Source organism: Oncorhynchus nerka, linkage group LG23 (genome assembly GCF_034236695.1).
Source record: "Oncorhynchus nerka isolate Pitt River linkage group LG23, Oner_Uvic_2.0, whole genome shotgun sequence".
NCBI lineage: Eukaryota > Metazoa > Chordata > Actinopteri > Salmoniformes > Salmonidae > Oncorhynchus > Oncorhynchus nerka.
In genome coordinates, this window is record NC_088418.1 from 57,299,657 (window position 1) to 57,443,835 (window position 144,179).

Genomic DNA, 144,179 nt, shown 5'->3' on the forward strand with positions numbered 1-144,179 from the left:
TTTGACCAGAAAAGCGGGGAGTGTGAAGGAAATAAACTCGCCTCCCAGACTAGAACATCATCGGGCTGCAGCTACAGGTGTAAAGTGGTGCAAACACTATCAACATGAGGTGGAGAGAGGAGAAAACTCCCCGTTCGGACAATCACTGGTACGGCTGATTAGCTGTCATGAGTCACATATCTAGAAAAGAGAATCTAAGTGGGACCATCCCACTACTCTTCAAATCATCCTTCTTTACTACTCTTCTCAAATCACCTTAGTACACTACTCTCATCACCCTGAGGGAACCATCGACACGGCTAGCTAGCTTTCTTCCCAGGAGCATCTTCCAGAGTGAACAGTAGAAGAGACGGGTCCGGACCCTTTCGGACAATCCGAGCCTTACAAGTGTGACGCTGAAAGGCCAACCCACCCCCCTTCCTAAGGAGGGCTAGTTCCGACAGAAATAAGGCAGTCACACGTAAATACATTCATGATTTTTTTTACTCCAAACAGGTGGCGTATCACGTGCAAAGTATATGATTACTGTGAGAATAGTTCTAAAATGAACCAATGATAAGTGGTTTTCTCCCTTTTCCCACCTCTTCATTCTCTGTAACAAGCCACCATATGTTGTCAGTCAGTTAAGTTAGTAAATAAATAATTAAACCAATTTGTGTAGTACTGAATCATGAGTGAGGATGGAGTTTTTGCAGATGCATGAGGTTACGACTGTTCAGAATGATATGATAAGAGGTAATGATTTTAATACATTGACTGTTTTATGGATGTGATAGGAAAATACCTTTAGTTTTTAATTTGGGAGATGGTAACGCTTTAAACAAACGCTTTCGTGGTCCCACAAATCCTAATAAGTTCATTGTTACATGATTCATTTATATCGGGTAACAATTAAACATAGTTGATGAAATAAATAACAGTCATCAGATGAATGAAAGTAAAGTCACAACACTATTGCTGGTTACACATTCTAAAAATGACTGTAGCTCTATGTTAAAGGTGTAGGTAATTTATTTTACTGTTGTAGCTGACGTGTATACTGTTGAGTGTCAGCGTACATAGACAAGGTCAGTGGAAGGTTATTAGTAAAAACAGAAAACAATGCACCCCGCCCCCCCACCCCTTTGTTTTTACACTGCTGCTACTCGCTGTTTATTATCTATGCATATTCTTTTTACAAATGACCTCAACTAACCGGTACCCCCGCACATCGACTCGGTACCGGTACCCCCTGTATATAGCCTTGTTATTGTTATGTACATTTATTGTGTTACTTTTTGATTGATTTGATTTCCTTTGTTTATTTAGTAAATATTTGACTAACTATTTCTTGAACTGCATTGTTGATTAAGTGCTTGTAAGTAAGCATTTCACTATAAGTTCTACACCTGTTGTATTCGGTGAATGTGACAAATACAATTTGATTTTTCTGGCTTCCATAAAACACTGTTCTATTAGATCGGCAACTCATCCATGATGAGACAGAGGATGGAAATCCATAACACCTATGTTTTTTCCAGCAGTAGGTTATGATCAATGATATCAAAAGCAGCACCGAAGTCCAACAAAACAGCTCCCACAATCTTATACATTTCTTTCAGCCAATCATCAGTCATTTGTTTCAGTGCCAAGCATGTTGATTGCCCTTCCCTATAAGCATGCTGAAAGTCTTACGTTTTTTTTCTGTACAATATCATTGTATTTGGTCAAACATGATTTTTTCAAAAGCTTGCTAAGCACCGGTAACAGGCTGATTGGTCAAATGTTTGAACCATTTGTTTGAACCAGGACAAACCACCTATTGCCTACAACCTGGTGAATTACTGAGATTGGTAGTGGAATACATGAATATGAAGGCTCAGCATTTGTTTGCTCGTCAACAAGAAAATAAAAGTGGTTGCAATATCAAAGGGTTTTGTTATGAACAAGCCATCTGCTCAATGAAGGATGAGGCTTTTTTGCCTAGAGTTTTATTTAAGGTACTCTAGAGCTTTTTACTATCATTCACCTTTGTTCCATAGTATAGTCTCTTCTTATTTTTGTATAGTTACATGATTTCTCAATTTATAGTATGTTTGCCAATCTTGCTGTGTTGCCAAACTTCTTTGCTATTCCCTTTGCCTCATCCCTCGCAGCCATGGAGTTTTTCAATTCATCATCTATTCATTGGGATTTGGCAGTTCTAACAGTGCGTTTCTTGATGGGTGCATGACTATTGTCATGACGTGTCCCTTTCTAGGTGTAGATCGTGGCTTCCCCCTCTCTCTCTCTCACTCTCTCCTACACCCAGGTTCTGTTATCTCAGGCCATAAATTCCTGGTGGAGACTCTCTCCCCCTTGTCATGCAGAGAGAGAGACCACAGAGTGAACAAAGGTTGACCTCATGGAGGGCAGGAAACGCACAACTCAAATCAAATTTATATGTCACATGCACATGGTTAGCAGATGTAAATGTTAGATGCTAGTTCCGACAATGCAGTAGTAACCAACGAGTAATCTAACCTAACAATTCCAAAACTACTACCTTATACACACAAGTGTAAAGGGATAAAGAATATGTACATAAAGATATGAATGAGTGATGGTACAGAACGGCATAGGCAAGATGCAGTAGATGGTATCGAGTACAGTATATACATAGACATATGAGATGAGTAATGTACGGTATGTAAACATATATATTAAGTAGCATTGTTTAAAGTGGCTAGTGATATATTTTACATCAATTTCCATCGATTCCCATTATTAAAGTGGCTGGAGTTGAGTCAGTGTGTTGGCAGCAGCCACTCAATGTTAGTGGTGGCTGTTTAACAGTCTGATGGCCTTGAGATAGAAGCTGTTTTTCAGTCTCTCGGTCCCTGCTTTGATGCACCTGTACTGACCTCGCCTTCTGGATGATAGCGGGGTGAACGGGCAGTGGCTCGGGTGGTTGTTGTCCTTGATGATCTTTATGGCCTTCCTGTGACGGCCATAAATGCCCCCGGTGATGCGTTGTGCAGACCTCACTACCCTCTGGAAAGCCTTACGGTTGTGGGCGGAGCAGTTGCCGTACCAGGCGGTGATACAGCCCGACAGGATTCCCTCGATTGTGCATCTGTAGAAGTTTGTGAGAGCTTTTGGTGACAATCCAAATTTCTTCAGCCTCCTGAGGTTGAAGAGGCACTGCTGCGCCTTCTTCACGACACTGTCTGTGTGGGTGGACCAATTCAGTTTGTCCGTGATGTGTACACAGAGGAACTTAAAACTTCCCACCTTCTCCACTACTGTCCCATCGATGTGGAATAGGGGGTGCTCCCTCTGCTGTTTCCTGAAGTCCACGAACATCTCCTTTGTTTTGTTCAAGTGGAGTGTGAGGTTATTTTCCTGACATCACACTGAGGGCCCTCACCTCCTCCCTGTAGGCCGTCTCGTCGTTGTTGGTAATCAAGCCTACCACTGTAGTGTCGTCCTCAAACTTGATGATTGAGTTGGAGGCGTGCATGATCACGCAGTCGTGAGGTGAACAGGGAGTACAGGAGAGGGCTCAGAACGCACCCTTGAGGGGCCCTAGTGTTGAGGATCAGCGGGGTGGAGATGTTGTTACCTACCCTCACCACCTGGGGGCGGCCCGTCAGGAAGTCCAGTACTCAGTTGCACAGGGCGGGGTCGAGACCCAGGGTCTCGAGCTTGATGACAAGTTTGGAGGGTACTATGGTGTTAAATGCTGAGCTGTAGTTGATGAACAACATTCTCACATAGGTATTCCTCTTGTCCAGATGGGTTAGGGCAGTGTGCAGTGTGGTTGCGATTGCGTCGTCTGTGGACCTATTTGGGCGGTAAGCAAATTGGAGTGGGTCTAGGGTGTCAGGTAGAGTGGAGGTGATATGGTCCTTGACTAGTCTCTCAAAGCACTTCATGATGACGGAAGTGAGTGCTACGGGGCGGTAGTCGTTTAGCTCAGTTACCTTAGCTTTCTTGGGAACAGGAACAATGGTGGCCCTCTTGAAGCATGTGGGAACAGCAGACTGGGATAAGGATTGATTGAATATGTCCGTAAACACATCAGCCAGCTGGTCTGCGCATGCTCTGAGGATGCGGCTGGGGTTGCAGTCTGGGCCTGCTGCCTTGCGATGGTTAACACGTTTAAATGTTTTACTCGCGTCGGCTGCAGTGAAGGAGAGTCCTCAGGTTTTGGTTGCGGGCCGTGTCAGTGGCACTGTATTGTCCTCAAAGCGGGCAAAAAAGTTATTTAGTCTGTCTGGGATCAAGACATCCTGGTCCGCGACGGGGATGGTTTTCTTTTTGTAATCCGTGATTGACTGTAGACCCTGCCACATACCTCTTGTGTCTGAGCCATTGAATTGCGACTCTACTTTGTCTCTATAGTGATGCTTAGCTTGTTTGATTGCCTTGCGGAGGGAATAGCTAAAATGTTTGTATTCGGTCATGTTTCCGGTCACCTTGCCCTGGTTAAAAGCAGTGGTTCGCGCTTTCAGTTTCACGGGAATGCTGCCTTCAATCCACAGTTTCTGGTTTGGGAATGTTTTAATCGTTGCTATGGGTACGCCATCGTCAATGCACTTTCTAATGAACTCACTCACCGAATCAGCGTATTCGTCAATGTTGTTGTGGGTTTTACCAGCTCTGGTTGCGCAATCGATATGCTGATACAATTTAGGGAGTCTTGTTTTCAGATTAGCCTTGTTAAAATCCCCAGCTACAATGAATGCAGCCTCAGGATATGTGGTTTCCAGTTTGCATAGAGTCAAATAAAGTTTGTTCAGGGCCATCGATGTGTCTGTTTGGGTGGGAATATATATGGCTGTGATTATAATCGAAGAGAATTCCCTTGGTAGATAATGCGGTCGACATTTGATTGTGAGGAATTCTAAGTCAGGTGAACAGAAGAACTTGAGTTCCTGTATGTTGTTATGATCACACCATATCTCGTGAATCACAAGGCATACCCCCCCCGCCCCTCTTCTTACCAGAAAGATGCTTGTTTCTGTCGGCGCGATGCGTGAAGAAACCAGCTGGCTGCACAGACTCCGTTAGCGTCTCTCGAGTGAGCCATGTTTCTATGAAGCAAAGAACGTTACAGTCTCTGATGTCTCTCTGGAATGCTACCCTTGCTCGGAATTCATCAACCTTGTTGTCAAGAGAGAGACTGGACATTGGCGAGTAGTATGCTAGGGAGTGATGCGTGATGTGCCCGCCTCCGGAGCCTGACCAGAAGACCGCTTCTTTTGCCTCTTTTACGACGTCGTTGTTTTGGGTCGACGGCGGGGATCCGATCCGTTGTCCTGGGTGGAAGGCAGAACACAGGATCCGCTTCGCGAAAGTCATATTCCTGGTCGTAATGATGGTGAGTTGACTTTGCTCTTATATTCAGTAGTTCCTACCGACTGTATGTAATGAAACCTAAGATTACCTGGGGTACCAATGTAAGAAATAACACGTAACAAAAAAAAATACTGCATAGTTTCCTAGGAACGCGAAGCGAGGCGGCCATCTCTGTTGGCGCCGGAAGTTCGAAGTTCGCTGTGATACACTGAAACTTACAGAACTCTGGTTACTATATCTCTGAATGTATACATTTCTCAACTATGGGGGTTGCATCTAAGTCTTGTATAAAATGAATGAGTAAAGATGAAACTACTTTAATTTGAGATAATTGTATTCCCGGTAAAGCTTACCTACTCAGCGGCCACACCCCGTGAGCACAGACATGATCTGCCGTCATGGAACCGCCCTTTTCTATTGTTACGAATAAAACCCACTCCTGAGGAAATTCACATCAGACCACGCAAACTCCGGTGTAAGCTAAGGTTGCAATGGTTCTTGAATACCTAACCATAGGCAATAGCTACACGGCTGGAAATGGTTAGACTCAGACTATCGATCCCTACAGAATATGAGCAAATCTTAGATACTAATTACTAGACTGCAGCTAGAAATTATGTAAACCTAGGATGGAATACCAACAACAGCTGAAACCTCTATTCTAAGAACAACGCCTGACGTATCCATTACAACAGACACTATCAGGAGCCGCCAATAGATCTACAACCATGAAAGACATTGACTTCTGGGGAAGTATCCATAGACTCTCTGATGAACTGACTCTACAGTAGACGGACCGACGATTCCAACAGAGAAGACAACATCATATGGGCGTAAATATATTGATTGCAGTTATTCCCGAATGAGCGAGCGTTCATGTGCAAAGGATTAGCATTTCAATTAATATAATTATCTACCGTGTGTAGTGATCCATTTTGTCTTTCCCACTATCGGTCCACACCCCCTTTTCTTTGTATACCAAGCAGTCATATCTGTTTAGCCCACTAGGGGATCTTCCCTATCTTCCCAATATCCACTGTCTGTTTGTTATGCATTTCTGTGATTATTTAGTTAATTAGTAAATAAATGACTGAGACAATTGGTGTATGGATGATTCATAGTTTAGGCTGGGTTTGGTCAGATAACCAACAATTTATGACAAATAATTTATTAATAGAAGACTAATTGATCAGATATTAAAATATCTGAAGAGTTCAATTCTGAAAATTATAACTTCGTAATCTGAAGATTTTCCATGGTGCCCCGACTTCCTAGTTAATTAAATTTACACGATTAGTTTAATCACGTAATAATAATTACAGAGAATTGATTTGATAAAATAGCAGTCTTCACCTTTAATGATATGAAAGACATGACATTATCAGTAACTGGAAGAAGCAATTTCATAAGCAATGTTCCGAGAAAGAATTCCATATATACAGTAGGCTATTAGGCTACTTAGCTTGGCTGAAGTAGGTGCTCTGGTCTGAGTACAACCCATCCCTCTGTCTGGAAGGAGAAACCTGAGTCCAAAGGGCTTTCAGTAGCCTACAGCCTGAGAGTTATGGTTACACCAGCCAGGACCCAAGCCTCCTTACAAAGCAGACAGTTTCTATGAGGATAGTACACAAACAAATACATGACATCACCATTGCCCCCATTTTCCTAAAGTAGGACATAACAAGTACATGAGCCATAATCTTTTGCATAATGAATGATTCATTCACAGGAAATCAGCAGAGGCCCGCCCACAGACAGACAGACAGACAGCGGGAGCTTGAGAGATCCTCAGCAGTGGCCCAGTGAGCAGCCATAGTGGTAGGCCTATCTACACCGCCTGGCTCCGGACCTCCTCTCCCATAAGCCTTTGCGTCAGCCTCATGAGCACAAACTCCTGTCTGGAAGTGGGTAACCATTCAACCCTCCATGACCACCACCCTACCCCAGCCAGCTCATGTGACTGGACCCAGGCAGTGGGCACACAGGAATGTTAAGAGTCTACAAAGGCTGTTTAATCCCAGGCATTTCACATCAAGGCACAGAGAGAGCTAACTCTCCCTGCACTATTGTTCAGGCTGCAGAAAGGAGTGGATGGGGTGTTAGAGCTGTAAGAGCTGTAACTGTTCCTAACACATCTGGATCCCTGGGCTCTCCCTGCACCGAGTGGAGAAGATGGGTTCTTCACCCTACCCCCCACACACGTTGTGCTATGGATTTGATGTGGTGGTGGTGGCGGCATAGTGTAGTACACACGTGTTACTAGATTTAGGCACACTGCAGCGGAGAAGTGATCAGTGAATCTGTTGGTGTGTCTGTGTCAAACTAAATGAAGCATTATCACAGAGCAGTCAAGGACAGGAAAGAATGAATGAATGAGAGAACTATAAAACAAACTATAAAAAGAACTGGAAAAGAAAAGCAGAATTAAAAAGCTGGAAATGATAGCATTGCTCAATGCAGACGATTACCTGAAGCGCTTTTCTTGGCTCAATGCATGCACTCTACTTGAGGAGACGTGTTGTCATTGATAATAAAAATATCTATTTTTACTAAATCTTGGGTTGGCGTCATTCTTCAATTGGCCCCGTAGAGTCACATGACCGCCTCGTCACAAAGACCCAATGTCCCATAGGCAGAAAACAGCTTGGTGATGAAAGATGGCGTTTTACGTCCCATCATTGTCTAACACATAGAAACATCAGGAGCTATATATAACGCATCTCTTCTCCACTGAGCTGAAGGTAATGCCTGTCTAAAGGAATATCTCTGCCTGTTGCCATGGAGCCCAGCGCCGATGACATCACGGGGAGAGGAAGAAGATGAAAGCGAGTCACGGCGACTGAACAAGAGCAACAAAGATCAGGTGACGTGTTGTGGGGTTGAGGGGGAGAGAGAGAAAAAGATAGAAGCAAGGAGCATAAGCACAGGCTGTATAGTTACACACAACTACAGTAGTAGATTGATATGTACACACACGTTTGTTTAACAATCCTTGTGGGGACCAAACAATTGATTCCCATTCCCATGATATCCGAATGAGAGTGACTAACAAAATCTGGAGGTCAGGGCCCCTGGGCACGTGCAGGGCGTGCCTGGACGGAATTCGGCCATGATTACTACAAAAATAGATAGCTGGCTAGGCTAACTTCCCAATCAACATTTATTTTGCTGACATGCCTAATTTATTGACTTTCACGCTAACTATGCCACATCTGTTGAAAAACAAAAATCCGCCAGGGAAACATTGTCACACACACACACACGTCAGAGAAAGAGAACATCCATACACAATATCAACAGGTCCTCTGATTGGTAATAACAGGAGAACTGGTAAGACCAGGGTTGGTCAGCTGTGGACCGTTTCAAGGCTTTGGAAAGTGACATTGATCAATCTCTCCTCCTCATGTCACAGCTTCAGTGGTGTATCATATAGAATTGCTAATACCGACACTGATGCTGTGCACTGACTATAGTTTCCAATCAGCTGTGTCCCTTATTGCATGCAGAAGTTTGTGTTGGTGCTCCCTGGGGTTGTAATATAAACAATGTGTGTGTGTGTGTGTGTGTGTGTGTGTGTGTGTGTGTGTGTGTGTGTGTGTGTGTGTGTGTGTGCGGGGGGAATAGTCCTTCCATGAAGGTGAAGGAGTCTACACCAGCAGACTGAAAGCAAACATTGCAGATTGTTTGTGTGTGTGTGTGTGTGTGTGTGTACGTGCGAGTGAATACAGCACCCCATGATGACTTGGAGGTGGCAGCCAGACAGACTAAGTGTGGCTGGTTTAACTATGTGGCCGGTTCAACACAACCACCACCAGGCCCAGATCCCACCGATAAGCCTGTCTTCTCCCTCCAACGGCCAGCTGCTTCATACAGAGATACCAGACACAGTAAACAAAGAGTAAACGCTGTACAGTTCCAGGCAGAACATGAACAACATGTCCATTGTTCTCCATCACACACACACCACAACCTCCCTCTGTTCTTCAGTGTTAACCATTCATTAACAGTGTCACTATTGTTTTTCAGTATTTCACACTGCCGCAGCCGAAGCCCGCCACCCCTGCTCTCCAAGTTTTTTTTTGTTCTCATATTTTCGGGGTGCTAAAAACATACCTCCCCCAACCGTGGTGCCCATGGGAGCCAAATCCCCGAGCCCCGCTTCACATAAATACATCTTCCTCCCTCCGTCCGTCCGTCACACGTCTGTCTCTCCCTCCTTCTCTGTCATATTGTAATGACAGCTAAACTATGCAAATGTAGCCTTCCTGCACAGACACGCTGCCACAGGGATGTGCACGCATCTATAGATGCAAATCAGCGTGTCTTATCATGTGCCCACGTTACGCAAAATATGGTGCCCAACCCAGTCCTTAGAAAGTCCTTAGAGAATACAGATCACCGGGTGGAAGACAATCTGGCCAGGGATGGAAGGACGGAGGAAGTAGTGAACGCTCCACAGTGTTGAAGGGTTGTGTGGCTGCTAAGGGGCATCTGTGCCAGTTCAATGCCTCCTCCGCTCCCCTGAGGTGGCCCAGATCTGACTTGGGATATGGGAACTTACAAGAGTGTGTCATAGAAGTGGACAGTAGTGGTCTATGCCTATGGAAAGTGCCAACTCATTTACATTGCAAACAGTGTATCTGGGATAACATCTATGACCAATACAAATATGTATCAGATAATCTGAACAAGTTCACACGATATGGGAACTGAATAGGTGTCTCTCACACACGTCAATTCAATGTCTATTCCATGTTGGTTCAACGTAATTTCATTGAAATGATGTTGGAAACATTGATTCCACCAGTGATCCCCCAGTGGGAGGTTACTGAGGAGATTCACCAGAGAACCTTGTCTCTCATGACAGGCTGTTCTGAGTTGTAAGGTTGTAAAGAACCTGTAAACTCCCTGAAAGGTTGTAAAGAACCTGTAAACTCCCTGAAAGGTTGTAAAGAACCTGTAAACTCCCTGAAAGGTTGTAAAGAACCTGTAAACTCCCTGAAAGGTTGTAAAGAACCTGTAAACTCCCTGAAAGGTTGTAAAGAACCTGTAAACTCCCTGAAAGGTTGTAAAGAACCTGTAAACTCCCTGAAAGGTTGTAAAGAACCTGTAAACTCCCTGGAAGGTTGTAAAGAACCTGTAAACTCCCTGAAAGGTTGTAAAGAACCTGTAAACTCCCTGAAAGGTTGTAAAGAACCTGTAAACTACATGAAAGCGTTTCATTTCCCCCGAAAACCTAAACCAACAATAGCTCTGCAAGATAATCTGGCTAATGAGATAAGAGAAACAAGATAATGGAATAGTGATTTTTGTTGTGTCATTATGACCAAACATGTCACCATGGCCACTGACCAGACTCTGCCTCTCCTCAAGTCACCCACAACCCAATGACAACAGGCTGTCAATCATTCAACACCCAACAAACAGCAGTGCCACACTCCATACAGCTGTATATTCAAACAGACAGGGAAATGCCACCAGAATTTCTAGAGACTAGGAGAATTGTCTCCAGTTTGCCAGTTTCCTTGATCACACACACTATGATGTGATGTGTTTTGTATGCGTTTGTGCCAAACACTCAAGAAACATTTGAAATTCAAATATTTAACGCTACGTTAAAGTAACAAAAGTTAAGGAACAAAGACACTGGGAATTAGCATGGTGGGAAAATCACTCCCGTTATACCACTGTTTCACAGTGAAGTGTGTCACACCTTGTGAAGTAAAACTAAAGTTAAACAGAAGGATACATTGGGGTTTTCCCCAGCAAGCTGGGCATGGCAGCCAGTCAGCATGTGACATCAGTGTGACATCAACATGGCATAAAGAAACAGGATGGTAAAACAGAAAAATGATGACTACACAAGGATGAATAGATGAGGGTGACTACATGACACAGGGATGAATAGATGAGGGTGACTACATGACACAAGGATGAATAGATGAGGGTGACTACATGACACAGGGATGAATAGATGAGGGTGACTACATGACACAGGGATGAATAGATGAGGGTGACTACATGACACAGGGATGAATAGATGAGGGTGACTACATGACACAGGGATGAATAGATGAGGGTGACTACATGACACAGGGATGAATAGATGAGGGTGACTACATGACACAGGGATGAATAGATGAGGGTGACTACATGACACAGGGATGAATAGATGAGGGTGACTACATGACACAAGGATGAATAGATGAGGATGTGACTACATGACACAAGGATGAATAGATGAGGGTGACTACATGACACAAGGATGAATAGATGAGGGTGACTACATGACACAGGGATGAATAGATGAGGGTGACTACATGACACAGGGATGAATAGATGAGGGTGACTACATGACACAGGGATGAATAGATGAGGGTGACTACATGACACAGGGATGAATAGATGAGGGTGACTACATGACACAAGGATGAATAGATGAGGGTGACTACATGACACAGGGATGAATAGATGAGGGTGACTACATGACACAAGGATGAATAGATGAGGGTGACTACATGACACAAGGATGAATAGATGAGGGTGACTACATGACACAAGGATGAATAGATGAGGGTGACTACATGCCACAAGGATGAATAGATGAGGGTGACTACATGGGATGAATAGATGAGGGTGACTACATGACACAAGGATGAATAGATGAGGGTGACTACATGACACAAGGATGAATAGATGAGGGTGACTACATGACACAAGGATGAATAGATGAGGGTGACTGCATGACACAAGGATGAATAGATGAGGGTGACTACATGACACAAGGATGAATAGATGAGGGTGACTACATGACACAAGGATGAATAGATGAGGGTGACTACATGACACAAGGATGAATAGATGAGGGTGACTACATGACACAAGGATGAATAGATGAGGGTGACTACATGACACAAGGATGAATAGATGAGGGTGACTACATGCCACAAGGATGAATAGATGAGGGTGACTACATGACACAAGGATGAATAGATGAGGGTGACTACATGACACAAGGATGAATAGATGAGGGTGACTACATGACACAAGGATGAATAGATGAGGGTGACTACATGACACAGGGATGAATAGATGAGGGTGACTACATGACACAAGGATGAATAGATGAGGGTGACTACATGACACAAGGATGAATAGATGAGGGTGACTATGACACAAGGATGAATAGATGAGGGTGACTACATGACACAAGGATGAATAGATGAGGGTGACTACATGACACAAGGATGAATAGATGAGGGTGACTACATGACACAAGGATGAATAGATGAGGGTGACTGACATGACACAAGGATGAATAGATGAGGGTGACTACATGACACAAGGATGAATAGATGAGGGTGACTACATGACACAAGGATGAATAGATGAGGGTGACTACATGACACAAGGATGAATAGATGAGGGTGACTACATGACACAAGGATGAATAGATGAGGGTGACTACATGACACAAGGATGAATAGATGAGGGTGACTGCATGACACAAGGATGAATAGATGAGGGTGACTACATGACACAAGGATGAATAGATGAGGGTGACTACATGACACAGGGATGAATAGATGAGGGGTGACTGCATGACACAAGGATGAATAGATGAGGGTGACTACATGACACAAGGATGAATAGATGAGGGTGACTACATGACACAAGGATGAATAGATGAGGGACTGACTACATGATACAGGGATGAATAGATGAGGGTGACTACATGACACAAGGATGAATAGATGAGGGTGACTACATGACACAAGGATGAATAGATGAGGGTGACTACATGACACAAGGATGAATAGATGAGGGTGACTACATGACAAGGATGAATAGATGAGGGTGACTACATGACACAGGGATGAATAGATGAGGGTGACTACATGACACAAGGATGAATAGATGAGGGTGACTACATGACACAAGGATGAATAGATGAGGGTGACTACATGACACAAGGATGAATAGATGAGGGTGACTACATGACACAAGGATGAATAGATGAGGGTGACTACATGACAAGGATGAATAGATGAGGGTGACTACATGACACAGGGATGAATAGATGAGGGTGACTACATGACACAGGGATGAATAGATGAGGGTGACTACATGACACAAGGATGAATAGATGAGGGTGACTACATGACACAAGGATGAATAGATGAGGGTGACTACATGACACAGGGATGAATAGATGAGGGTGACTACATGACACAAGGATGAATAGATGAGGGTGACTACATGACACAAGGATGAATAGATGAGGGTGACTACATGACACAAGGATGAATAGATGAGGGTGACTGCATGACACAAGGATGAATAGATGAGGGTGACTACATGACACAAGGATGAATAGATGAGGGTGACTACATGACACAGGGATGAATAGATGAGGGTGACTGCATGACACAAGGATGAATAGATGAGGGTGACTACATGACACAAGGATGAATAGATGAGGGTGACTACATGACACAAGGATGAATAGATGAGGGTGACTACATGACACAAGGATGAATAGATGAGGGTGACTACATGACACAAGGATGAATAGATGAGGGTGACTACATGACACAAGGATGAATAGATGAGGGTGACTACATGATACAGGGATGAATAGATGAGGGTAACTACATGACACAAGGATGAATAGATGAGGGTGACTACATGACACAGGGATGAATAGATGAGGGTGACTACATGACACAAGGATGAATATATGAGGGTGACTACATGACAAGGATGAATAGATGAGGGTGACTACATGACACAGGGATGAATAGATGAGGGTGACTACATGACACAAGGATGAATAGATGAGGGTGACTACATGACACAAGGATGAATAGATGAGGGTGACTACATGACACAAGGATGAATAGATGAGGGTGACTACATGACACAAGGATGAATAGATGAGGGTGACTACATGACAAGGATGAATAGATGAGGGTGACTACATGACACAGGGATGAATAGATGAGGGTGACTACATGACACAGGGATGAATAGATGAGGGTGACTACATGACACAAGGATGAATAGATGAGGGTGACTACATGACACAAGGATGAATAGATGAGGGTGACTACATGACACAGGGATGAATAGATGAGGGTGACTACATGACACAAGGATGAATAGATGAGGGTGACTACATGACACAGGGATGAATAGATGAGGGTGACTACATGACACAAGGATGAATATATGAGGGTGACTACATGACAAGGATGAATAGATGAGGGTGACTACATGACACAGGGATGAATAGATGAGGGTGACTACATGACACAAGGATGAATAGATGAGGGTGACTACATGACACAAGGATGAATAGATGAGGGTGACTACATGACACAGGGATGAATAGATGAGGGTAACTACATGACACAGGGATGAATAGATGAGGGTGACTACATGACATAAGGATGAATAGATGAGGGTGACTACATGACATACGGATGAATAGATGAGGGTGACTACATGACATACGGATTAATAGACTCGGGAGAGCACTGAAGACGCCAGGTTCACTGAATGGTTTGTAAAGGGTTTTATTAGCAAAATAAGGGAATAAGTGTACAAAGGCTCCCCGTCTGTTGGAGAACACACAGACAGCTGTGGCTGGTTACAGACCATAACCATGTGTTTGTTCCCCATCCATTTTTACTTTGCTTTACAATTGTGATTCTGCAGTGATCGTAGAGACCAAGTCCCCGAAATCTCCTTAAATAAATCTTAAAATATACAGTAAAATATTACTCCGGTTTAGCTGTTCTTTAATTCCACAGCATAACGTAAGCTCCTTGACCTAGCTAGGGTTCATATTGGATACACATTTGATATGGTGTACTGTTAAAAACCACATCCCTTTGTCAGTATGGGACAGCCTGGGGGCGGGGCTGCGTTGGTCACCATCGAGACACACACAAACACACCTTTGGACCACGGGGAATTCCGCCACTAAATTGGTTGGGAATGTGCACAAAAGATTGTTAATATCCCTAAGGAAACGTTTCACGTTTTATGTTGGAACAATTTTAGCAGGCAAAAAAATAGCAATTTGGTCAGTGACCACAGAGAAAAGAACATGCAAAGGCACAGTACCAAACTGAGCTCAAATCAAATCCCTTTCCCCTAACAATTGGGGAGGGAGAAAAGGAATATTTCCACCAAAAGGCAAGCTTCCTTTTCCAGAGGGCATAAAAAAGGAACAAACTAAATAAAACAAGCTTCCTTTTCCAGAGGGCATAAAAAAGGAACAAACTAAATAAAACAAGCTTCCTTTTCCAGAGGGCATAAAAAGGAACAAACTAAATAAAACAAGCTTCCTTTTCCAGAGGGCATAAAAAAGGAACAAACTAAATAAAACAAGCTTCCTTTTCCAGAGGGCATAAAAAAGGAACAAACTAAATAAAACAAGCTTCCTTTTCCAGAGGGCATAAAAAAGGAACAAACTAAATAAAACAAGCTTCCTTTTCCAGAGGGTATAAAAAAGGAACAAACTAAATAAAACAAGCTTCCTTTTCCAGAGGGCATAAAAAAGGAACAAACTAAATAAAACAAGCTTCTTCCAAAAAAGAAAAGTGTGAAAATGATTTTACAATGACAAACATCAAACACAAATGTTTAAACACAAATTCAAAATGTTCCAAGATAAAAACATAAATAAATCCATTAAAAGTGGAATACAGTACAGCAAATGGTCCATAATTGATTCTCCCCACTCAGATTCTCCTGATCTTCTCCCCGAAAATGCACATTATGCTGGCTTTTCACCACCTAGAGAGAGAAATAGAGGAAGACACACCATTAGATCTTATTGTCTGCCTGGCAGTACAAAAGGCCGTTCCATTCAAATATCCTGAAAATATTGTTTGACCATGCCATGATCATCCCCCAAACATATTATTGAAGCAGAGCATTTAACTAGACTCCCGAATAGACTCCAGAGGGCCTTGATTTCAGATGATTAGATTTAACAAGTAGTTGATAATGAAAGGGTTAAACTGCATCTCAAATGCAGCCTGGAAGCAGCGCAATTCAAACACGTCAATTGATTATAAAACGTTTGAAGTTGGATGCCAGTCTTCCGAAGGTAGAGATACACACGACAACAAGAGCTCCTGAGGATAACTCTCACCCTCTGGGAAAGCTGGCATACTAGTTTAGCACAATGTGGGCAACACGATGCAGCCTGCCTGAAACCGCCCCTGGCTATGACTGCAGCATGCTAATGTAACGGATCTCAGTGTGCTGCTAACAGTTTGGTTTCCTCCACTCTCCCTGTCCCCATACTGGGCTTGAACCAGCGATCCTCTGCTTCGCAACACACGTGACCTCCCACATTGACAACGTACCAACCGTTTGAGCAATCGAACTGGTGGTTGCGACATTTGAAGCTCGCTGTGGGGTGAGCTTACGGTATGTTTGTAAGTCTTCAACACTGGCACTGTGAGCACTCATGGCAGCCACCAGTCAGACATGTGGCCTCAACCATGTAGCGCAAACATCGATCCCCGAACACTCTACACATACGGACACAGGTTCACAAGTTCGCAGGCAGGGCTATGTTGCACAAGGAGAAGCGATGAGAAGGGAGAGACAGAGGGAAAGACTGATGGAGAAAGGGAACGAAAAAAGGTGGGCTCACCAGAAAACTTCCATCGATCAAATCCAGGATTTAGAAGAGTCCACAGTCCTTCAGGTTGTTCTTGATGATGACGTCAGTGACGGCGTCGAAGACAAACTGCACGTTCTTGGTGTCGGTGGCGCAGGTGAAGTGGGTGTAGATCTCCTTGGTGTCCTTCCTCTTGTTCAGGTCCTCAAACTGACACTGGATGTAGGCCGCAGCTTCCTCGTAAGTGTTGGAGCCTGGTCGCAAGACAAGAAAACCCCCACATTTGTAATGGTGTTCCTCATAAGGGATGAATCCCAACCTCTGCTTCAGTCATTCTCACTATGTCATGAATTGATGTTAATAGGAGACTAAGTGAGAATTGAAGAGCAAGTTAGAATTCATCCCATAGTTAAGACAGTACATACAGTTGAAGTCGGAAGTTTACATACACATAGGTTGGAGTCATTAAAACTCCATTTTCAACCACTCCACAAATTTCTTGTTAACAAACTATAGTTTTGGAAAGTCGGTTAGGACATCTACTTTGTGCATGACACAAGTCATTTTTCTAACAATTGCTTACAGACAGATTATTTCACTGTATGAGAATTCCAGTGGGTCAGACGTTTACATACTGTGCCTTTACACAGCTTGGAAAATTTCAGAAAATTATGTCATGGCTTTAGAAGCTTCTGATAGCTTAATTGACACCATTTGAGTCAATTGGAGATGTACCTGTGGATATATTTCAAGGCCTACCTTCAAACTCAGTGCCTCTTTGCTTGACATCATGGGAAAATCAAAAGAAATCAGCCAAGACCTCAGAAAGAAATTGTAGACCTCCACAAGTCTGGTTCATCCTTGGGAGCAATTTCCAAACTCTTGAAGGTACCACGTTCATCTGTACAAACAATAGTATGCAAGTAGAAACACCATGGGACCACGCAGCCATCATACCGCTCAGGAAGGAGTTCTGTCTCCTAGAGATGAACGTACTTTGGTGCGAAAAGTACAAATCAATCCCCAGAACAACAGCAAAGGACCTTGTGAAGATGCTGGAGGAAACAGGTACAAAAATATCTACATCCACAGTAAAACGAGTCCTATATCGACATAACCTGAAAGGCCGCTCAGCAAGGATGAAGCCACTGCTCCAAAACCGCCATAAAAAAGCCAGACTACGGTTTGCAACTGCACATGGGGACAAAGATCAAACTTTTTGGAGAAATGTCCTCTGGTCTGATTAAACAAAAATATAACTTTTTGGCCATAAGGACCATTGTTATGTTGGAGGAAAACGGGGATGCTTGCAAGCTGAAGAACATCATCCCAACCGTGAAGCATGGCTGTGGTAGCATCATGTTGTGGGGGTGCTTTGCTGCAGGAGGGACTGGTGCAATTCACAAAATAGATGGCATCATGAGGGAGGAAAATTATGTGGATATATTGAAGCAACATCTCAAGACATCAGTCAGGAAGTTGGAGCTTGGTCACAAATGGGTCTTCCAAATGGACAATGACCCCAAGCATACTTCCAAAGTTGTGGTGAAATGCCTTAAGGACAAAAGTCAAGGTATTGGAGTGGCCATCACAAAGCCCTGTCCTCAAGCCTATAGAAAATTTGTGGGCAGAACTGAAAAAGCATGTGAGCAAGGAGGCCTGCAAACCTGACTCAGTTGCACCAGCTCTGTCAGGAGGAATGGGCCAAAATTCACCCAATTTATTGTGGGAAGCTTATTGAAGGCTACCGAAATGTTTGACCCAAGTTAAACAATTTAAAGGCAATGCTACAAAATACTAATTGAGTGTATATAAACTTCTGACCCACTGGGAATGTGATGAAAGAAATAAAAGCTAAAATAAAATCACTCTACACTATTATTCTGACATTTCACATTCTTAAAATAAAGTGGTTATCCTAACTGACCTAAGACAGGTATTTTTTTTACGAGGATTAAATGTCAGGAATTTGGCTAAGGTGTATGTAAACTTCCGACTTCAACTGTTCACAACAAGCATATGTCATCCATACAAAATAAAATAAGAAACCAACCAAGAAACAAAAGATCAACATTTCTTATACTCCCCAGTATAGACAACACAATTACACAGGAAGTGACCACATGGGAACTGTGTTGAAATGGGATATCCTCCCTGTGGTGTTATGGAGGAACAGGTGATAGAGAAACACTATGTCCTACCTCCTGGCTTTCCGCTATTTGTGTTGTTCTCGTTGGTCTCTTTAAAAAGGTAGAAGTGACTAATGTCTGTTGAACGTCTCTGGTCACAACACTGATGCGGTGGAACATACCATCTGCATATGTTCAGTAACTACACTATATTACCGGCGCTATATGTTTATATGAGATCCTCTTTCCACTCATGGACATTCAGTTCTATTTGTTCAGTTGTGCAAATGACAAAGAAATCATAGAAAATGTACAGACAACTCCAGTGATAAGTCACACACTCATCACCAATCATTCAATAGACAGTCTACCATGGCTGGTTGGCTGTGTTACTGTACCTGCGTATTCTGGGTAACAGATAGTTAGAGGACTCTTCTTGATCTTCTCCTCAAACAGGTCTTTCTTGTTGAGGAAGAGGATGATGGAGGTGTCTGTGAACCACTTGTTGTTGCAGATGGAGTCAAACAGCTTCATGCTCTCATGCATCCGGTTCTGGGGAGAGAAAACGGCAACATTGGACAATGGTTTTTGTGGGGCTTCGAACTACAGGCCTTCATTTTTTTTTTTTACCTTCGACGGCCTAGGAACAGTGGGTTAACTGCCTGTTCAGGGGCAGAACGACAGATTTGTACCTTGTCAGCTCAGGGTTTGAACTTGCAACATTCCGGTTACTAGTCCAACACTCTAACCACTAGCTACCCTGCACTGATGTGGAAAAACGGGACAGGTGAAAGCAAACACCTGCTAGGACGTCCACCATATTGCTTTATCCTATGTTTTCAGATCAGTGCAGATGAAGGAAAGGAGTTGAGGAGAGAAAGCCTATTTAGACTATCGAGATATACTCAGAAACATGTTTGGACTCGTAGAGACAGTTTCACAGACCCAGAATGAAGCTTAGTCCAGCACTAAAATGCACGTTCAAAGTAAATATTATATTGAGAACAATTTTTTGTTCAGGACTTGGCTGGTTTCATACAGATACACAATACCAGTCAAACGTTTGGACACACCTACTCATTCCAGAGTTTTCCTTACAAAATAATAGTGAAGACATCAAAACTATGAAATAACACATGGAATCACGTAGTAAACAAAACAGTGTTAAACAAATCAAAACATATTTTATATTTGAGATTCTTCAAAGTAGGGACTCTTTGCTTTGATAGCTTTGCACATTCTTGGCATTCTCTCAACCAACTTCATGAGGTGTTCACCTGGAATGCATTTCAATTAACAGGTGTGGCTTGTGAAAAGTTAATTTGTGGATTTTCTTTCCTTCTTAATGTGTTTGAACCAATCAGTTGTGTTGTGACAAGGTGGGGTGGTATACAGAAGATAGCCCTATTTGGTAAAAGACCAAATCCATTATATGGCAAGAACAGCTCAAATAAGCAAAGAGAAACGATAGACCATCATTACTTTAAGAAATGGAGGTCAGTCAATCCATAAAAGTTCAAGAAATTCGAAAGTTTCTTCAAGTGCAGTTGCAAAAACCATCAAACATTATGATGAAACTGCCACAGGAAAGGAAGGCCCAGAGTTACCTCTGCTGCAGAGGATAAGTTTATTAGAGTTACTAGCCTCAGAAATTGCAGTCCAAATAAATGCTTCACAGAGTTCAAGTAACAGACATCAACATCAACTGTTCAGAGGAGACTGTGAAATCAGGCCTTCATGGTCAAATTGCTGCAAAGAAACCACTACTAAAGGACACCAATAAGAAGAGACTTGCTTGGGCCAAGAAACACGAGCAATGGACATTAGACCGGTAGAAATCTGTCCTTTGAGCCAACAAGTGCTCAGCATATGTGGGAACTCCTTAAAGACTGTTGGAAAAGCATTCCAAGTGAAGCTGGTTAATAGAATGCCAAGAGTGTACAAAGCTGTCATCAAGGCAAAGGGTGGCTACATTGAAGTATCTAAAATATATTTAGATTTGTTTAACTCTTCTTCTTTGGTTACTACATGATTCCATAGTTTTGATGTCTTCACTGGTATTCTACAGTGTAGAAAATAGTAAAAATAAAGAAACCCTTGAATGAGTAGGCATTTCCAAACTTTTGACTGGTACTGTACATGTACACTTATTTCATGTCCATCGTTGGACAGGAACTCACCATCTCCTCATCTTCAGCCAGCACCAGATCATAGTCGCTGAGCGCCACACAGAAGATGATGGCAGTGACACCCTCGAAGCAGTGGATCCACTTCTTCCTCTCGGACCTCTGACCTCCAACATCAAACATCCTGAGGAGGAAGTGGAGGATAATGCACCAGACAATGTAAACGGAGCATGTTTCCATGCACGTCTCACACAAGACAAACAACTTTATTGGCTATTGGCCACTAGGGAAAACATGGGTTTAAGTGTTAGATGGTTAAACGGGCCACCAGGTGGAAATGACAGAGAATACGTGCATTTGTATTTTTTTAGGCTTTTCTGTGTTGTGGAGAGATGGTACACAGTAGAAATGCTCAACACAGAATAAAATATTTAGAAGGGAGGGTATAATTGTTTAATATTTTTTTGTGGGGTATAAATGTATAAACTTCGTTAAATGTAATGTTTTTGTATTTTAAATAACATTCTTGTTTATACCTTTAACAATTTGCACTTTGAGCTGTATAACCCATTAACGTAACCCAAGGGAACAAGCCCTAACAATGTCACCCGCTTTGTGAGCCAGTTTCCACCCATTGGCACACAGACGGCTGTGGGGCTCTAATGTACTTAGATATGGTTTGCATTGGATTGGCTCCACATAGTTTTCTCTGCTGAGTTGCACTGAGTGGCTTGGCTGAACAAACTGTTGAGGAAGAGCATTTTTAAAGGGCTTGATATCCGATTGGACATGGAGTGGGGGACAGATGTGATAAAACAACTAAATATGCGGTGTTGGGGAAGCTACTCTGAAAATATAGTTTACCAAGCTACCAATTACTTCACACTGAAAGAAGTAAAGCTACACTAATGCTTCCATTAAGGAAAATATAATTTTCTTAACTAAAGTTACTTTTAATATGTAATTTTGTTTCAAGTGACAATTAGGCAGGTATTATTTTTTCTTTTTGCAAAAGAAGTAGTGTGTAGTTCCAGTAGTTAGCTACACCGCTACATGGTAAAGAAGTAGTGTGTAGTTCCAGTAGTTAGCTACACCGCTACATGATAAAGAAGTAGTGTGTAGTTCCAGTAATTAGCTACACCTGTACATGGTAAAGAAGTAGTGTGTAGTTCCAGTAATTAGCTACACCGCTACATGGTAAAGAAGTAGTGTGTAGTTCCAGTAGTTAGCTACACCGCTACATGATAAAGAAGTAGTGTGTAGTTCCAGTAATTAGCTACACCGGTACATGGTAAAGAAGTAGTGTGTAGTTCCAGTAATTAGCTACACCGCTACATGGTAAAGAAGTAGTGTGTAGTTCCAGTAGTTAGCTACACCGCTACATGATAAAGAAGTAGAGTGTAGTTCCAGTAGTTAGCTACACCGCTACATGGTAAAGAAGTAGTGTGTAGTTCCAGTAGTTAGCTACACCGCTACATGGTAAAGAAGTAGTGTATAGTTCCAGTAGTTAGCTACACCGGTACATGGTAAAGAAGTAGTGTGTAGTTCCAGTAATTAGCTTCACCACTACATGGTAAAAAAGTAGTGTGTAGTTAACTGTCTTACTATGTAGTGGTGTAGCCAACTACAGAAAACACAACCTAGATTTGGATTTAGTAGAACAACCACCAAGCTACTGTAAAATGCAGTTCAATTACTAGTTGAACTACATGTAGTTCACTAATCCCCAACACTGGAAATATGGGTATTGACCAGTGAGCCAACCGTTCCCCTTTCCTCTCTGGCATCAGCCAATGGAATTCTAGAACAGATATGATTCACTGCTGATGCCGTATGGTCAGCTGTCATCCAGGCACAATGAAACCACTGGACTAAGGACATTTCTATGGGTTTGAGAGATTCAATAGGCACAGTAGGGAGGTAGATTGAGTTATCCTGTTTAAAGTAGGGAATATGACTACACTTAAAAAGGGATTTGGAGGAAGTGCTCACTTAAAGTGGAGGTCCTTGAAGGTGAAATGTGTCTCCACAATGCCTGTGGTTTTGACTCTGGTCCTCAGGACATCCTGCTGGGTCGGGATATAGGTGGTTTGGGATATCCTGTCCAAATCGTTTAAGTAACTGGAGAATGGGGGGAGGGGGAGAGAGATTTTTTTTAGATGGGAGTCAATGCATCCAATTCACATACATCAATGGAACAATAGGACAATAACCTATTGAAATCTTGTTTGGCCATGAACCATGTCTGCTTCTATATCTTGAACTGGTTAAAACAAGTTACATTTTTCCAACTCTCTTCCACACTATCAGTGCCCCCCAGAATGGTCCCTATAAGCCAATCTTTCCAAAAATAGTCCACATAGGGCTCAGTTCTGGACTTGTCGCACACACCTGCCCCCTCAACAGTAAATCTACAGTAGAACCCCCCCCACACATCAAACACTCTACCCTGTATTACTCTTCCAAAAGATTACGGCAGCAGTAATTACACACTACTCAGCACAGGTGTTTTAACCCAAACAAACAGAAGAGATCGGGGTCAGCAGCCTCGCTGTGGAGGCCGGTCGGCAGGCTACGTGACGCTGGTCTGTGGGTGTGGGTGTGTGTGTGTGTGTGTGTGTGTGTGGTCCTGGCCAAAAGGATTCTGGGTATTGATTTGGAAATAGCCAGCAGCTACGGCACTTGAGGCCAGAGAGCCAATCGATGACGTCTGTTCCGTTTCTCATGACACACCGCAGGGGCCGCCCCTCTGGTGACTTCATTGGCTAATGGAAAGGCTGTGGCACAATGCGGACGAAAAAAGAACAACCACTTCAGAAAAAAAACAACTGAACCGAGGGAGTCGAGCTCAAATGCTGCCCACTGACAAAGGGATTTGGACATGTTTTCTAGCTCTTCTGTCTGTGGTGTTTTGCTACCAGGGTTTGGTAAACACAACAGCCCTGGCCAATCTGCTGTTAGACAGCTACATGAGATAAATGCTACAGTTAAGGAATCAGCAGACATGCTGCAACCTGTGTGTTACAGTCCTACTACAGGGGTGACACCCCCACACAAAACAAATATTGACAGTCTCACTCAAGATTGAAACACCAAGCAGACTGGACTGTAGGCAGTAGAGATATACATGTCTGCCAGAGAGTGGGCGGGCATCTGTAATAAATGGACTGCTCAAGGCCTTTGGTTATTGCAGAGGAATGAGAATTAGGGAGGAAGAGGAACTGTGTGTGTGTGTGTGTGTGTGTGTGTGTCAGACCAAGCTGAGCAGACTGTGTGAGCAGGACAAGGTGGTGTGTGTGTGTGTGACCCACTATGCTGCAGAGTCGTTGAGCTGGTACTCTCGTGATCGGCTGAAGCAGGCCTGTACCCCTCCGTCCTTCCACAGGCGTTTGATGACCCCGGCCAGCTCCGCCGTCATGAAGCCTTCCTCTGCCGACCCCGCCAGCACAAACAGCTGTCTCGCATCATCCTGGGAGAGAGCAGTCCGTCAGCACAACCATCACTATTACCATCAAATCGTCACCATCGGTTCCACTGTGAAAATCATCCCTACCATCATCACCATCAATAGCATTAATAATACTGCCATGGCATCATCAGCGTTGGGCCTGTGATTGGGTGTGTTTATAGTTTTAGTCAGAAGGCTTTGATAAATGCAATCCATCATCATCATGTCTAGCCCACTCACGGCTCTGGCGGCGTCTCCAAAGTCGATCTTGAGTCGTCCCATGGCTCTGATGACAGCGATGATGGACTGGATGGTGTTGCTGTAGACCACAGCCCTGTACTGTTTACACTCCTCCTCCGAGTAACCTGCCTCGTGGATGATCCTGACACACGGGACAGAGGACACAACTACAGTCAACCACCATTAAGAACACAACTACAGTCAACCACCATGAGGAGCAACACAACTACAGTCAGTGAGTCACCACGAGGAACCCGGAGCAACACAACTACAGTCAGTGAGTCACCACGAGGAACACGGAGCAACACAACTACAGTCAACCACCACGAGGAACACGGAGCAACACAACTACAGTCAGTGAGTCACCACGAGGAACCCGGAGCAACACAACTACAGTCAACCACCACGAGGAACCCGGAGCAACACAACTACAGTCAACCACCACGAGGAACCCGGAGCAACACAACTACAGTCAGTGAGTCACCACGAGGAACCCGGAGCAACACAACTACAGTCAGTGAGTCACCACGAGGAACCCGGAGCAACACAACTACAGTCAGTGAGTCACCACGAGGAACCCGGAGCAACACAACTACAGTCAGTGAGTCACCACGAGGAACCCGGAGCAACACAACTACAGTCAGTGAGTCACCACGAGGAACACGGAGCAACACAACTACAGTCAGTGAGTCACCACGAGGAACACGGAGCAACACAACTACAGTCAGTGAGTCACCACGAGGAACACGGAGCAACACAACTACAGTCAGTGAGTCACCACGAGGAACACGGAGCAACACAACTACAGTCAGTGAGTCACCACGAGGAACACGGAGCAACACAACTACAGTCAGTGAGTCACCACGAGGAACACGGAGCAACACAACTACAGTCAGTGAGTCACCACGAACCCGGAACACAACTACAGTCAGAGCAACACAGCAACACACAGTCAGTGAGTCACCACGAGGAACACGGAGCAACACAACTACAGTCAGTGAGTCACCACGAGGAACACGGAGCAACACAACTACAGTCAGTGAGTCACCACGAGGAACCCGGAGCAACACAACTACAGTCAGTGAGTCACCACGAGGAACACGGAGCAACACAACTACAGTCAGTGAGTCACCACGAGGAACCCGGAGCAACACAACTACAGTCAGTGAGTCACCACGAGGAACCCGGAGCAACACAACTACAGTCAGTGAGTCACCACGAGGAACCCGGAGCAACACAACTACAGTCAGTGAGTCACCACGAGGAACACGGAGCAACACAACTACAGTCAGTGAGTCACCACGAGGAACCCGGAGCAACACAACTACAGTCAGTGAGTCACCACGAGGAACACGGAGCAACACAACTACAGTCAACCACCACGAGGAACACGGAGCAACACAACTACAGTCAGTGAGTCACCACGAGGAACACGGAGCAACACAACTACAGTCAACCACCACGAGGAACACGGAGCAACACAACTACAGTCAGTGAGTCACCACGAGGAACACGGAGCAACACAACTACAGTCAGTGAGTCACCACGAGGAACACGGAGCAACACAACTACAGTCAACCACCACGAGGAACACAACTACAGTCAGTGAGTCACCACGAGGAACCCGGAGCAACACAACTACAGTCAGTGAGTCACCACGAGGAACACGGAGCAACACAACTACAGTCAGTGAGTCACCACGAGGAACCCGGAGCAACACAACTACAGTCAGTGAGTCACCACGAGGAACACGGAGCAACACAACTACAGTCAACCACCACGAGGAACACGGAGCAACACAACTACAGTCAGTGAGTCACCACGAGGAACACGGAGCAACACAACTACAGTCAACCACCACGAGGAACACGGAGCAACACAACTACAGTCAGTGAGTCACCACGAGGAACCCGGAGCAACACAACTACAGTCAGTGAGTCACCACGAGGAACACGGAGCAACACAACTACAGTCAGTGAGTCACCACGAGGAACACGGAGCAACACAACTACAGTCAACCACCACGAGAACCCGGAGCAACACAACTACAGTCAACGAGGAACACGGAGCAACACAACTACAGTCAAGTCCACCAGGGAACACGGAGCAACACAACTACAGTCAGTGAGTCACCACGAGGAACCGGAGCAACACAACTACAGTCAGTGAGTCACCACGAGGAACACGGAGCAACACAACTACAGTCAGTGAGTCACCACGAGGAACACGGAGCAACACAACTACAGTCAGTGAGTCACCACGAGGAACCCGGAGCAACACAACTACAGTCAGTGAGTCACCACGAGGAACACGGAGCAACACAACTACAGTCAACCACCACGAGGAACACGGAGCAACACAACTACAGTCAACCACCACGAGGAACACGGAGCAACACAACTACAGTCAGTGAGTCACCACGAGGAACACGGAGCAACACAACTACAGTCAGTGAGTCACCACGAGGAACACGGAGCAACACAACTACAGTCAGTGAGTCACCACGAGGAACACGGAGCAACACAACTACAGTCAGTGAGTCACCACGAGGAACACGGAGCAACACAACTACAGTCAGTGAGTCACCACGAGGAACACGGAGCAACACAACTACAGTCAGTGAGTCACCACGAGGAACACGGAGCAACACAACTACAGTCAGTGAGTCACCACGAGGAACCCGGAGCAACACAACTACAGTCAGTGAGTCACCACGAGGAACACGGAGCAACACAACTACAGTCAGTGAGTCACCACGAGGAACACCGGAGCAACACAACTACAGTCAGTGAGTCCACCACGAGGAACACGGAGCAACACAACTACAGTCAGTGAGTCACCACGAGGAACACGGAGCAACACAACTACAGTCAGTGAGTCACCACGAGGAACACGGAGCAACACAACTACAGTCAACCACCACGAGGAACACGGAGCAACACAACTACAGTCAGTGAGTCACCACGAGGAACACGGAGCAACACAACTACAGTCAACCACCACTACGAGGAACACGGAGCAACACAACTACAGTCAGTGAGTCACCACGACGAGGAACACGGAGCAACACAACTACAGTCAGTGAGTCACCACGAGGAACCCGGAGCAACACAACTACAGTCAGTGAGTCACCACGAGGAACCCGGAGCAACACAACTACAGTCAGTGAGTCACCACGAGGAACACGGAGCAACACAACTACAGTCAACCACCACGAGGAACCCGGAGCAACACAACTACAGTCAGTGAGTCACCACGAGGAACACGGAGCAACACAACTACAGTCAGTGAGTCACCACGAGGAACACGGAGCAACACAACTACAGTCAAGTCACCACGAGGAACACGGAGCAACACAACTACAGTCAGTGAGTCACCACGAGGAACACGGAGCAACAACTACAGTCAAGTCTACAGTCAGTCAGTGAGTCACCACGAGGAACACGGAGCAACACAACTACAGTCAACCACCACGAGGAACACGGAGCAACACAACTACAGTCAGTGAGTCACCACGAGGAACAAGGAGCAACACAACTACAGTCAACCACCACGAGGAACACGGAGCAACACAACTACAGTCAGTGAGTCACCACGAGGAACACGGAGCAACACAACTACAGTCAGTGAGTCACCACGAGGAACCCGGAGCAACACAACTACAGTCAGTGAGTCACCACGAGGAACACGGAGCAACACAACTACAGTCAGTGAGTCACCACGAGGAACCGGAGCAACACAACTACAGTCAGTGAGTCACCACGAGGAACACGGAGCAACACAACTACAGTCAGTGAGTCACCACGAGGAACCCGGAGCAACACAACTACAGTCAGTGAGTCACCACGAGGAACACGGAGCAACACAACTACAGTCAGTGAGTCACCACGAGGAACCCGGAGCAACACAACTACAGTCAGTGAGTCACCACGAGGAACACGGAGCAACACAACTACAGTCAACCACCACGAGGAACACGGAGCAACACAACTACAGTCAGTGAGTCACCACGAGGAACACGGAGCAACACAACTACAGTCAACCACCACGAGGAACACGGAGCAACACAACTACAGTCAGTGAGTCACCACGAGGAACACGGAGCAACACAACTACAGTCAGTGAGTCACCACGAGGAACCCGGAGCAACACAACTACAGTCAACCACCACGAGGAACACGGAGCAACACAACTACAGTCAGTGAGTCACCACGAGGAACCCGGAGCAACACAACTACAGTCAGTGAGTCACCACGAGGAACACGGAGCAACACAACTACAGTCAGTGAGTCACCACGAGGAACACGGAGCAACACAACTACAGTCAGTGAGTCACCACGAGGAACACGGAGCAACACAACTACAGTCAACCACCACGAGGAACACGGAGCAACACAACTACAGTCAGTGAGTCACCACGAGGAACACGGAGCAACACAACTACAGTCAGTGAGTCACCACGAGGAACACGGAGCAACACAACTACAGTCAGTGAGTCACCACGAGGAACACGGAGCAACACAACTACAGTCAGTGAGTCACCACGAGGAACCGGAGCAACACAACTACAGTCAGTGAGTCACCACGAGGAACACGGAGCAACACAACTACCAGTCAACCACCACGTCAACCACCACGGAACACGGAGCAACACAACTACAGTCAACCACCACGAGGAACACGGAGCAACACAACTACAGTCAGTGAGTCACCACGAGGAACACGGAGCAACACAACTACAGTCAGTGAGTCACCACGAGGAACACGGAGCAACACAACTACAGTCAGTGAGTCACCACGAGGAACACGGAGCAACACAACAACAGTCAGTGAGTCACCACGAGGAACACGGAGCAACACAACTACAGTCAGTGAGTCACCACGAGGAACACGGAGCAACACAACTACAGTCAGTGAGTCACCACGAGGAACACGGAGCAACACAACTACAGTCAGTGAGTCACCACGAGGAACACGGAGCAACACAACTACAGTCAGTGAGTCACCACGAGGAACACGGAGCAACACAACTACAGTCAGTGAGTCACCACGAGGAACCCGGAGCAACACAACTACAGTCAGTGAGTCACCACGAGGAACCCGGAGCAACACAACTACAGTCAGTGAGTCACCACGAGGAACCCGGAGCAACACAACTACAGTCAGTGAGTCACCACGAGGAACACGGAGCAACACAACTACAGTCAGTGAGTCACCACGAGGAACACGGAGCAACACAACTACAGTCAACCACCACGAGGAACCCGGAGCAACACAACTACAGTCAACCACCACGAGGAACACGGAGCAACACAACTACAGTCAGTGAGTCACCACGAGGAACACGGAGCAACACAACTACAGTCAACCACCACTAGGAACACGGAGCAACACAACTACAGTCAGTGAGTCACCACGAGGAACCCGGAGCAACACAACTACAGTCAGTGAGTCACCACGAGGAACCCGGAGCAACACAACTACAGTCAGTGAGTCACCACGAGGAACACGGAGCAACACAACTACAGTCAACCACCACGAGGAACCCGGAGCAACACAACTACAGTCAACCACCACGAGGAACCCGGAGCAACACAACTACAGTCAGTGAGTCACCACGAGGAACACGGAGCAACACAACTACAGTCAACCACCACGAGGAACACGGAGCAACACAACTACAGTCAGTGAGTCACCACGAGGAACACGGAGCAACACAACTACAGTCAGTGAGTCACCACGAGGAACACGGAGCAACACAACTACAGTCAACCACCACGAGGAACACGGAGCAACACAACTACAGTCAGTGAGTCACCACGAGGAACAAGGAGCAACACAACTACAGTCAACCACCACGAGGAACACGGAGCAACACAACTACAGTCAGTGAGTCACCACGAGGAACACGGAGCAACACAACTACAGTCAGTGAGTCACCACGAGGAACACGGAGCAACACAACTACAGTCAGTGAGTCACCACGAGGAACACGGAGCAACACAACTACAGTCAACCACCACGAGGAACACGGAGCAACACAACTACAGTCAGTGAGTCACCACGAGGAACACGGAGCAACACAACTACAGTCAGTGAGTCACCACGAGGAACACGGAGCAACACAACTACAGTCAACCACCACGAGGAACACGGAGCAACACAACTACAGTCAGTGAGTCACCACGAGGAACCCGGAGCAACACAACTACAGTCAGTGAGTCACCACGAGGAACACGGAGCAACACAACTACAGTCAGTGAGTCACCACGAGGAACCCGGAGCAACACAACTACAGTCAGTGAGTCACCACGAGGAACACGGAGCAACACAACTACAGTCAGTGAGTCACCACGAGGAACACGGAGCAACACAACTACAGTCAGTGAGTCACCACGAGGAACACGGAGCAACACAACTACAGTCAACCACCACGAGGAACACGGAGCAACACAACTACAGTCAGTGAGTCACCACGAGGAACCCGGAGCAACACAACTACAGTCAGTGAGTCACCACGAGGAACACAACACAACTACAGTCAGTGAGTCACCACGAGCAACACAACTACAGTCAGTGAGTCACCACGAGGAACACGGAGCAACACAACTACAGTCAGTGAGTCACCACGAGGAACACGGAGCAACACAACTACAGTCAGTGAGTCACCACGAGGAACACGGAGCAACACAACTACAGTCAGTGAGTCACCACGAGGAACACGGAGCAACACAACTACAGTCAGTGAGTCACCACGAGGAACACGGAGCAACACAACTACAGTCAGTGAGTCACCACGAGGAACACGGAGCAACACAACTACAGTCAGTGAGTCACCACGAGGAACACGGAGCAACACAACTACAGTCAGTGAGTCACCACGAGGAACACGGAGCAACACAACTACAGTCAGTGAGTCACCACGAGGAACACGGAGCAACACAACTACAGTCAGTGAGTCACCACGAGGAACCCGGAGCAACACAACTACAGTCAGTGAGTCACCACGAGGAACACGGAGCAACACAACTACAGTCAGTGAGTCACCACGAGGAACACGGAGCAACACAACTACAGTCAGTGAGTCACCACGAGGAACACGGAGCAACACAACTACAGTCAGTGAGTCACCACGAGGAACACGGAGCAACACAACTACAGTCAGTGAGTCACCACGAGGAACACGGAGCAACACAACTACAGTCAGTGAGTCACCACGAGGAACACGGAGCAACACAACTACAGTCAGTGAGTCACCACGAGGAACACGGAGCAACACAACTACAGTCAGTGAGTCACCACGAGGAACACGGAGCAACACAACTACAGTCAGTGAGTCACCACGAGGAACACGGAGCAACACAACTACAGTCAGTGAGTCACCACGAGGAACACGGAGCAACACAACTACAGTCAGTGAGTCACCACGAGGAACACGAACACGGAGCAACACAACTACAGTCAGTGAGTCACCACGAGGAACACGGAGCAACACAACTACAGTCAGTGAGTCACCACGAGGAACACGGAGCAACACAACTACAGTCAGTGAGTCACCACGAGGAACACGGAGCAACACAACTACAGTCAGTGAGTCACCACGAGGAACACGGAGCAACACAACTACAGTCAGTGAGTCACCACGAGGAACACGGAGCAACACAACTACAGTCAGTGAGTCACCACGAGGAACACGGAGCAACACAACTACAGTCAGTGAGTCACCACGAGGAACACGGAGCAACACAACTACAGTCAACCACCACGAGGAACACGGAGCAACACAACTACAGTCAGTGAGTCACCACGAGGAACACGGAGCAACACAACTACAGTCAGTGAGTCACCACGAGGAACACGGAGCAACACAACTACAGTCAGTGAGTCACCACGAGGAACACGGAGCAACACAACTACAGTCAGTGAGTCACCACGAGGAACACGGAGCAACACAACTACAGTCAGTGAGTCACCACGAGGAACACGGAGCAACACAACTACAGTCAGTGAGTCACCACGAGGAACACGGAGCAACACAACTACAGTCAGTGAGTCACCACGAGGAACACGGAGCAACACAACTACAGTCAACCACCACGAGGAACACGGAGCAACACAACTACAGTCAACCACCACGAGGAACACGGAGCAACACAACTACAGTCAGTGAGTCACCACGAGGAACACGGAGCAACACAACTACAGTCAACCACCACGAGGAACACGGAGCAACACAACTACAGTCAGTGAGTCACCACGAGGAACACGGAGCAACACAACTACAACCAGTCAGTGAGTCACCACGAGGAACACGGAGCAACACAACTACAGTCAGTGAGTCACCACGAGGAACACGGAGCAACACAACTACAGTCAGTGAGTCACCACGAGGAACACGGAGCAACACAACTACAGTCAGTGAGTCACCACGAGGAACACGGAGCAACACAACTAGTCAACCAGTCACCACGAGGAACACGGAGCAACCACCACGAGGAACACGGAGCAACACAACTACAGTCAACCACCACGAGGAACACAACTACAGTCAACCACCACGAGGAACACGGAGGAACACAACTACAGTCAACCACCACGAGGAACACGGAGCAACACAATTACAGTCAACCACCACGAGGAACACTGAGTAACACAACTACAGTCAACCACCACGAGGAACACGGAGCAACACAACTAGTCAACCAGTCACCACGAGGAACACGGAGCAACACAACTACAGTCAGTCAGTCACCACGAGGAACACGGAGCAACACAACTACAGTCAGTCAGTCACCACGAGGAACACGGAGCAACACAACTACAGTCAGTCAGTCACCACGAGGAACACGGAGCAACACAACTACAGTCAGTCACCACGAGGAACATGGAGCAACACAACTACAGTCAACCACCACGAGGAACATGGAGCAACACAACTACAGTCAACCACCACGAGGAACATGGAGCAACACAACTACAGTCAACCACCACGAGGAACATGGAGTAACAACTACAGTCAACCACCATAAGGAACACAACTACAGTCAGCAACACAACTACAGTCAGCCAATCACCATGAGCAACACAACTACAGTCAGTCAGTCACCATGAGCAACACAACTACAGTCAGCCAGCCACCATGAGCAACACAACTACAGTCAGCCAGCCACCATGAGGAACAACACAGTCAGCCAGCCACCATGAGGAACAACACAGTCAGCCAGCCACCATGAGGAACAACACAGTCAGCCAGCCACCATGAGGAACAACACAGTCAGCCAGCCACCATGAGGAACAACACAGTCAGCCAGCCACCATGAGGAACAACACAGTCAGCCAGCCACCATGAGGAACAACACAGTCAGCCAGCCACCATGAGGAACAACACAGTCAGCCAGCCACCATGAGGAACAACACAGTCAGCCAGCCACCATGAGGAACAACACAGTCAGCCAGCCACCATGAGGAACAACACAGTCAGCCAGCCACCATGAGGAACAACACAGTCAGCCAGCCACCATGAGGAACAACACAGTCAGCCAGCCACCATGAGGAACAACACAGTCAGCCAGCCACCATGAGGAACAACACAGTCAGCCAGCCACCATGAGGAACAACACAGTCAGCCAGCCACCATGAGGAACAACACAGTCAGCCAGCCACCATGAGGAACAACACAGTCAGCCAGCCACCATGAGGAACAACACAGTCAGCCAGCCACCATGAGGAACAACACAGTCAGCCAGCCACCATGAGGAACAACAGTCAGCCAGCCACCATGAGGAACAACACAGTCAGTCACCATGAGGAACATGGAGAAACACGACAGTCAGCCAGCCACCATGAGGAACAACACAGTCAGCCAGCCACCATGAGGAACAACAGTCAGTCAGTCACCATAAGGAACATTGAGAAACACGACAGTCAGCCAGTCACCATGAGGAACATGGAGAAACACGACACAGTCAGCCAGTCACCATAAGGAACATGGAGAAACACGACAGTCAGTCAGTCACCACGAGGAACATGGAGCAACACAACTACAGTCAACCACCACGAGGAACATGGAGCAACACAACTACAGTCAACCACCACGAGGAACATGGAGCAACACAACTACAGTCAACCACCACGAGGAACATGGAGCAACACAACTACAGTCAACCACCACGAGGAACATGGAGCAACACAACTACAGTCAGCCACCACGAGGAACATGGAGAAACACGACAGTCAGTCAGTCACCATGAGGAACATGGAGAAACACGACACAGTCAGCCAGTCACCATGAGGAACATGGAGAAACACGACACAGTCAGTCAGTCACCATGAGGAACATGGAGAAACACGACACAGTCAGTCAGTCAGTCACCATAAGGAACATGGAGAAACACGACAGTCAGTCAGTCACCATAAGGAACATGGAGAAACACGACACAGTCAGTCAGTCACCATGAGGAACATGGAGAAACACGACACAGTCAGTCACCATAAGGAACATGGAAAAACACGACACAGTCAGCCAGTCACCATGAGGAACATGGAGAAACACGACAGTCAGCCAGTCACCATGAGGAACATGGAGAACCACGACACAGTCAGTCAGTCACCATAAGGAACATGGAGAAACACGACACAGTCAGTCAGTCACCATGAGGAACATGGAGAAACACGACACAGTCAGTCAGTCACCATGAGGAACATGGAGAAACACAACCACCACGACAGGAGCAACACAACACAGTCAGTCAGTCACCATGAGGAACATGGAGAAACACGACACAGTCAGTCAGTCACCATGAGGAACATGGAGAAACACGACAGTCAGTCAGTCACCACGAGGAACATGGAGCAACACAACTACAGTCAACCACCACGAGGAACATGGAGCAACACAACTACAGTCAACCACCACGAGGAACATGGAGAAACACACACAGTCAGTCAGTCACCACATGGAGAAACACCACAGAGGAACATGGAGCAACACAACTACAGTCAACCACCATGAGGAACATGGAGAAACACGACACAGTCAGTCACAGTCAGCCAGTCACCATAAGGAACATGGAGAAACACGACACAGTCAGCCAGTCACCATAAGGAACATGGAGAAACACGACACAGTCAGTCAGTCACCATTAGGAACATGGAGAAACACGACACAGTCAGTCAGTCACCATGAGGAACATGGAGAAACACGACACAGTCAGCCAGTCACCATGAGGAACAACACAGTCAGTCAGTCACCATGAGGAACATTGAGCAACATGAGTCAGTCACAAGGAGAAACATGGAGCAACACTTTCTGTTTGTGAGAACATGTTCATTTTTATTAACAGCAAAAAAATAACACAGAAAAATAGCAGACCAATAACCCCAAAGCCCATGGCAACCTTTCCATCATAAAATGACAGGAGAAAAAACCCAAACATTGATAACAACACTATCCAGGTAACAATGTTTACAGCATCTGAATTGAATGGGGCACTAGGACAATAACAATGACTAATTTCTGAGAACTGTCCACACAGAAGGGCAAAAACAATGCTTTGTTTTGATGGTGTGGCAGATATGGCATCTGGAAGAATGGAAGGAACATACTCACTTCATCTGCTTGACTATTGTGCTCTTCCCCGACTCACCAGCACCTGAGAGAGAGAACACATTTACCAAACCAGTCAAAGCCTATAATGGAACTAATTGCAATTATGCGATAAGAGCGGTGTTCTGAATCTGCAGTGGAATTTCAAGCCAACACTGATCATAATGTTGATTGCCTGGTATTTTTTTAATATATTTTTTTTATGGGATTATGGGATTACATGGGATTACACTGACGAACATACTGAGAAAGAAACGTCAAATTGTAAAGAGCTACTCATTACAGGCCCTTATCCAACCCCATTTTAATTGGAGCGTAGTGGAGAACCCCGAGGTGGTCAAACACACTGATCATTTCCCTTCCTGTGTTTCTGTATTGACATCTCTGACCCACAGCGTTGCTCTGCAGCCATCCGGTTGATACAGACTAGAGGTCGACCAATTATGATTTTTTTCAACGCCGATTCCGATAATTAGAGGACCAAAAAAAGCCGATACCGATTAAAATCGGCCAATTTTTAAAAATGTATTTGTAATAATGAAAATTACAACAATACTGAATTAACTTATTTTAACTTAATATAATACATCAAAATCAATTTAGCCTCAAATAAATAATGACACATGTTAAATTTGGTTTAAATAACGCAAAAACAAAGTGTTGGATAAGAAAGTAAAAGTGCAATATGTGCCATGTAAAAAAGCTAACGTTTAAGTTCCTTGCTCAGAACATGAGAACATATGAAAGCTGGTGGTTCCTTTTAACATGAGACTTCAATATTCCAAGGTAAGAGGTTTTTAGGTTGTAGTTCATATAGTATTTATAGGACTATTTATCTCTATACCATTTGTATTTAATTTACCTGTGACTATTGGATGTTCTTATAGGCACTATAGTATTGCCAGTGTAACAGTATAGCTTCCGTCCCTCTCCGCGCCCCTACCTGGGCTCGAACCAGGAACACATCGACAACAGCCACACTCGAAGCAGCGTTACCCATCGCTCCACAAAAGCTGTGGCCCTTGCAGAGCAAGGGGAATAACTACTCCAAGTCTCAGAGCGAGTGACGATTGAAATACTATGAGCGCACCCTGCTAACTAGCTAGCCATTTCACATTGGTTACACCAGCCATTAGGCTTGAAGTCATAAACAGCACTGTGCTTGCGAAGAGCTGCTGGCAAAACGCACTAAAGTGCTGTTTGAATGAATGCTTACGAGCCTGCTGCTGTCTGCCATCGCTCAGTCAGACTGCTCTGTCAAATCATAGACTTAATTATAACATAACACACAGAAATACGAGCCTTTGGTCATTAATATGGTCGAATCCGTAAACTATAATTTTGAAAACAAACGTTTATTATTTCAGTGAAATACGGAACCGTTCTGTATTTTAATCTAACGGGTGGCATCCCTAAGTCTAAATATTCCTGTTACATTGCACAACCTTCAATGTTATGTCATAATTACGTAAAATTCTGGCAAATTAGTTCGCAATGAGCCAGGCAGCCCAAACCGTTGCATATACCCTGACTCTGCGTGCAATGAACGCAAGAGAAGTGACACAATTTCACCTGGTTAATATTGCCTGCTAACCTGGATTTCTTTTAGCTAAATATGCAGGTTTAAAAATATATACTTCTGTGCATTCATTTTAAGAAAGGCATTGGTGTTTATGGTTAGGTACAGTCGTCCAACGATTGTGCCTTTTTTGCAAATGCTCTTTTGTTAAATCATCCCCCAGAGTTCGATTATATGCAACGCAGGACACGCTAGATAAACTAGTAATATCATCAACCATGTGTAGCTTTAACTAGTAATTATGATTGATGGATTTGTTTTTTATAAGATAAGTTTATTGCTAGCTAGCAACTTACCTTGGCTTCTACTGCATTCGCGTAACAGGCAGTCTCCTTGTGGAGTGCAACGAGAGGCAGGTGGTTATAGCGTTGGACTAGTTAACTGTAAAGTTGCAAGATTGGTTCCCCCGAGCTGACAAGGTAAAAATCTGTAGTTCTGCCCCTGAACGAGGCAGTTAACCCAGTTAGCCGTCATTGAAAATAAGAATGTGTTCTTAACCGACTTGCCTAGTTAAATAAAGGTATACATAAAAAAAATAGGCACAATCGGCGCCCAAAAATACAGATTTTCGATTGTTTTGAAAACTTGAAATTGGCCCTAATTAAATCGGCCATTACGATTAATCAGTCGACCTCTAATACAGACCCTCCCCACTGCTCCCTTTATGAGCACATTTCGACAGCGGCGCTAACTACCTACTGCAGCAGGAACCAACGACACATCCCAGGCAGCATCGCAAGAAACACTGAATGAACAGCACCATAGCAAAACTCCGTAACATTCAGAGAGTGCAGAGTGATGAGTGAGAGTGTGTGTGTGAGTGAGTGCGGTGGGAGTACAGTGAAGGGACAGAGGTGAATACGGTATCCTCAGTATTATTGCAAAGGCCAAATCACAGGCAGTACAGTCCTCAGCATCTACATTAACAGCAGTGAAGCATGCAGCCTGCAGAAGTTCCCAGCAACCACTAACACACTATCAACACAACGCTGCTGTCAACCAGTTAATATTCGGGTCATTGGGTCTTTGTACATTAAATTAGTTAGTTGTCAGCTCTGCTATACCACCAGAACGACAACGATCCCTAGATGTAACCAGGGTTTGCCTTAAAGGGCCTATGAGCACATATTGTGTTACTTCAAGATGGTACAAGCCTTCTATATTGAAATTACACATTACTGACTGATAGGCTGTGTAAACCACTCGCACGGGGACAAGAGCCAGGAGGGTGGAAACTGAGCTAGCAGCCAATGAGTGAGAGGTGGAGAGGTGATTGGCAATACTCCTATGAGAAAGGCAGGGAACACAGAACAAGCGTTGCTTGGACCTGGCTGCTGCTAGGGGCTCCGTGCCTCCGTCACACTGCCATGGCAACCGGGTCCGGTACCAAAGCGCTCGCCACACGGTCACCTGAGGAGGGTTGGTGGCAGTTGTGTAGCGATGGCTCATCTCTATAGCCAGGGCATGTATTATTGATAGGAAAATGTCCCCAAAATGTACGTAATGTCCCCATAACGCATAAGTAGAGGATGTGTCATGGAGATTGACTAAGGCAGGCCCCTCCTCCTTGACATAAACCCCCCCGGTGGACGTTTCCACTCAGAGAGAGTCAGACCACTGGGAAATATGGGTTGACCCTGTAAACAAACTCATGACGTTTTCACTTGTTTCGTGGGCTTGCTAAGTCCCTTCCCATAGGGGTTGCTCAGCACGGACACAAACACAGTCAGAAAAAAGGGGAACTGTAGCCATGTCAGTCTAAACTTTACTCATTAGTATTACTTTTTAATTATATAGAAGTTCAGTAGTGGAATAAGAAAGTCCCAACTCATGTTGTGTAATTACAAATTGTTGTGTTGCCACCCCTATTACTAGCCTGTTCAACCTCTCTTTCGTGTCATCTGAGATTCCCAAAGATTGGAAAGCAGCTGCGGTCATCCCCCTCTTCAAAGGGGGGGACACTCTTGACCCAAACTGCTACAGACCTATATCTATCCTACCATGCCTTTCTAAGGTCTTCGAAAGCCAAGTCAACAAACAGATTACCGACCATTAATCTCACCATACCTTCTCTGCTATGCAATCTGGTTTCAGAGCTGGTCATGGGTGCACCTCAGCCACGCTCAAGGTCCTAAACGATATCTTAACCGCCATCGATAAGAAACATTACTGTGCAGCCGTATTCATTGATCTGGCCAAGGCTTTCGACTCTGTCAACCACCACATCCTCATTGGCAGACTCGACAGCCTTGGTTTCTCAAATGATTGCCTCGCCTGGTTCACCAACTACTTCTCTGATAGAGTTCAGTGTGTCAAATCGGAGGGTCTGCTGTCCGGACCTCTGGCAGTCTCTATGGGGGTGCCACAGGGTTCAATTCTTGGACCGACTCTCTTCTCTGTATACATCAATGAGGTCGCTCTTGCTGCTGGTGAGTCTCTGATCCACCTCTATGCAGACGACACCATTCTGTATACTTCCGGCCCTTCTTTGGACACTGTGTTAACAACCCTCCAGGCAAGCTTCAATGCCATACAACTCTCCTTCCGTGGCCTCCAATTGCTCTTAAATACAAGTAAAACTAAATGCATGCTCTTCAACCGATCGCTACCTGCACCTACCCGCCTGTCCAACATCACTACTCTGGACGGCTCTGACTTAGAATACGTGGACAACTACAAATACTTAGGTGTCTGGTTAGACTGTAAACTCTCCTTCCAGACCCATATCAAACATCTCCAATCCAAAGTTAAATCTAGAATTGGCTTCCTATTTCGCAACAAAGCATCCTTCACTCATGCTGCCAAACATACCCTTGTAAAATTGACCATCCTACCAATCCTCGACTTTGGCGATGTCATTTACAAAATAGCCTCCAATACCCTACTCAACAAATTGGATGCAGTCTATCACAGTGCTATCCGTTTTGTCACCAAAGCCCCATATACTACCCACCATTGCGACCTGTACGCTCTCGTTGGCTGGCCCTCGCTTCATACTCGTCGCCAAACCCACTGGCTCCATGTCATCTACAAGACCCTGCTAGGTAAAGTCCCCCTTATCTCAGCTCGCTGGTCACCATAGCATCTCCCACCTGTAGCACACGCTCCAGCAGGTATATCTCTAGTCACCCCCAAAACCAATTCTTTCTTTGGCCGCCTCTCCTTCCAGTTCTCTGCTGCCAATGACTGGAACGAACTACAAAAATCTCTTAAATTGGAAACACTTATCTCCCTCACTAGCTTTAAGCACCAACTGTCAGAGCATCTTACAGATTACTGCACCTGTACATAGCCCACCTATAATTTAGCCCAAACAACTACCTCTTTCCCAACTGTATTTAATTTATTTATTTATTTTGCTCCTTTGCACCCCATTATTTTTATTTCTACTTTGCACATTCTTCCATTGCAATACTACCATTCCAGTGTTTTACTTGCTATATTGTATTTACTTTGCCACCATGGCCTTTTTTGCCTTTACATCCCTTCTCACCTCATTTGCTCACATTGTATATAGACTTTTTTTTTTTTTTTTACTGTTTTATTGACTGTATGTTTGTTTTACTCCATGTGTAACTCTGTGTCGTTGTATGTGTCGAACTGCTTTGCTTTATCTTGGCCAGGTCGCAATTGTAAATGAGAACTTGTTCTCAACTTGCCTACCTGGTTAAATAAAGGTGAAATAAATAAAAATAAATAAAAAAAATGCCATTGCTATGCAATAAAATGCAATTTCCAAAGTAGTATATCACATTTTAATACAATGTTGTTGCTACTAGTGTGATTAAAGTTCTTTACTGTTTATTCAGAACTGTACTAACACCCATTACATTTGACAGGAGGAAGCTATTTCTGTAACACCCAACCTTCCCATCTCACAAGAACCAGCTAGTATTGCAATACAGCAAGACAATGAGCACATGCACGCCGCACCACACACACACCCACTACGTCAGGGCTTCTCGTTGTGGCAAGTGAAACTTAGGGGCCTGGAACTTTCCCTAACGCAGAAGAGAACCTGAAACCAACATGTAGAAGTGAATTCCTGTGGACAAGCTTTTCTCCAGAGCCTTAGAGCATGCTGATACAGAGTGTGTGTGAGAATGTGTGTGTTTTAACAGTGTGCCAGGCAGGTACCTCCTACTGTTCAGCCTAATGGAATGGCTTTCACCGGAGGACAAATTGTTTTAATTACATGTCACTGCTGTGGTCCTGGCCCCAGAAAGGAGAGGACTAACATGTCTCATTGCTCAGGAGCCAAAAACTAAGAACCCCAGAGGGACTACGAGACAGCAGACACACGTGCACTGTAACACAGACACACAGCATTGGCAGCAGGTAAAGTCATCTCCCTCCTTCTGCTAAGGGCCTCGGTGCCAAGGCAGAGACACAACAACAGCATTCCACTCCCTACCACACTGGCTGGCTGCCTCTCAATCTAGAAAAACATACCCTCTTTACAGGCCGTTGTGTGTTCACTGAACCCTCCCTCTAGATATGTTTTACTGTCTGACCGACACACTTGATTTCTCAATATGGAAGACAAAACCCTGCATAGGGTCAACAAAATGTATGCTAGCAAGTCATAGGAATAATTATTGGATGATATCGCCAAGGTACTGTTCCCTTATGACATTTCTTTAAGTCAGTCCAGACTGGAACGCTTGTTTGCCTAACTGACCTTGCCCTATCCTTCAACTCTAGTGATGTCATAGGGGTGTGGCCCCACCCTAGTAACTTTAAAGTCTGATTTGAGCCACATGGGCCATTAGAAAAAGCAGAGACAGAAAAGTGGACCTCATGGGCTGGGATAGACAGAGTCATGTTACCCACCCACAATTTGATACACCCATCAAAGAGCCAGACCAAAACCTCAGTGAGGCAGCTGCTTTCTGGCGGTTGGGAAACGACTGTATTTTAAGAAAAATAGTTGAGGCCTGCAAACAAAATGGACGTTTATAGAACAGTACTTATAAAGCCCACCAACCATCCAACCCATCTCTCCTAGAAATTGCCCCAAGGTGGTTTTCCACAGAGTGAAAAGAGGACATGAATGGAATGCATGTCAACAATGAAGGAACGTTTTTCAAAGTGCTGTGGTGGGATTGGCTACAAATCAGGTCTTCATTCCAAATGACAGCTCTGTTGTATTTTAATCTTAAATTATGATTTAGTTGGAGCTTTTATATAACACTAGGGTGGGGATAATAGCTTTTGGAGTTCCTCCCACTCTCTCTCTCCCTCCCTCCCTCGCTCTCTCTGCCTGTCACGGAGTTGAGGAGGGCTTTCAATTGAGCCGAGGGGTTATCTGTCTGGGTCACTAGAAGAAACCAGGGCCTGTACTGCCTGGGTTTCAGTTAGGCTGGCCAGGGCATACAGTCCTCTGGCCAGGCTGTCCTGGTAAACAGGGAGCGAGGGACACGGCTGAGAGGGAGCGAGAGACACGGCTGAGAGGGAGCGAGAGACACGGCTGAGAGACAGGGGACAGAGCTGAACGGGCTTACGGCTGAGCCTGGCTCACTCTCCAGGAACCACATTAGCTGCACTACATTAGCGACTTGAGCTGGCACCATCCCTCTCTCTTTTCCTCGTTACCATCGGGAGCTGTTGAGCCTCTGAGTGACTCACAAGGGAACCAGTAGCATTAATTAACCAATCAGGGAGTCATGTAGCTAAATCAGCTGGATTCATCTGCCCACATCCAGACCAATGGATAATAGTTTCCTCAAACTCCTTGGAGGCCAATACTTTACTGGAAGAGACCAGTAACAGTAGTAGATCTAACGGGACGGTGCTGGAGAAGTGGAAGCTATTGAATTCCTCATAATTCATAAGCACTTCAGTTTACAGTAGCCTACATGAAATCACCAGATGTGATGAATGACATGGTAAAATAGCAGATAGTGATAACCTAGGAATTGCTTGTTTGTTTATTTGAGAGTTATTGCTACACATTTGGTAACAGGTAATTAACCACCATGTGTTGAACTATTTGAAGTACAAGAAAGACAGTTTCCTATCAAACATCCAGGAAATACAAGTGGAAGCATTAGTACTGTAAAATAAAGGCCTACCCGTAATGCTTTACATAAAATGTTACATAGAACACCTACAGAATCCTCACGACACCAACGTGGTTGGGTTTAGTCAGCCTAATATAGACAAGATGTTGCTTGTACAGACTTGACAGCATACACCCAAACATTCATAGCACTCCTCATACAAATGATTGTTCCTCTGACAGCAGGATGTTGGTATACTCTGCTGACAGACTGCGCATTATGCTGTGTGTGTGTGTGTGTGTGTGTGTGTTATTAGCCGCATGTACAGGATACACATGGCATACACTGGCCAATTAAATGCTTACATGCATCTGGACAACGCAACAATTGTTTTATGCGTGCGTGCGTCCTACCGTATGCCACCCCCAATGAAGTCCACAGCACAGACATGGACAGGGTCAGCCCATCAACGCCACACAATGTAAAACAGGGACGTTTGATGGTTGGTGTCCTTGAAGTGATTTAGTAGTAAATATTCACCACCGTTTCTGGAGGTGCTGCCTGTGTCGATGTACGCACCCATCAGCATCACTGATATGGCTGTGACCTCTTGACCAGGATGTAATTAAACAAAGTATGTTTAGTGGGGCGGCTAGGAGGCAGATGAGAGGAATTGAGACTTGTGATAGAAGTATAGTAACTGAAGAGACTAATATGTAATCAAACATATTTTTCCTCTCCATGAGTACACCTCAATTTATAATGAGGTTTAGACCTGATCTAGAACATTCCTTCCTGTTGCTCCTCTATTAGCATATCTCACGGTCATCTGACAAGGCTGCGTGTGTTACCTGGTTACCAACCTGAATGGCTGACACAGGAAGCAGGTCAGGGTGCCAACGTGCAAACAAGTTTCAATGTCACGCGCACAAGTACAGTGAAATGCCCTTCTTGCAAACTCTAACAAGCTGACCTTGTGTTTCAAAATAAATTGACACGTACATATGAACTTGGTTAGATTTTTGACGTGCTTCAAGTCCCACCTCTCCCATATCCTCATTGGTTTTTAGGAGCATATAGCCATGTGGGTGATTGAAAGAGGAACTGCAGTCCGCACTCCAGTCAGTGGTGGTAATACACCTTAAAGTTTGTTGCCAACTGACAAAGTCCGACGACATATTACTATTAGGAATAAGGTGACAAGGCATCAGGAGATATGATTAAAAAAAGTAGCAGCAGCATAAATGATGATTGTATGCAAGTGTGTGTGCGCGTGTGTAGTCCATATAAATGTGTCTGCGTTGGAGTGTTAGTGTGCATGCAGAGTCCTATGAGCGTGCATAGACAGGGTCAACTCATTTAGTCTCTGTATCCATTCTGTTAACCATTTAGCAGTCTTATGGCTTGAGGATAGAAACTCTTCAGGAGCCTGTTGGTGTCAGACTCGATGCACCGGCACCGCTTGCCATGCGGAAGCAGAGAAAACAGTCTATGGCTTGGGTGGCTGGAGTAATGATTTTCCGGGCCTTCGAGTCACACCGCCTGCTATAGAGATTCTGGATGAACCAGGAACACAACGACAACAGCCACCCTCGAAGCAGCGTTACCCATGCAGAGCAAGGGAAACAACCACTCCAAGGCTCAGACCGGGTGACGTTTGAAACGCTATTAGCGCGTGCTAACTAGCTATCCATTTCACATCGGTTACACCAGCCTCATCTCGGAGTTGATAGGCTTAAAGTCATAAACAGCGCAATGCTTGAAGCACAATGAAGAGCTGCTGGCAAAATGCCCGAAAGTGCTGTTTGAATGAATGTGTACTCGCCTGCTTCTGCCTACCACCGCTCAGTCAGATACTTGTATGCTTAGTCAGATTATATGCAACACAGGACACGCTAGATAATATCTAGTAATATCATCAACCATGTGTATTTAACTAGTGATTATGATTGATTGACTGTGTTTTATAAGATACGTTTAATGCTAGCTAGCAACGCACCTTGGCTTACTGCATTTGCATAACAGGCAGTCTCCTTGTGGAGTGCAACGAGAGAGGCAGGTCGTTATTGCGTTGGACTAGTTAACTAAGGTTGCAAGATGGGATCCCCCGAGCTGACAAGGTGAAAATCTGTCGCTCTGCGCCTGAACGAGGCAGTTAACCCACCGTTCCTAGGCCGTCAATGTGTTCTTAACTGACTTGCCTAGTTAAATAAAGATTAAATAAAGGTGTAAAAAAATGTATACATTTAAAAAATAATAATTGGGTGTCCAAAAAGACCGATTTCCGATTGTTATGAAAACTTGAAATCTGCCCTAATTAATCGGCCATTCCAATTAATCGGTCAACATCTACTCTCAATGGTGCAGCTGTAGAAATTTGAGGGCCTATGCCAAACCTTTTCAACTTCCTGATGTTGAGGGAGAGGTTGTTATCCTTGCACCACACTGCCAGGTCACTGACCTCCTACCTGTAGGCTGTCTCCTCATTGCCGGTGATCAGGCCTACCACAGTCATGTCATCTGCAAACTTGGTGTTAGAGTCGTGAGTGGCCACGCAGTCGTGGGTGAACAGGGACTACAGGAGGGGACTATAAACAGGCCTCTGTGGGGCCCACGTGTTGAGGGTGAGCGTGGCAACCCGGGGTCAGTCCGTCAGGAAGTCCAGGATCCAGTTACAGAGGGAGGTGTTTAGTCCCAGGGTCTTAAGCTTGGTGATGAGCTTTGAGGGGAAAATGGCATCGAACGCTGAGCTGTAGTAAATGAACAGCATTCTTACATAGGCATTCCTCTTATCTAGGTGGGTGAGGGCAGTATGGTGTGCAATTATGATAGCATCTTCTACTGATCTATTTGAGTGGTATGCAAATTGGAGTGGGTCTAGGGTGTCTGGAATGATGGAATTGATGTGAGCCATAACCAGCCTTTCAAAGCACTTCATGAATACAGAATGATGGACGTCATCTTAAAATGTGGGGATTACAGACTGGGACAAGGAGAAGTTGAAAATGATGCCTGCCAGCTGATCTGGACATTCCCTGAAAACGAGCCCTGGAATACTCTCCGGACTCTCCGTTTACCTGATTAAAGACCTTACTCGTGTCGGCCTCGGAGAGCGTGATCATCAATGAAGCAACAACATGTACATAGCACCTATTTGTATAGGTATGTATGATATTGGGAGAGACCATTTCTTTTTCTTATTAATACATTGAACAAAAATAGAAATGCAACAATTTAAGATTTCACTGAGTTACAGTTAATGAGGAAATCAGTCAATTTAAATAAATAAATTAGGCCCTAATCTATGGATTTCACATGACTGGGAATACAGATATGCATCTGTTGGTCACAGATACCTTAAAAAAAAGGTAGGGGTGTGGATCAGAAAACCAGTCAGTATCTGGTGTGACCACCATTGGCCTCATACAACGCAACACATGTCCTATGCATAGAGTTGATCAGGCTGTTGATTGTGGCCTGTGGAATGTTGTCCCACTCCTCTTCAGTGGCTGTGTGAAATTGCTGGATATTGTCGGAACTGGAACACGCGGTCGTCCGTACGCGATCCAGTGCATCCCAAACATGCTCAATGGGTGATATGTCCGGTGAGTATGCAGTCCATGGTAAAACTGGGACATTTTCAGCTTCCAGGAATTTTGTACAGATCCTTGCCACATGAGTCTGTGTATTTTCATGTGATGGTGACAGATGAATGACACAACAATGGGCCTCAGGATCTCGTCACAGTTTCTCTGTGCATTCAAATTGTCATTGAGAAAAGGTTGTGTTCGTTGTCCGTAAGCTTATGCTTGCCCACACCATAACCCCACCATGGGGCCCTCTGTTCAAAACATTGCCATCAGCAAACCGCTCACCCACACAATGCTATACACGCTGTATGCCATCAGCCCGGAACAGTTGAAACTGGGATTCATCCATGAAGAGCACACCAGTGCCAGTGAGCATGAAAGGTGAGCATCTGCCCACTGAAGTCAGTTACAAGGCCAAACTGCAGTCAGGTCAAGTGGTGAGGATGACAAGCATGCAGAGGAGATTTCCTGAGACGGTTTCTGACAGTTTGGGCAGAAATGATTGTGTTGTACAAACCCACCGTTTCATCAGCTGTCCAGGTGGCTGGTCTCAGACTACCCCGCAGGTGAAGAAGCCAGATGTGGAGGGCCTGGGCTGCCATGGTTACACATGGCCTGCGGTTATGAGGCCGGTTGGATGTACTGCCAAATTATCTAAAACTGTTGGAGGCAGCTTATGGTAGAGAAATTAACATGACATTTTCTGGCAACAGCTCTGGTGGACATTCCTGCAGTCAAGCATGCCAATTGCACACTCTGTGAGATTGTGTTGTGTGACAAAACTGTACATTTTAGAGTGTCCTTTTATTGTCCCCTGCACAAGATGTACCTGTGTAGTGATCATGCTGTTTAATACAGCTTATTGATATGCCACACCTGTCAGATGGATGGGTTGTCTTGACAAAGGAGAAATGCTCACTAATAGGGATTTAGTTTTAGAGAAACATTTTAGAGAAAAGCTTTACATGTTGTGTTTATATTTTTGTTCCGTATATGATACTGGGAGAGACCATTTTCAAAAGAGTTCAAAATATTGGATGTCACAGGTCTGGGATTGACTTTACACAAATTTGATAATTTCACTCAGAGGAATATTTGGAGACCTAAATCGCAGCCTGCAGTCATAGTACTTGACCCGACTTGCTTCGAATCAGTTTCATCATTCATAGCAAGACAAATGAATGTCGCCTAGGCTCTCAACAACAAGGAAGAGGTTTATACCATATAACCATACAAACCTCCGAGGTGCCTTATTGCTATTATAAACTGATTTCCAACGTAATTAGAACAGTAAAAATAAATGTTTCGTCATACCCGTGGTCAGCCAATCAGCATTCAGTGGTCTAACCACCCAGTTTATAAATGGTCAATATCAACATGTAAAACCAGAAGAAAATAGCAGAAAAACAGAACAGGGACAATGTCCTCGCCAAAAGCTTTCATAGCACTGACAGGCCTACGGTTATACAGACAGGCCTACGGTTATACAGACAGGCCTACGGTTATACTGACAGGCCTACGGTTATACTGACAGGCCTACGGTTATACTGACAGGCCTACGGTTATACAGACAGGCCTACGGTTATACAGACAGGCCTACGGTTATACAGACAGGCCTACGGTTATACAGACAGGCCTACGGTTATACAGACAGGCCTACGGTTATACAGACAGGCCTACGGTTATACAGACAGGCCTACGGTTATACTGACAGGCCTACGGTTATACAAACAGGCCTACGGTTATACAGACAGGCCTACGGTTATACAGACAGGCCTACGGTTATACAGACAGGCCTACGGTTATACAGACAGGCCTACGGTTATACAGGCCTACGGTTAGGGCCTACGGTTATACAGACAGGGCCTACGGTTATACAGACAGGCCTACGGTTATACTGACAGGCCTACGGTTATACAGACAGGCCTTCAGGGCCTTATACTGACAGGCCTACGGTTATACAGACAGGCCTGACAGGCCTACGGTTATACTGACAGGCCTACGGTTATACTGACAGGCCTACGGTTATACTGACAGGCCTACGGTTATACTGACAGGCCTACGGTTATACTGACAGGCCTACGGTTATACTGACAGGCCTACGGTTATACTGACAGGCCTACGGTTATACAGACAGGCCTACGGTTATACAGACAGGCCTACGGTTATACAGACAGGCCTACGGTTATACAGAAAGGCCTACAGTTATACAGACAGGCCTACAGTTATACAGACAGGCCTACAGTTATACAGACAGGTCTACAGTTATACAGACAGGCCTACAGTTATACAGACAGGCCTACAGTTGTACAGGCATTTCAGGACAGCCGTTCTTGCTCATGACATCAGTGAAGAATACCCGTATTAATAGAGAAGACACATCCAGTCCTTGTGACCCATATTCAACATGAAAATATTATATGACATGCGTGTCAACTCTAGAGCTCTCTTCCCCAATGGAGTGGATGGTAGAGCAGTATTTCAAAAACAATCACTAGTTTCTGTCCAGGGAATGGGCTCGTTTGTTTGTCAATGGAATGTCCACGGTTTTAATTGATTTTAGGTAAAACACATTGTGCAGTAGGCTACGCTCAGGGATAAGTCCATCCACTATTCCACCAACCAATGAGGGTAGCGGTAAGAAAGAACCTCAAGTTTAATTTAGACCTCTTTATCTAAGCAATGGTGGAATCATAAACAGCCTACATATATGCCTGAAGTAGCAAAAAAAGTGATTAAGTCTCAAACAAAAATGTTTTGAACATAGTAGTATAGCACTTGCAATTCTTTATTCCAACAGTTTCTGGGCCAATTACCAAATTGATAACATCATATGCACTCAGCTGGACTTGGCATTCAAACACAATGCTGCTGACAGGAGACAAGGTGTCAAATACTGGGAGGATTAAGCCAATGCATATGGCCCATAGAAACCATTTGTTTTGCTGGATAAGCGTAACAAAAGGGGTACTTTGTTGCAACTGCCTGCATGGGTGGTGACACACCGAAGGCTGGAACTGATGAGCCAGCGTGGACAACAACCTTTGTTCTGCCTATATGCTAAATCGGAAATGATTCTTCAACTTTTGTTAATTAGGCAATCCACTGTAGCCAATGTGCTTTGTGATTTCAAGGTAGTCTATGCAAAAGTTGAGTGTTTTAAATTTGATGACGACAACTTGTCTGCTATGCGGAATTGTATGAAATCGTGCAATAATTCTCAATTCAAATTGTTGCCATTATATGTATGCAGACCAATTGTATATCACTGTAAATAGTGCGTTTGACATTTAGTTACAATGTCGCAATCGCATATAATATTGCAGTCATTGAAGTTCACGGATAACCATTGTTTCGTCCCACAATGTATCACGTTGCGGGACGAAGCAAGGACAACCACTTCCCTTACCGAGGAGCAGTAGCTTGACCTCTCTTGCGGCTTTCTCCCCGTCGTCCCGCAGATTCCTGTCGATCATTTTACTGCGCTCCACCGCCGCTTTATCGTCCGTGCTCAGGGTACACCCCATCCTCAAGCAAATCCTCCCGACCCAAGTGATGCAAAAATATCAAATATATACAGTAACAACATGCAAGGGATAAAAAGCGACCCAGTGCTCCCGAGACCCACACACGCCCTTGTGTGAAAGCTATCGGGTCGCTTGGATTTACACTTTTATTAAATATTTTTTTAAAGGACCAGGAGTGTGCTTCTCCAGTCCACTATATTCCTATACTTTCAGTCAGTGTAAGCTATTTCTCTCGTCGTGGAATAAATAGTTTTAATTGAAAACAGTTCCACCGCGAATTTCTCTGTCTCAGGGCGTCCGTCCGTCACTGCCACAGTGAGCTCTGCTCATTCAACTACAATTACCACCAGCTGGCTACACGAATACTTCCTGTTTTTTTTCTCTGTCAAAATACCAGACTGACCTTGAGTCAATATATTGTGGTCTTTGGCCTAATACTGTAAGTGACACTTGATATCCCCTGAGAAAACAATGTGCTGTACTTTACTGTTTTCTTTTCTGTGTATAAAATATTATAGGGTACACTGGGGCCATCCCATTTCTGACACAGATATAGCTAAACCAAGGCAAACACGCTATTCACCCCCAAGAGAGACCTCAGGAGATATAGCATACGGTTATTATTAGGCTACTAGGGTGTTATAATATATGTTCATCATCAAGCCATTAGGGTTACAGTACAAATATAATGAATTAAAACGTTTTTAATTCCCAGAATAAAACAACATCAAAAGGGTATGCAACACCTGAGTTGTAGTTGTATTTCTGCCACCTGGTGGTTTAATAGAGAAAAGACATCTCCATGGACAGACCCCATCTCCACCTTCTGATAGAGATACCATATGAATAGTCTGCATCACAGGAGACTGCTGAGGGGAGGATGACTCATAACAACGGCGGGAATGGAGTGAGTGTAATACACGTTTGATACCATTCCATTTCTTTCCAGCCAGGCATGCCGGGAACATTTCCAGCATGCCTTTTACATAACATTTTACTTTCAAATGGGGATGTTTAGGAGGACATGCAAAATAATGGTTTCCTATAAACAGATTTCCCTTTGTGACCACAGATACAGGCCAGGTGCTGAGGAGAGTAGAAGAGGTAGATACCGAATTGTAATGTGGTATGAGACAGCTCCAAACAGCATTACAGCTTGGCTAATGGAAAGCCACAGGACCCATTTTTAAACTAATCTGTTCTGGGTGATACTTTCTTCGTTCTCGAATATCCATGCACAGTTGGAGGTGGTTCTCCACCTGTGGTCTGTCTGTCTGTCTTACAGAAAAGCTAGGAAGATGTGAAGGAGATGGTGAGTCTGGCCAGAGAGACCATCGAACCAGTGGCTGCTTTCAGGAAGGTGCTGATTGTCAGACGACTCCCCAAGACCAGCTCTGGGAAGATCCCCGTGCCAACCTCGTCAACGGGAAGCCATACTGTAACTCCCTTCACCAGCCATTCACCTACACTACATTTAGGATGAATTCAACATGCCCATTGAATCATATTTTTAAAAAGTGAGACATTCAGGCACACTTTGAGGGATGGTTGCATAGAAATTAATAATGGTTGTTTCAGGACAACAAAGGTGGAATTATTCAGTAAGATTCATGTACAGCTGCCAATTCAGTTTTCTGGTGAGCCAGTTGTTGGATAAATTGAATTCATACAAACAAATTGGATAAAAGTTTGAGGATCATATCAAATATAATTCAATTTAAACTGATTTAATATATATAAAAGGCTGCTGTGGAAGCCTCTGTCTCCACAGATCACTCCTACCATTGAGGACCCAGATGTGGGCATGGACATTGAGAGGATGGTGAAACAGGAGCTGAAATCTGCTGGACATTTACATTTAATTTAAGTCATTTAGCAGACGCTCTTATCCAGAGCGACTTACAAAGCGACTTGGACAGTGACTATATAGGCTGCTCCTGTAACCTCTAACCTGGGCAACAGTCTATTTAGCTATAGTGTCCTTCACCTGAGTTGTGATGCTGTGAATGAACATTCTAACCTACTTCCTACAGTAGGGGGTCATCTTCACAAACCAACACTCGACCCCAAGCAGTAAGCTAACCAACAGAATATGCTTAAGTCCTCAGCAAGATCCAAAGTAAAAAATCTTGTGATTGTAATGAACACGAGGGGAGACAGAGAGCTGGTTTTAAGCGCAGCAGGTTGTAACGTCATTCTTCCTCCTCTTCTGAGGAGGAGTAGCGAGAAGGATCGGGGTGTTCATGATGATTTATTAAAAACGACCTGAACACTGAAATACAAAACAATGTGAACAAAACGAAAACCGAAACAGTACCGTGTGGTCCATACTAAATAAAGACAAAACAATGGAAATAAAGGTCAGAACGTGACACAGGTGTTTATTGCAACAAAAAAAACAGCACTCTGAAAGACGTGTCACAAATCAAACAATCCCTCACAGCGATGGGTTGCAAAGAACTGAACTAAATAGTGTGTGATAATGACATACAGGTGAGTGAACAGGTGATTAGAATTCAGGTGATTGGTATCTGGAGCGTGAGCTGTGTTCAGGGGATCTAGATGTTTGAGAGTGTGAGCTGGAAAGTGAGCTGCATTCAGGGGATCTACGTGTTTGAGGGTGTGAGTTGGAAGCATATGTTACAGTGATATCAATTTAAAAAATGAAACTTGGCCATGAACAGGATCCTTTTCACTTACTAATACACTGGAGCCTTCAGTGGCCTCTCATTTAAACTGCACAGGATCATGCTGGTGGCCATCTGGTGGAGAATACAAGTGAAGAGAACATAGTGATGAATACTCATTTGAAGCTCTGAACCCCTGAGTTCTTCGATAGCTCAACAGGTTACGGCTGGAGATCAAGCCAACTCCAACACAGGTGTGAATACTGTTAGATCACCGCCAAGTCAAAAAAACACTCAGACATTTTTCCAGCCAAAGATAGGAGTCACAAAAAGGAAGCCAAGCTCTGTAGACGAAGGATCCAACAGGTGGACCTGTAGTGTAATAACTACATAGCTGTGGTTGGCTGTTGTGGTGATGGTGTCATTCTGAAGTATCTTAATGTGTGAAAGACAGTCATTTCAACCAAAATTTTACTGACATTAGTTTTGTTGTTGTTGACAATTTACATTTGTTTGACCAGCCTCTTTCAGATAGCAGTTTATTATGTTGAATGCACATGCTCTTTGGTCTTTGAACAAGGAATCACACATAAGCTTTATTTATGTTTGGCCCTGGTTTGTGCACCTGTTTTAGGGATTCTTCAGGTGGAGTTTGATGCCCCCCTGTGAATTAAATGCATTTAAATAAAGATGTACAATTTAGCAGACGCTCTTATACAGAGTGACTTACAGGAGCAATTAGGGTTTAGTGCCTTACTCAAGGGTACATCAACAGATTTTGAATTTAGTCAGCTCATGGATTCAAACCAGAAACCTTTTGGTTACTGGCCCAACTCACTTAACCACTAGGCTACCTGGTGCCCGTAAAGGGGAAGAGCAGGGTGTGGCAGGTCAGGAGGGCAGAGGAGGCTGGTGGGAGGCGTCATAGGAGGATGGACTAATTGTAATGGCTGGAATGGAATATATGGAACAGTATCAAACATATGGAAGCCATTACAATGAGCCCATCCTCCTATATGTCCTCCCACCAGCTTCCTCTGGGTCAAGGTGTTTAGTAAAGTAGACATATGGATGTGGGACAGAGGGTCACCTGGAGGGAGGAGGAGGAACCTATTAACTCTAAGATAACAACACCTGAAAAACGCATGTCAGTATGGTACTGCAATAATAAATACACCTGTTCAACAAAAGTTGTAGGTCTGTATTTGCAACAACAGGGGGCATATTTGTGACACAGAATCTCCCACATACTGAATGACCTGACATTTGACCAGAACCGAGGGAGAAGATAACTCCAATATCACTCAAATTTATGGCTGTCATAAAAATGGTTTGCCATAATCATATAATCAAGATTAAGCTTCTCCTTCTTCGTTATCAGCATAATAAATTAATAAAGCTCTGCAAATTCCATTGAAAACATACAGTTGTGGATATATTCTCTGAAAAGTACCCAATTTGTCTCCTCCGACCCACCTCCAACAGTGACCATCTCATCTCTTCCTCTAAGCAGGGGGAGACTATAAAGCAACCCACATCCCACCAGGAAATAACATTAGAATAGAATATCCAGTTAACATGATATACAGAGACCTGTCTGTATTTATAGGTACAGAAATCACAGTTCCTCTCAGAGCATCTCCTTCCTTCTTGACTCCTCCTCAGTTAAGCAGAGCTCTAATCAGCTGTCATATAGTGTAGTGATATCTGTAGGTCAGGAGTCATCATCACCCAACCTTCAACCCCCAACATTATTATATACCTCTTATCAGTAGGTGGCCTGGTTTAGGACCAGCTACATCTGTCTGTCCTTGTCCTTCAGTCTCAGTCTCTCGGTCTCTCCACTGGCACGGCTGCTGCTGGGACCTACATACACCACAGACAGAAACACACACCACCATGGGTTGCTGGAACAAGCTGTGTGGGCTAAAGGCTGGAATTGGGGCTGGAATTGCAGTGGCCATATTAGGTATAATCCTTATCCCCGTGGGGAACAATATCATCCGTGAGACTGTTACAAAGGTGAGTGTCAGCTGGCTAGAGCTGTAACCATTGCGGATTTCTTAGAGGTCCATTTCGAGAAAAGGGGTTTGCTGCTAGCAAGAAAGGGACATGAGAGTAGATTCTAAATAGTAAGTGAAAGAAACATCTTCATTTGTTCAATCTCTTACATTGCTATGTCCCAAGTCATATTTTCCAAATGCATCTAAAATGTTGACAGCCACTTTGGTCATAACTTAAATAAATGAGTGCTGCTTTACTTAAAACCAGGGCACTGTGTAGAAAGAGTTAATGTCTGTCTGGTGAATGCAGGAATCGGTCATCGAGCCTGGAACCACAGCCTGGGACAACTGGGTGTCTGCAGACGCACCTGTGTACAGACAGTTCTGGCTCTTTGACGTGCAGAACCCACAGGACGTGGTGGAGAATGGGTCAAAGCCCAAATTGGTGGAGAAAGGGCCCTACACATACAAGTAGGTCCCTACTCACTCAGATGCCTCTAAAAGATCAACAAAATGATGTATATACGATGTGCATCATCTCTGTTAGGTGATTTCAATGCTGTATAGAGGAAGAAAACCTATGGTGTTCATCACTTTGTATTCTAAATAGAATTGGATGACTTTGAATGATAAATTGCTCTTTCATATCTACAATTAATATAGATGAAGAGAAAACACCTATAGTTTAATACATCTAATCTAGGATCCAATTTAATATGATATAATGTACGAGAGATTAAAAGTCACTGGGTGAGAAAGCAGGAGACGAAAGGGTGGGTGACACTCTTTCGTGTGTCTCGCTCTAACCATCAGGACGCGGTACCTGCCCAAAGAGAACATCACGGCCAACCCAGAGGACTACACCATCTCCTTCCTGCTCCCTGCGGGGGCCATATTTGAGCCCTCCATGTCTGTGGGGTCTGAGGAGGACAGTGTCACCTCCCTCAACCTAGCTGTGGCTGTAAGTGGGTGACAGCTCATACCTTGTGATGGCTCTCTACCTGTCTGAGTGGATGTTGTGTATTCCACCTCTGGCAGAGGTTACTTTCCTGGAGTAGAGAAAAAGGACAATAAGGAGAGCTGGGGTTGAAGGGAACCAGGTGTCTGGATTGTACGGGCACAACATTTTATGGGGCCCTAGCTTTCACTGTTTTTACAAACCACCATTTATTTAGTTGTGAGTCTGGCTGTGGTGGTCTCACAACACTCCAGTGTTATTGTGAATGTTTGGTTTGAAGTGAACATGTACAATGCCTTCACAAATCATTCAGACCCCTTGACTTTTTCCACATTTTGTTACTTTTGTTACTTTACTTTGTTACATATTATTCTAATATGGATTCAATCGTTTTCCCCTCATCAATCTACACACAATACCCCATAATGACAAAGCAAAAACAGCCTTTTAGAAATTGAAATATCACATTTACATGCACTACCGTTCAAAAGTTTGGGGTCACTTTGATATGTCTGTTTTTGAAAGGAAAAACACTTTTTCTTTGTCCATTAAAATAACATCAAATTGATCAGAAATTTGATGGTTAATGTTGTAAATGACTATTGTAGCTGGAAACAGCAGATTTTTTAAATGAAATTTCTACACAGGCATACAGAGGCCCATTATCAGCAACTATCACTTCTGTTCCAATGGCACGTTGTGTTAGCTAATCGAAGTTGATCATTTTTTAAAACATGTATCCAATTGGTAGTTACAGTCTTGTCTCATTGCTGCAACTCCCGTACGGACTCAGGAGAGGTGAAGGTCAAGAGCCATGCATCCTCCGAAACACAACCCAACCAAGCCGCACTGCTTCTTGACACAATACACATCCAAACCGGAAGCCAGCCGCACCAATGTGTAGGAGGAAACACCTGGTCAGCATGCACTGCGCCCGGCCCGCCACAGGAGTCGCTAGTGCGCGATGAGACAAGGATATGCCGGCTAAACCCTCCCTAACCCGGACGGCTGCGACAGAGCCTGGGATCTAACCCAGAATCTCTGGTGGCACAGCTAGCACTGCAATGCCGTGCCTTAGACCACTGCGCCACCCGGGAGGCCCAAGTTTATCATTTTCAAAGGCTAATTGATCATTAGAAAACCCTTTTGCAAATATGTTACCACAGCAGAAAACTGTTGTCCTGATTAAAGAAGCAATACATCTGGCCTTCTTTAGACTAGTTGAGTATCTGGAGCATCAACATTTGCGGGTTCGATTATAGGCTCAAAATGGCCAGAAATAAAAACCTTTCTTCTGAAACTCGTCAGTCTATTCTTGTTCTGAGAAATGAAGGCTATGCCATGCGATAAATTGCCAAGAAACTGAAGATCTCGTACAACGCTGTGTACTGCTCCCTTCACAGAACAGCGCAAACTGGCTCTAACCAGAATAGAAAGAGGAGTGGGAGGCCCCAGTGCACAACTGAGCAAGAGGGACAAGTACATTAGAGTGTCTAGTTTGAGGAACAGACGCCTCACAAGTCCTCTACTGGCAGCTTCCTTAAATAGTACCCACAAAACACCAGTCTCTACGTCAACAGTGAAGAGGCCACTCCGGGATGCTGGACTTGATTGGGGGAGTATGGCAGAGATGGTCTGACTCCTTTCCGGGAGGCACTGTAGATAACAAATTGGGACTTTTGTATTCTATATGTTCAAGGATCTATAAGGTTAGAGGCAATGAATACAACCGTTTGTAGGACACAGCCCTCTCTTGCACGTCACCTTATCAGTCATAAAACGTTGCTGTTGTAATCTTCTAGCTATGAGCCAGGGAAGCAGTAATATGCATGTGTGCTGACATTATGTAATGTACTCGTTTTGAATAATGGAAATGCGACTTAATTTTTCTTCTCCTTCCTTTCAGGGTGGGTACAAGTTGTTTCCCCCATGGGTACTGGAAGCTGCAATGAAGTTAAACAATGTCTCCCTCTTCCAGCGACGGACAGTTAGGGAAATACTCTGGGGTTACAAAGACCCCATTCTGAAAGGGACACTGGGCCTCTTTTTTCCTGTAAGCTCACCAGCATATCAGTTTCATACACCTTCCCTATATAGAATACTACAAATCCTTTATTTTCATACACCTTCCCTATATAGAATAATACACATCCTTTATTTTCATACACCTTCCCTATATAGAATAATACACATCCTTTATTTTCACACACCTTCCCTATATAGAATAATACACATCCTTTATTTTCACACACCTTCCCTATATAGAATAATACACATCCTTTATTTTCACACACCTTCCCTTATAGAATAATACACACCTTTATTTTCCACTTTATTTTCACACACCTTCCCTATATAGAATAATACACATCCTTTATTTTCACACACCTTCCCTATATAGAATAATACACATCCTTTATTTTCACACACCTTCCCTATATAGAATAATACACATCCTTTATTTTCACACACCTTCCCTATATAGAATAATACATCCTTTATCCTTTATATTCACACATAGAATAATACACCTTCCCTATATAGAATAATACACATCCTTTATTTTCACACACCTTCCCTATATAGAATAATACAAATCCTTTATTTTCACACACCTTCCCTATATAGAATAATACAAATCCTTTATTTTCATACACCTTCCCTATATAGAATAATACAAATCCTTTATTTTCACACACCTTCCCTATATAGAATAATACAAATCCTTTATTTTCACACACCTTCCCTATATAGAATAATACAAATCCTTTATTTTCACACACCTTCAAATCCTTTATTTTCATACACCTTCCCTATATAGAATAATACAAATCCTTTATTTTCACACACCTTCCCTATATAGAATAATACAAATCCTTTATTTAGTTTTATATGTACATTATTTTAAAATAATTACCAATTTAGATGATATAGGTAGACATTCACTGAAAATGTAAGAATAACTTAATGAAATGTAATGTTGTGTAGCTACCTAACTGTAGTATGGTGTGATGTGCTCTTTCCTCAGTACAACGGCACCTATGATGGGCCATACAGTGTCTTCACAGGCAAGGATGACATCTCTAAAGTGTCTATCATTGACAGCTGGCAGGGGGAAAAGTGAGTCTATCTTGAGCCTCCACACACTGAAGTTGATGGAGAGTTGTTGTGAGGGTTGAATCCAAATAGTGCAATGAGTGCACGCTAACCTTCCCCCCATATCATAACAGGGACCCATGATGTAATTCTCTTACCGTTTTTCTGTTACCGGATGTAAATCCACTTCACCTACTGTAATATCAATAAACAAAATACAAAATAAATATACCGTAATTCTGTTAGAAAAAATTTGCATCTGCACAGTTCTAGTAAATTGTTCAAAGTAGTCCTTGTGCACTGAGTTGGTTATTAAACTTTGAAATCAATGCTTTTTGTTTGGCGTACATTTTAAAGTGTAACATCTGAGTCTGTTACCGTTACCGTAGGGTCCATATTGTCAATTCAGTCTAATGACATCATGGATTTGCAGCATCATCTGTAGAATTCTCCTTGCAAACCACGTAAAACCACAGGTCTTTGGTGATTGTAGGCAGGCGCGGACTGGCTATCTGGTATTTTGGGCAAATGCCAGATGGGCTGGTCCATTTGTAGCCCAGTGGGCTTGTCTAACTAGTTTTTTTGTTGCCCCAAATAATTATCTGGCTAATAATGGGGGCCTCAAAGAAACAAAATAGGCCTGTGTGGGGGCCTCAAGGGGGAAACAATAGGCCTGTGTGGGGGCCTCAAGTGGAAAACAATAGGCTGGTGTGGGGGCCTCAAGGGGAAAACAATAGGCTGGTGTGGGGGCCTCAAGGGGAAAACAATAGGCTGGTGTGTTTGAAATGCCAGGGCCAATTTATTGTCGCAGTCCGCCCCTGAATGTAAGTCGTTTTTGTCTGGGTCCTATTACCCAATAACTGATGGTTTTACTGATGAGTCCATTTCTCTCTAATAGGAAGGTGTCTTTCTGGAACAACACATACTGCGACATGATCAACGGCACAGGTACAGTCACCCAAACACCCAGGCAGCAGACAACTTGCATTGTATCCCTGTCTTGTTGAATGACATTTTACTCTATCATCACACAACCAAAACATTTCAAATGTGTAAGAAATGAATTAAGAACACTGTAGAATCGTTATTAAGTCATCTTATACTCCCATGGTTAATATATTCAATTCTATGTTATTTACCTTTGTTCTGACTATTTTCATCAGATGGCTCGTCATTCTCTCCCTTCCTGGACAAGAAGAAGCTTCTGTACTTCTTCTCCCCTGACATCAGCAGGTGGAGTGATCTGTTCTTCATTTACCTATTGGGGTGGATAGTAATGTTCAGATCTCATGTAGACTGTGGTGTTATGGTGAACAAAGACAAGTGGAGATGATAACTGATTTAGGTTTTGCAGTGGCCCCAATTTCTATCAGCTTTAATCCTGTTCACTGCCGTCATACAGCCAATAGAAATGTACTACTTGTTTATCACACCCCTTAAAGTCTGGAGGGAACTCTTCACTATGTCCATTGGCCTAATATTCACAGACACTGTAGTCAGATCTGGGGCCATATGCAATGAGCATCTCAGAGTAGTGCTGATCTAGGATCCCCCCTCCATGCAATCGTATTCATTCATCTAAAAGGCTGAACTGATCCTCAATCAGCACTCCTACTCTGAGGAGCTTTATACATACATTAGGACCCTGATCTTTTATCCCCATCCTCACTTTTGAGGATGCCTTTCTAATCATGACCACAAGAGGTCAGGCCCCAGCAAAAACAAAGAGCCTTGTCTCCTAAAAGCACTGTTCTTCAATGTCTTCAGGTCTGTGTCAGCTGAGTATGAGAGGAGCCTGGACCTGAAGGGGATCGAGGTGTACCGGTTCAAACTGCCCCCGCTCACCCTAGCCTCCCCTGCAGTCAACCCAGACAACCAGTGCTTCTGCACGGACTTCGTGGTCACTAAGAACTGCACATTGGCCGGAGTCCTGGACATCAGCTCCTCTCGTGGTGAGGGACACGGACAACAGTCACTAACTGGTTCCTGCACTGCTGGACATCAGCAGATAAAAATCATATTATGATCTAATGATCTATTAGCACAGTATGAATGGCACAGAAGTCTAATAAATTCATATTTTTGTCATGTTAGCAGACGCTCTTATCCAGAGAGACTTACAGGAGCAATAAAGGGTTAATAGCAACTAGCATTTACTGCAGTTCCATTGGACTACAAGCAGGTCCCAGAGTTTTTCCTGGTCAGGGAAAATTGTGGGTTCTACACAGACTTGTTGCATCCTCGACAACTACTGTGATTATTATTATTTGACCATGCTGGTCATTTATGAACATTTGAACATCTTGGCCATGTTCTGTTATAATCTCCACCCGGCACAGCCCGAAGAGGACTGGCCACCCCTCAGAGCCTGGTTCCTCACTTGGTTTCTTCCTAGGTTTTGGTCTTTCTAGGGAGTTTTTCCTAGCCACCGTGCTTCTACACCTGCATTGCTTGCTGTTTGGGGTTTTAGGCTGGGTTTCTGTACAGCACTTTGAGATATCAGCTGATGTAAGAAGGGCTATATAAATACATTTGATTTGATACTGTATGCATGTACTGTGTACAGTAACAGGTGATCAACATGTCCATCTTTGATATTCTCAACCAGGACAACCAGTCTACATCTCCCTGCCTCACTTCCTGCATGGTAGTCCATACCTGGTTGAAGATGTGGAGGGCCTTGGTCCTAGTGAGGAGCATCACGTCACGTTCCTGGATGTGGAACCGGTGAGAGCCCTGCGTCCATTCACCTTTCACCTCTGACCTCTAGGATATGTCAAAGGACCTTCCCAACTATGCAGTCATCTGTGAAAACGCTCCCCAAAAAGTCTTAGGCCACATCTTGTGCTGTTCTCTCAATAAGCGACATCCTTTTGCTCTCGCATCTATTTAGATTTTGACATATCCTGATTGTCTGTTGCTGGCGTGTACTGTACAGTAGGCCTAACTGCTGTGGGAATAAATGTGTTTGGTGTTTGTTTCTGTCAGACAACAGGGTTCAGTCTGAGGTTCGCTAAGAGACTGCAGGTGAACATGATGTACGGCCCCTCCAAGATCATCACGTAGGTTTAATATCTCGGTCTATTATTTTCCCGTACTTTACTATTGTATGTACAGCCACTCATCCAAGGACATCTCTCTCTCATTACATATTCTCCAGGGTGTTAAAGAAAGTGAAGGACTACACCATACTCCCTATCGTTTGGCTAAACGAGGTAAGTAATTTGAGCTTCAAAAATATATATATATTTCACCTTTATTTAACCAGGTAAGCTCATTTGCAACTGCGACCTGGCCAAGATAAAGCATAGCAATTCGACACATGCAACAACACAGAGTTACACATGGAATAAACAAAACATAGTCAATAATACAGTAGAACAAAAGAAAACAAAAAGTCTATATACAGTGAGTGCAAATGAGGTAAGATAAGGGAGTTAAGGCAATAAATAGGCCATGGTGGCGAAGTAATTACAGTATAGCAATTAAACACTGGAATGGTAGATGTGCAGAAGATGAATGTGCAAGTAGAGATACTGGGGTGCAAAGGAACAAGATAAATAAATAAATACAGTATGGGGATGAGGTAGGTAGATAGATGGGCTGTTTACAGATGGGCTCTGTACAGGTGCAGTGATCTGTGAGCTGCTCTGACAGCTGGTGCTTAACGCTGGTGAGGGAGATGTGAGTCTTACTGCTGCCAGGTCTTACTTCTAAAGCTTTAACTTGCCTTTGTTATTGCATATTTCCAACGTATTTCCTGAGTATATAACCTCTCGTTTCTGTACATGCTATACCTCAACGACGGTCTGTTTCCACAGACGGCATCCCTGGATGACGAGACAGCGGACAGGTTTAAGAAGGAGCTGTTATCTCGTGTTGACATGCTGGAGACGGTGCAGTTCACGCTGATAGGCTTAGGGTCAGCAGCCTTCGTACTCTGCACAGTGGCACATTGTTTGGTAAGCAGAAACAACAACAAGCTTGTGTGAGAGGGACAATGCTGCTGGACAACAGAGGAACAGCGGGGGTACAAGGATATCAGTGTGCTGTAACTTGTCACTTTTAATATCACGCACGTTCTTAATTTCAGTGTTATTTACGATGTGAACATTCTTGCTCTTTTACATAGCGAGGATATATTGTAGACATTGTGAGTTAGAAAGTACTTTTTTTTGTACAAATTCTTATAAATTGTTCTTTCATGTTGTTGTAATTTGATTTGCACACACCTCCCTGCTAGATTTTGGTCAGGGATCTTGAAAGCTAGAATATACAGCAGGTTGAAATTGCTATGCCATTAATGTAGCAAACATTCATGACTCCAATAAAGAGAAATCAAGCTGATTCAAATGTATTCAACTTAATCTCGGCTCACACTGAAGTTGAACCATGAATATCAATGGAGGCAGGAATGGGGAGGAAGTGAAGTTATTTTATGATACCCTGCTTCTCAAGGGGTCTTAAGTAGGGTTATGACACGGCATGAGTCTAGCAAAACTGGCCCACATCCCCATGGGAAGTAACCAGCTTAGGTTCTCTCATTGCTGGAACAAACCGCTCTATTGTACATTTGAAGCCAATTTATTTAGTTTCCCTTTCACCTCATGTGGCCCGTAAATCAAAGTGAGAGTGAAAACACCCCTATACGGATGATTATTCTGTGGTTTCTGCATGGCACTCGGGTTTGTTTGGTGAGAAAGCACTGTTTTTGCCCTGCAGGAAACCTCTCTTACTTTTAGGGGGTTTTAAATGACCATTTGCCAATTCCCGGGGCTCTTTGATACTTCTGTCTACTCTAGAGAGTACAGTAACAGTGGAAAGTGAGATTGAAGGAGACATCTCTCGCCTTCTCTGCACCAGTTCACTCTGTAAGGAAGCCATTTTCTTTCTAAGCCATATTTTCTAAGATGTGTGACTGTTTGTAAATGAATATTAAATACAGAGTATGAATCTACAAATGGACACTAACCAATATTCAATGCTAGTTCTAACAACAGCTACTGATATCTTCATTGAAATATTCTGAAGGAAAGTAGGCCAATTTGTAAAATGTTTAAACTTGTGGGTACCTAATAAATCACATTGTAAGTCTAGTCAGCTATCACTTGGATTCATTACATTGTTTCCCAGAATTCTTACCCGTTTTCCATATCCACCCCATTTGCATGGGCAGCTTCTTCCTACCCATAATTCATCAGAAGTGACCCCTGACCTTTATTCTCAGTATTAATGCCGTGTTCACGTGCTAGTCGGAACTAGGAAACTTACATTTTCGACTTGCTAAATGGTTGTAGTTATTATACACGTGCCGCGTTCAACCAGTTAGCAAGATGGAAATTTCAGAGTTCCGACTAGCACATGAACATGGCAAATATCTAGCCAATAGAACAGTAATGTGATTGTTTTCAGTCATCATACAATTTCATATGTGGAGGCTGCTGTGGGGAGGACGGCTTATAATAATGGCTGGAATGGAGTCAATGAAAGGGCATCAGACACATGGAAACCATGTGTTTGATGAGTTTGATACCATTCCACCTATTCTGCTCCAGCCATTACCACGAGACCGTTCTCCCCAATTAAGGAGCCATCAACCTCATATGAATTTCATACATTCGATAAATCAATGTAATTCCTAAGTGTGACTGTAAACAGTGAAAGTGTATCACATCTGAAGAGATAAGTGAAATATGGGGACTTCCTGCTCCTTGGAATGATCCTGCTGTTCTTCTCCTGTCAGATTCATCTCTGACTACTTACAGCCTAAATGTAGGAAATTCAAAGTAGTTTCTAAATGCATTTATTCAGGCTGTCATTACATTAATAAATAGAAATTACACCAGTTTTATGATGACATGGAAATGACATTGAACATTCACCATGGCGACACTTCTTTGTTAAAAGTTTGAATCGATCTCAAAACTTAAACGAGTCGTCAGTCTAGAGATTTATGTTATTTTGTCAAAATGAAAATAGTATCTCTACGATTTGCAGATACGGTCGAGAATATCTGATGAAATATGTTAAATTATATACACTAGGGTCACATTCAAAAGCGCAGATCCACAAAAACTGGACACAATGACATAAGTTATAATGATGAAAATATAGAATGAAAAACACGCTGTACACATAACAACCATGAATACATCTACACAGACTATACTTCTGAGACAAACAGGAAAGAGCTATTCACACTATATAAACAGAGTGTACCAATCTGACCATCTCACAAACTGTGAATTAAATGCATTGTTCAAAAATGATTAGAATGATATTCAAGTTAAATAGTCATCATGGTTATTTTTGATCGTTCATGTCTGTCTTGCTGTACGTGACATTAAAACTCGGTAAGGAGATGAAATATATCTCATCAAATCATGGATCAAGAAAATGCAAACCCCAAAATCAGGAGTGTACATGTACCTGAATACAAAAGCTAGGATGTGCATCACTGCTATACTCCCTCAGTATAAAACCAATCCAGCGATGTATTGCAAATAGCCACAAAGTTTAGATGGATTTTATATACATGAACATGCTTATGTGCTGACAACACAGCATCATACACTATCAAAGAGATCATGGAGAGATGCTTGTGCAGTATGGCACAATGTCCCGTACCATTTAAGAACATAAATGTTCCACGTAATGTGAATAAATACAGGAAAGAAGACAGAATGTAAGGATGCTGTGACCTAACATTTTACATGACCTTTGTCCTATTCAACGTGATGTTTAGAAAATGACTGAGTAAGGATTGTGAACATTTCGGGTTCACTGTTATAAATTGTGCAGAATTCCTCCCAACAAAGGTTCTTTGCTCACACAGCGCTACGTGTTCTAGTGTAACAGTACTGTCCATATGGGTGGCAGCTGAGCTGGAGGTGTACTTTGGCCTAGCCACTATGTTTTCATTTCCAAGGCTGGAATATTTTTATTGGGACCACTTACTATGGACAATATGCCCTTTGTATAGACAGTGCTGCCATTTTATCTGGTGTTAGGAGGGATAGAGTTCCTCCATAGAGACAGAGCTACAATGTGAACATAGAAACGGGTCAAACAATGATGGATTTGTTTTGATCTCGATGATAACCCTGTCGTTTTGTCAAATGTGAAAGTGTAATAGGTGGTAGTTGTAAACAGTGTTCATGTGGAGGAATATGATATGAATATGAGTCAAGGTTCAGTTGCAGAGCAGAGTGTAAACAGCTAGGGTGCTCCCTATAAAACATCCCTCTTGGATATGCAATGATAATACGCCAATGATTTCCCTGCTCAAATCACAATCTTCACCATCTGTAACCCCAGGTTTGTTCTCCTTGGACCAGACATCCATTCATATTAAGCCATTTCATGCTGCCTGATAAAGTTCCCCATTCTGTAAATGTCTATACTGCAAAATACTACATTACTGCTATCAGACCATTGCCTACTGTATAGCGTGACTACAGTATACATGTGTGGCAAGTATTATCATACAACTACGTGAGCAACAGTGAATGCAGTAAGTCATCCTGTGTATGTAGCCTATGACACCTGAACCCGATGCCTAAATCCACACATCTCTATGTGTCCTGATCCAGGGTCAGGATTTACACCTCTGTCTAAATGGCGAGTGTGACAGGATGTGAGGTGTGTATGTATATTACAGTCATCTGGTCAGTGTACCTCATGCATATAAGACTACAGACAGCCCCAGGCAGGGTGAGTCCCACTTCCTCCTTGTAAACCTATAGTAGCTAGAGCTGGGGAAGCGTTCAGTTCAGGTCCATTGCCTCTGGGCAGGGCGGGAGCTCGGGGGTTGTGTGTGTGTGGCCAGGTGTGTGTGTTCATGTATACCCCCCCTCTCCACAGCCCTGTTAACCCCTTGTCTCCCCCAGTCAGACATCATCAGGCAGTTCCAGGTGGTTTCTGCGGTTGCGGCTCTTCCTGAGGTCTAGCAGGGGCTTGAGCTTGGCCATGTCTCCCCGGAGAGGAGGCCCTCCCCTCGGCCCCTTCTGCTGCCTGGCCCCTTGCAAGCTCTGGAGCTGCTTCCTCTCCTTACAGTACTGCTGTACGGCCAGGCTCTCTGCAGGGCTGAAGGCTGAGAGCAGGGCCTTGGGGTGCAGGGTGCTGGCCCAGGCCCAGGGAGACTGCTGCTTGTCCGTCAGCACTGACACCATGGCCTCACTCAGGACACGCAGGCGGAGCTTGGCCACAGTGCGCTTGAAGGTGTTCTCCGTGGCCAGGCAATAGTACAGGCCCTGGTCGGACAGCTGGACGGAGCGGATGAGCAGGCCGTGGTCAGTGGCGACCACACGGTCACCCAGCTTCACCTGGAAGGGATGAAAGAGAGGTGTCAGTAGAATGGTCTTAATTGTCCTATAGCATAACACATTATCCCACAGCATGATCTATAGTCAAGTAAATCAAGCAAAGACAAGTCAACTCCAGTCTCCTTTTCAGCTCATTTAACACTGGATTTACTTAACGTAAGGCACATCTCAATAGGTGGTCCTGGTATGTCATGACATAGCACAAGGAAGGTGGAGGGCTTTCCTCTTTTATTCTCTATTGTTCCTCAAGCAAGGGGGGAGGCCCATGACATCGCGACTTCCCATCAGCCATTAATGTCCTGCTCCTTGAAATTTGCAGTTGTGTCTGAAAACAAACATTTTTTTACCCTCTAGTGTGTCCTTTACTGTATGAATACTGGGGATATCGCTTTTTTCACTGGAGGACGTCTTTAAACAGTTCACCTGGAATACTCATTCTCATAGAATCTCTGATATAAGTATTATTCATGAGCTACAAACAGTGAAATCTGTAAAAGATGTGAATCCTTATAAGAGCAGGTTCTCTTTGCACAGCCCCGTATAATTTCTCATGGCCTGATGGGCAGCAGGAAGTCTCAGAGGGTGTCAGTAATGTGAAATGTTTCCCCCGTTGAGAATAGACTCATTAGTTAGGTCCCATATCACATGTGATCTACAGTATATCACTACTCATTATCTTGTTACACAGCCAATAAATACTTTACAACGTCATCCCCGAGGCATGACATGATAGTGGTCTGATATTACTTCAAACACGTCGTCACAATCTAAGGATTGTGTTCAAATGCTTTGTTCTAGTTCCAACTAGATCAAGGCATTCGACACAATTATTCGACACAATCATTCGATTGTAACGACGTGTTTGATAATGTAATCGACCACCAACAGCCTTTGTACTCAGTCTGTCCCGTGTGTTACTGACTGAGGAAAAACGATACCCCCTCAAGCCTCCTTCACGTCATGGGATTCCATATTTGCTTAAAAAGTCATTGATTTGCAAGAAACTGGAGTCGGAATTGAGCCAATTGAGCCAGCTCTGACGTTGAACCCATAGAATGAATCATTCCATTTCTGTGGTTCAACCCAACTTCTCAATTAACTTTGACTCGCGAAGTTGTTGTCTGACCTCTTTCCTCCTGTCGTTGTCTCTGTGGATGAGCCAGCGGACGGAGGCCTGAGGGGACTTAGGAAGACACTCTAGGAAGGTGGTGTTGTTCTTCACTCCATACTGGGTCATCTCCACCGCGTTCCTGTACGCTGAAACAAGAGCGTTTCACACACATCAACTCACTGAGACATAAACCATACAGTTGTATGAAGTAGGTCCCAAGAGTCAGGGTCAAAAGTTGACCTGAGGGTTAGTGACACCTGCAGTACAACCAAACCCTCCCAGTCACTAGGGGGTGAATCCTAACTTCCACTGAAGTCTAATTTTCACGTAGTCTCCCATTGGCTTCAATGTACTAAAGAATTTTGAAGTTAAGATTATCCCCCAAGTATGCTTGTTTGTCAGATTGCATCCATTTAACTGACAGCATTGTCATCTGATGTGTCCCAGCCAACTAGCTCATCCCCATGCTGGATGGATGACAGGGTATAGACTAATTAGCACCGATGACCATATGGTTTAGTCCCATGACATATGTTCATTTACACAGACTTATACTGGAATGTAGCACTATGGGGACCGTAGCGCCTCCCCTTGTTAGACTGCTTGCCGACAGCTGATTGAGTGAATCATCTCTGTATAGTCTGTTTGCTTACACACACACACACACACACACACACACACACACACACACACACACACACACACACACACACACACACACACACACACACACACACACACACACACACACACACACACACACACACACACACACACACACAGTCTCAAGGGGACAATACAGTAAAACACTATGCACCTGCTGCTGAACCACGAAAGGGCCTGAACTCAAATGACCCATAAACCAACATAATCTATGTTAGACCCTTTTAGAGTAAAATGAGTACAGCTGGGATAGACCAGCCACAGAGCAAATGAGTCGAGGAAATCAGATAAATGGATTAGCATACCAATGCCCTCTGTTGGCCAATTCAACAGAGCTGTGGGTTTCTCAGGCATTTGGTGCACGTTGGCTGGATGTTGTCATACCTTTCAGGTTGAATCCTCTGCACTGAGTCAGTGGGTTGCCATGGATGATGTCCTGTCTTCTGCTCCTTCTGTGTAGAAACCATAACCATCCATAAATATTTCCAATGCCACAATACAGTCCCGTGTATATATGTTATGTACTGTGAAATGGCATAAACGTTGAATCCTGTCAAATATGTTGTATATCTAGTTTAATTGCCTACACAAACACAAAGCCCAGTAGCTTAGAAACACGTTTATACCAACCCTCCAGCCCATTATGAAAATCTCTAAAATCCCATAATATCAACAGTGAGGAAGGACCACTGAGCCAGACACAGCGGTGTGAGGAACATTTGACAATGTTATTCCACTGTATGGTTCAGTCGCTTCCCATCCAACAGCTACAGGGAGAGAGAGCTTAAACAGCAGGCACATTTCCAGCAGGTTTTCTGAGGAGTAAAGGGACAGAGCCTCTGTTCCCTAACCAAGCTAAACTTGAACTGCGGGTGACTGCAATGGCAGCTGAACAGCCGGTGAGGAGGGAAACCAGAGGGGGGACTGTTCAAAGTAGAACAGTATCACTCACTGTGCTACAGCTGTGTTATGGCTATGGTTGGATCAATTCAATAATACATGGTGTATACCAAACATTATGAACACCTTCCTAATATTGAGCTGGATGTCCTTTGGGTGGTGGACCATTCTTGTAAGAACCGACGCTGATGATGAGAAGCAGGTACGGAGAGTGAACGTTTAATCAAGCACAGACGAGGAGCAGGACAGGAACAGCGTCAGAAAAGGGGGAACAAAACGACATGACGACAATAATGCTGAAGCAGGGAACAACCTGGGAACAGACAGATATAGGGGATGATATGAAAGCAGATGATTGAGTCCAGGTGAGTCCAATGAATCACTGATGCACGCGATGAGGGAAAGGAGTGTGTAGTGCTGGGCAGCCTGGCGCCCTCGAGCGCCAGAGAGGGAGAGCGGGAGCAGGCTTGACAATTATTTATACACACAGGAAACTGTTGAGCGTGAAAACCCCATTTGTGTTGACGCTTTTGACACAAACCGGTGCTCCTGACACTTACTACCATACCCCGTTCAAAGGCACTTAATTATGTTGTCTTGCACATTCACCCTCTGAATCGCACACATACACAATCCACGTCTCAATTGCCTCAAGGCTTAAATATCCTTCTTGAACCGGTCTCCTCCCCTTCATCTACACTGATTGAAGTGGATTTAACAAGTGACATCAATAATGGATCATAGCTTTCACCTGGATTCACCAGGTCAGTCGGTCATGGATGTTTTCTATAGTGTATGTTATCATTATGACCTGCAGATATATTGTATAACCAGCCTAATACATTGCCTTATGCCAGTGGAATAACCTAGCTATGTAATTACAGTAACATCAGTGTATCGTTAGCTCAAACCTTTTGGTATTTTGGGGAAAACCAAAACAAACTACTAAGAGCTGTATAATGACTCATTCCCCATGAATAACACCTGAGCTATGTGAAGTGTTGCCCTATACTGTAACCCTTAACAACCTGGGTCCTCAGCACCAATGTTTTACGGGTAAAAGCAGACTGCACCATAGAGTGGAATAACACTGTAAAATGTTAATTGTGCCGCTCGGTTTGCTTCAGAGCGCTCCTTTCTCACAGCTGGTATTGTACTGTTGATGTTGACCCAGAGTCTGTAGTACCGTACCTCTTGCCAGTGGGGTAGAAGCGGGAGCAGCTCAGGCCGTCCCAGGCACAGTAGGGGTCTCTGGCCAGGCAGCAGTCAGCGCAGGCTGAGCCGTAGGCATGGCAACGGTGCAGAGACACTTGGGACACGCCGTGCTCTGAACTTACGTACAGCTGTTGCTGCAAGGCCAAACAGTTCAAATGTCAACCACACTGTTTGTTTTAATAAGTGGAAGCGTGACTTAACTAAGTTAAGATCACAGCTTATTATCTGGCTTTCCGGCCGAGTCACAATTTTAATGCAGAAAATAAACTATTGCACTAGGCGATAGCAATGAGCTAATCAGAAGCATTTTGAAACAATATGGAGATACATTAAGCACTGCTTGCAAATACTTACTTTTTTGGAAGATATTCTCAAGTTTGTCACTGGAGCTTGGTTCTGGGAAGAGAGAAACATGCCACAATGTCAATAATATTATGTAACAAATGTTGTGACCCTATGTCATAAAAGTAATGGACCATAATAACTTTCTTATCTTATCATATTACATAAGACTGTAGGTGTGTTTGAACTAGTCCTTGTTGCACACCGTGAATCTTAGGAAATTCATTTGGTCCTTTACATTCTGTGGAGGGATCTTTTAATCAACGCTCTCACTCGTTCATCACACACTCAGGTTATCTTGCATCCTATTGATTACCATGTAACCTTCCACCGCGAGGCACTAGTAGGAACACAATGTGAGATCTCCATGACACAAGAAACCACACTAGTGGGAGACTGGGAGACCGGTGTAGTCCAGGTGCAGAGAGAGATTAGCTTGGTTGGGCCTTGATCACATGGATGACTTGCTTTGTTTATCAGGCTGAGATAAAACAGAGCGTGTGAGGGTTGGTATGGGTGACTGGCATCGCCCTCTAATGTCAGTATGCTTCCCATCAGTCTTGTGTGGTGGTCTAGTGGCCGGGTCATCACGGTCCTGAATGACCCTCCCTTAGGAGTACAGTCTGCAACCCCTTGTGAAGAAGCCAAGAGCTCCTATTCTGTCTGCCTTTGATGACTGTCTGTCTGTGTTTGAGAGAGATAATTCAGACCTTAAACACTTCCAGCTCTTCCAGTATCAAATCCTGGTCCAGGGAGCGGTTTGTGGGGAGAGCGATGACCTTTTGCACTGTCCCTTTGTCTGAGGACACACACACACACACACACACACACACACACACACACACACACACACACACACACACACACACACACTTTGATTAGATTTTTTAGACAAAAGACTTTACAATTGAAATACATTTAAAGACATGAACATGTAGTGTGTGTGTGCATCTATCGGTTCCATATAAATGTCAGAATGGAGACAGTTCGCGAGCAGAGGGAGGAGAGAGGAGAGTTACAGCAAGATCTCCTGAAACAAAGCCTCCACCTCTCCGCCCTGCAGTCTGACATTACTGGCATGTGTTCAGGAATCTTGGAGGATTGGAAGACTGATAAACATAAACAGCTGTGAGTGAGAGAAAGGAGAGAGGCTCCCTGGGATGCAAGACGTACAGCCAGCTCCACACTCCCCTCTGTGTTGCTCAGACCTTTCCTCTTCCTCTTCCTCCTCTTCCTCCACCCAGTGGGCTGCATCGCCCTCCTAAACGTCTGTTTGTCTCTGTTGCAGCTCATTATAGTGCAGTTATTGTTCTATTCACTGAAGAGTGAGACAGACTACTTATCTTGAGTTCATATCCCCTCTGTAATCATTTGCCTATGAAATGACTGTGTTATGGCATTAAAGAGCAGAGGTAGATTATTACAATATAGAATATAATGGAATTAAGTGGGTTATGTATAATGAGGGCATTGTGGTGGCGCCACCCCCTGGTGACAGAGAGAACAGGCCATTTAGGCTGTCATGCTGGGGCCTGGAGATCTGTTAGCATCCGTAGCCAACATGGATCCTCCATCGTGGACAATGTCACACTCTTTACGAAGCATCCCACTCATATAACCCACCGCGTTAGTCAGAGCTCTTTAAACTGCAACTCTGATGGTTATTGAACACAAGTGGCGAGACGAGGAATATGAGCATGTTAGTCTGAAGGAGAGATCCTGAACAGGCATCCTGAACAGGCATCCTGAACAGCTACTTAGGTGCTGATGTAGGCGATGTACAGGCCCTGTGCTGCTCCCAGCCTGTGATGTGTGTATGTTGTGTGGTGGGACTGGGTGCCATTTGTCTCTAACAGATCAATAAGGATGTATCGTTCAGTACAAACCTGTACCCAGGAAGAGGACCTGGTAGTGGCCATCTGCGGCGGTCACCTGGTCCACAGCGATGGAGGTGTACTTGTAGTCAGCTTGCGTTCTGACCACCAGGGGCCTCCTGCCCACGGGGTAGATAGAATTGAACATGACCGGGTGGTTCCTGACAAACGTCACCACGTCGTCAGGGAACTCCTTGGTGCTCTGAATGTGAGGGGTGAAGGCTCCGCCTGGACACTGGAGGGAGGGAGGCAAGGGGGGAAGGAGAGAGCAAGAGAGAGAGATTTGTTATAGAGGTGAATAAATCCCTACCACTCAGCTCTGTGACAAAGGTACATAAAGGAAAAGCCTACCCCTGACCCTGAACTCTGCTCTCCTCATGCTCATTGCATAGTGTTTCTCTGACATGGTTTCCTCAACCACATTGATAGACACAGTAGATACACAGTAGATACTGTGTAGGAGAACAACAAGGAACTGTACATTTGCATTGGAGCTCTTGTCTTATTTTGAGTTCAATACAGATATAAGATCCTAAACTCACTGTTCCAGGCCGGGGGTAGGGGATCCGTCCCTGGTACGCCACCCACTGAAAGTTCGGCCCATCCCTGTGAGCGAACGGCCCGTTGAAGACTGTCAAGATGTCTGCCATGTTGTAGACACACACGGCCGAGCCCTTAAACACTGAGCTGTGGGAAACGACACACACACATTCTGGCGGTCAGTGTGATGTGAACTGACATCCCAGAAGCCCCCAGATCCACCCAGTTAAAACATCACAGTCCTTTAAACCCTGCTGTTCATAGGATATCCAAGCCATCAAATCGGGGTGAAGCTTACTGCCACACCACTCCGCTCTACCCAACTTGCCCCTCTTCCCCCATTCTTGCTCCATTCCCAGAAGGTTATGAGGATATGATGTGGTTTGGACCGGAACCTAAAAACCACATGACCATGAGTAATACAGAGAGAGCCTTTGTTCAGCGAGCGAAACAGAGGAGAAAGTCTGAAGGAGCAAGAGGAAGAAACACATTGTGCTGATAGGAATGACAAAGTTGCCTGCAGACCTGGAGACTACAGACTGTGTTGGCTATAGAGAGAGAGAGAGAGATATGAATGACAACATTGCATAGAGACTACAGACTGTGTTGACTAGAGAGAGAGAGATATGAATGACAACATTGCATAGAGACTACAGACTGTGTTGGCTATAGAGAGAGAGAGAGAGATGAATGACAACATTGCATAGAGACTACCGATTGTGTTGGCTAGAGAGAGAGAGATATGAATGACAACATTGCATAGAGACTACAGACTGTGTTGGCTAGAGAGAGAGACATATGAATGACAACATTGCATAGAGACTACAGACTGTGTTGGCTAGAGAGAGAGAGACATATGAATGACAACATTGCATAGAGACTACAGACTGTGTTGGCTAGAGAGAGGGAGATATGAATGACAACATTGCATAGAGACTACAGACTGTGTTGGCTAGAGAGAGATACATATGAATGACAACATTGCATAGAGACTACAGACTGTGTTGGCTAGAGAGAGAGACATATGAATGACAACATTGCATAGAGACTACAGACTGTGTTGGCTAGAGAGAGTGATATGAATGACAACATTGCATAGAGACTACAGACTGTGTTGGTTAGAGAGAGAGATATGAATGACAACATTGCATAGAGACTACCGACTGTGTTGGCTAGAGAGAGAGATATGAATGACAACATTGCATAGAGACTACAGACTGTGTTGGCTAGAGAAAGAGAGAGATATGAATGACAACGTTGAATAGAGTCTACAGACTGTGTTGCTAGAGAGAGAGAGAGAGAGAGATGAATGAAACATTGCATAGAGACTACAGACTGTGTTGGCTTTTGAGAGAGAGATATGAATGACACCATTGCATAGAGACTACAGACTGAGTTGACTAGAGAGAGAGAGATATGAATGACAACATTGCATAGAGACTACAGACTGTGCTGGCTAGAGAGAGAGAGAAAGATATGAATGACGACATTGCATAGAGACTACAGACTGTGTTGCTAGAGAGAGATATGAATAACAACATTGCATAGAGACTACAGACTGTGCTGGCTAGAGAGAGAGAGAAAGATATGAATGACAACATTGCATAGAGACTGTTTGTGTTGGTGTTACGTTCCCCAGTTTATGTGTTGTGGTTTTGTTTGTATGTGTGTGTTTCAGGATGGCTTCTGGAAATTCCCCCAAGCAGCTGATTGGTCGGCCCCCATTGCTAATTGGAGCTGACCCCGCCCTCTCGCCAGAGGATACAGCTATATCCCATTACAGACTCCTTCTCCAGCTATATAAGCCAGTGTTCTGTTGCGCAGAAGAGAAATGATTAGTGTGTCCTGTGTTGGTTGTTGTTAAGAGCGACGATGGTGATGTCCTGTGTTGGTTGTTGCTCAGAGACAGGTTTTTGTTAGGTATTTTTGTAACCGCTGATCTGAGGTATGTGTTGGCCAATAAGATCCAGTGTTTTGACTCTTGAAATGGATTACTTAGGTTTATATTATTCTGTTTCATTTGTTCCCAGGGGGGAAGGGGAAGGCACCTAGGGAGGGCTTAGGCAAGAGGCCTGCGGGCATACATAACCCGTAGTATTTACTGTCTATACACACTAGGTAAGACCTGGGCAGACCACCCCCTGTATTTTGGTAAGCGCACCAGCTGGTGCTAAGTCAGATAAGTAGTGGGTAGGCAGGTAAGGTAGGAGAGGGGGCTTTGACATTTTACTTTCTTTGCTTTGGTTCCGTTCAGCCCCTTTTCCCCAAATTTACCGTGTGAAGGAATAAATTCCCAGTAAACGGTAAATTCTCTGCCTTTGTCATCCTTACTCACACCTACAGTCCCATACCTCTTTCACTCCACGGGGAATTGAGTTGTAACAGGGTGTTGCGTTCCCTCTAAGAGGCATACGCAACAGTTGGCTAGAGAGCAGGAGAGAGAGATGGGCATGACAATGCTGCCTGGAGACTACAGACTGTTTGTGTTGGCTAGAGACATAGGAATGACAATGTTGCCTGGAGACTACAGACTGTTTGTGTTGGCTAGAGAGATAGGAATGACAATGTTGCCTGGAGACTACAGACTGTTTGTGTTGGCTAGAGAGATAGGAATGACAATGTTGCCTGGAGACTACAGACTGTTTGTGTTGGCTAGAGAGATAGGAATGACAATGTTGCCTGGAGACGACAGACTGTTTGTGTTGGCTAGAGAGATAGGAATGACAATGTTGCCTGGAGACTACAGACTGTTTGTGTTGGCTAGAGAGATAGGAATGACAATGTTACCTGGAGACTACAGACTGTTTGTGTTGGCTAGAGAGATAGGAATGACAATGTTACCTGGAGACTAGACTGTGTTGGCTAGAAATAGAGATTGCCTGGAGACTAGACTGTAGAGAGAGAGAGAGAGAGATAAGAATGACAATGTTGCATATAGACTACAGACTGTGTGGTCTATGGAGAGCGAGAGATACGAATGGCAACTGCCTGGAGACGACAGACTGTTTGTGTTGGCTATAGAGAGAGGATGAGTCTCAAATGGCACACTCCTGCCTATATAGTGCACTACAGAGCCCTATGGGCAGGGTCAAAAGATACAAGCGTTGCCTTAGGATTTATGGAAGGGTCCCGGTACAAGGTTGAGTAACCCTGATCTAGACACTGCCCAATTACCCTTGATGATTAAAGAAACCAGGGTTGTATTCATTAGTGCACACCAAAGCTAAATGTTTTGCAATGTAAAAAAGAAAACGTGTTTCTTATTGATAGTTCCCTTCCCGTTTCTGCGCATTTGCTTCTGTTCAGTTCCTAGTGAATACAACCCAGTAAGTACATGTAACAGGCACGCATAGCCATCCTGCAAAAGACCTTGAGAATAAATAAAGTAATTGAACACATATAGTGTCTGAGTTACCACATACAGTAACAGTAGATCTCAGGAAACACCAGGAGTATTACATGGTGATACTCATGCATAATGAACTTGCTGTCAACATTGCGAAAGGAAGCAGAGCTCACTAACTGCATTACTAGTACATAAGGAAAAGTGATCAATGTAATGAGAACGGTATGGCAAAGTTAAGTCAATGAGCCAAATACTGTAGTGCCAGAGGAGGCTGGTGGGAGGAGCTATAGGAGGATGGGCTCATTGTAGTTCTGGAATGGAGTGAATGGAACTGTATCAAACATATGGAAACCACATGTATGACTCCGTTCCATTTATTCCATTACCATGAGCCCATCCTCCTATAGCTCCTCCTCTGGTACTACATGCAGGTCACTATAGTTTGCTCCCAAGTGGCTCAGCGGTCTAAGACACTGCATCTCAGTGCAAGAGGTCTGCAGTATCTGGTTCGAATCCAGGCTGCACCACATCTGGCCATGATTGGGAGTCCCATAGGGCGGCGCACAATGAGCCCATCCACCTGGTGTAGGCCGTCATTGTAAATAAGAATTTGTTTTTAACTGACTTGCCTAGTTAAATAAAGGTTACATTTAAAAAAAATGTTTAAATGCTTTGCTGACTGGCATGTCCAGTGAAAGGTGATACTGGGGGTCTCTATCCAGGAGCTCCTGTCATGTCTGCTTCATTCCTGGTGATATCCGGTGCTGCCATGCCAGTCAGCACAGCCACTAAGGCTCGAGCAATATTACCGTTGGCCTCACCTTGTGGATGTGAAGACGCCGAACACCAGGAGGCTCTTGGGGTGATCGGTTTCCAGAGAAAACACACTCTCTGGAAGGGAAAACACAACGTTGTGTTATGGAGTCAGCGTTCATCAAGCACCTTATCGTTTAATACTCCTGGAACGGAAGAGTCTGAAGTGGAGATGAATTGAATTGCATCTGTTTAGGCTCACAGAGGACTAAAAGAATGAATTGGGTCACTGTTTGGATAGTCCGGATTGTCATGATATCAACACACGATCTGTTAGGTTTAGGTTTAGAATAAAGGTTAGGGTAAGGGTTAGGTTAGGGTTAGAGCTAGGGTTAGTAGATAGTCTACATGTTACTAATAGTCTGTAGATAGTCTGTAGAGCATCGACAGGTGGACTAGCCAACTAAAGTGCAACCCTGAATTCTTTCAATACTGAGAAGGTGTAAAGACCCTTATAATCCAAAACACCTGAGAATCTGAGATCCATTGGTATTTGTTAAGACTGGCCAGGGAGATGTTGAGTTGTAGGTAAACAGGAGAAGTGGTTTGGGTTGGAACAGAATGTTCCAGGCCTTGGTAAACACAGTAGGTAGGTGTTGGTGTATTCCTCACCGAGCTCATCAAAGTGTGTCTCGGTGCCGTCCTCCTCCAGAACTGAACACACCATCCGGGCCTTCAGGAACGTGGTCCACTTGTTCACCAGGCTACGCTGGCCACCTATGTCATTCTGTAGACGTTGAAAGAGATGCATGTTAATGTCTCAAGCATGCAAACATATGCAATGCACACACACACACACACACACACACACACACACACACGCACACACACACACACTTCCTGAACACACACTTACAGGACACACTCTAGCGACCATGGTGTGGATGTTCTTGGTATTCCCACTGTTGTCCGTCAGTCTCTCCCGGAGGAAGAAATACAGTTTACCATCGTTGGGATCCGATCCGTCTGGGATTAACTGGGCATCTATGAAGATGGGTTCTATGGGAAATAAATAAACAGGGTCAAAGCTTATAGTATAACGTTCTGTCCACTGTCTCCAGTGTCAAAGTAGTTGAAGTACTTTTGATGTACTAAATGTGGATCTCCAACTCCAGATGTGTTAGTGCAGGGATGGAATAAAAGCCTGCCCAACCTCTAGCATTTCAGGGTCACAGTTGGAGACTTCTGGTGCACATGTGCTTCATATGTTTCTGCTGTACGTGCTCACCACTCAGCCACTTGGAGTTGTGCTGGTCTGTCCTCACTGCGTTCCTCCTGGTGAGGCTCCTGAAGATGGCAGCGTCCGTCCCCATGAAGTCTATGTACATGCCTGAGAACAGCTCCTGGTCTTGAACACAGAGACACATACAGGGCTGTGTTCATTAAGGCACAACATGGAAGAAAACAGAGTGTAACAGGGAGGTACTACCTGAACTTGTCCACTAAGAAAAGCTTGTTTTAATTTTCCTTTGCAAAAAGTGTTGCCATATAGTGTGCCCTAATGAACACAACCCTGCCTCATAGCTGAACCATCTTACTCCCATCTGACCAAACAGAACACCCCCCCTCCCAAGCCCCTGACCCTGGAGACTTGGCAACACAAGATCAATCACTGACTATTAACGGCCAACGGAACAAAAATGTGCCTGTGTCGACGGACATTCTGGGTTCATATTCAATGGTGAATTCAATGACGATGGAGTAAACACAACTATCTAATAATATTTCATCTTTATTTAACTAGGCAAGTCAGTTAAGAACAAATTCTTATTTACAATGACAGCCTTTATTTACAGAGACAGTACATCACTGTGGACAGGGAATGGTGACAGTAAACAGTACTGGAGCCAACAGCCATAGTGTTTGATCTCCCTGTACTCTGCTAATGACCCTGGCTGTGAGCCCGCACTCTCTCTCTTTCTTTCCTCTCCCCACACCCGCTGTGCATTTCATCATTCCATTACTCTGCCACTTCATCATTCCATCAGCCCCAGCCCAGCATGCAGCAGCCTGTACTCTGGCGGTATGGCTCAGGTCCAAGTGTTTGTATGTGGTTGGCTGCTCTGAGGGGAGCAGTGGTGTCAACATCCCCCAGACAGCAAAGGCTCATGTGAGGGGTTCAGTGTGGAGATAGAGCCGTTTTTATCTAGCCCAGACACAGGCCAGATTGTCCACTAGTCTGACTCAGAGGCCTTCTGTCTGCCACCACTACCCCTCTGCTCTGCCAACCCTCGCCTTGTGACCGGACGGCCCGGGCTTGAGGGGCTGATGATGGGTAGGGCTGCTGACCCCACGGGGCTCGGGTGTCAGAAAGGCGAGCTGTGCGTGCGGCAGGGTGACTCTGGCTATTTCGTCAGCAACTTGACACCCGGCAACCAATCAGAGACCATAGGACGACACAGAGTGACGAGGGTGTGCGGCCCGACCTACGACAGGGTCACCGATAAGGGGGATGGGGAGTGGGGTTAACCATAGGGTGTTGAAGTACAGTGGTTTGTGTTTTTGGATGACACGTGCTACAGAGACATAAATAGAGCCAATAGAGGGAACTTACTAAGCATGACGGAGACAGTGTTGACTCTAGGACTGAAGGAGCACCTTCCCTTCCCAGATTCCGCCCTGGAGTCAATGTGGAACACTTGCTCCTACAGGAAAAGAAAATGTAAATAACAGATTTTAGAATGGGAATTGGGCATAATTCTACGTTGTACGGGACATTAAAAGAACATGTCCTCTGATGGGCTGAGATGCTGTGGTTCCATCTCAGACCTGGCCCTCTGCCATCCCTCACAGTGAAATGGATCATCTGAATTGACAATCTTGGCGGTTAGCGTAAAATCCCCCGTCCCATCCCCCCGATTTGGTCCTACCCAAACTTCAACAGTTCTGACTGGGGGAATGAAGGGGAAGGTGGTGTCGTCAGCTCAGGGACGTTCTCCAGAAAAGCGTGACTGCTCTCCACTGCGTGAAGATTCCCCATGGCTCTGGCGGTGAACCGTGGCCATTCATCACAGGGTCTGTACGGCGACACCCTCAAACAAAAGGTGACCTGTCTGTGACACTGAAATCCTCCTCACTAGGCTCCCATACAACAATGTGATACAAGTTTAGGGGTCAAAGAGCCCAGGGAGTTATGCGTCAAAGTCCCACACTAGCAGCTTGTTACTGTTAGCAAACCCAGTCTGAGACACAATACTGACCCATCCAAGCATTGGCTGATGGGAAAAACAGAGCAAAGCAGCTTTTCAAACAAAATCCTAAATGACAGAAGACGCCATACTGCAGAAAGAGCCTGGTTTCGAACTCTGTGCCGGTTAGCATTTGGCAGGCGCTGCAGACTGCTGTAACTATGAGTGAGTTCAGTGAGCGCTTTTCTCCTGGAGGGGTTTCTCAGTCTCGTTTCCAGGGCCGGGTGGCCAGAGACCGGGTCAGACAGCTCCTCCATCCTTCTCTTCTTGGTCTCAGAGAGACTGACACACATGACTAAACTCAAATGGCTGCTTTCCTGAGGATGTCTTGGATTAAGACAGACTTCCTCTTGCCACAGATGAAACATAACAAATCCCATAGTTTGGTTTCAGAAGCAGACGCCCAGCCGTAAACCTACGAAGCTTTCGTTTCAGCAAAATCCACATCACATAGCCACAGGAATGTCCATTTGTATGATAATATGGTGGTGGAGACTGTAATGTAGGTCAAGTATAGCATAGCTGTCATGGTCTGACTATAGGTCAAGGAGCATACTAACTTCTGGTCTCCTGCCCCTGTTGATGAAGGCACAGACAGGACTGTAGGCACCACTCCCACAGATGAACAGATGGGTTCTGTTGAACGGCTGGACCACCCGGATGAAGTTCCCACATCCATGCTGCAGAGAGATGGGGAGGAAATGAGTTAGTACATGTATGAAATAACCAAAGTATCCACACATCAATCAATCAATCTATCAACAGCAAAATCCTTCCAGACTGCAATTGTTGAGAAGGTCATAAAAGCTATCAGTCGCCAAGTTGTGATTGGTCAGGGACTATGCTTCATAAAAAACAATTACACAGTTCCAAATGGTTAGCTACCAATGTTACTCCAACTTTCCTCACTTGCTACTTACAGCTGAAGTCGGACGTTTACATACCCCTTAGCCAAATACATTTAAACTCAGTTTTCACAATTCCTGACATATAGTCAGAGTAAAAATTCCCTGTCTTAAGTCAGTTAGGATCACCACTTTATTTTAAGAATGTGTAATGTCAGAATAATAGAAGGGAGAATGATTTATTTTAGCTTTTATTTCATTCATCACATTCCAAGTGCGTCAGAAGTTTAGCATAGTTAATATTTGGCAGCATTGCCTTTAAATTGTTTAACTTGGGTCAAATGTTTTGGGCACCGGTCCCTCCTGCAGCAAAGCACCCCCACAACATGATGCTGCCACCGCCGTGTTTCACGGTTGGGATGGTGTTCATCGGCTTGCAAGCCTCTCCCTTTTTCCTGCAAACATAACAATGGTCATTGTGGCCAAACAGTTCTATTTTTGTTTCATCCGACCAGAGGACATTTCTCCAAAAAGTACGATCTTTGTCCCCATGTGCAGTTGCAAACCATAGTCTGGCTTTTTTATGGCGGTTTTGGAGCAGTGGCTTCTTCCTTGCTGAGCGGTCTTTCAGTTTATGTCGATATAGGACTCTTTTTACTGTGGATATAGATACTTTTGTACCCGTTTCCTCCAGCATCTTCACAAGGTCCTTTGCTGTTGTTCTGGGATTGATTTGCACTTTTCGCACCAAAGTAGCTTCATCTCTAGGAGACAGAATGCTTCTCCTCCCTGAGCGGTATGACGGCTGCGTGGTCCCATGCTGTTTATACTTGTGCACTTTTGTTTGTACAGATGAATGTGGTTCCTTCAGGCATTTTGAAATTGCTCCCAAGGTTGAACCAGACCAGAGGTCTACAATTCGATTATATATATTTTTTAGGTCTTGTCTGATTTATTTAGTTTTTCCCATGATGTCAAGCAAAGAGGCACTGAGTTTGAAGGTAGGCCTTGAAATACATCCACAGGTACACCTCCAATTGACTCTAATTATGTCAATGAACCTATCAGAAGCTTCTAAAGCCATGACATAATTTTCTGGAATTTTCCAAGCTATTTAAAGGCAGTCAACTTACTGTATGTAAACTTCTGACCCACTGGAATTGTGATACAGTGAATTATAAGTGAAATAATCTGTCTATAAACAATTATTGGAAAAATTACTTGTGTCATGCACCAAGTAGATGTCCTAACCGACTTGCAAAAACTATAGTTTGTTAACAAGACATTTGTGGAGTGGTTGAAAAACAAGTTTTAATGACTCCAACCTTAGTGTATGTAAACATCCGACTTCAACTGTATATACTGTCATGAAGTACAATCATCATAGCTATTTCCAGTTTTCTCCCTGGCACTGGTAGAGTGGAAAAAAGCGTGTCAACAGTGAAATTGATATTTTGTCAAAGCTCCGTCTCCAGTGCTGAGTAAATACAGCCCTGTGATCTGATTACAGATCCAATCGAGATCTTCCCCTCTTCAGCACAAGGTGGGAGTGGCCGGAGCACTGGGCTTTGTGCATAATAAAAACTCAGACCGCGGAGCGAGCCAGCGGAGGAGAGGAGCACCCAGGGAGCCATTAGGAACTTGGCCATCGCCACGGAAACGGGGCAGCTGCGTCCGCTCACACTCCGCACACCAACTCTACCGAGAAAAACAATGATATGTCCAACATCACACACCCTTCATTCCCTCTCTCGCTTTTTCACTTTCTCTTTCATTCCCTCTCCTCCTAGCAGATAAACACCCTGCAGACGACACCCTCCATCAACTCTACGCCCCCCCACTGTCTGCTCAAATCCAAAAGCAAATTTACATATGAACTAATATCATGTCCCAGAGCTTGCTTGTGTTAACTATCCAGTCACAGGTCCCCTTCAGAGACAAGCCAGAGCAACTGTAGTAGTATTTAAAACCAGGCTGATGACCTTTAAGGGAGGGTCACACAGTGAGGGAACTTTTAAACATGGATTTAATCAATCTCAACCTTTTATACATACAATAAAGGAATATTTCCCCCCAAATGCCATCCTCCAGCGCTTAACAATGTGTGGTCGTAGTCTGGAGGCCCGGTGACCCCAGATTCTAAAGGAAGAATTCAATATATACACATCAGGAGGGTAACCATAACAAACTGACAAGGGCTGCGATTCAGGAAGACAAAATAAAATGTCCGGGAGAAACTGCATTATAAAAACAGAGTTTAAACAGAGCGAGAGAAAGAAAGAGCGAGTGAGAGGTAGAGCGAGACAGTAAGAGTAAAGCGAGAGAGACCAGGCAGGGCTGCGAAAGAGAGGGATGGCAGAGTAGAGGCGGAGGAGGGAGGTAAGCCGACCACGAGTCTTCTCCACACAAATATTTGTGCGAGGCTGTCCACAGAGCTGGAGCCGTGACTATAGGCAGCACTAATCACCCTCCACTGACTGGAAACAGCTTCTTCTCTACTCCTACAGTATAAGTCTATGGTCCTACACTGTAGTACTGTACAAGACCACAGCTCTCTGCCATGGTGGCTGTTGTTACTAACTACGACTACTAGCTTCGAAACAGTACACCACATGCATGCCTTTGAAGTCACAGTCCAAATAAAAACAGGCCAACACAGTCCAATAAAAACAATGGAACAAAAACAGAACTTTTGTCCTAACATGCAAAACAGCCTAATTAGTTTCAGAAAACTGAATCACCAGCTGCTGTTTTGAGATTGCCAATGTTGTATATGCTAATACAGAGAAGCAGTGCAGTAAGGGTTCAGGCCAGGTTATGAGATCTGTTGTCAGGCACAGTGGTTAACGTACTGCTTTTATGCTCGTTTGTTTTCCCTGGGTGGATTTGAACACTCCTACGCCTCATTCTTCTATCGACTAACATAAGGAATGCCAGGAGGAGTCAATGACTCTCCTCAACATCTGCAGCCCCACGTGTTTGGAACCCAGGATGCTAACATGCTAATACATGCTAATGGAAAAGGACCAGAGACATCCTCAGTATAGTGTGTTCATTCATCTAGTTAGCGTTTAGCATCACACATGACTTTCAGTGGATTTAGTTAGCGGTTAGTGCCAAATATTGAGTGTTGGTGTTCTTACCGTGGGGTCCTTGCCAGCCATTTGGCATTCCTCAATCTTGCTAACAGATGCAGGCCAAAACACCTGGTGAGAAACACAGAAAAAAGCTTCATTAGGCACCATTGCACATCCTGGTCTTCTTGGAAACCTGGGAATTTTTTAAAACCCAGAAACAATGGACAGTTTGTGGGAGCGGAAGGAAGGAAGAGAAGAGAACATATTGAACAGAAATAAACAGATTCTGAAGCAAACGGACGCTCTACACTGTAGTGACTTCCCAATAGGGACGCTCAACACCGTAGTGACTTCCTAATAGGGATGCTATACGCTGTAGTGACTTCCTAATAGGGATGCTCTACACCATAGTGACTTCCTAATAGAGATGCTCTACACCATAGTGACTTCCTAATAGGGATGCTCTACACCATAGTGACTTCCTAATAGGGATGCTCTACACCATAGTGACTTCCTAATAGGGATGCTCTACACCATAGTGACTTCCTAATAGGGATGCTCTACACCATAGTGACTTCCTAATAGGGATGCTCTACACTGTAGTGACTTCCCAATAGGGACGCTCAACACCGTAGTGACATCCTAATAGGGATGCTCAACACCGTAGTGACTTCCCAATAGGGACGCTCAACACCGTAGTGACTTCCTAATAGGGATGCTATACGCTGTAGTGACTTCCCAATAGGGATGCTCTACACTGTAGTGACTTCCTAATAGGGATGCTCAACACCGTAGTGACTTCCTAATAGGGATGATCTACACCATAGTGACTTCCTAATAGGGATGCTCTACACTGTAGTGACTTCCTAATAGGGATGCTCTACACCATAGTGACTTCCTAATAGAGATGCTCTACACCGTAGTGACTTCCTAATAGGGATGCACTACACTGTAGTGACTTCCCAATAGGGACGCTCTACACTGTAGTGACTTCCCAATAGGGACGCTCTACACTGTAGTGACTTCCTAATAGGGATGCTCTACACCATAGTGACTTCCTAATAGGGATGCTCTACACCATAGTGACTTCCTAATAGGGATGCTCTACACTGTAGTGACTTCCCAATAGGGACGCTCAACACCGTAGTGACTTCCTAATAGGGATGCTCAACACCGTAGTGACTTCCCAATAGGGACGCTCAACACCGTAGTGACTTCCTAATAGGGACGCTCAACACCGTAGTGACTTCCTAATAGGGACGCTCAACACCGTAGTGACTTCCTAATAGGGACGCTCAACACTGTAGTGACTTCCCAATAGGGACGCTCAACACCGTAGTGACTTCCTAATAGGGATGCTATACGCTGTAGTGACTTCCCAATAGGGATGCTCTACACTGTAGTGACTTCCTAATAGGGATGCTCAACACCGTAGTGACTTCCTAATAGAGATGCTCTACACTGTAGTGACTTCCTAATAGGGATGCTCTACACCATAGTGACTTCCTAATAGAGATGCTCTACACCATAGTGACTTCCTAATAGGGATGCTCTACACCATAGTGACTTCCTAATAGGGATGCTCTACACGATAGTGACTTCCTAATAGGGATGCTCTACACCATAGTGACTTCCTAATAGGGATGCTCTACACTGTAGTGACTTCCCAATAGGGACGCTCAACACCGTAGTGACTTCCTAATAGGGATGCTCAACACCGTAGTGACTTCCCAATAGGGACGCTCAACACCGTAGTGACTTCCTAATAGGGACGCTCAACACCGTAGTGACTTCCTAATAGGGACGCTCAACACCGTAGTGACTTCCTAATAGGGATGCACTACACTGTAGTGACTTCCCAATAGGGACGCTCTACACCGTAGTGACTTCCTAATAGGGATGCTATACGCTGTAGTGACTTCCCAATAGGGATGCTCTACACCATAGTGACTTCCTAATAGGGATGCTCTACACTGTAGTGACTTCCTAATAGGGATGCTCTACACCGTAGTGACTTCCTAATAGGGATGCTATATGCTGTAGTGACTTCCCAATAGGGATGCTCTACACTGTAGTGACTTCCTAATAGGGATAATCAACACCGTAGTGACTTCCTAATAGGGATGATCTACACCATAGTGACTTCCTAATAGGGATGCTCTACACTGTAGTGACTTCCTAATAGGGATGCTCTACACCATAGTGACTTCCTAATAGAGATGCTCTACACCGTAGTGACTTCCTAATAGGGATGCACTACACTGTAGTGACTTCCTAATAGGGATGCTCTACACCGTAGTGACTTCCTAATAGGGATGCTCTACACCGTAGTGACTTCCTAATAGGGATGCTCTATGCTGTATTGACTTCCTAATAGGGATGCTCTACGCTGTAGTGACTTCCTAATAGGGATGCTCTACACCATAGTGACTTCCTAATAGGGATGCTCTACGCTGTAGTGACTTCCTAATAGGGATGCTCTACACCATAGTGACTTCCTAATAGGGATGCTCTACGCTGTAGTGACTTCCTAATAGGGATGCTCTACACCATAGTGACTTCCTAATAGGGATGCTCTACGCCGTAGTGACTTCCTAATAGGGATGCTCTACACTCTAGTGACTTCCTAATAGGGATGCTCTACACCATAGTGACTTCCTAATAGGGATGCTCTACGCCGTAGTGACTTCCTAATAGGGATGCTCTACACTCTAGTGACTTCCTAATAGGGATGCTCAACACCGTAGTGACTTCCTAATAGGGATGCTCTACACCGTAGTGACTTCCTAATAGGGATGCTCTACACCATAGTGACTTCCTAATAGGGATGCTCTACGCTGTAGTGACTTCCTAATAGGGATGATCTACACCATAGTGACTTCCTAATAGGGATGCTCTACACTGTAGTGACTTCCTAATAGGGATGCTCTACACCATAGTGACTTCCTAATAGAGATGCTCTACACCGTAGCGACTTCCTAATAGGGATGCACTACACTGTAGTGACTTCCTAATAGGGATGCTCTACACCGTAGTGACTTCCTAATAGGGATGCTCTACACCGTAGTGACTTCCTAATAGGGATGCTCTACGCTGTAGTGACTTCCTAATAGGGATGCTCTACACCGTAGTGACTTCCTAATAGGGATGCTCTACGCTGTAGTGACTTCCTAATAGGGATGCTCTACACCATAGTGACTTCCTAATAGGGATGCTCTACGCTGTAGTGACTTCCTAATAGGGATGCTCTACACTCTAGTGACTTCCTAATAGGGATGCTCAACACCGTAGTGACTTCCTAATAGGGATGCTCTACACCGTAGTGACTTCCTAATAGGGATGCTCTACGCTGTAGTGACTTCCTAATAGGGATGCTCTACACTGTAGTGACTTCCTAATAGAGATGCTCTACACCATAGTGACTTCCTAATAGAGATGCTCTACGCTGTAGTGACTTCCTAATAGAGATGCTCTACACCGTAGTGACTTCCTAATAGGGATGCTCTACACCATAGTGACTTCCTAATAGAGATGCTCTACACCATAGTGACTTCCTAATAGGGATGCTCTACACCATAGTGACTTCCTAATAGGGATGCTCTACACCATAGTGACTTCCTAATAGGGATGCTCTACACCATAGTGACTTCCTAATAGGGATGCTCTACACCGTAGTGACTTCCCAATAGGGACGCTCAACACCGTAGTGACTTCCTAATAGGGACGCTCAACACCGTAGTGACTTCCTAATAGGGACGCTCAACACCATAGTGACTTCCTAATAGGGACGCTCAACACTGTAGTGACTTCCCAATAGGGACGCTCTACACTGTAGTGACTTCCTAATAGGGATGCTCTACACTGTAGTGACTTCCTAATAGGGATGCTCTACACCATAGTGACTTCCTAATAGGGATGCTCTACACTGTAGTGACTTCCTAATAGGGATGCTCTACACCGTAGTGACTTCCTAATAGGGATGCTATACGCTGTAGTGACTTCCCAATAGGGATGCTCTACACCGTAGTGACTTCCTAATAGGGATGCTCTACACTGTAGTGACTTCCTAATAGGGATGCTCTACACCGTAGTGACTTCCTAATAGGGATGATCTACACCATAGTGACTTCCTAATAGGGATGCTCTACACTGTAGTGACTTCCTAATAGGGATGCTCTACACCATAGTGACTTCCTAATAGAGATGCTCTACACCGTAGTGACTTCCTAATAGGGATGCACTACACTGTAGTGACTTCCTAATAGGGATTCTCTACACTGTAGTGACTTCCTAATAGGGATGCTCTACACCGTAGTGACTTCCTAATAGGGATGCTCTACGCTGTAGTGACTTCCTAATAGGGATGCTCTACGCTGTAGTGACTTCCTAATAGGGATGCTCTACGCTGTAGTGACTTCCTAATAGGGATGCTCTACACCATAGTGACTTCCTAATAGGGATGCTCTACGCTGTAGTGACTTCCTAATAGGGATGCTCTACGCTGTAGTGACTTCCTAATAGGGATGCTCTACGCTGTAGTGACTTCCTAATAGGGATGCTCTACGCTGTAGTGACTTCCTAATAGGGATGCTCTACGCTGTAGTGACTTCCTAATAGAGATGCTCTACACCATAGTGACTTCCTAATAGAGATGCTCTACGCTGTAGTGACTTCCTAATAGAGATGCTCTACGCTGTAGTGACTTCCTAATAGAGATGCTCTACGCTGTAGTGACTTCCTAATAGAGATGCTCTACGCTGTAGTGACTTCCTAATAGAGATGCTCTACACTGTAGTGACTTCCTAATAGGGATGCTCTACACTCTAGTGACTTCCTAATAGAGATGCTCTACACTCTAGTGACTTCCTAATAGGGATGCTCTACACCGTAGTGACTTCCTAATAGGGATGCTCTACACTCTAGTGACTTCCTAATAGGGATGCTCTACACTGTAGTGACTTCCTAATAGGGATGCTCTACACTGTAGTGACTTCCTAATAGGGATGCTCAACACTGTAGTGACTTCCTAATAGAGATGCTCTACACTGTAGTGACTTCCTAATAGGGATGCTCTACACTGTAGTGACTTCCTAATAGGGATGCTCTACACTTTAGTGACTTCCTAATAGGGATGCTCTACACTCTAGTGACTTCCTAATAGAGATGCTCAACACTGTAGTGACTTCCTAATAGGGATGCTCTAAGCTGTAGTGACTTCCTAATAGGGATGCTCTACACTTTAGTGAACTTCCCAATCATGATGATAACTTGTCTACAGTAAATGCTATATTTCTAATCCCGTGAGGAGCTTGAAGGATCTAATGCTGGGAACGTATCAGGCAATTACTTTGCAATAGTGACTTCCTAATAGGGATGCTCTACGCTGTAGTGACTTCCTAATAGGGATGCTCTACGCTGTAGTGACTTCCTAATAGGGATGCTCTACGCTGTAGTGACTTCCTAATAGGGATGCTCAACACTGTAGTGACTTCCTAATAGAGATGCTCTACACTGTAGTGACTTCCTAATAGGGATGCTCTACACTTTAGTGACTTCCTAATAGGGATGCTCTACACTCTAGTGACTTCCTAATAGAGATGCTCTACACTGTAGTGACTTCCTAATAGGGATGCTCTACACCGTAGTGACTTCCTAATAGGGATGCTCAACACCGTAGTGACTTCCTAATAGGGATGCTCTACACCATAGTGACTTCCTAATAGGGACGCTCTACACCGTAGTGACTTCCTAATAGGGATGCTCTACACCGTAGTGACTTCCTAATAGGGATGCTCAACACCGTAGTGACTTCCTAATAGGGATGCTCTACACCGTAGTGACTTCCTAATAGGGACGCTCTACACAGTAGTGACTTCCTAATAGGGATGCTCAACACCGTAGTGACTTCCTAATAGGGATGCTCTACACCATAGTGACTTCCTAATAGGGATGCTCTAAGCTGTAGTGACTTCCTAATAGGGATGCTCTACACTTTAGTGAACTTCCCAATCATGATGATAACTTGTCTACAGTAAATGCTATATTTCTAATCCCGTGAGGAGCTTGAAGGATCTAATGCTGGGAACGTATCAGGCAATTACTTTGCAAATGGATGTGCTACAGCTCTCTCTGGGGTGAACTAAATGCATTCCCATCTGTTCTGCTCTTCACGCCTGTCAGTTATAGACAGGACGGCTCCCTCACTGCACACAGAGATACAATTAGCAGGGAACTTCTGTTACAGAATCACAGAACTGCATCAAGCACCACTAATATATGTCATATATTTTGCTCCATGAAATGGGTGTGATCTAGCATATAAAATGTACTATATTATAATTGAATTACCACCATTACTGTTCTTGTATAACTAGCATCATGTATTCAGCCATGATCTGCCACATGCAAGGAAAGCTAAATGAGATCAACATCATTTTGTCTCCTTGATAAATAGGATGGAAAGTAATGGAAGTAGTGTAGGCAACGGACAGGGAGTTATGAGTTAACACACCATCATACTATAATTCTGTAAGGCAGATGAAGTCAGTATCCTGCTATATCCATTCTCTACTTACAATACTATCACAACATGATCAACTAAACATTTCCCTGATGCTGCAAGGAAAATCCTCTTAGCACTTTAACGGACTGCTCAGAGGAACTCACCTTGAGTGTCCCATGGGTGATGTTGTTGATGTCCATAGACAGGACATGGTCCTTACAGCCTACATACATCCTGTCCTGGTCCTCGTCCATCAACAGGATCCTGTAGTCCATGGCTTTGTCTGACAGACTGTAGTACTCCACCGTCTGGGAGGCCTGCAGGTCTGTGGGATACAAACAGACAATGTTATGGTGGGAAATAATGAGGAATCTGTTATCGTTTACAGCAGGACTATGCCAAGTCAGCTAACACTGACTAAACAACAAGTGCATAAGAAGTGATTGCATCTGTGATTGCAACGCATGCAGTAGATTCCACACAGCACAACTTTCCAGCCAGTTTATGAACACTGGACTATCATGGTGAGCAAAAGAGATCTGTGGAAAAACCATTTACTTGGTTGTCTCTCTGACCGACCAGCTAGTGTAAAAGCCTTTATTGTCCTAAAGCTAGAAGGAAGAAGTAAACATCCTCTGTCTCTAAGCGTCCAGAGACGGAGAGCTCTCCATCCAAACCATCAAAGGCCTTCACTGTCTATGCCAAACTCATGCATATTCATCACTATTGACAGGGGGCAGGAGTGGAGGAGTTGAGAGCAAGTTGATCCTTCTTCCTTTGTCTTCTCTCTCTAATCAACAAACAGGCTGGCTGTGCTCTCCTCCAGGCCTCCAGGCTAAAGTCACTTTTCATTATTCTATTCAATAGTATTGCACATTGCTTTTGAGGTCGAGGCCCTTTTATCCTGAATGAAAGCCGTTTTCCAGTGCCTCCCCTCCCCCTCTCTTTTTGATCATGGATGTGTGTTTAGTGCTGTTGCCGTATGGAATAAAGCTAGAGTTGTTTACATGAATAAGTACTGTTTCCCACGCCTCTTCACTCTATTGATCTTGACATACCTCTATAAGCATCCTCATATCTTACGCCCCAATCACATGTAGAGAAATCAACTTAAGCCATATTGTTTAAAAAGCATACATTTGTCGGTTGGTGTATCATGTATAATTTTAGGCATGAGCATTCTCACGGTGCGGAATGAAGAACACACACCACACACACACACAAAATATGCTTTGTTTCCACCAGACTCAAATCTAATACGAAGGCCCTTGTCAAACTCCAACAAGCCAATGTGTATTTAATAAAGGGAACCTCTGGAAAAAGAAGAAGATCCACATCTCAAAAGCTTTACAGTTTAGGAGATAGTGTCGCATTGGGCTCAGGGAGATATTGGGTTAGCTCAAGCCTTCGGCTCATCAGGCTAAAGATGTTCAACAGCAGCTCTGCCAGAGATCAGGGAAGCCAGGCGTGCCACCAGGGGTGAAGAGGTAACTATAAGAACTAATTAAAACCATGCTTCACTCCAAACCACTCTTACCTACATCCCTCCAGAATAACAGGCAGGGGAGAGATTTATAGACCTTCTTGGAAAGGGTTTTATTTTATATTTTTCTTATCCTTGAGGGAAAGGAGTGTTCAGTTTACAAGCCTGCGGGCTCCTGCTTCTGTTTTTCCTGGAGCAAAAGGTGTTGACTCTCACTTAATGATTCCTGTTTACAGAATGTTTTATTGTAGCCCTGCTCAATGTGGATCTGGAATCCCCCCTAAAGTCAATGCTCTTGGTACAGTCTGATTCTATCCATATTCTCCCTCTGGAACATTCCACAAGGGGAACAAAGTGTTCAGAGGGGTGTGGGGTGAGGTGGCCCGGGTGAAATAACTGTTATTATTATCATTAACTCTGTATTGTTTTCTCAGTGGAGGAATTGGAGACTTTCATGTTTCCTCCCGTGGGGGGAAGCCCTAACTAAGTCCAGTGTTTTGGGGGGAAACGCGGCAGGCGTGCGTCACATGACGCCGCCACCCAACTGATCCACAGTGAGGCGAGCATAGCCTCTGGTGCATACCATGGGATTCAGTGTCTGTCTGCTCATCATGACCCCAGCAGGAAACACATGATTCATGCCTGGGCAAGCATTACAGCCTTCTATCAAAATGTCACAATAGCCGTTAGTATAGTGCACCTGCACTCTCTAAAGAAAACAACAAGACTCACTTCAAGTGCTTTCTCCATCATTTTCTGCCTAAGATACATGGGATTGCACAATTTAACATGGGTCTAATTTATAATGAGATAGGCTTACAAAGAGAGATGGTGGCAGGCAGGTTTGTGGATGTTTATTCTACTACCTATTAACCTTTGACCTGATGAGATCAGAGGTCATCCTTGTGGGACGAGTTAAGATTTTGACGCCATAACATTAATACGTGGCTGTGGAAATGTAATCTAAACTTAAACTATATAATGGCTGTCATAGATCAGTAATAATGAGTTCCAGAAGTATCGCTTAAAGCATTTGAGGACAGTGGCTGATACATGTACAGTACTGTCTGTCGCCATATAAATCATTGGGTTGACAATCAAACCCATGCTCTTACGATGAGCTCGGGCCTGTTTATTGAAAACCAAATGATCAAATGGGAGCTCCCATATGCTCTCATCACAATGAATTATAAATCCATCAGGTTGTAGTAATATTTATTAGTCATGGGCTTAGCCTGCATTCCACTATGATGACATCACCAGCAGAGACCCTGAGTATGTCATAAGTGTTTGTGGATATAATTGGCAAAATTGTCCTCGTCTGTCCAGTCTGCTATGGCTGGTGCTGTTTATGTAGACTGGATTCACTCAGATGTGGCTTGAGGATAAACTGGCTCTAAATGTTAAGCATAATGAATAAGAATGTTGGTCATTGTTATTGGCTCGGCTGAAGTATTCAGGGGGTCGTAAAATGGGAAGACATCACCCTTGACAGAAAGACGTTGGGGAGGTCTGGTATGTACTGTCGGTTGAGCTGCGGTGGTGTTGACTGTGAGGATGAAATGGCGTGTCCCTTGTTGTTTAGGCATAATGGACAGGATACAAAAACATTTCTGGCCTCGTTATAGAACACGCCCGCAGTAGGAGAACGCAGAGCAGTGTTGAGGACTCAGTAGAGGATTGTGGGTAGTCTATTATTTATGTGGGCAGGTGGGCCGCACCTTCCCCTGTGTGCCTCCTGCTAGGACTCCAGAGTTCACTTTGACTGTGAGTGTTCACCCATGGGGGCTCCCGCTGTGCAGGAATAGCGTTCTGACCAGGCGCGGTCATCCATGTAGTGGACTGTGGGTTGCAGAGCAGCCGACTGCTGCAGGTGACCGCACAGTAATACCTCTAGTCCCTTTGAAGAGTGGTTCATTTGTGAGAGCTTGGTCAAGCGGAAGCGGCACAAAAACCTTCAGTAGGGGCCAAGAGACCACAACGGTCATTCAATATTTAAGAGTGGTGGTGGGTTGCGGGCTTCGCATCGTCGTACACTGCCGCAGAGCAACTACAGATGTTATCTAGTCTGAGTGGAGTAGTCTACATATTTCGCATGCAAGACTAAAACCCAGATATAAATCCATACTAGCGGTCACCCAAGACATCAGGTCCGAGATCCTCGATGGTGATAATGTAACTAATGAGCCTAATGGATACACATTCACCTTGACATTACAGCAGGATCTCAGATTATCTATATTTCATCAGCTTATTAACACACTTTTGATTCACATTTGCATTGATCCCCTGTCCAGTGAACCATGTGCACGGAGGGCAAATCTGTTTTTAGACAGCAGGCTTTTAATCCAGTCTAAAATGTACCCACCAGGAACGTCTCGTAACATGACAAGACTACAAGCTTTGACCATCATTCCCTATAAATGAGTCCTCTGTAAACTAAGGGAGGATAGCAGAGAAAGGCAACAACCGTCCTGCATGCCACATAGTACTGTCCAAAAGGAACAAAACAGTTGTGATGTCAGGCTGTAGAATCTAAGTGAAGGATTTGGGCAACAGCAGGGACTTGTCCTTCCGCCCATGATGGTTTTACTGTAATTACAATCGGGAAGAGATTGCAGTGCTCAAGAGATTGCAGTGCTCATAGATGGGACAGGCCATGTCTTATTTCACAGTGCTGTGATTACATTGAGGGGGGGGTGGTGCCACCACAGAGAATAAGGAGTTTCCCTCCAGCGAAGTGAAAACCCATAACACGGAATGACAGACTAACTCTCCCATTTGTTAGGCTGATCAAAGTAGCGGGCCTCCACCATGATCCCCACCAGTAAACAAGCCAGTGGTGTTTTAGGTTTGGCTCGCCATACAAGGAACAGTTTATCACATTGCAGAATCGTAAAAATAGAGATTCAGCGCCGCTGGAAAGTACGCCGTCTGGCTTTTACAAGAGCGATGACTTTGTGGGTCCCCCCAAGACCGGGTTTAAGGACATGGAGCCAGCAGTCTGTGCTGGTCGGCCCACTGAGCCACCCTGACAGACTCATTCTACTCTCCCTTTCTCTATGTGGGGGGCACCAGCTGGGGACTGACACTCTCAGGCTGTACTGAGCCATGACACCTGTAGTCCAGCTGTGTCCAGGCAGGGTCAGGTGCACAAGGAGGCAGGAGAGGTATCAAAAGTTCAGGATTACGGCATGGTGTGAACTGACAACTTCCTAATATGGATGCCGTACACGGTACAGCATGGTTCGAGCCAAGGATTTATCTGGGGATGAAGTTTAGGAGAACCAAGTCTACACAACCAAGATTTAATCCACTCTACTCATAGGAGTACTGGAAAGCTAGACTAGGTTAAATGGTTAACTAGGCCTGTGGAGTGTGAGTTCTTGCTGGATGTTGGCTACCTCGGTGTCTGAGAGCCAAAGGCCCAGAGGTCTTCAGACCCCATTAACACCACAGAGCTGGGCAGGCGGCCAATCACAAACCTCCCTTTGTGTCTCAGATTCAATGCAGTCCTTTTCAAATGGGCCGCACCCTTGAAGGCCATCATGAATTCATTAACCACATGCAAATGAGGCATCATCTATTTTCAACGAATAGGACCTGTGTTCCAGGGGCAGGAGTAGGCGGATCCCAATCACTCGCCTTGATAAATATTGAAGCATGGGCTTAGTACACCCCCGCCCCCTGATTCATGTACCCACTGAAGATGGAGTGGGTTTCTTTATAAACGTCTGACTTTAGACCTCTTGCCAAGTGTCGGTGCTCTTTGTGAGGACAATGCCACATCTCCTTGGGTTCAGTTCTGCATGGCTACACTCCTCTAATACAATGTTGGTACATTCACACATACTGCGCCACTCACAACCTTTATCCTGGCAACTCAAAGCTTCGGTCGGGCTCTGGAGACACTGACCCGTACGAGGACATTTCTTCCATCACCATGGGGATATAGGCCTAGCCTACAGTAACTCTACCGTATACAATGTTTTGGCAGGTGGTATATAGGCAGGTAAAGCAGAGGGGGTGGTTTGGGTATCGTGCCAGAGTATGGTCTCCTCCTTGTCCCTCCTCGTAAAGAGGGACCACCCAGAGTGGCCAGTGCAGGGCGACAGAGTCGTCTGGCTGGCTATCTATCTGACATTCTCGGCCAGGCAAGAGGAGCAGGAGCACGCAAACTCACCGCTCAAGCATCAACACACTCATCTCCATAGACATACAGGGAGAGGGACAACCGCTTGGCTGACTAACTCTCATCCCATCCAATATCATCATCCTCTTCCCACCATTTTCTGCAAGTTACTGCATTATCTAGCGGTCTCCAGACATAATGTCAGGGGAATCTCATGGTCATATGTAGGATGACTATTCTCCTTTTAGCCTTTGGTATAACCTCCCTATCATTGATTTCTCACTCCATCTTCACTATGTAGGACACAAGGGTAGGACAAGATGGAACGAGAGTCTCAGAGTGTGGCTCTCTAAGACTCTGCAGGGTGAGGTTACTCATCACCAGCATCAGAGCAGTCTTCGTTACACGGATGACCTGAGATGCGGCGGCGTTGGGTAATATTCCCTTCAGGAGTCTGAAACCGGAGACGCAAATCAACCTGTCCATCACGCTAGCTAGCGTTAGCCTTAATTAGCACCTGGCCTCTTCACCTGCCACAGAATCCCACCAACCCCATATAGGGCCTCTCACAACCTTTCACCTAACCAGTCCTCCGGTTACACCTTCACCCCGCCCGCAGATACCAAATCAGATGTATTTTTACTGTCAGTTAAGCTATAGACTACGGGCCCCATGAGACCAGAGGGAGAGTCAATATTGGACTATAAAATGTTCCTTCCTGTATTATACTTATGCTAAAATGTTTTCTTCTATTCTACTACCATTTACTTTACGTACGTATTCTTAACTTCTATATCTTATTCTTGTTGCATTGTTGAGAAGGAACCTGCAAGTAAGCATTTGATTGGAGGGTGTATACCATTTGAATCCCGTACACATGACTAATAAAACTTGAAACTGTCAGGTTCAGGGGAGGTTTAGTAGACAGTATTGGGCCATGAGATTCTCTGATTTAGTAGTGATGGAGGTGGAAGTGAAGCAAAGGCTGAGTAAAGTTTAGGCGAATGGGGCGGACATGTTGAGATCGTCGTTTTGTTGGATTACAACGTTAATATTTCCTGGCTGACATCATGCAGGTCAAATGGTCATCTCAGTGCTGTCGAATGATGGTGAGGGTCAATGGTGTAAAGTACTTGACTATTTTTGACGACTTTTACTTCGCACCTCCCTGACCAAGGCCCTTCTCCCCTGATTGCGCAGTTTGGCCAGGCGGCCAGCTATAGGAAGAGTCTTGGTGTTTCCAAACTTCTTCCATTTAAGAATAATGGAGGCCACTGTGTTCTTGGAGACCTTCAATGCTGCAGACATTGTTTGGTAGCCTTCCCAGATCTGTGCCTCGACACAAACCTATGTCAGAGCAAGCACACACCTGTCTATATAAGCTCTACGGACAATTCCTTCGACCTCATGCCCTGGTTTATGCTCTGACATGCACTGTCAACCTTATATAAAAGGTGTGTGCCTTTCCAAATCATGTCCAATCAATTGAATATACTACAGGTGGACTGCAATAAAGTTGTAGAAACATCTCAAGGATGATCAATGGAAACAGGACTCACCTGAGCTCAATTTCAAGTATCATAGAAATGGGTCTGAATACTTAAGTAAATAAGGTATCCGTTTTTTTTCCAATGCATTTGCAATGTCTAAAAAACAGTTTTCACTTTGTCATTATAGCATATTGTGTGTAGATCATGAGATTTTAAAAAGAAATCCTTGTTACAATAAGGCTGTAACATAACAAAATGTGGTTAAAGGGAAGGGGTCTGAATACTTTCCCAATGCATTGTATGTAATAGTCTAGCTGTGTTAGTTGAACCTTTTCCCTTTTATTATGTATATAACCTTCGCCTTTTTCTATGGAAACTCACTTAAGCTCAAAGCCAGTATGAGAATAGTTCTGTGTGCAAAATAAAATATTTAATGATACATCTGTAAAAAAGACAGAAAAACAACATTGAGAATACATTTCACAGAATCAATAGCCTAAATTCTCAAAGACCAACCGTCACCATTTTCATTTAACCTTGTGTATCTTCCAGAAAGACACTGTCTCTTCCATATTGATGGCCATTGATTACCTTTCAACATGGTGCACGGGATGAACACTAAAACATTCATCTGGGGCGGCAAGGTCAAAGACAGGAATGTCAAAACACTGAGACAGGAAGAGAAAGGAGAAGAAAGGAGAGAAAAAGTATGACTGACAGAAGGCTTGTCAAACCCTGCCTGCAAACACAGCAGCCGTAGGCTTTGCTGCAGCCTGTACCGGCTAACCTTCACTGGAGAATGTCCTGTTTCTAACTCAATCAATTAGCTCGGCTAGCAACGGGATACATGCCTGGAGACTCAAACAACAACCACACAAAAAAATTACCCTTGTCAGCCTGGTTATTTGTATGTCTAAACATCTCTCTGGCGACAGTATTGACAGGTCACCGGTTTGTATAGCCTTGAACTCCCTGGAGCATACCATCACGGATTTGGGACTTCACTTCAAAGGCAAATTATGTTGCAAATTAAGTTTAGATGCAATCTGGGAAAAATAGTGTAAAGCAGATATGGGATGCTGTGTGAAATTATAAGCAGTTACTTTACTTCCATGCCCCTGAGCACTAATGCAGACACTCTGGTCCACTTTTGCCCCTCGTCAGCCCTGCCTATAACCTTTGACGACCTTCGACTTCCTGTTGGCCCTGCTGACGACCATGCAGGCAGCAGTCTGTTTGACCTATCCAGGCCCTGTAATTGCGGGAGGGTCAGGGATAGAAGACAAACGGGCAAACCCACAGAGAACACATTATCATGAGATCTGGGGCAAGTTAGGCGATTTATGGTCAGGTTTAAAGGTTTAGGTTCGGCAAGGATAAAACCTTGAACATCAAACCACTGGCTCAGACCTTCCCATTAGATTTAAAGTTTGAGACATTATCTTACAGGAGGTGAATGTTACATTGGCAAGGCTCTGCTGTTTATCTTCCAAATGAGTCCTTCACGTAGGAATTCAGAAAATGTTTGACTTTGGCTGTGTTTCAGTTTCACTGAATGCACCTCTTGATTTCCCTCAGTAAAACGCAAACGTTTTTTCAGGATACCTGAGGTATTCCAAATATTCACTTAACAGCTCACAGCCTCAATTTGTTTTATAAAGAGGGACGAAAAAAACCCTGGTCAGTTCCCATGGTGATTCAGCGGAAAGGTATACCATCAGAAAGTAGTCAAATGTGAAGAATTTGCATGCGCACACACCATCCCACAATTAAATAAACATACTTCACAGTTGGACGAGCACCCGATTGTCATCCTTTATAAGTAATGAGGGCTAGGAGGAGATTCTAATGACGCATGATAAAAGGAGGAACTGATCTGAGGAAGCTGGGGAACCAGAGCATCCGTTCTACGGTGAGAGGCTGTGAGACAGACGGCTGTGTGTGTGAGACGTCTGGTTCCGCTCAGGGTTTGGCTGAGAACAGGAGTAGCTCCCAGAGAGAGGGAACATTCATTACAAGAACACCATCTTAATCAATCTCCCACACATCTCTAACTGCAGCTAAGCCTCTACCAAGGACTAGACAGGAGGATTCAAATAGACACCTGCTAAACACACACACATACACTTTACTTTTTTTCGCCAACGTAATTTCCATAGTGACACCCTGACCACCAGCAGTGTTTTACCAGGATAGAAGGACATTAATGACATCTTAAACAAAGACCACCACCCACCCTGAGCCACACGCACCCTGTCAGCGGTGACAGTGAACATGACTCTCAACACCCACTGTGTTAGTATATAATCCTATTCACAATCACCCAGAGAGAAACAAAACCAAAATCATCCTACCAGACCATATACAGAAAGCCTTAGATGTGTAATAAATCTTCTTAGGGTTATGCCCCTTTTTTTTCTAAATTTCCACCTGAATGACGTGCCCAAAGTAAACTGCCTGTTGCTCAGGCCCTGAAGCCAGGATATGCATATAATTGTTACCACTGGAAAGAAAACATGTTGACGTTAAAATAATGTAGGAGAATATAACACAATAGGTATGGTAGGAGAAAATCCAAAGAAAAATCAACCGGAATATTTTTATTTGTGAGAGACCATGCTCTTACAATGGAAAGTATAAGGGCATACTGGAAATTAGCTTCCTGGATGCAATTCCTATGGCTTCCATTGGGTGTCAGCAGTCTATGTTGAAGGTTTCAGGCTTGTAACTTCAAAAACGAAGAAGAAATATCAGTTTTAGTACAGGGACCCAGTCTTGGAAATTCGTGTTTGCTCTCGACCTGACAGAACACACCTGCTAAAATCGGTTTCCTATTGAACATGCTTCTTTCCGTAAGAAATAATATAGTTTTCTTATATTTTAGGGTATCTGAGGAGTAAGTAGAAATGTATTTTGACTTGTTGAAACAAAGTTTAGGGGTAGATTTTCAGATTCCTTTCTCTGTATGTTGAACGAGTGGATTACTCAAATCGATGGTGCCAACTAAATGGACTTTTTGGGATATAAAGAAGGATTTTATCTAACAAAACAACACTATATGTTATAGCTGGAACCCTTTTATTGACAAATCAGAGTAAGATTTTCAAAAGGCATGTGAATATTTAATCGCTATTAGTGAATTTATGAAACCTGTGCTGGTGGAAAAATATTTTGATATGGGGCGCCGTCCTCAAACAATCACATGGCATGTTTTCACTGTAATAGTTACTGTAAATCGGACAGTGCAGTTAGAGTAACAAGAATTTAAGCTTTCAACCAATATGAGACACTTTTATATGTACCTAAATGTTTAATATTCATACTTTTTATGATTATTTATTTGAATAGCGCACCCTCCAGTTTCCCCGGAAGTTGTCCCGCTAGCGGGACGCCTAGGTTTAAGAAGAAGTTGCCATAGCCCTGGGTTCGCAACTCGTTAATATGGCCTCCTAACAATTAGATGAGGGCTGAAACATTGTCTTCCTTGCTTGTAAACTCACTGGCAGGTGCAGAACGCAGCCTAACAAAGGTTGTGAAATGTTTCACCTGGGTCAAACAACAGAAAGTATCAACATGGCATGAGCCAGGGCCTTTCTGACCAAGAAACTGATGATCAAACGTTTTCTTCTATGCTCAGCAATTTGGCTATATAAACTGAGATGACATCCAGATACTGCATGTTTGAAAGTCTTTTTTTTGCGGGGTAAAAAGCCAAGAGAGAGAAGTTCATTCGGTTTCTGATTAAAAGCATATCACCTATGTCACTGAATCCATTTGAGAAAGGACAATGTTATATGACCACTGGACTAGATCCAGATACATTTTCCACCTTAGTTGAAATGGAAACAAATCTCCATATAGTCTATGGCAGGGATTTAAATAAACACAGATTATCGACATCGCAGTGCACTTGATTTGTGGACCATGACAGAGGTGGTAGTAGTAGCCATCAATTCACCACACCAAGGGATTCCAAATCACAAAGCTTTCTCTGAGCAGGTGAAGTGTGAATCTGAATGGACTAGGTAATCCTAGCCCAGGATTCAGCCAAATATTTTATTACATTTTCTCTGCTTTTGTTTGGATCCTGGCCTTGGATTAGACCTAGCCCAGTCTAATCTACACCTCACCTGCTCAGAGAAAGCTATAGGAAGCCTCACTGTTAGTGCTTTATTATTCAGTCCTTAGTCCTGGGCTTTGTACCATTCTCACATTTGAATGATTCATGGGAAAATATGGCCCTTATCTTCTTTTATCCGTGGTTGACAAAACACAGACTTCGGAGCGGTCCGCTATTCATTATTTTAACATTCACTGAGACAACAGATGGAGTCTGTGTTTTGGAATATATGAAATGAAAGGGGACGCGAGACTAAATATTGGAGAAAATAAAAGTGATTGAAAACAAAAGTTTAAAAACAAATCCCTTATCATGCTAGTAAATCCATAATGATTTTTGCAAAGAATTGAAGCCCCTCGTTTATTTTCCAGCTTTATTGAAACGTATGGCTGTATTTGACTGTTTATTATATAGGACTGCGTTCTGGGGCCTGAGTTTCTCACTGTTTATTATTGTGTTTTGGCTGTTGTTGCGTTGCATTTGCCTCGCCGAGACAAGATTAAGCAGTGTGAGGGAGCAGGAATGTCAGTGACGGCAACCTCTCCTGGAGACGCGAGCTGACTCACTCAGCCACGTGAACCTGCCTTACCCTCGGCTAGAGTTTCAGGAGAGAGGGAAGAAAAGATGGGTAGCTAGAGGGAGAGAGAGAGAGAGAGAGAGAGAGAGAGAGAGAGAGAGAGAGTGAGATACTGTGTACTGACACAAGTCTCCTCCCAGAGTTTGTTTTCTCTTATTTTGGTTTAGTCAGTTTAGGCTGTAGTAATAAAGAGTGTTTACTCCAGGGAAATACAGTATATCTCACCTCCAGTGCAGAACCTTTAACACACACCCTTACACTTGCTGCTGACTGGACCCCCCACCTGTTACCCTCTCTGGGCCCTGCACCTCTCTTCTCCCCACCCTGGTACTGGAGAGAGCCCATGCACCCCAAATACTTCCCTCAGTGGGGAAATCCACACTGGAGTTTATTGGAGAGAAGAGCCCTCTCCCTGGGTCAGAGGAGTATAAACTCCCTACATCTGGATCTCTCCCAGGCAGAAGCTCCACTGAAGGCAGGATGAAACATGGAGCCTGTCCGCCCCAACGGCAAATGATTTCCATCTCCACCAACATAGATCAGTTCAGCTCAACTCCCCTGTGCTTAACATCTCGGATAGAATAGCTCTAAAATCACAGCATGGAAGCTAACCAACACCTGAAATCTTGGCTCCCAATCACATCTCCATTCCTTTCTTTAAAACGTCCTTCTAGTCACTGCCAAATCCCCTCCCCTTCTGTTTTCACACTAATTCAATCCAATGAGTCCCATGAGAACGAAGCACAGCGAAGCACCTACATAGATCATCCTAAGTGACAGACACACATCTGACTTTAAAAAAAGAAAAGCTTCTACCGGTCCACCACAAAACCAGAGCTAACCAACCAAGAACCACTTTAGAACATATTTGACTGATAATAGCTCCCTTTGACGTTTCACTAAGATACAGTAGAACTGCACTAAAGCAAGGAATGGGGACAAATCAAATCCACACATGGAAAAGGGATTGACCAATCACATGATCAGCAGCAGGGATAGATTCATTCCCAGTATGTTGATGGTGAATCTTGGAGGATAGACATTTTAACAGGGCAGGAGTGAATAGGCCTACCGTGGTTGTATGTAAAACCACAGAGGTATTTGAGTGGTTTGGTCTGTTTGCAGTGAGTTAGCAGGCTTTTTCCAAGCCACCAGTAATGCTCCACACATCCCCTAGACAAGAGTATACAGCCTGGGTCCTGTCTGTGAGCAGCTCTGCTGAGTTGGGCGTTTCACTGCCTGTCTCTGGGCTACAGCACTGGGCTACAGCACTCAAGACAATCACAGAGAAACACAGAGAGAAGAGAGGGAGAGGAGAGAGAAAGTCAGTCAATGAAAGGAGAAAGGAGAGACAGTAGGAGAAAAGGGGCAGAGAGAGGATGAGAGCCAGTGAGAGGAAGAGAAAGGTGCCTGGAGTCAAGGACAAAGATGACCACAATACATCACAGCCTTTCCAAAAACAATGAGTCACAGTCACAACACCTCTTAACACTGTCTGAGCACTCAGACGCCGCACAGACACATGTGCAACACAGACAAACTCAGCAAAAAAGGAAACACCCCTTTTTCAGGACCCTGTCTTTCAAAGGTAATTCGTAAAAATCCAAATAACTTCACAGATCTTCATTGTGAAGGGTTTAAACACTGTTTCTCATGCAGGTTCAATGAACCATAAACAATTAATGAACATGCACCTTTTTATTTTTTATTTTTATTTTTTTATTTCACCTTTATTTAACCAGGTAGGCTAGTTGAGAACACCTTTATTTAACCAGGTAGGCTAGTTGAGAACACCTTTATTTAACCAGGTAGGCTAGTTGAGAACACCTTTATTTAACCAGGTAGGCTAGTTGAGAACAAGTCCTCATTTGCAACTGCGACCTGGCCAAGATAAAGCATAGCAGTGTGAACAGACAACACAGAGTTACACATGGAGTAAACGATTAACAAGTCAATAACACAGTAGAAAAAAATGGGCAGTCTATATACAATGTGTGCAAAAGGCATGAGGAGGTAGGCAAATAATACAATTTTGCAGATTAACACTGGAGTGATAAATGATCAGATGGTCATGTACAGGTAGAGATATTGGTGTGCAAAAGAGCAGAAAAGTAAATAAATAAAAAACAGCATGGGAATGAGGTAGGTGAAAATGGGTGGGCTATTTACCAATAGACTATGTACAGCTGCAGCGATCGGTTAGCTGCTCGGATAGCTGATGTTTGAAGTTGGTGAGGGAGATAAAAGTCTCCAACTTCAGCGATTTTTGCAGTTCGTTCCAGTCACAGGCAGCAGAGTACTGGAACGAAAGGCGGCCAAATGAGGTGTTGGCTTTAGGGATGATCAGTGAGATACACCTGCTGGAGCGCGTGCTACGGATGGGTGTTGCCATCGTGACCAGTGAACTGAGATAAGGCGGAGCTTTACCTAGCATGGACTTGTAGATGACCTGGAGCCAGTGGGTCTGGCGACGAATATGTAGCGAGGGCCAGCCGACTAGAGCATACAAGTCGCAGTGGTGGGTGGTATAAGGTGCTTTGGTGACAAAACGGATGGCACTGTGATAGACTGCATCCAGTTTGCTGAGTAGAGTGTTGGAAGCCATTTTGTAGATGACATCGCCGAAGTCGAGGATCGGTAGGATAGTCAGTTTTACTAGGGTAAGCTTGGCGGCGTGAGTGAAGGAGGCTTTGTTGCGGAATAGAAAACCGACTCTTGATTTGATTTTCGATTGGAGATGTTTGATGTGAGTCTGGAAGGAGAGTTTGCAGTCTAGCCAGACACCTAGGTACTTATAGATGTCCACATATTCAAGGTCGGAACCATCCAGGGTGGTGATGCTAGTCGGGCATGCGGGTGCAGGCAGCGATCGGTTGAAAAGCATGCATTTGGTTTTACTCGCGTTTAAGAGCAGTTGGAGGCCACGGAAGGAGTGCTGTATGGCATTGAAGCTCGTTTGGAGGTTGGATAGCACAGTGTCCAAATGACGGGCCGAAAGTATATAGAATGGTGTCGTCTGCGTAGAGGTGGATCAGGGAATCGCCCGCAGCAAGAGCAACATCATTGATATATACAGAGAAAAGAGTCGGCCCGAGAATTGAACCCTGTGGCACCCCCATAGAGACTGCCAGAGGACCGGACAGCATGCCCTCCGATTTGACACACTGAACTATGTCTGCAAAGTAATTGGTGAACCAGGCAAGGCAGTCATCCGAAAAACCGAGGCTATTGAGTCTGCCGATAAGAATATGGTGATTGACAGAGTCGAAAGCCTTGGCGAGGTCGATGAAGACGGCTGCACAGTACTGTATTTTATCGATGGCGGTTATGATATCGTTTAGTACCTTGAGTGTGGCTGAGGTGCACCCGTGACCGGATCGGAAACCAGATTGCACAGCGGAGAAGGTACGGTGGGATTCGAGATGGTCAGTGACCTGTTTGTTGACTTGGCTTTCGAAGACCTTAGATAGGCAGGGCAGGATGGATATAGGTCTATAGCAGTTTGGGTCCAGGGTGTCTCCCCCTTTGAAGAGGGGGATGACTGCGGCAGATTTCCAATCCTTGGGGATCTCAGACGATATGAAAGAGAGGTTGAACAGGCTGGTAATAGGGGTTGCGACAACGGCGGCAGATAGTTTCAGAAATAGAGGGTCCAGATTGTCAAGCCCAGCTGATTTGTACGGGTCCAGGTTTTGCAGCTCTTTCAGAACATCTGCTATCTGGATTTGGGTAAAGGAGAACCTGGAGAGGCTTGGGCGAGGAGCTGCGGGGGGGGGCGGAGGTGTTGGCCGAGGTTGGAGTAGCCAGGCGGAAGGCATGGCCAGCCGTTGAGAAGTGCTTATTGAAGTTTTCGATAATCATGGATTTATCGGTGGAGACCGTGTTACCTAGCCTCAGTGCAGTGGGCAGCTGGGAGGAGGTGCTCTTGTTCTCCATGGACTTCACAGTGTCCCAGAACTTCTTGGAGTTGGAGCTACAGGATGCAAACTTCTGCCTGAAGAAGCTGGCCTTAGCTTTCCTGACTGACTGCGTGTATTGGTTCCTGACTTCCTGTGGAACAGTCGTTAAGATATTAACAGCTTACAGACGGTAGGCAATTAAGGTCACAGTTATGAAAACTTAGGACACTAAAGAGGCCTTTCTACTGACTTTGAAGAACACCAAAAGAAAGATGCCTACGGTCCCTGCTCATCTGCGTGAACATGCCTTTGGCATGCTGCAAGGAGGCATGAGGACTGCAGATGTGGCCAGGGCAAGAAATTGCAATGTCCGTACTGTGAGATGCCTAAGACAGCGCTACAGGGAGACAGGGCGTACAGCTGATCGTCCTCGTAGTGGCAGACCACGTGTAACAACACCTGCACAGGATCGGTACATCTGAACATCACACCTGCGGGACAGGTACAGGATGGCAACAACAACTGCCCGGGTGACACCAGGAACGCACAATCCCTCTGTCAGTGCTCAGACTGTCCGCAATAGGCTGAGAGATGCTGGACTGAGGGCTGTAGGCCTGTTGTAAGGCAGGTCCTCACCAGACATCACCGGCAACAACGTCGCCTATAGGCACAAACCCACCGTCGCTGGACCAGACAGGACTGGCAAAAAGTGCTCTTCACTGATGAGTCGCGGTTTTGTCTCACCAGGGGTGGTGGTCAGATTCGCGTTTATCGTCAAAGAAATTAGCGTTACACCGAGGTCTGTACTCTGAAGCGGGTTCGATTTGGAGGTGGAGGGTCCGTCATGGTCTGGGGCGGTGTGTCACAGCATCATCGGACTGAGCTTGTTGTCATTGCAGGCAATCTCAATGCTGTGCGTTACAGGGAAGACATCCTCCTCCCTAATGTGGTACCCTTCCTGCAGGCTCATCCTGACATGACCCTCCAGCATGACAACGCCACCAGCCATACTGCTCGTTCTGTATGTGATTTCCTGCAAGACAGGAATGTCAGTGTTCTGCCATGGCCAGCGAAGAGCCTGGATCTCAATCCCATTGAGCACGTCTGGGACCTGTTGGATCGGAGGGTGAGTGCTAGGGCCATTCCCACCAGAAATGTCCGGGAACTTGCAGGTGCTTTGGTGGAAGAGTGGGGTAACATCTCACAGCAAGAACTGGCATATCTGGTGCAGTCCATGAGGAGGAGATGCACTGCAGTACTTAATGCAGCTGGTGGCCACACAAGATATTGACTATTACTTTTGATTTTGACCCCCCCTTTGTTCAGAGACACATTATTCCATTTCTGTTAGTCACATGTCTGTGGAACTTGTTCAGTTTATGTCTCAGTTGTTGAATCTCGTTGTGTAAGTATTTGTATGAACATATGTTAAGTTTGCTGAAAATAAACGCTGTTGACAGTGAGAGGACGTTTCTTTTTTTGCTGAGTTTATAGCACAGCCACACAGTCTCTCCTGCATTGGGCCTGAAGGTACTGAAAGATGATCAAACATACCCATCAGTTTCTGTACAACATCAACACCAGTGTACAGTTACACCACTTATGAGGAGGGGTAGCTGGTTCCTGAAAGCATGAGAAACAAGAAACAACCCCTCCTCCCCCGCAAACTCCTTCCTAGTTCAGAGGGTTAATAATTCATCCAATTATCTGTGTCATGGAAATTAAATAGAAGAGGAATCAGACCAAGAGTCTAACAACACTCACAGGGATGGGAAACTGTGCCTCCACCCACTGTGTGTGTTTAACGTTAACCAGGACCAGGCTGAGCCAGGGCAGTCAGTCATTCATGACACAGTACAGTACAATCTCACAGAGGTACGGCTCTGGCTCGCCTCAATGACATGGAACAGAACAAAGAAATGGAAACACGATTTCAGGGTCTCACAGGCCGAAACCAAGAACATGTCGATGTTAAGGCCCACAGGGACTAAGCAGCATGGGTACTTTAAAGGTTAGAGCCGGCCTCCCACTATCTGGTGGAGAACACTGATTAAATGTCAATCAAACGCAAACATCTAAGGGAACATTCAACGATCTCATCTCAGACATTGCAGAGAAGGTAATTATAGAGTATTTTCTCATTAGTTCAAAATGACAAAGATGATTGTACATCCTCTGGTTGGGCATCAATCTGTTATTGACCATATGTGACCCATTAACACTATAAACTAATAGCTTCATTGTGTTTTGTAAGCTCATCACAGCTGTGGTAAAACACAGCAGACCAGGATGAGACTAAGCCTGAGGTAATGCTTTACGGATGTTCTGTAGAAGGTTAGATGGAGGGCATGTCATGTCTGTCCGATGCTTAGGAATTCACTGTTGGAGTAAACAGGACATTTCTTTACCTTCGAAGGAGAGGAAGACTCTTGGCAGTGGCTGGAGGAAGCTGGAGACACAAGTGAGGAGGAGAGAGAGAGCCAGGAGGGTGGATCTGACTCCTATCCAGGGCGGGGTCTTAACGACCCCCTCCGGCCACCTCATGACAGCAGGGCCTCACACCACACCTAGTCCAAATAACCTGAGGGAGGAAGAGAGAGGGACATCACTGGTCAGACTACAGTACCACAGATACGGCAGGGATGTTCAAATCCAGTCCACGAGGGCTACAGCACTGCTGATTTTATTCTCTTCCCGGTAGTTCATAGATCCCAGTAATTGATTGATTCACTCATCTCGTTTCCCAGGTCTGAAACAATTCCTGATTAGAAAGGTAGGATTAAAACTAGCAGTGCTGCAGCCCTCCATGATCTATTCCTGTCCTATGGTGTCTACTTCCTGTCCTATGGTAACTACTTCCTGTTCTAATAATAACACTAAATAAGGAGGATCCGTTTTAAAGGAGAGAGATCAGAGCGTCACATGACAGTTAAATCCATCAGTTACCACATCCTTTAACATGGCTCACTGTTAAATATGGATGAGATTCCTCTACACAAAAGAGCTGGGGGAGAATCTCCTCTCTGCCTTCACTCTGCTTCCATTATTGGACAAGAGGAGCTCCATTATTGATGAAGACAGGTATTACCAGGGGATCTTCTCCTGTAGAGAGATTACTGCTAACCAAAAAATGTGCAGGCTCTTCTGCCCATGGCCATGCCACTCAATGTGCAGGCTCTTCTGCCCATGGCCATGCCACTCAATGTGCAGGCTCTTCTGCCCATGGCCATGCCACTCAATGTGCAGGCTCTTCTGCCCATGGCCATGCCACTCAATGTGCAGGCTCTTCTGCCCATGGCCATGCCACTCAATGTGCAGGCTCTTCTGCCCATGGCCATGCCACTCAATGTGCAGGCTCTTCTGCCCATGGCCATGCCACTCAATGTGCAGGCTCTTCTGCCCATGGCCATATGCCACTCAATGTGCAGGCTCTTCTGCCCATGGCCATGCCACTCAATGTGCAGGCTCTTCTGCCCATGGCCATGCCACTCAATGTGCAGGCTCTTCTGCCCATGGCCATGCCACTCAATGTGCAGGCTCTTCTGCCCATGGCCATGCCACTCAATGTGCAGGCTCTTCTGCCCATGGCCATATGCCACTCAATGTGCAGGCTCTTCTGCCCATGGCCATGCCACTCAATGTGCAGGCTCTTCTGCCCATGGCCATATGCCACTCAATGTGCAGGCTCTTCTGCCCATGGCCATGCCACTCAATGTGCAGGCTCTTCTGCCCATGGCCATGCCACTCAATGTGCAGGCTCTTCTGCCCATGGCCATGCCACTCAATGTGCAGGCTCTTCTGCCCATGGCCATGCCACTCAATGTGCAGGCTCTTCTGCCCATGGCCATATGCCACTCAATGTGCAGGCTCTTCTGCCGATGGCCATGCCACTCAATGTGCAGGCTCTTCTGCCCATGGCCATGCCACTCAATGTGCAGGCTCTTCTGCCCATGGCCATGCCACTCAATGTGTTATACGCAAAGTATCCATATTGGTTTAATAAAAAATAAAAACATGTGGGAGACAATAAAATGCACCCAAACAAAGGCAGATCTATATTCTCATGGCTTATAGATGAGGGTGGGATATCTATGAAACTTTCAATTTGGGATGCAGCTGACGGAAAAGTTGAGGCACTGGGATCAGATGAACCATATATCACCCAGCTGAAATGTAACCTGCATGACGGGCTTGGGGCGTCGTTTGAGGGGCCGCGTGTGAAGAATTAGAACGCATATGGAAAAGTGCAGAAGGGTTAAAGATCTCTTTGGCAGCATGGCTTCCTAAACCGGCCCTAGCCCTCCCTATCCCAGCCCACCCTAGCTGGAGTGAGTTCACGGAGAGAGAAGCCCTTGCGCTGGACTGGAGATGTCAGCCTCACAGCTGCTTAAGCCATCGCTGGAGACCGGAGCCTCTACTGCTGCTGAGTGCCAGGAGTCATTACTGTGAGAGAAGACACAGGCCTGCCATGACACACCACCTCAGCAGGATTAGACACATACAACTTCTCTCCTGCTTTAAATCTACCACGGTCATACTGTATAACCTGTCAGGTGATATCATGGAGATCCCTACAAATATGACTGGCACCTAGCTAGTACAACTGACCTGCCCAACTGACCTCCATGTACACAACCAAACTCCATATTGATGTACATAACAGCCTTATAAGGAGCAATGCTCCACATTCTGGTGTACAAAGCCATGTGGATAGCCATAAACATTCATTTGTCTGGCGAGACTGTAGTCAGTCCAGAAATACTGCTGCTTGTCGAAGCCTTGCCAGGAATCCTGGCGATGACAATTAAATCGGTCTCCACAAAGGAGGTGGACTTGAATAAATACAGCAATACATTACCGAAGGGGTATAAGAATAATTGGGTTTATTGTGTGTTGTTTGGCCCTTTGCCTAAGGAATGTTCCATCTGACCACTTCAGAGGGAGTCTCTCTTTTCAAAAACGACCAGTCGATGAATGTATGATGACATTTTAAGACCGGTTTGTTTTTCCTAGATGCTGAACAGGAGATCTGATCATCTGGCTCTGCCATAATGTCCTTATTGAATGAGAGAAATTCCTCTGTCTGTCTTTTGTAATGGACTATTCATATTTCACACAATTGAGTGCGTTTACAGTGCATTCGGAAAGAATTCAGACCTCTTGACTTTTTCACATTTAGTTTTGTTACAGACTTATTCTAAAATGTATTAAATTAATGTTTTTTTTCTCAATCTACACACAGTAACAATGGCAAAGCGAAAACAGGTTTTTACATTATTTACATAAGTATTCAGACCCTTTGCTATGAGACTCAAAATTGAGCTCAGGTGCATCCTGTTTCCATTGATCATCCTTGAGATGTTTCTACAAATTGGTTGGAGTCCACCTGTGGTAAATTCAATTGATTGGACATGATTTGGAAAGGCACACAGCTGTCAGAGCAAAAACTAAGCCATGAGGTCGAAGGAATTGTCCGTAGAGCTCATGTCTTGGTTTTTGCTCTGACACAGGATTGTGTTGAGGCACAGATCTAGGAAGGGTACCAAACAAATTCTGCAGCACTGAAGGTCCCCAAGAACACTCATCAAGAACACTCAGGTCCCCATCATTCTTAAATGGAACAAATTTGGAACCACTAAGACTCTTCCTAGAGCTGGCCGCTCGGCCAAACTGAGCAATCGTGGGAGAAGGGCCTTGGTCAGGGAGGTGACCAAGAACCAGATGGTCACTTCTACATATCTCCAGAGTTACTCTGGGGAGATGGGAGAACCATCCAGAAGGACAACCATCTCTGCAACACTTCACCAATCAGACCTTTATGGTAGAGTGGCCAGACAGAAGCCACTCTTCAGTAAAACACACATGGCAGCCCAAAAGGCACCTAAAGACTCTCAGACCACGGGAAACAAGATTCTCTTGTCTGATGAAACCAAGGTTGAACTCTTTGGCCTGAAGGCCAAGTGTCACATCTGGAGGAAACCTGGCACAATCCCTACGGTGAAGCATGGTGGTGGCAGCATCATGCTGTGGGGATGTTTTTCAGTGGCAGGGACTGGGAGACTAGTCAGGATCGAGGGAAAGATGAACAGAGCAAAGTATAGAGAGATCCTTGATGAAAACCTGCTCCGAAGCACTCAGGACCTCAGACTGGCCAAGACAACGGAGGAGTGGCTTTGGGACAAGTCTCTGAATGTCCTCGAGTGGCCCAACCAGAGCCCGGACTTGACCTGAAAATAGCTGTGCAGCGACACTCCCCATCCAACCTGAGAGAGCTTGAGAGGATCTTCAGAGAAGAATGGGAGAAACTCCCCAAATGCAGGTGTGTCAAGCTTGTAGCGTAATACATAAGAAGTCTCAAGGCTGTAATCGCTGCCAAAGGTGCTTCAACAAAGTACTGAGTAAAGGGTCTGAATGTAAAAAAATATATTTCAGTTTTTTTTATACATTTGCAAGCTGTAGTATTTCTGGACAGAGTACAGTCTTGCCAGACAAATTAATGTGAATATTTATCGCTCTCCATATGGCTTTGTACACTAGAACGTGGTCGTTATACGGTATTGTGTGTAGACTGATGAGGGGAAAAAAACAATTTTATACATTTTAGAATAAGGCTGTACCGTAACAAAATGTGGAAAAAGTCAAGGGGTCTGAATACTTTCCGAATGCACTGTAAACGGAACGTAATGAGGAAAAAGCAGTCTCATCTGGGTTACGACTTGATAAATGGCTTGTTTTGGTCTAGACTCGCTCTTCTTCCTGGTCCTATTTGTACAAAGATTCCTACTTTAAATAGAGATAACCACACTGTAATTACAACACATAAATTAGACAAGAGACTGTGTCTCTCTCTCTAGTCATGACAGAGATGCTATTTAGACCTAGAGCATGTAAATAATAGCAGATGGTAAATAATAAGAATAATAGTAATAATAATATATTGAGAGTATAGAGTTAATCTGTGTGAATTGTCTGTATCGGAGTGATCCCTCTGCCTACAAGATCTACCAGAGGGCCTCCGAGTGTTCACACCACACCTTGTCACTCACAAGTTAATGGCTCGGGTACATGGACATGTTGCCAAGCACACGTTTGACTAGGGAGAGCTAAGGAAAACTGAGTGATTGTGTTCCCGAAAACAGAGGATTCAGGGCTCTACAGTAACCAGTTGAATAGAATTGAATAATACTTTTTTTAACAATATCGTTGGTTTCTCGTCAATCATCTCAGACTCACAATCTTCTATTTTTACTCATATAGTTAATGTCAGACAACGTGACAATCTCAGTCCCGGAGCAAAGGCATACTTGTGATCACGCTGATATATTTGTAATAGTACGTCCTATAACAATTATACTTCTTTCTACTCAATGTAAATGTTAATATAACATGTATCCCACCATAAATACAGTATGGTGTGCGAACATCAGTGATGAAGAACAATCAAAAACACGTTCAATGATCAGCATTACTTTTCAGACGCCTCACAGCACGTCATGTCAGACATATTGTGACAAAACTCAACGCAGAAAACCCCTTATCCATCATTATAGAAAGGAGAAAATAAACTACCAAACTGCAAACGGGTATCTAAATTAACAAGACACAAATTTAGCTACATTTGGATGAAGTATTTTGGAGATTTTCTTAATACTTGTCTAAATGTGTTCCCTTTCAGCCGTTCTTATTCCCTTTCCGTCTGTCTACCAGTGGGACCCTGCACCTGTTAGCCCGAGTCCACGCAGCCCTCTCCCACTACCCCGGTGAGTGATCTCTCTGTCACAAAGATTGACTGTCCACACACCCCTGTCCCAGCCTAGGACAGCTCAGCCTACGACCCACCTTATAAGGCTTCCTCTCCTGCTCTGTCTCTGTCCCGATCCCAAAGCCCTGGTTCCCTGTTTGTTCCTGTGTTGACCCAGTCCTTATCCTCTTCAATCACTTTAGCACCACTGAGACGGTTCTCTCCCAGAAAGAAGGCAAAGAAGAGAGCGCTGCTGCTATTCCATCCAACCGCCTGCAGGACTGACTTGATGAGTGAAAGAGAAAGAGATGATAGAGGGAAGGGGAGAGAGAGGAGGAGAGAGAGAAAGGGCTGGCTTCCTATTACATACTCTACTGAAGTCCCCCCCCCCCCCCTCGTTTCTCTTTCCCTCTCCCCCTCCGTCAGCTAACGAGACAGCGAACTGATCACCCAATCCCTCCCAGTACTAACATTTATCTGGTGGAGGATTCCCATCTCACACAGACAGAGAGGATTCCCATCTCACACACACAGACAGAGGACTCCTACCTCACACAAACACAGACAGACAGAGGACTCCTACCACACAAACACAGACAGAGGACTCCTACCTCACACAGACACAGACAGACAGAGGTCTCCTACCTCACACAGACACAGACAGACAAAGGACTCCTACCTCACAAAGACACAGACAGACAGAGGACTCCTACCTCACACAGACACAGACAGACAGAGGTCTCCTACCTCACACAGACACAGACAGACAAAGGACTCCTACCTCACAAAGACACAGACAGACAGAGGACTCCTACCTCACACAGACACACAGACAGACAGAGGAATCCTACCTCACACAAACACAGACAGACAGAGGACTCCTACCTCACACAGGCAGACAGAGGACTCCTACCTCACACAAACACACAGACAGACAGACAGAGGACTCCTACCTCACACAAACACAGACAGACAGAGGACTCCTACCTCACATAGACACAGACAGACAGAGGTCTCCTACCTCACACAAACACAGACAGACAGAGGACTCCTACCTCACACAGGGAGACAGAGGACTCCTACCTCATAAAGACTCAGACAGACAGAGGACTCCTATCTCACAGACACAGACAGACAGAGGGCTCCTACCTCACACAGACACAGACAGACAGGGGACTCCTACCTCACACAGACAGACAGAGGACTCCTACCTCACGCAAACACACAGACAGACAGAGGACTCCTACCTCACACAGGCAGACAGAGGACTCCTACCTCACATAGACACAGACAGACAGAGGTCTCCTACCTCACACAAACACAGACAGACAGAGGGCTCCTACCTCACATAGACACAGACAGACAGAGGTCTCCTACCTCGCACAAACACAGACAGACAGAGGACTCCTACCTCACACAGGGAGACAGAGGATTCCTACCTCACACAGACACAGACAGACAGAGGGCTCCTACCTCACACAAACACACAGACAGACAGAGGACTCCTACCTCACATAAACACAGACAGACAGAGGACTCCTACCTCACACAAACAGACAGACAGAGGACTCCTACCTCACACAGGCAGACAGAGGACTCCTACCTCACATAGACACAGACAGACAGAGGTCTCCTACCTCACACAAACACAGACAGACAGAGGACTCCTACCTCACATAGACACAGACAGACAGAGGCCTCCTACCTCGCACAAACACAGACAGACAGAGGACTCCTACCTCACATAGACACAGACAGACAGAGGTCTCCTACCTCGCACAAACACAGACAGACAGAGGACTCCTACCTCACACAGGGAGACAGAGGATTCCTACCTCACACAGACACAGACAGACAGAGGGCTCCTACCTCACACAGACAGACAGAGGACTCCTACCTCACACAAACACACAGACAGACAGAGGACTCCTACCTCACACAAACACAGACAAAGGACTCCTGCATCACACAAACACAAGCAAACAGAGGACTCCTACATCACACAAATACAGGCAAACAGAGGACTCCTACATCAAACAAACACAGGCAAACAGAGGACTCCTACATCACACAAACAGACAGACAGAGGACTCCTACCTCACACAGGCAGACAGAGGACTCCTACCTCACATAGACACAGACAGACAGAGGTCTCCTACCTCACACAAACACAGACAGACAGAGGACTCCTACCTCACATAGACACAGACAGACAGAGGTCTCCTACCTCGCACAAACACAGACAGACAGAGGACTCCTACCTCACACAGGGAGACAGAGGATTCCTACCTCACACAGACACAGACAGACAGAGGGCTCCTACCTCACACAAACACACAGACAGACAGAGGACTCCTACCTCACACAAACACAGACAGACAGAGGACTCCTACCTCACACAAACAGACAGACAGAGGACTCCTACCTCACACAGGCAGACAGAGGACTCCTACCTCACATAGACACAGACAGACAGAGGTCTCCTACCTCACACAAACACAGACAGACAGAGGACTCCTACCTCACATAGACACAGACAGACAGAGGTCTCCTACCTCGCACAAACACAGACAGACAGAGGACTCCTACCTCACATAGACACAGACAGACAGAGGTCTCCTACCTCGCACAAACACAGACAGACAGAGGACTCCTACCTCACATAGACACAGACAGACAGAGGTCTCCTACCTCACACAAACACAGACAGACAGAGGACTCCTACCTCACATAGACACAGACAGACAGAGGTCTCCTACCTCGCACAAACACAGACAGACAGAGGACTCCTACCTCACATAGACACAGACAGACAGAGGTCTCCTACCTCGCACAAACACAGACAGAAGGGGGCTCCTACCTCACACAGACAGACAGAGGACTCCTACCTCACACAAACACACAGACAGACAGAGGACTCCTACCTCACACAAACACAGACAGACAGAGGACTCCTACCTCACAAACACACAGACAGACAGAGGACTCCTACCTCACAAACACACAGACAGACAGAGGACTCCTACCTCACACAAACACAGACAAAGGACTCCTGCATCACACAAACACAAGCAAACAGAGGACTCCTACATCAAACAAACACAGGCAAACAGAGGACTCCTACATCACACAAACAGACAGACAGAGGACTCCTACCTCACACAGGCAGACAGAGGACTCCTACCTCACATAGACACAGACAGACAGAGGTCTCCTACCTCACACAAACACAGACAGACAGAGGACTCCTACCTCACATAGACACAGACAGACAGAGGTCTCCTACCTCGCACAAACACAGACAGACAGAGGACTCCTACCTCACACAGGGAGACAGAGGATTCCTACCTCACACAGACACACAGACAGACAGAGGACTCCTACCTCACACAAACACAGACAGACAGAGGACTCCTACCTCACAAACACACAGACAGACAGAGGACTCCTACCTCACACAAACACAGACAAAGGACTCCTGCATCACACAAACACAAGCAAACAGAGGACTCCTACATCACACAAATACAGGCAAACAGAGGACTCCTACATCACACAAACACAGACAAACAGAGGACTCCTACCTCACACAAACACAGGCACACAGAGGACTCCTACATCACACAAACACAGGCACACAGAGGACTCCTACATCACACAAACAGGACAACAGAGGACTCCTACATCACACAAATACAGACAGACAGAGGACTCCTACCTCACATAAACACAGACAGACAGAGGACTCCTACCTCACACAAACAGACAGACAGAGGACTCCTACCTCACACAGGCAGACAGAGGACTCCTACCTCACACAGGCAGACAGAGAGAGGTCTCCTACCTCACACAAACACAGACAGACAGAGGACTCCTACCTCACACAAACACACAGACAGACAGAGGACTCCTACCTCACACAAACACAGACAGACAGAGGACTCCTACCTCACACAAACACAGACAAAGGACTCCTGCATCACACAAACACAAGCAAACAGAGGACTCCTACATCACACAAATATAGGCAAACAGAGGACTCCTACATCACACAAACACAGGCAAACAGAGGACTCCTACATCCCACAAACAGACAGACAGAGGACTCCTACCTCACACAGGGAGACAGAGGACTCCTACCTCACATAGACAGACAGAGGTCTCCTACCTCACACAAACACAGACAGACAGAGGACTCCTACCTCACAAACACACAGACAGACAGAGGACTCCTACCTCACACAAACACAGACAGACAGAGGACTCCTACCTCACACAGACAGACAGATGACTGCTACCTCACACAGACACAGATAGACAGAGGACTCCTACCTCACTCAAACACAGACAGACAGAGGGCTCCTACCTCACACAGACACAGACAGACAGAGGACTCCTACCTCACAAACACACAGACAGACAGATGACTCCTACCTCACACAGACAAAGGACTCCTACCTCACACAAACGCAGGCAAACAGAGGACTCCTACCTCACACAAACACAGGCAAACAGAGGACTCCTACCTCACACAAACACAGGCAAACAGAGGACTCCTACATCACACAAACAGGAAAACAGAGGACTCCTACCTCACACAAACACAGGCAAACAGAGGACTCCTACATCACACAAACACAGGCAAACAGAGGACTCCTACCTCACACAAACAGGAAAACAGAGGACTCCTACCTCACACAAACACAGGCAAACAGAGGACTCCTACCTCACACAAACACAGGCACACAGAGGACTCCTACCTCACACAAACACAGGCAAACAGAGGACTCCTACATCACATAGACACAGACAGACAGAGGTCTCCTACCTCGCACAAACACAGACAGACAGAGGACTCCTACCTCACACAAACACACAGACAGACAGAGGACTCCTACCTCACACAAACACAGACAGACAGAGGACTCCTACCTCACACAGGCAGACAGAGGACTCCTACATCACACAAACAGGACAACAGAGGACTCCTACATCACACAAATACAGACAGACAGAGGACTCCTACCTCACACAAACACAGACAGACAGAGGACTCATACCTCACACAGGCAGACAGAGGACTCCTACCTCACATAGACACAGACAGAGAGAGGTCTCCTACCTCACACAAACACAGACAGACAGAGGACTCCTACTTCACATAGACACAGACAGACAGAGGTCTCCTACCTCGCACAAACACAGACAGACAGAGGACTCCTACCTCACATAGACACAGACAGACAGAGGTCTCCTACCTCGCACAAACACAGACAGACAGAGGACTCCTACCTCACACAGGGAGACAGAGGATTCCTACCTCACACAGACACGGACAGACAGAGGGCTCCTACCTCACACAGACAGACAGAGGACTCCTACCTCACACAAACACACAGACAGACAGAGGACTCCTACCTCACACAAACACAGACAGACAGAGGACTCCTACCTCACAAACACACAGACAGACAGAGGACTCCTACCTCACACAAACACAGACAAAGGACTCCTGCATCACACAAACACAAGCAAACAGAGGACTCCTACCTCACACAAACACAGGCAAACAGAGGACTCCTACCTCACACAAACACAGGCAAACAGAGGACTCCTACATCACACAAACAGGAAAACAGAGGACTCCTACCTCACACAAACACAGGCAAACAGAGGACTCCTACATCACACAAACACAGGCAAACAGAGGACTCCTACCTCACACAAACAGGAAAACAGAGGACTCCTACCTCACACAAACACAGGCAAACAGAGGACTCCTACCTCACACAAACACAGGCAAACAGAGGACTCCTACCTCACACAAACACAGGCAAACAGAGGACTCCTACCTCACACAAACACAGGCACACAGAGGACTCCTACCTCACACAAACACAGGCAAACAGAGGACTCCTACATCACATAGACACAGACAGACAGAGGTCTCCTACCTCGCACAAACACAGACAGACAGAGGACTCCTACCTCACACAAACACACAGACAGACAGAGGACTCCTACCTCACACAATCACAGACAGACAGAGGACTCCTACCTCACACAGGCAGACAGAGGACTCCTACATCACACAAACAGGACAACAGAGGACTCCTACATCACACAAATACAGACAGACAGAGGACTCCTACCTCACACAAACACAGACAGACAGAGGACTCCTACCTCACACAAACAGAAAGACAGAGGACTCCTACCTCACACAGGCAGACAGAGGACTCCTACCTCACATAGACACAGACAGAGAGAGGTCTCCTACCTCACACAAACACAGACAGACAGAGGACTCCTACCTCACATAGACACAGACAGACAGAGGTCTCCTACCTCGCACAAACACAGACAGACAGAGGACTCCTACCTCACATAGACACAGACAGACAGAGGTCTCCTACCTCGCACAAACACAGACAGACAGAGGACTCCTACCTCACACAGGGAGACAGAGGATTCCTACCTCACACAGACACGGACAGACAGAGGGCTCCTACCTCACACAGACAGACAGAGGACTCCTACCTCACACAAACACACAGACAGAGGACTCCTACCTCACAAACACACAGACAGACAGAGGACTCCTACCTCACACAAACACAGACAAAGGACTCCTGCATCATACAAACACAAGCAAACAGAGGACTCCTACATCACACAAATACAGGCAAACAGAGGACTCCTACATCACACAAACAGACAGACAGAGGACTCCTACCTCACACAGGCAGACAGAGGACTCCTACCTCACATAGACACAGACAGACAGAGGTCTCCTACCTCACACAAACACAGACAGACAGAGGACTCCTACCTCACAAACACACAGACAGACAGAGGACTCCTACCTCACACAAACACAGACAGACAGAGGACTCCTACCTCACACAGACAGACAGATGACTGCTACCTCACACAGACACAGATAGACAGAGGACTCCTACCTCACTCAAACACAGACAGACAGAGGGCTCCTACCTCACACAGACACAGACAGACAGAGGACTCCTACCTCACAAACACACAGACAGACAGATGACTCCTACCTCACACAGACAAAGGACTCCTACCTCACACAAACGCAGGCAAACAGAGGACTCCTACCTCACACAAACACAGGCAAACAGAGGACTCCTACCTCACACAAACACAGGCAAACAGAGGACTCCTACATCACACAAACAGGAAAACAGAGGACTCCTACCTCACACAAACACAGGCAAACAGAGGACTCCTACATCACACAAACACAGGCAAACAGAGGACTCCTACCTCACACAAACAGGAAAACAGAGGACTCCTACCTCACACAAACACAGGCAAACAGAGGACTCCTACCTCACACAAACACAGGCAAACAGAGGACTCCTACCTCACACAAACACAGGCAAACAGAGGACTCCTACCTCACACAAACACAGGCACACAGAGGACTCCTATCTCACACAAACACAGGCAAACAGAGGACTCCTACATCACATAGACACAGACAGACAGAGGTCTCCTACCTCGCACAAACACAGACAGACAGAGGACTCCTACCTCACACAAACACACAGACAGACAGAGGACTCCTACCTCACACAAACACAGACAGACAGAGGACTCCTACCTCACACAGGCAGACAGAGGACTCCTACCTCACATAGACACAGACAGACAGATGACTCCTACCTCACACAGACACAGATAGACAGAGGACTCCTACCTCACTCAAACACAGACAGACAGAGGGCTCCTACCTCACACAGACACAGACAGAGGACTCCTACCTCACACAGACACAGACAGAGGACTCCTACCTCACACAAACACACAGACAGACAGAGGTCTCCTACCTCACACAAACACAGACAGACAGAGGACTCCTACCTCACATAGACACAGACAGACAGAGGACTCCTACCTCACAAACACAGACAGACAGAGGACTCCTACCTCACACAGGGAGACAGAGGATTCCTACCTCACACAGACACAGACAGACAGAGGGCTCCTACCTCACACAAACACACAGACAGACAGAGGACTCCTACCTCACACAAACACAGACAGACAGAGGACTCCTACCTCACACAAACAGACAGACAGAGGACTCCTACCTCACACAGGCAGACAGAGGACTCCTACCTCACATAGACACAGACAGACAGAGGTCTCCTACCTCACACAAACACAGACAGACAGAGGACTCCTACCTCACATAGACACAGACAGACAGAGGTCTCCTACCTCGCACAAACACAGACAGACAGAGGACTCCTACCTCACATAGACACAGACAGACAGAGGTCTCCTACCTCGCACAAACACAGACAGAAGGGGACTCCTACCTCACACAGGGAGACAGAGGATTCCTACCTCACACAGACACAGACAGACAGAGGGCTCCTACCTCACACAGACAGACAGAGGACTCCTACCTCACACAAACACACAGACAGACAGAGGACTCCTACCTCACACAAACACAGACAGACAGAGGACTCCTACCTCACAAACACACAGACAGACAGAGGACTCCTACCTCACACAAACACAGACAAAGGACTCCTGCATCACACAAACACAAGCAAACAGAGGACTCCTACATCACACAAATACAGGCAAACAGAGGACTCCTACATCACACAAACACAGGCAAACAGAGGACTCCTACATCACACAAACAGACAGACAGAGGACTCCTACCTCACACAGGCAGACAGAGGACTCCTACCTCACATAGACACAGACAGACAGAGGTCTCCTACCTCACACAAACACAGACAGACAGAGGACTCCTACCTCACAAACACACAGACAGACAGAGGACTCCTACCTCACACAAACACAGACAGACAGAGGACTCCTACCTCGCACAAACACAGACAGACAGAGGACTCCTACCTCACACAAACACACAGACAGACAGAGGACTCCTACCTCACACAAACACAGACAGACAGAGGACTCCTACCTCACACAGGCAGACAGAGGACTCCTACATCACACAAACAGGACAACAGAGGACTCCTACATCACACAAATACAGACAGACAGAGGACTCCTACCTCACACAAACACAGACAGACAGAGGACTCCTACCTCACACAAACAGAAAGACAGAGGACTCCTACCTCACACAGGCAGACAGAGGACTCCTACCTCACATAGACACAGACAGAGAGAGGTCTCCTACCTCACACAAACACAGACAGACAGAGGACTCCTACCTCACATAGACACAGACAGACAGAGGTCTCCTACCTCGCACAAACACAGACAGACAGAGGACTCCTACCTCACATAGACACAGACAGACAGAGGTCTCCTACCTCGCACAAACACAGACAGACAGAGGACTCCTACCTCACACAGGGAGACAGAGGATTCCTACCTCACACAGACACGGACAGACAGAGGGCTCCTACCTCACACAGACAGACAGAGGACTCCTACCTCACACAAACACACAGACAGACAGAGGACTCCTACCTCACACAAACACAGACAGACAGAGGACTCCTACCTCACAAACACACAGACAGACAGAGGACTCCTACCTCACACAAACACAGACAAAGGACTCCTGCATCACACAAACACAAGCAAACAGAGGACTCCTACATCACACAAATACAGGCAAACAGAGGACTCCTACATCACACAAACACAGGCAAACAGAGGACTCCTACATCACACAAACAGACAGACAGAGGACTCCTACCTCACACAGGCAGACAGAGGACTCCTACCTCACATAGACACAGACAGACAGAGGTCTCCTACCTCACACAAACACAGACAGACAGAGGACTCCTACCTCACAAACACACAGACAGACAGAGGACTCCTACCTCACACAAACACAGACAGACAGAGGACTCCTACCTCACACAGACAGACAGATGACTGCTACCTCACACAGACACAGATAGACAGAGGACTCCTACCTCACTCAAACACAGACAGACAGAGGGCTCCTACCACACACAGACACAGACAGACAGAGGACTCCTACCTCACAAACACACAGACAGACAGATGACTCCTACCTCACACAGACAAAGGACTCCTACCTCACACAAACGCAGGCAAACAGAGGACTCCTACCTCACACAAACACAGGCAAACAGAGGACTCCTACCTCACACAAACACAGGCAAACAGAGGACTCCTACATCACACAAACAGGAAAACAGAGGACTCCTACCTCACACAAACACAGGCAAACAGAGGACTCCTACATCACACAAACACAGGCAAACAGAGGACTCCTACCTCACACAAACAGGAAAACAGAGGACTCCTACCTCACACAAACACAGGCAAACAGAGGACTCCTACCTCACACAAACACAGGCAAACAGAGGACTCCTACCTCACACAAACACAGGCAAACAGAGGTCTCCTACCTCACACAAACACAGGCACACAGAGGACTCCTATCTCACACAAACACAGGCAAACAGAGGACTCCTACATCACATAGACACAGACAGACAGAGGTCTCCTACCTCGCACAAACACAGACAGACAGAGGACTCCTACCTCACACAAACACACAGACAGACAGAGGACTCCTACCTCACACAAACACAGACAGACAGAGGACTCCTACCTCACACAGGCAGACAGAGGACTCCTACCTCACATAGACACAGACAGACAGATGACTCCTACCTCACACAGACACAGATAGACAGAGGACTCCTACCTCACTCAAACACAGACAGACAGAGGGCTCCTACCTCACACAGACACAGACAGAGGACTCCTACCTCACACAAACACAGACAGACAGATGACTCCTACCTCACACAGGCAGACAGAGGACTCCTACCTCACATAGACACAGACAGACAGATGACTCCTACCTCACACAGACACAGATAGACAGAGGACTCCTACCTCACTCAAACACAGACAGACAGAGGGCTCCTACCTCACACAGACACAGACAGAGGACTCCTACCTCACACAGACACAGACAGAGGACTCCTACCTCACACAAACACACAGACAGACAGAGGTCTCCTACCTCACACAAACACAGACAGACAGAGGACTCCTACCTCACATAGACACAGACAGACAGAGGTCTCCTACCTCGCACAAACACAGACAGACAGAGGACTCCTACCTCACACAGGGAGACAGAGGATTCCTACCTCACACAGACACAGACAGACAGAGGGCTCCTACCTCACACAAACACACAGACAGACAGAGGACTCCTACCTCACACAAACACAGACAGACAGAGGACTCCTACCTCACACAAACAGACAGACAGAGGACTCCTACCTCACACAGGCAGACAGAGGACTCCTACCTCACATAGACACAGACAGACAGAGGTCTCCTACCTCACACAAACACAGACAGACAGAGGACTCCTACCTCACATAGACACAGACAGACAGAGGTCTCCTACCTCGCACAAACACAGACAGACAGAGGACTCCTACCTCACATAGACACAGACAGACAGAGGTCTCCTACCTCGCACAAACACAGACAGAAGGGGACTCCTACCTCACACAGGGAGACAGAGGATTCCTACCTCACACAGACACAGACAGACAGAGGGCTCCTACCTCACACAGACAGACAGAGGACTCCTACCTCACACAAACACACAGACAGACAGAGGACTCCTACCTCACACAAACACAGACAGACAGAGGACTCCTACCTCACAAACACACAGACAGACAGAGGACTCCTACCTCACACAAACACAGACAAAGGACTCCTGCATCACACAAACACAAGCAAACAGAGGACTCCTACATCACACAAATACAGGCAAACAGAGGACTCCTACATCACACAAACACAGGCAAACAGAGGACTCCTACATCACACAAACAGACAGACAGAGGACTCCTACCTCACACAGGCAGACAGAGGACTCCTACCTCACATAGACACAGACAGACAGAGGTCTCTTACCTCACACAAACACAGACAGACAGAGGACTCCTACCTCACAAACACACAGACAGACAGAGGACTCCTACCTCACACAAACACAGACAGACAGAGGACTCCTACCTCACACAGACAGACAGATGACTGCTACCTCACACAGACACAGATAGACAGAGGACTCCTACCTCACTCAAACACAGACAGACAGAGGGCTCCTACCTCACACAGACACAGACAGACAGAGGACTCCTACCTCACAAACACACAGACAGACAGATGACTCCTACCTCACACAGACAAAGGACTCCTACCTCACACAAACGCAGGCAAACAGAGGACTCCTACCTCACACAAACACAGGCAAACAGAGGACTCCTACCTCACACAAACACAGGCAAACAGAGGACTCCTACATCACACAAACAGGAAAACAGAGGACTCCTACCTCACACAAACACAGGCAAACAGAGGACTCCTACATCACACAAACACAGGCAAACAGAGGACTCCTACCTCACACAAACAGGAAAACAGAGGACTCCTACCTCACACAAACACAGGCAAACAGAGGACTCCTACCTCACACAAACACAGGCAAACAGAGGACTCCTACCTCACACAAACACAGGCAAACAGAGGACTCCTACCTCACACAAACACAGGCACACAGAGGACTCCTATCTCACACAAACACAGGCAAACAGAGGACTCCTACATCACATAGACACAGACAGACAGAGGTCTCCTACCTCGCACAAACACAGACAGACAGAGGACTCCTACCTCACACAAACACACAGACAGACAGAGGACTCCTACCTCACACAAACACAGACAGACAGAGGACTCCTACCTCACACAGGCAGACAGAGGACTCCTACCTCACATAGACACAGACAGACAGATGACTCCTACCTCACACAGACACAGATAGACAGAGGACTCCTACCTCACTCAAACACAGACAGACAGAGGGCTCCTACCTCACACAGACACAGACAGAGGACTCCTACCTCACACAAACACAGACAGACAGATGACTCCTACCTCACACAGGCAGACAGCGGACTCCTACCTCACATAGACACAGACAGACAGATGACTCCTACCTCACACAGACACAGATAGACAGAGGACTCCTACCTCACTCAAACACAGACAGACAGAGGGCTCCTACCTCACACAGACACAGACAGAGGACTCCTACCTCACACAAACACAGACAGACAGATGACTCCTACCTCACACAGGCAGACAGAGGACTCCTACCTCACATAGACACAGACAGACAGATGACTCCTACCTCACACAGACACAGATAGACAGAGGACTCCTACCTCACTCAAACACAGACAGACAGAGGGCTCCTACCTCACACAGACACAGACAGAGGACTCCTACCTCACACAGACACAGACAGAGGACTCCTACCTCACACAAACACACAGACAGACAGAGGTCTCCTACCTCACACAAACACAGACAGACAGAGGACTCCTACCTCACATAGACACAGACAGACAGAGGTCTCCTACCTCGCACAAACACAGACAGACAGAGGACTCCTACCTCACACAGGGAGACAGAGGATTCCTACCTCACACAGACACAGACAGACAGAGGGCTCCTACCTCACACAAACACACAGACAGACAGAGGACTCCTACCTCACACAAACACAGACAGACAGAGGACTCCTACCTCACACAAACAGACAGACAGAGGACTCCTACCTCACACAGGCAGACAGAGGACTCCTACCTCACATAGACACAGACAGACAGAGGTCTCCTACCTCACACAAACACAGACAGACAGAGGACTCCTACCTCACATAGACACAGACAGACAGAGGTCTCCTACCTCGCACAAACACAGACAGACAGAGGACTCCTACCTCACATAGACACAGACAGACAGAGGTCTCCTACCTCGCACAAACACAGACAGAAGGGGACTCCTACCTCACACAGGAGACAGAGGATTCCTACCTCACACAGACACAGACAGACAGAGGGCTCCTACCTCACACAGACAGACAGAGGACTCCTACCTCACACAAACACACAGACAGACAGAGGACTCCTACCTCACACAAACACAGACAGACAGAGGACTCCTACCTCACAAACACACAGACAGACAGAGGACTCCTACCTCACACAAACACAGACAAAGGACTCCTGCATCACACAAACACAAGCAAACAGAGGACTCCTACATCACACAAATACAGGCAAACAGAGGACTCCTACATCACACAAACACAGGCAAACAGAGGACTCCTACATCACACAAACAGACAGACAGAGGACTCCTACCTCACACAGGCAGACAGAGGACTCCTACCTCACATAGACACAGACAGACAGAGGTCTCTTACCTCACACAAACACAGACAGACAGAGGACTCCTACCTCACAAACACACAGACAGACAGAGGACTCCTACCTCACACAAACACAGACAGACAGAGGACTCCTACACACAGACAGACAGAGGACTCCTACCTCACACAACACACAGATAGACAGAGGACTCCTACCTCACTCAAACACAGACAGACAGAGGGCTCCTACCTCACACAGACAGACAGAGGACTCCTACCTCACACAACACAGACAGACAGAGGACTCCTACCTCACACAACACAGACAGACAGAGGACTCCTCACCTCACACAAACACAGACAGACAGAGGACTCCTACCTCACACAAACACAGACAGACAGAGGACTCCTACCTCACACAAACACAGACAGACAGAGGACTCCTACCTCACACAAACACAGACAAACAGGACTCCTACCTCACACAAACAGGAAAACAGAGGACTCCTACCTCACACAAACACAGGCAAACAGAGGACTCCTACCTCACACAAACACAGGCAAACAGAGGACTCCTACATCACACAAACAGGAAAACAGAGGACTCCTACCTCACACAAACACAGGCAAACAGAGGACTCCTACATCACACAAACACAGGCAAACAGAGGACTCCTACACACAAACAGGAAAACAGAGGACTCCTACCTCACACAAACACAGACAACAGAGGACTCCTACCTCACACAAACACAGGCAAACAGAGGACTCCTACCTCACACAAACACAGGCAAACAGAGGACTCCTACCTCACACAAACACAGACACAGAGGACTCCTATCTCACACAAACACAGGCAAACAGAGGACTCCTACATCACATAGACACAGACAGACAGAGGTCTCCTACCTCGCACAAACACAGACAGACAGAGGACTCCTACCTCACACAACACACAGACAGACAGAGGACTCCTACCTCACACAAACACAGACAGACAGAGGGCACTCCTACCTCACACAGACACAGACAGACACCTCACACAAACACAGATAGACAGAGGACTCCTACCTCACACAAACACAGACAGACAGAGGACTCCTACCTCACACAGACACAGATCCTAGAGACAGAGGACTCCTACCTCACACAAACACAGACAGACAGAGGTCTCCTACCTCACACAAACACAGACAGACAGAGGACTCCTACCTCACAGAGACAGAGGTCTCCTACCTCGCACAACACACAGACAGACAGAGGACTCCTACCTCACACAAACACAGACAGAGGACAGACAGACAGAGGACTCCTACCTCACACAAACACAGACAAAGGACTCCTGCATCACACAAACACAAGCAAACAGAGGACTCCTACATCACACAAATACAGAAGACAGAGGACTCCTACACAGGCAAACAGAGGACTCCTACCTCACACAAACACAGGCAGACAGAGGTCTCCTACACACACAAACACAGACACAGAGGACTCCTACACAGACAGACAGAGGACTCCTACATCACACAAAACACAGACAGACAGAGGACTCCTACCTCACACAGACACAGACAGACAGAGGACTCCTACCTCACACAGACAGACAGACAGAGGACTCCTACCTCACACAGGCAGACAGAGGACTCCTACCTCACACAGACACAGACAGAGGACTCCTACCTCACACAAACACAGACAGACAGAGGACTCCTACCTCACACAAACACACAGACAGACAGAGGACTCCTACCTCACACAAACACAGACAGACAGAGGACTCCTACCTCACACAAACACAGACAAAGGACTCCTGCATCACACAAACACAAGCAAACAGAGGACTCCTACATCACACAAACACAGGCAAACAGAGGACTCCTACATCACACAAACACAGGCAAACAGAGGACTCCTACCTCACACAAACAGACAGACAGAGGTCTCCTAGGCAGACAGAGGACTCCTACCTAGACAGACAGAGGTCTCCTACCTCACACAAACACAGACAGACAGAGGACTCCTACCTCACAAACACACAGACAGACAGAGGACACAGACAGACAGAGGACTCCTACCTCACACAGACAGACAGACTGCTACCTCACACAGACACAGACAGACAGAGGACTCCTACCTCACAAACACAGACAGACAGAGGACTCCTACCTCACACAAACACAGACAGACAGAGGACTCCTACCTCACACAACACAGACAGACAGAGGACTCCTACCTCACACAGACAAAGGACAAACAGAGGACTCCTACATCACACAAACACAGGAAAACAGAGGACTCCTACCTCACACAAACACAGGCAAACAGAGGACTCCTACATCACACAAACACAGGCAAACAGAGGACTCCTACCTCACACAAACAGACAACAGAGGACTCCTACCTCACACAAACACAGGCAAACAGAGGACTCCTACCTCACACAAACACAGGCAAACAGAGGACTCCTACCTCACACAAACACAGGCAAACAGAGGACTCCTACCTCACACAAACACAGGCAGACAGAGGACTCCTACCTCACACAAACACAGGCAAACAGAGGACTCCTACATCACAAACACAGACAGACAGAGGTCTCCTACCTCACACAAACACAGACAGACAGAGGACTCCTACCTCACACAAACACAGACAGACAGAGGACTCCTACCTCACACAAACACAGACAGACAGAGGACTCCTACCTCACACAAACACAAGGCAAACAGAGGACTCCTACATCACACAAACAGGACAACAGAGGACTCCTACATCACACAAATACAGACAGACAGAGGACTCCTACCTCACACAAACACAGACAGACAGAGGACTCCTACCTCACACAAACAGACAGACAGAGGACTCCTACCTCACACAGACAGACAGAGGACTCACACAGACAGACAGAGGACTCCTACCTCAGACAGAGGACTCTACCTCACACAAACACAGACAGACAGAGGACTCCTACCTCACACAAACACAGACAGACAGAGGACTCCTACCTCACACAGACACAGACAGACAGAGGACTCCTACCTCACACAAACACAGACAGACAGACAGAGGACTCCTACCTCACACAAACACAGACAGACAGAGGACTCCTACCTCACACAAACACAGGCAAACAGAGGACTCCTACATCAGAAAACAGAGGACTCCTACCTCACACAAACACAGGCAAACAGAGGACTCCTACCTCACACAAACACAGGCAGACAGAGGACTCCTACCTCACACAAACAGGAAAACAGAGGACTCCTACCTCACACAAACACAGGCAAACAGAGGACTCCTACCTCACACAAACACAGGCAAACAGAGGACTCCTACCTCACACAAACACAGGCAAACAGAGGACTCCTACCTCACACAAACACAGGCACACAGAGGACTCCTACCTCACACAAACACAGGCAAACAGAGGACTCCTACATCACATAGACACAGACAGACAGAGGACTCCTACCTCAAACAAACACAGACAGACAGAGGACTCCTACCTCACACAAACACACAGACAGACAGAGGACTCCTACCTCACACAAACACAGACAGACAGAGGACTCCTACCTCACACAAACACACATCACAAACAGAGGACTCCTACATCACACAAACACAGACAGACAGAGGACTCCTACATCACACAAACACAGACAGACAGAGGACTCCTACCTCACACAAACAGAAAGACAGAGGACTCCTACCTCACACAGGCAGACAGAGGACTCCTACCTCACATAGACACAGACAGAGAGAGGTCTCCTACCTCACACAAACACAGACAGACAGAGGACTCCTACCTCACATAGACACAGACAGACAGAGGTCTCCTACCTCGCACAAACACAGACAGACAGAGGACTCCTACCTCACATAGACACAGACAGACAGACTCCTAGACAAACACAGACAGACAGAGGACTCCTACCTCACACAGGGAGACAGAGGATTCCTACCTCACACAGACACGGACAGACAGAGGGCTCCTACCTCACACAGACAGACAGAGGACTCCTACCTCACACAAACACACAGACAGACAGAGGACTCCTACCTCACACAAACACAGACAGACAGAGGACTCCTACCTCACAAACACACAGACAGACAGAGGACTCCTACCTCACACAAACACAGACAAAGGACTCCTGCATCACACAAACACAAGCAAACAGAGGACTCCTACATCACACAAATACAGGCAAACAGAGGACTCCTAATCACACAAACACAGGCAAACAGAGGACTCCTACATCACACAAACAGACAGACAGAGGACTCCTACACACAGGCAGACAGAGGACTCCTACCTCACATAGACACAGACAGACAGAGGTCTCCTACCTCACACAAACACAGACAGACAGAGGACTCCTACCTCACAAACACACAGACAGACAGAGGACTCCTACCTCACACAAACACAGACAGACAGACTCCTACCTCACACAGAGACAGATGACTCCTCACACAGACACAGACAGACAGAGGACTCCTACCTCACAAACACAGACAGACAGAGGACTCCTACCTCACACAAACACAGACAGACAGAGGACTCCTACCTCACACAAACACAGACAGACAGAGGACTCCTACCTCACACAGACAAAGGACACCTCACACAAACGCAGACAGAGGACTCCTACCTCACAGGGACTCCTACATCACACAAACACAGGCAAACAGAGGACTCCTACATCACACAAACACAGGCAAACAGAGGACTCCTACATCACACAAACACAGGCAAACAGAGGACTCCTACATCACACAAACAGACAGACAGAGGACTCCTACCTCACACAGGCAACAGAGGACTCCTACCTCACACAGACAGACAGACAGAGGACTCCTACCTCACACAAACACAGACAGACAGAGGACTCCTACCTCACACAACACACAGACAGACAGAGGACTCCTACCTCACACAAACACAGACAGACAGAGGACTCCTACCTCACACAGACAGACAGATGACTGCTACCTCACACAGACACAGATAGACAGAGGACTCCTACCTCACACAAACACAGACAGACAGAGGGCTCCTACCTCACACAGACACAGACAGACAGAGGACTCCTACCTCACAAACACACAGACAGACAGATGACTCCTACCTCACACAGACAAAGGACTCCTACCTCACACAAACGAGGCAAACAGAGGACTCCTACCTCACACAAACACAGGCAAACAGAGGACTCCTACCTCACACACAGACAGACAGAAACAGAGGACTCCTACCTCACACAAACACAGGCAAACAGATGACTCCTACCTCACACAAACACAGGCAAACAGAGGACTCCTACCTCACACAAACACAGAAGACAGAGGACTCCTACCTCACACAAACACAGGCACACAGAGGACTCCTACCTCACACAAACACAGGACACAGACAGAGGACTCCTACATCACATAGACACAGACAGACAGGGTCTCCTACCTCACACAAACACAGACAGACAGAGGACTCCTACCTCACACAAACACAGACAGACAGAGGACTCCTACCTCACACAAACACAGACAGACAGAGGACTCCTACCTCACACAGGCAGACAGAGGACTACCTCACACAGACACAGACAGACAGAGGGCTCCTACATCACACAAACACACAGACAGACAGAGGACTCCTACCTCACACAAACACAGACAGACAGAGGACTCCTACCTCACACAAACAGACAGACAGAGGACTCCTACCTCACACAGGCAGACAGAGGACTCCTACCTCACATAGACACAGACAGACAGAGGTCTCCTACCTCACACAAACACAGACAGACAGAGGACTCCTACCTCACATAGACACAGACAGACAGAGGTCTCCTACCTCGCACAAACACAGACAGACAGAGGACTCCTACCTCACATAGACACAGACAGACAGAGGTCTCCTACCTCGCACAAACACAGACAGACAGAGGGACTCCTACCTCACACAGGGAGACAGAGGATTCCTACCTCACACAGACACAGACAGACAGAGGGCTCCTACCTCACACAGACAGACAGAGGACTCCTACCTCACACAAACACACAGACAGACAGAGGACTCCTACCTCACACAAACACAGACAGACAGAGGACTCCTACCTCACAAACACACAGACAGACAGAGGACTCCTACCTCACACAAACACAGACAAAGGACTCCTGCATCACACAAACACAAGCAAACAGAGGACTCCTACATCAAACAAACACAGGCAAACAGAGGACTCCTACATCGACAAACAGACAGACAGAGGACTCCTACCTCACACAGGCAGACAGAGGACTCCTACCTCACATAGACACAGACAGACAGAGGTCTCCTACCTCACACAAACACAGACAGACAGAGGACTCCTACCTCACATAGACACAGACAGACAGAGGTCTCCTACCTCGCACAAACACAGACAGACAGAGGACTCCTACCTCACACAGGGAGACAGAGGATTCCTACCTCACACAGACACGGACAGACAGAGGGCTCCTACCTCACACAGACAGACAGAGGACTCCTACCTCACACAAACACACAGACAGACAGAGGACTCCTACCTCACACAAACACAGACAGACAGAGGACTCCTACCTCACAAACACACAGACAGACAGAGGACTCCTACCTCACACAAACACAGACAAAGGACTCCTGCATCACACAAACACAAGCAAACAGAGGACTCCTACATCACACAAATACAGGCAAACAGAGGACTCCTACATCACACAAACACAGGCAAACAGAGGACTCCTACATCACACAAACAGACAGACAGAGGACTCCTACCTCACACAGGCAGACAGAGGACTCCTACCTCACATAGACACAGACAGACAGAGGTCTCCTACCTCACACAAACACAGACAGACAGAGGACTCCTACCTCACAAACACACAGACAGACAGAGGACTCCTACCTCACACAAACACAGACAGACAGAGGACTCCTACCTCACACAGACAGACAGATGACTGCTACCTCACACAGACACAGATAGACAGAGGACTCCTACCTCACTCAAACACAGACAGACAGAGGGCTCCTACCTCACACAGACACAGACAGACAGAGGACTCCTACCTCACAAACACACAGACAGACAGATGACTCCTACCTCACACAGACAAAGGACTCCTACCTCACACAAACGCAGGCAAACAGAGGACTCCTACCTCACACAAACACAGGCAAACAGAGGACTCCTACCTCACACAAACACAGGCAAACAGAGGACTCCTACATCACACAAACAGGAAAACAGAGGACTCCTACCTCACACAAACACAGGCAAACAGAGGACTCCTACATCACACAAACACAGGCAAACAGAGGACTCCTACCTCACACAAACAGGAAAACAGAGGACTCCTACCTCACACAAACACAGGCAAACAGAGGACTCCTACCTCACACAAACACAGGCAAACAGAGGACTCCTACCTCACACAAACACAGGCAAACAGAGGACTCCTACCTCACACAAACACAGGCACACAGAGGACTCCTATCTCACACAAACACAGGCAAACAGAGGACTCCTACATCACATAGACACAGACAGACAGAGGTCTCCTACCTCGCACAAACACAGACAGACAGAGGACTCCTACCTCACACAAACACACAGACAGACAGAGGACTCCTACCTCACACAAACACAGACAGACAGAGGACTCCTACCTCACACAGGCAGACAGAGGACTCCTACCTCACATAGACACAGACAGACAGATGACTCCTACCTCACACAGACACAGATAGACAGAGGACTCCTACCTCACTCAAACACAGACAGACAGAGGGCTCCTACCTCACACAGACACAGACAGAGGACTCCTACCTCACACAAACACAGACAGACAGATGACTCCTACCTCACACAGGCAGACAGAGGACTCCTACCTCACATAGACACAGACAGACAGATGACTCCTACCTCACACAGACACAGATAGACAGAGGACTCCTACCTCACTCAAACACAGACAGACAGAGGGCTCCTACCTCACACAGACACAGACAGAGGACTCCTACCTCACACAGACACAGACAGAGGACTCCTACCTCACACAAACACACAGACAGACAGAGGTCTCCTACCTCACACAAACACAGACAGACAGAGGACTCCTACCTCACATAGACACAGACAGACAGAGGTCTCCTACCTCGCACAAACACAGACAGACAGAGGACTCCTACCTCACACAGGAGACAGAGGATTCCTACCTCACACAGACACAGACAGACAGAGGGCTCCTACATCACACAAACACACAGACAGACAGAGGACTCCTACCTCACACAAACACAGACAGACAGAGGACTCCTACCTCACACAAACAGACAGACAGAGGACTCCTACCTCACACAGGCAGACAGAGGACTCCTACCTCACATAGACACAGACAGACAGAGGTCTCCTACCTCACACAAACACAGACAGACAGAGGACTCCTACCTCACATAGACACAGACAGACAGAGGTCTCCTACCTCGCACAAACACAGACAGACAGAGGACTCCTACCTCACATAGACACAGACAGACAGAGGTCTCCTACCTCGCACAAACACAGACAGAAGGGGACTCCTACCTCACACAGGGAGACAGAGGATTCCTACCTCACACAGACACAGACAGACAGAGGGCTCCTACCTCACACAGACAGACAGAGGACTCCTACCTCACACAAACACACAGACAGACAGAGGACTCCTACCTCACACAAACACAGACAGACAGAGGACTCCTACCTCACAAACACACAGACAGACAGAGGACTCCTACCTCACAAACACACAGACAGACAGAGGACTCCTACCTCACACAAACACAGACAAAGGACTCCTGCATCACACAAACACAAGCAAACAGAGGACTTCTACATCAAACAAACACAGGCAAACAGAGGACTCCTACATCGACAAACAGACAGACAGAGGACTCCTACCTCACACAGGCAGACAGAGGACTCCTACCTCACATAGACACAGACAGACAGAGGTCTCCTACCTCGCACAAACACAGACAGACAGAGGACTCCTACCTCACACTGGGAGACAGAGGATTCCTACCTCACACAGACACACAGACAGACAGAGGACTCCTACCTCACACAAACACAGACAGACAGAGGACTCCTACCTCACAAACACACAGACAGACAGAGGACTCCTACCTCACACAAACACAGACAAAGGACTCCTGCATCACACAAACACAAGCAAACAGAGGACTCCTACATCACACAAATACAGGCAAACAGAGGACTCCTACATCACACAAACACAGACAAACAGAGGACTCCTACCTCACACAAACACAGGCACACAGAGGACTCCTACATCACACAAACACAGGCACACAGAGGACTCCTACATCACACAAACAGGACAACAGAGGACTCCTACATCACACAAATACAGACAGACAGAGGACTCCTACCTCACACAGGCAGACAGAGGACTCCTACCTCACACAGGCAGACAGAGAGAGGTCTCCTACCTCACACAAACACAGACAGACAGAGGACTCCTACCTCACACAAACACACAGACAGACAGAGGACTCCTACCTCACACAAACACAGACAGACAGAGGACTCCTACCTCACACAAACACAGACAAAGGACTCCTGCATCACACAAACACAAGCAAACAGAGGACTCCTACATCACACAAATATAGGCAAACAGAGGACTCCTACATCACACAAACACAGGCAAACAGAGGACTCCTACATCCCACAAACAGACAGACAGAGGACTCCTACCTCACACAGGCAGACAGAGGACTCCTACCTCACATAGACAGACAGAGGTCTCCTACCTCACACAAACACAGACAGACAGAGGACTCCTACCTCACAAACACACAGACAGACAGAGGACTCCTACCTCACACAAACACAGACAGACAGAGGACTCCTACCTCACACAGACAGACAGATGACTGCTACCTCACACAGACACAGATAGACAGAGGACTCCTACCTCACTCAAACACAGACAGACAGAGGGCTCCTACCTCACACAGACACAGACAGACAGAGGACTCCTACCTCACAAACACACAGACAGACAGATGACTCCTACCTCACACAGACAAAGGACTCCTACCTCACACAAACGCAGGCAAACAGAGGACTCCTACATCACACAAACAGGAAAACAGAGGACTCCTACCTCACACAAACACAGGCAAACAGAGGACTCCTACATCACACAAACACAGGCAAACAGAGGACTCCTACCTCACACAAACAGGAAAACAGAGGACTCCTACCTCACACAAACACAGGCAAACAGAGGACTCCTACCTCACACAAACACAGGCAAACAGAGGACTCCTACCTCACACAAACACAGGCAAACAGAGGACTCCTACCTCACACAAACACAGGCACACAGAGGACTCCTACCTCACACAAACACAGGCAAACAGAGGACTCCTACATCACATAGACACAGACAGACAGAGGTCTCCTACCTCGCACAAACACAGACAGACAGAGGACTCCTACCTCACACAAACACACAGACAGACAGAGGACTCCTACCTCACACAAACACAGACAGACAGAGGACTTCTACATCAAACAAACACAGGCAAACAGAGGACTCCTACATCGACAAACAGACAGACAGAGGACTCCTACCTCACACAGGCAGACAGAGGACTCCTACCTCACATAGACACAGACAGACAGAGGTCTCCTACCTCGCACAAACACAGACAGACAGAGGACTCCTACCTCACACTGGGAGACAGAGGATTCCTACCTCACACAGACACACAGACAGACAGAGGACTCCTACCTCACACAAACACAGACAGACAGAGGACTCCTACCTCACAAACACACAGACAGACAGAGGACTCCTACCTCACACAAACACAGACAAAGGACTCCTGCATCACACAAACACAAGCAAACAGAGGACTCCTACATCACACAAATACAGGCAAACAGAGGACTCCTACATCACACAAACACAGACAAACAGAGGACTCCTACCTCACACAAACACAGGCACACAGATGACTCCTACATCACACAAACACAGGCACACAGAGGACTCCTACATCACACAAACAGGACAACAGAGGACTCCTACATCACACAAATACAGACAGACAGAGGACTCCTACCTCACACAAACACAGACAGACAGAGGACTCCTACCTCACACAAACAGACAGACAGAGGACTCCTACCTCACACAGGCAGACAGAGGACTCCTACCTCACACAGGCAGACAGAGAGAGGTCTCCTACCTCACACAAACACAGACAGACAGAGGACTCCTACCTCACACAAACACACAGACAGACAGAGGACTCCTACCTCACACAAACACAGACAGACAGAGGACTCCTACCTCACACAAACACAGACAAAGGACTCCTGCATCACACAAACACAAGCAAACAGAGGACTCCTACATCACACAAATATAGGCAAACAGAGGACTCCTACATCACACAAACACAGGCAAACAGAGGACTCCTACATCCCACAAACAGACAGACAGAGGACTCCTACCTCACACAGGCAGACAGAGGACTCCTACCTCACATAGACAGACAGAGGTCTCCTACCTCACACAAACACAGACAGACAGAGGACTCCTACCTCACAAACACACAGACAGACAGAGGACTCCTACCTCACACAAACACAGACAGACAGAGGACTCCTACCTCACACAGACAGACAGATGACTGCTACCTCACACAGACACAGATAGACAGAGGACTCCTACCTCACTCAAACACAGACAGACAGAGGGCTCCTACCTCACACAGACACAGACAGACAGAGGACTCCTACCTCACAAACACACAGACAGACAGATGACTCCTACCTCACACAGACAAAGGACTCCTACCTCACACAAACGCAGGCAAACAGAGGACTCCTACATCACACAAACAGGAAAACAGAGGACTCCTACCTCACACAAACACAGGCAAACAGAGGACTCCTACATCACACAAACACAGGCAAACAGAGGACTCCTACCTCACACAAACAGGAAAACAGAGGACTCCTACCTCACACAAACACAGGCAAACAGAGGACTCCTACCTCACACAAACACAGGCAAACAGAGGACTCCTACCTCACACAAACACAGGCAAACAGAGGACTCCTACCTCACACAAACACAGGCACACAGAGGACTCCTACCTCACACAAACACAGGCAAACAGAGGACTCCTACATCACATAGACACAGACAGACAGAGGTCTCCTACCTCGCACAAACACAGACAGACAGAGGACTCCTACCTCACACAAACACACAGACAGACAGAGGACTCCTACCTCACACAAACACAGACAGACAGAGGACTCCTACCTCACACAGGCAGACAGAGGACTCCTACATCACACAAACAGGACAACAGAGGACTCCTACATCACACAAATACAGACAGACAGAGGACTCCTACCTCACACAAACACAGACAGACAGAGGACTCCTACCTCACACAAACAGACAGACAGAGGACTCCTACCTCACACAGGAGACAGAGGATTCCTACCTCACACAGACACGGACAGACACAGGGCTCCTACCTCACACAGACAGACAGAGGACTCCTACCTCACACAAACACACAGACAGACAGAGGACTCCTACCTCACACAAACACAGACAGACAGAGGACTCCTACCTCACAAACACACAGACAGACAGAGGACTCCTACCTCACACAAACACAGACAAAGGACTCCTGCATCACACAAACACAAGCAAACAGAGGACTCCTACCTCACACAAACACAGGCAAACAGAGGTCTCCTACCTCACACAAACACAGGCAAACAGAGGACTCTACATCACACAAACAGGAAAACAGAGGACTCCTACCTCACACAAACACAGGCAAACAGAGGACTCCTACATCACACAAACACAGGCAAACAGAGGACTCCTACCTCACACAAACAGGAAAACAGAGGACTCCTACCTCACACAAACACAGGCAAACAGAGGACTCCTACCTCACACAAACACAGGCAAACAGAGGACTCCTACCTCACACAAACACAGGCAAACAGAGGACTCCTACCTCACACAAACACAGGCACACAGAGGACTCCTACCTCACACAAACACAGGCAAACAGAGGACTCCTACATCACATAGACACAGACAGACAGAGGTCTCCTACCTCGCACAAACACAGACAGACAGAGGACTCCTACCTCACACAAACACACAGACAGACAGAGGACTCCTACCTCACACAAACACAGACAGACAGAGGACTCCTACCTCACACAGGCAGACAGAGGACTCCTACATCACACAAACAGGACAACAGAGGACTCCTACATCACACAAATACAGACAGACAGAGGACTCCTACCTCACACAAATACAGACAGACAGAGGACTCCTACCTCACACAAACAGAAAGACAGAGGACTCCTACCTCACACAGGCAGACAGAGGACTCCTACCTCACATAGACACAGACAGACAGAGGTCTCCTACCTCGCACAAACACAGACAGACAGAGGACTCCTACCTCACACTGGGAGACAGAGGATTCCTACCTCACACAGACACACAGACAGACAGAGGACTCCTACCTCACACAAACACAGACAGACAGAGGACTCCTACCTCACAAACACACAGACAGACAGAGGACTCCTACCTCACACAAACACAGACAAAGGACTCCTGCATCACACAAACACAAGCAAACAGAGGACTCCTACATCACACAAATACAGGCAAACAGAGGACTCCTACATCACACAAACACAGACAAACAGAGGACT

At 45.9% G+C, this 144,179-nt stretch overlaps 3 protein-coding genes across 3 annotated transcripts; 1 reads left to right on the top strand and 2 right to left on the bottom strand.

The window, feature by feature from the left end:
- Positions 1 to 14,884: 14,884 nt before the first annotated feature.
- LOC115118200 (guanine nucleotide-binding protein G(i) subunit alpha-1-like) lies at positions 14,885 to 51,564 on the bottom strand. The gene is made up of 9 exons (XM_065008348.1): positions 51,095 to 51,564; positions 36,518 to 36,560; positions 24,910 to 25,051; positions 24,533 to 24,690; positions 23,214 to 23,342; positions 21,276 to 21,405; positions 19,494 to 19,647; positions 17,000 to 17,220; positions 14,885 to 16,128 (listed from the first exon to the last, which is right to left on the bottom strand). The coding sequence occupies exons 1-8, from the start codon at positions 51,210 to 51,212 to the stop codon at positions 17,030 to 17,032; spliced, it is 1,065 nt and encodes a 354-aa protein (XP_064864420.1). The 5' UTR covers positions 51,213 to 51,564; the 3' UTR covers positions 14,885 to 16,128; positions 17,000 to 17,029.
- A 4,050-nt stretch (positions 51,565 to 55,614) lies between these two features.
- On the top strand, positions 55,615 to 64,992 carry cd36 (CD36 molecule (CD36 blood group)). The gene is made up of 12 exons (XM_029646776.2): positions 55,615 to 55,861; positions 56,153 to 56,313; positions 56,656 to 56,803; positions 58,707 to 58,853; positions 59,829 to 59,920; positions 60,795 to 60,844; positions 61,060 to 61,129; positions 61,664 to 61,848; positions 62,505 to 62,623; positions 62,885 to 62,958; positions 63,057 to 63,111; positions 63,718 to 64,992. Exons 1-12 carry the CDS (start codon positions 55,739 to 55,741, stop codon positions 63,886 to 63,888), a joined length of 1,395 nt encoding a protein of 464 aa, XP_029502636.1. The 5' UTR covers positions 55,615 to 55,738; the 3' UTR covers positions 63,889 to 64,992.
- A 691-nt stretch (positions 64,993 to 65,683) lies between these two features.
- On the bottom strand, positions 65,684 to 116,389 carry LOC115118203 (semaphorin-3C-like). The gene is made up of 18 exons (XM_029646775.2): positions 116,177 to 116,389; positions 110,746 to 110,918; positions 92,801 to 92,961; positions 86,201 to 86,263; positions 82,773 to 82,892; positions 81,579 to 81,669; positions 80,253 to 80,372; positions 79,881 to 80,023; positions 79,637 to 79,751; positions 79,033 to 79,102; positions 74,868 to 75,012; positions 74,338 to 74,560; positions 73,162 to 73,250; positions 72,464 to 72,505; positions 72,086 to 72,243; positions 70,379 to 70,446; positions 69,347 to 69,477; positions 65,684 to 68,220 (listed from the first exon to the last, which is right to left on the bottom strand). The coding sequence occupies exons 2-18, from the start codon at positions 110,879 to 110,881 to the stop codon at positions 67,786 to 67,788; spliced, it is 2,310 nt and encodes a 769-aa protein (XP_029502635.1). The 5' UTR covers positions 110,882 to 110,918; positions 116,177 to 116,389; the 3' UTR covers positions 65,684 to 67,785.
- Between the last annotated feature and the right edge of the window lie 27,790 nt (positions 116,390 to 144,179).

What these genes read in the sequence shown, in the direction of transcription:
- LOC115118200 (XM_065008348.1), bottom strand. Translation starts at nt 51,212, where the DNA reads ATGGGGTGTACCCTGAGCACGGACGATAAAGCGGCGGTGGAGCGCAGT. An exon ending in ACAATAGTCAAGCAGATGAA is followed by an intron (nt 25,052 to 36,517) that starts GTGAGTATGTTC and finishes CCCGTGTGTCAG; the next exon opens with GATCATCCACGAGGCAGGTT. An exon ending in TTCAAGGACCTCCACTTTAA is followed by an intron (nt 21,406 to 23,213) that starts GTGAGCACTTCC and finishes CTTCCTCCTCAG; the next exon opens with GATGTTTGATGTTGGAGGTC.
- cd36 (XM_029646776.2), top strand. Translation starts at nt 55,739, where the DNA reads ATGGGTTGCTGGAACAAGCTGTGTGGGCTAAAGGCTGGAATTGGGGCT. An exon ending in CCCTCAACCTAGCTGTGGCT is followed by an intron (nt 56,804 to 58,706) that starts GTAAGTGGGTGA and finishes CCTTCCTTTCAG; the next exon opens with GGTGGGTACAAGTTGTTTCC. An exon ending in GGCCCCTCCAAGATCATCAC is followed by an intron (nt 62,959 to 63,056) that starts GTAGGTTTAATA and finishes CATATTCTCCAG; the next exon opens with GGTGTTAAAGAAAGTGAAGG.
- LOC115118203 (XM_029646775.2), bottom strand. Translation starts at nt 110,881, where the DNA reads ATGAGGTGGCCGGAGGGGGTCGTTAAGACCCCGCCCTGGATAGGAGTC. An exon ending in TCACCCATGGGACACTCAAG is followed by an intron (nt 86,264 to 92,800) that starts GTGAGTTCCTCT and finishes GTTTCTCACCAG; the next exon opens with GTGTTTTGGCCTGCATCTGT. An exon ending in CACTGTCTCCGTCATGCTTA is followed by an intron (nt 80,373 to 81,578) that starts GTAAGTTCCCTC and finishes TCTGTGTTCAAG; the next exon opens with ACCAGGAGCTGTTCTCAGGC.